General features: G+C 40.2%; 6 protein-coding genes and 1 long non-coding RNA gene across 7 annotated transcripts; all 7 read right to left on the bottom strand.

Annotated features, from left to right (window-relative positions):
• Window positions 1-628: 628 nt before the first annotated feature.
• LOC145735298 (uncharacterized) lies at window positions 629-6677 on the bottom strand. The gene is made up of 2 exons (XR_014179637.1): window positions 2110-6677; window positions 629-2050 (listed from the first exon to the last, which is right to left on the bottom strand). It is a non-coding gene; the product is annotated as an uncharacterized LOC145735298 (long non-coding RNA).
• An 83844-nt stretch (window positions 6678-90521) lies between these two features.
• LOC145735692 (uncharacterized) lies at window positions 90522-91190 on the bottom strand. Its single transcript, XM_081989671.1, has one exon. It carries the CDS (start codon window positions 91188-91190, stop codon window positions 90522-90524), a length of 669 nt encoding a protein of 222 aa, XP_081845797.1.
• Window positions 91191-91637: 447 nt separating this feature from the next.
• On the bottom strand, window positions 91638-92507 carry LOC145735691 (uncharacterized). Its single transcript, XM_081989669.1, has one exon. The coding sequence runs from the start codon at window positions 92505-92507 to the stop codon at window positions 91638-91640; it is 870 nt and encodes a 289-aa protein (XP_081845795.1).
• A 5698-nt stretch (window positions 92508-98205) lies between these two features.
• Window positions 98206-99261, bottom strand: LOC145735690 (uncharacterized). Its single transcript, XM_081989668.1, has one exon. It carries the CDS (start codon window positions 99259-99261, stop codon window positions 98206-98208), a length of 1056 nt encoding a protein of 351 aa, XP_081845794.1.
• Window positions 99262-100182: 921 nt separating this feature from the next.
• Window positions 100183-101133, bottom strand: LOC145735689 (uncharacterized). Its single transcript, XM_081989667.1, has one exon. It carries the CDS (start codon window positions 101131-101133, stop codon window positions 100183-100185), a length of 951 nt encoding a protein of 316 aa, XP_081845793.1.
• Window positions 101134-109384: 8251 nt separating this feature from the next.
• On the bottom strand, window positions 109385-109834 carry LOC145735687 (uncharacterized). Its single transcript, XM_081989666.1, has one exon. The coding sequence runs from the start codon at window positions 109832-109834 to the stop codon at window positions 109385-109387; it is 450 nt and encodes a 149-aa protein (XP_081845792.1).
• A 12102-nt stretch (window positions 109835-121936) lies between these two features.
• Window positions 121937-123474, bottom strand: LOC145735686 (uncharacterized). The gene is made up of 3 exons (XM_081989665.1): window positions 123267-123474; window positions 122983-123179; window positions 121937-122925 (listed from the first exon to the last, which is right to left on the bottom strand). The coding sequence occupies exons 1-3, from the start codon at window positions 123395-123397 to the stop codon at window positions 121937-121939; spliced, it is 1317 nt and encodes a 438-aa protein (XP_081845791.1). The 5' UTR covers window positions 123398-123474.
• Between the last annotated feature and the right edge of the window lie 20705 nt (window positions 123475-144179).

The following is a 144179-nucleotide window of genomic DNA, read 5'->3' as shown; positions in this document are numbered from 1 at the left end:
TGTAACGGGCGAGTCCGACGGTCACTCCGCCAAAAGTCACGAGTCACTGCTACAAACACCTCGGACCGTGCACGCTAACACGCGCCAATCGGAAAATTAATCCGTTCTACTCTTCTGGGTTGGTGATGGGTAACTCACCCAGTGAAAAGCGTTTAAATATTTTAAACTAAATTTATTGAAACGGGATGCCAGCTAGTCACTCCAGGACTAACAAAAGGACGCTCTTCCAAGGATAGAATGGAAAAATTTGGGAAAGGGATGCTTTCTTAAGCTGCTAGGAGTTTTCTAGGCTCCTGCTAAAGAATAAACAGTCTTTAAGCCTCCTTGGGCGACTGAATATTAAAGTAAATAATTTTATTAATTACTTAATTAATCACATTGACTAAGTATGAAAAATTAATCAAACTTAGATTGATTTGAAATTTATTTAAATTTACTCTTAATTAATTAACATCACTATGATATTAATTGTTGAGTTGAGAATAGGAATAATAAAAGGAATGCTTTGGTAATCTCGGATATTGTCACGTTTAATTTATGAGCCCTTCTGGGTTCACCAATTAAACTGACTCACGACGTTAAACGTCGTGCCGGGATCTCAGTTTTAAGGATGGAATCAAACACTGAGTTTTCTATTAAACACTTAAATCTATTAACCAAACAATACAGTCATGAACACACTAAAAGTTGACAATTTAACAATTCGTACTTACATATCATAAGCTAAGGACTTAGCATTTTCTGGCGGCTGGCTTGGTCATTTTCGCGTTGGAACTACTTTGGAGAACGGACTACTTAACTTGATCTTCTTGACCGAGGAGAGTCGACATCGCGACTTCCTGGGTCAGCTGGTCGCGCTGCCGTTGATTGGTTTTCACTCCTTTTATACTGCTGAAATCGGCGTGTTTTATACCCGATTGATCGGCTGACGCAGTTTGTTATTGTCGCTTGTTTTTCACATTTCTGCAAAGCAGGTGGTGGTGACTCATCACCGATACGGTGCACTCGGTGCATGACACATTCGGTGCATCGTGATGCGACCTTGCCTCGTGCGCTTAATATTTCGCAATCCCCGAATACTCTTATGTCTTTAAGTCAATCAGTCCATCTTTTGAATTAATGGATTTTCCATTCGTGACATATGCCTCCGCCCCAGAAAAACTGGTCCCCAGTTTTATATAAACAATAATTAAAAATTTTAACAATAGTAAAAACATATCATTAGCCCAACACAAATTTAAAAGATACATGTGTACATACGAAGGCATTATGATAAATGGTTAGTAGGTTTACATATGTGAGTATTCCATAGTACTCAGTTAAGTTTGTCCAAGGACACTGGTTACAATCATTTCTTAATAATACGTTAGTACTTATTCTAACAATATTATAGAATAAAGTTATGCTTCTGGAATAAACATACATAGTTCAAATTATGAACTTTACCGTAATCGCCTTGCTTCCGGCAGAAAAAATAACGCAACACTGGGAAAAGTTTGACAAGACTTACTCTTATGAGCAAAACTTCGCACCTCACATCACTTAACATCATCATCTTCTATGTCCTATTAATGTTTGTGATGTGGATTGTCCAATCGATAAACTCTTACGTGTAGTTTATCAGTATACGGTCCGATGTCCAAGCCCTTTGTGAGTTCCAAGAACAATACTAGCTCATCATAGTCTGCTTCCTTCTTATATAGTCCTCAGTGTTACATGAAATATAAGACAAAAGGTTAATATGTGCTACTTAAGGCTTAATATACTTATATTCAAAGTATACTCTGCATGCAGTGTTAGGTATTACTTTATGAAGTTAACTGACATGTTAAAATAAACAGGAATCCGGTCCTGAAACTAAAAAGTTTGAACTCCGTAAGTATGAGACGCTCTAGTTTTCATTTTATGGAAAGTAGAACGTACCTGCCGGTTTAAAAAAAAAACAGAAACATTAACCGTTCCTAATTAACTTCAAATCCTTTTGGAGAAGTTTGTTTTATCAAAAATTGGATATTATGTCCTCAATCAAATGCTTTTCCCTCATTGATTTCTGTAAAAATAAAAATATGCCATTAGTATGTAAATGCAAGTAGGTATTAAATGATCAACTTAAATCCTTTCTGGCGTATTAAAAAAACTCTAATTATTGCATTACCACAAATTTGCATTGTTTGTCTTGGTTTCACTTTGCCTTACAAAGCTGAATCAAGGCTAAAGTTTGTCTTACTAAAAATGTCACGTTTAAAAACTCAGATGTCAAGTAGACCTTATCAATCAAATCAAAATGTCAAGTAGACCTTATTGCTGCTCATAAGCAGAATATGGAATATTCTTCCCTATATTTCCAAAAGGCTCTAACTGAGCAACAAACGGCTGTGCTACCGCTTGCTCTAGATCATCTCTAGTTTGAGGATTAATGGGCCCCCCTGCTCGCACTTGCGCCTGGTTATCCGGATTCGGGCACAGTGCCGGATTGCGGACAACCTGACTTGCGTGGGATTCAGGTGGTCCCATAAGTTTGTGATCCAAACGCACCTCCAGAAGATGCGCCAGCAGAATTCACTTCTGATGTTTCAACCCTTTGTTGTGTCTGGGGTACTACTGGTACCCGAAACTGGTGAAACGTAGCATTCGGTATATAAATATGCGTGTATTGGGAATGATTCGGTTGATTCAAAAATCACGTAATGAAAATCAATATGCATATAATGTAAACCGTCTTCCTAACTCGGACTATTTAAATTAGTCATTTATTTATGCGCGCAGCGACACATTCATTTCTCATCGCTCGCGAATTACATTCTTTGCCAAATGCATAAACAACTTATATGCCTAAGGTAATACGTCTATTACCGCATTATTGTACTTTAATTGCATTTTGCATTTTATGCATTACTCGGTCTGTACTGAACAATGTCTGGTCTCATTGAGATATTATTCCGAACTGGCCAAATCAGCGAATCCCATGGGTTTAAGCATGGTGCACTTATTAACTGTTGGGAAAAATTTCTCTGATAACCTAATATGACAAGTGTTCAAGTTTCAAAATTTGCTACTAGTATCTTGACATCTTTACCGTGCAATACAGTCTTTACTTGTCATTGTTCAATAATTATTTAGCCCAGTTTTATTTAGTAAAGTCTTCAATTAATCCATTTACTCATACAATGAAAAATCACGATATAAAACTCAAGTGTACACTTTTTAACTTTTATAATAACAATGGCCATTTTTCATAATTATTCTCATATGCTAAAAATTTGCATGTCAAAATGAAATTACAATGATATTTATCCATACGCAGTTTTTGTGAACGTTCGTACCGCGATGACTTAAATAACAAAGTGATCACCATCTGCCTGCGGCATAAGAAAAGAATTATCTAATCAATTGGTTAGGTACTTACGTACCTATATATCGCATTTTTTCATGTGCACAAAAAACAAAATTTATCCTATTGTAGGATAATTCATTTAAGCAAGTAAAAGTAAATCATTTTCATAACTTAAGTATGAGCATTTTGACTTTATCGGGCTTGTAACTTGTAACTCTGAATTATTCAGCCGTTCAATATTTGTTTCAAAAAGTAGTCGTAGTCAGTCTGCTAGAAATTTGTACAACTTATTGTACATCGTAATGAGACGATCCTATAAACGGAATTAAGGTAAACGATTAAAGCAACTAATACGCAAATTTCCAGGATAACGTATAACCGATTGCTGTCAGGAATAGGAATCTCCGTTGCCTGAAAATGTTGACAAATTTAGCTACTTTATATGGACCTTTTTATATTCGAGTATAAAAAAGTCTAGTATCAATTTGCTTCAAAGACCCAATTTTCAAAACTTAATAAACGTATGTATAAGGTTTAGCATACACACAATCATTTCAGCCTGCTACTAATTTCGCATTCAACGAGTATTTTTAGTTTGTTCCTTAAGAAAAATGCATGCACCGCCCTAACATCGATAACAGCAAACAGTATTGCTGTGTGGCACTAAAACAAATATTTATCAACATGTACAGACCTTTCTGTATCAGAAACTTCTCAACTGAGAAGGGAAAAATCAGAAACAACTACTTTGAGAGCTAATACTCCTACCAACATTGAATTATACTGTTTTTCCTGTTGAATTCTTGAGTATTTAAATTACTCCTTTATAAAAGATACCAATATTTTTTCATTGGCAATTCAATATTTATTTCATGAATCTTGAGCTGGACATCTTCGTATAGATGCACCAAAAATAGTTCAACTGCATGTGAGTTGAAACTTTAGTACTCATAAAACTCATTACAATGGGTCGGTTAAAGAAACAAACTCTATGTGCCACTTACATAATAAGGTATTACGCTCAGCTAGCGTTTTTCACCTTAATTATTTAACATAATCAAATTCAGCTGAAATAAATTAAAAATAAAGTCACATTATCATGATGTGTGGGTCTTGTCGTCTCATTCGAGCAGTATGTGTGTTGAATGTGTTAAATATCACTTCAGAAATACTTTATTACAAATGTATGATTTTCCATTTGTATTAAAAAAACACTTTTTAAATCAGTTGTCATTTTTTTCATAGTAAAAACAAATTTAATTATTTTCAGCCAATACAATATTTCGACTTGTTATTCCATGTAGGTAAAATATCATGTGCATTTAGAAAAAAAAAAAACATTAAAATTCATCAATCAGCAGTTTTCTTATCGACACCTTCGCGGCGATGCGACGAGACGAGTGCAATAAAGCAAGTCGGTCACACCGGCACGCGGCGTCAAATAGAACTTATTAGTCTGCTTCACTTTATTTTCCACTAATGTCGCGATTTTTGCAAGCGACCAAATAATAACCTTCGATTTTTTATGTACTGTTCGTTTTCAAACGATGGAAACATATCGAAATCCTCTTTAACTCTGCACTATGCTTTTATTTAAAGCTGGTACCTACACATAATAAGTAAAAAATTATTTGTCGACAATTAGAAGTTTCATTCCGGCACATTTTTTGTCGTTATCGGGAATGCTTGACCTCGACATCGAAATAACACAATCCGCTGTTTTACAGTGTGGATTTTATTTTTTACTTCTGATTTAGAAGTCATGTAAAAATTAATTTAATAGCATGCTGCAGTAGGTATGTAAAATTCAAATTTTTTTCTCAAAATATTTGATTTTTCAGTTTAACTTTTATACAAACTTCTACTAAATAGAAATGCTAAAAGCATACATTTTGCTTTGAATATTGTAATCCATAAAATTGGGATACTGGGAATGTTACATTTTTTTTACAAAACATTTTTTGGATCATTTACCTATTTTTGATACCAAACTTGTGCTGGTCGGTCCAAATAATTATTAAAATAAAATCTTTAAAGAATAAGTCCAGTTGTTTAATCTTGCGGACTTTTCATATTTATTTAAAAATATAATGGGGCAATCACTTGATGGATTAAACGTAGGTGGACACGTAAATTTAGGGATGGCCGGGGCTTTTTGTTCGGCCAGTGCTGTACGTAAAGTTATATTAGCCATTAATTTCTTGACTTTTTTAACATAAGACACGATCGTTTCAGTAATACTTCCTTGCTTTTAACAATTTAGCAAACAAATATTCAAAATGACAATGTAGGACAAAATTAATTATGCAAAAAGAAAAATATATTTTTGTTTTAAAGAGGTAATTTTCATTCACGATAAGAAAAATCAAAAATATTTTTTCTGGTTTAAAAATTCACTTTTTTTTTTTTTTACAGTATTTTTGTTTTTATTTGATAATGCTCCATTGTTTCCTGCTTGAGAGATAATAATTTCTTCCTCTTTTGAAGATGTACCACCCATATTAAACCAAAATTTTATCAAATGAGCGCTTCAATAGCAAAGGTAATCCCCAAAAAATCACTAAATAAATCAACGTTACTATCCCTAGCCAAAAGATAATAATACTTAAAATTTCTTTTATAGCCCACACATTATTTTCCTGAATCTGTATCATACCCCAAAAGATAAATTCAAAATAAAAAACTCAACTATTGTTTTTCATCCATCTCAAAACAGCCCGGCACCTCCACCAAATGTCACGTTTAATTTATGAGCCCTTCTGGGTTCACCAATTAAACTGACTCACGACGTTAAACGTCGTGCCGGGATCTCAGTTTTAAGGATGGAATCAAACACTGAGTTTTCTATTAAACACTTAAATCTATTAACCAAACAATACAGTCATGAACACACTAAAAGTTGACAATTTAACAATTCGTACTTACATATCATAAGCTAAGGACTTAGCATTTTCTGGCGGCTGGCTTGGTCATTTTCGCGTTGGAACTACTTTGGAGAACGGACTACTTAACTTGATCTTCTTGACCGAGGAGAGTCGACATCGCGACTTCCTGGGTCAGCTGGTCGCGCTGCCGTTGATTGGTTTTCACTCCTTTTATACTGCTGAAATCGGCGTGTTTTATACCCGATTGATCGGCTGACGCAGTTTGTTATTGTCGCTTGTTTTTCACATTTCTGCAAAGCAGGTGGTGGTGACTCATCACCGATACGGTGCACTCGGTGCATGACACATTCGGTGCATCGTGATGCGACCTTGCCTCGTGCGCTTAATATTTCGCAATCCCCGAATACTCTTATGTCTTTAAGTCAATCAGTCCATCTTTTGAATTAATGGATTTTCCATTCGTGACAATATGACTGGATCAATCCAGACTTTGTATGACACCAATAAAACTCTCTTAAGGAGGTAAAAACTCGTGTGGACCGCAGTTTCACAGAGCTTTGCTACCGGCCTGAGTTGTTGGTTTGACTCTGACTACTCAGAGGTCTGTCGTTTTGACAGTGAACTATTTGAGAGGCAAAGCGACTCAGTTCAATTCATCATGGGTCTAAATCACACCCACAAGTTCAGGCTGGACGATAACTCTGTGAAAGCTACGTCCATATCAAACTTGCCTGAGGGGCTTATGAATTTAATTGCTGCTAATGAATGAATCGAACTTTAAGTTTAAGTTGCAGTGCTTTTTAACAAGAAATAGTTAAAAGAGACAAAAGATAAATTGATAAGGCAATATAAATGCAATCAAGATCAATAAATTAATTTTTAATCAAAATTAATGAAAATTATCTAGTCTGTGCTGATCTCTTAATTAATATGGATTAATTAGGAGAGTAATTAGCTGGTAATTGAAGCTAATTAAAATCAAGCAAGAACAAAAGTGAAATTACCACGGAGCGTGTAACAGTGACAAGTTAGATACTCGAATGGCCAAATGTGGCAAAATAATCAGGGTTAATTAAAACGCGCTAATTTCGGTACACTAATTACGTCACGGTTCACTCAGGGTTGAATTAAAGCTAAACACAAGCTGAAAAGGGCAAATCACTTATACGACATTGGTTTTCTCCAAATGTAGTGGCAATAGGCTGGTACAATCCAAAAAACACTATTTTTCACACACAACACTTTTTCGGAATGGCTTTATTCACTTCCCGGTACACTCGCTATTTTCGGAAAAAACGCTATGAACACTATCGCGGCTTCTACCACACTGCCTAATGACCGACCTTCCAGAAACATCAAAATGACACAAGTAGTTGAAAAAAGAAAATTTCGAAAAACTCGGCAAAATCGACTAAGTCGCTTAAGTTGTCACTGGTGAAAATAATTTAGGCTATGTGTTGAAACGTCACGAACAGTCGAGCTATGCTCCGACTGGCACTGAGAAATCACTCGAAGACACTTGAAAAATAACTTAATTTTAGGTAAAAATACCCCTATTTATATCCTAATTTGACCCTTTTTTGTGCCATTTGGTCATAATTGACCAATGCCACCGAAATTCCAGAATTAGCCCCGCCCACTTGTGGATATACTCCAAAATTTCTGGATCAAGGGTTTTCTTCATTGTAAAGTCCAGAAAAGAGTTACGAAGTTGGTTTTTGGTGCAATCGATGTACATCAGTAATCCGCATCTAATGCACCAAGTCCGGACTGCTAACTCGAAAATTTTTCCCGTCAAAATTCAGTTTGAAATTTTTGATCACTTGGATCCATTCGTCTCGCCGTAAAATCAAAATTATCGATGTTTTTGAAAAAGGGGCGGAACCCATTCCGAACCTATAAATACGGGCACGGAAATTTTGCGATTTCAGTACATCGTGAACTTTGCACGCGAAAACATCGCAAAATTTTCGGACATTTTTCTTTCGGAAAAACTCACGGAAATCAATCGTTTTATGATCGAACATCAATAAAACGGTTAATTAACGCAATTATGAGTGGTTTGAACTCAAAATTGGCGAAATTGGCGAACCAGTTTGGAATTTTTTAAACATCGCGAAACGGTGGTTTTTGCCAAATCCGTTTTCACGACACCCCCCTCTATAGGCGAGGCATCGGTTAAAAGAAGCTTGTCTTTTAGACGATGTCGAGTTCAAACTGGTTCCGCTATGTCAGTGCATTCTATCCGATCTGACGTGGCTGGAATGGTTGCTAATGGCAATGTATATGGATCAGTTCTGTCATGAAGACAAGTTATATAAAGGGCAATAACGTTGATTGCTCAACTCACTGAGACAAAGTAATTCGCGACAATTCGAGTGAATTAACATGACCTTACTAACTAACAATATGTACATTAGAGTACTAGATTTGGTACAGTTCCTAATACTAGCTTAATCCTATTGGTGCTGATATATAGTTCAGTCTTTTTTTGTAAGTTTTTTCTATTTTTGTCTATTTTTTTTTAAGTTTTTTCTATTTTTGTCTATTTTTTTGTATCTAGTTTTTTTTTTTTTTTTTTTTAATCTATTTTTTTTTTCCTTAATAACTAGCTCCCTAGCTAATTATTCTAACTCTATGTACATCTACTCAGTCATGTAAATTTTCGAACGTACTAATACTAATCTCAGGTCCTAACAACCAACGGTAGAATTATTTAATGGAGCCGCACTACACGCACGTCACTCTCATTAAATCCGATGAAGTTACTGCAGATTGTTCTGTCAGTTAACTACTTATCATCTAATTATTTAATTTTAATAAAGTTTATGGAGGTTTTCCTACTCATGAACTACTTAAAATTAACTACCTATTAATGAAGATTAATGGAGGTTTTTCTACTCATTATCTACTTAATACTACGAGTTTATTAATAAAGGTTAATGAAGAAGTTCTCTATTCATTACCTACTTAAAACTACAAGTTTCTTAATGAAGGTTAATGAGGAATTTCTCTACTCATTACCTACTTAAAAATTAATCATCAATGCTTTTGCTAACGGGATTTTCCCTACTAGATAACGTAACATTGGAAAATGTGAAAATTGCTCAACAGTGAGCGTACAAGTCAGGGAGAGCTTCAGCCAGTTGATTCGCGACTCTACTCAAATGTTCCTTTTCAGGACTGTCCAAGAGGACTTTTTAGAAGCTAAACTCCTTTTGAGGAGACGAACGCCTAACTACTTAAACTACTCCTCCCCAAGTTGCGTGTGCACGTATTTACGGCATTTATTAGGCTTTCAAGAAAGCTTCTAAAGCTAGGATAGCGGAGTCTTGCTCTGGCTCATCCCAGGAAATTAAATCAACGCTATATGCGTTTGACGGAACTGAAACTGAGTCTTCAGCAGCAGCAGCGGGTCGAAGTTCAGATTGGGGATGTGTCTCCGCCAATATCTCAACGCGCATTGGCGTCTCATCTTCTGAAGAAGTGGCTTCTTCGGGAAAACGATTTCCTAACCCCTCTGGTCCTGCCTCATCCGGGTCAGTTTCGCTAGATGACGAGGATCTATATCCTGGTTCATCAGGTGGCGGTTCGTGACCAACTGGACACGGTCTGATGTCGTCCAGATGGTAATTTGTCTCACGACCGTCAATTAAGATATCGTAAGTGGAGTCGCCGGTTCTACGGACGATCTCTCCAGGTCCAACCCAACGGTTCTGGAACTGGCTACTTGTGAAGTTTCGAATTAGTACGCGATCTCCACGTTTAAAAGTGACAGCAGGCTCTGCCAGGTCGTTATACGATGCCTGGTGCCTTTCCTGTTGTTGTCTCGCTCTTCTCCGCCTCCTCTCTCGTGTTTCCAGATCGCGCCTTCGTTCTGCATCCATCCATCTGGTTCTCCATTCTCCTGGTACTGGCATTTCATATCCCAGCATTAAGGAGCTAGGGGTCTCTCCGGTAGCTCTATTCCGTCTGCTACGGAGGACTTGGAGTGCCGGTAAAACCATCTCCCAATCTTTGGGTGGTCTGGTTACTCGACCTTGCAGGAGCACTCTAATAACCTTTTTCAGCTCCTGGATACGACGTTCCACAGGATTTGCACGCTGATGGTATACAGAAGAGAGAAGATGAGTAATGTGATTTTGTTCGCAGAAATTTCGGGAAATGTTGGACATGAAAGGGTTCCCTTGGTCGGAAACAATTGTTTTCGGCACGCCGAAACGGGTAACCACGTCATCTTTTAACACTTAAAACTGGCTTTGCCCTTTGTTCCTGGATTGGAAAAGCTTCAGTCCATTTGGTGAACACATCCTCGATAACCACGATGAACTTGTTACCGTTACGGGATTGGTCCAGAGGTCCTATGACGTCAATGGATAACATTTCCCAGGGCGTGGTTGGCGTTCTAGCATGTTGCGGAGCAGGTTTCTGCCTTTGCTGCGTTTTGGCGACAGCGCAGATAAGACAATCTTTGACGTATTTACCGATTTCTTGCTGCATACATTCCCAGAAATATCTTTGGGCAATCAGTCGTATATTCAACTACATGGTATACGAAATTGTGATTATCGAATGGAATTGGATCTGTCTGACACAGTCGAGACAACGGATCTGCAATATTACTTTTTCCAGGACGAAAGACTATCTTGAAATTAAAAGATTGAAGGCGCATAACCCACCGCTCAATGCGGGCAGAAGGTCTTGATTTTGGACCAAAAATTACTTCCAGTGGTTTGTGGTCAGTGATCAGCTCAAACTCTTCTTTGCCGTATAAATAAATTTTAAAATGTTCGACGGCCCACACTATTGCAAGAGCTTCTTTCTCGGTCTGACAATAACGTTTTTCCGGGTCAGTAAGACTTTTGTTACCGAAAATAGTGTAACGAAGTTACTAGGTTTTTACCGTTTTCTTAATTGAATCGACCAACCGGAATCATCGATTTAATTGTTAAATTTCCCACAGTCCGATTTTCTCCGTTCTTGTCAGTTTAGGATCGGGACGTCGGTTACTTTTGTTAGGGTCATAGCGATGCGTCGCGGAAAACCGCTAATTGATAAGTGCGTGGTTGATAAGTTTTACGCGGCCGAATGTTCAGCGGCTATAGTACCGCAGTTAACCTGCAAAGGCGTCCTGCCGGCACCCAGTGTGTGGCAGTGCGCGCGGTTCCGGTCCCCCATACATGGTACGTAGGTGAGTGGGAGATTGCAGGAAATAAAACTGGCCTGCACGTAGCAAACGGCCTCTTCCACCTGCGGTCAGCGTCCGAACCAGACCACCTGCTCCGACTCGAGATCCGACTAGCAGTAAGTACCATTCAACCACGTGTACCGGTACGGCATCTGTTCTAGGCCTATACCGCAATACCTGTCCGTTCCTTTTGATTTTCCCCAGTATTTAGTACACCGTAGCTAGCCGTCGTGGACTCGTAATGACCCGGCGGATTTTTCCCCAGTAATTAGTACACCGTAGCTAGCCGTCGTGGACTCGTAATGACCCGGCGGATTTTTCCCCAGTAATTAGTACACCGTAGCTAGCCGTCGTGGACTCGTAATGACCCGGCGGATTTTTCCCCAGTAATTAGTACGCCGTAGCTAGCCGTCGTGGACTCGTAATGACCCGGCGGATTTTTCCCCAGTAATTAGTACGCCGTAGCTAGCCGTCGTGGACTCGTAATGACCCGGCGGATTTTTCCCCAGTAATTAGTACGCCGTAGCTAGCCGTCGTGGACTCGTAATGACCCGGCGGATTTTTCCCCAGTAATTAGTTTACCGTAGCTAGCACCCGGATTTCTCCTATTCTTAACCGCCAGGACAGCTGCCGTAGACACCGTTAACGTGTACACCTTTTATTTGACCGCTTTTATTGGTACGTTTAACTGCTTTGTCACCCGCGTCCCGACTTACACGCTTTAGGTTGAAATTGACCATTTAAACAAAGTTACACGCTCTCTCTCATATTTATACTTGCTTTCGTTTCTGTTTAGGACTTAAGATACCGTTAGGGTTCCGACTTTTGTTTTTTTTCGATTGGTACTGTTCGTTAACCACCGTAGGTCCGTAGTCATAATTTTGGTTAAGTGTTTCAGAGTGTTAATTTCTGTTTATTTTATTTGGAAACACGACCCGGTGAGTTTGTAAATTTACTTTTGTGTTTCATTGGGCCTGTCAAACCTTGCAAACCCTTAGCGCCCGCTTACCTTCTTCGACTGTCTTAAAGGTTACCCCGGTAGACGGAGCGTTTTCCTGGTTTACGCTCCGCTGTTATTTGAAACCAGGTGGCGCCCGAGGCAATTAAAATCAGACTAGTGTCAAAGGGGGTATTTCATTCGCGCCCCAACAAAAGAGCGTCACAAATTTGGCGCCCGAGCAGGGACCTCGTTTTGAGTTTTGAACTGACAGTGTTTCAATTAACCGTTTTGTTTTTTTTTTCCCCCTTTTTAATATAAACGTGTAACTTTGTTGTGGTTAATAGCTTAGGATAACTGTACTAACCGAGCTTGATCCCCGCTTTGCAATCCACTAAAAAAATTTGTCTTTAACCAGTCCGGCTTTGATTTTTTTTTACCCGAGTTCAAATATACCGTGTAGCCTGGGTTGTCATGGATACCGATCAAAAAGATAGTTTACCGTTAACCGTCACCGCCGCCACCAGTGCAGCCGCCTTCTCAGGAGGCACCGAACCGATGGACTCCAAAATTGCGTACGTTTGCCAGCTCAGGAAAAACGCGTTGATAGTTGAACTATCCAAGATTGGATTAGACACCAGTGGCACCACAGAGGTATTAAGGAAGCGCTTAATTGCCTACTTAATGGGTGGGGAATCAACCCCGATAGTCAGAACTGCACCATTTACTTTTCCTGCAGTAAATACCGAACCGACCGCTACCACAGTAACGTTACCCCCGACTACCGTAGTAGTTAAAGTTACCGAGTCTCTTACGACGACCGCCCCCATTTTTACAACACCATCGACGTGGACTACACGCCCAATCCCCAGTTGCAATACCGCCGTAACGTTCACTTCCGCTCACCCCACACGACCGATTCACGGTTCCCGAGCCCCCCCTTTATCGCTGACTTTACCGGTAACTTATCCCTGGGTGCCGCCCATGACCACGGCCAATGAGGCGTCAACAAAGCCACTTCCTTGTCTGCTGGAACCCACGCCGACCCTGCACCGGCAAACACCCATGTATTTTCGCGCTCAGGACTGGAAAGTCTATTTTAATGAACAGGACGACCCTGTTGCTTTCCTGGAGCAATTAATGGAAATTTGCGCCGCCAACCAAATCCATCCAGACTTACTAGTGCCGCAATTACCTATGGTGTTGCGTGGTAATGCACTACTGTGGTTCCGAAACAACCGGCATCGTTGGGCGACGTGGCAGCAATTTGAGGCTGATTTCCGCACCTTTTATTACCCTCTGGATTACTATGATGATCTGGAGGCACAGATAAGCCGCCGATTGCAAAGACAAGGGGAATCCGTTAGTCGGTACTTTACTGACTTACAAACTATGATCCGCCGGCATGGGAGTATTACACCCGAACAGGAGTTACGTTGGTTGTACCGAAATATGACACCACAATTAAGACAGATGGTGCGGCCGACCGACTTTTACGATGTGTTAACTCTGTCACAGAAAGCCCGTGAGACCGAACGCCTCTTAGAGGAGGTAAAGCAGGCAGAGGCATGTAGTTACCGCCAACCTGAGTTTACTAGAGGGAGTAGTAATCAGGAACCGACCATAAAGTCACGACAAGTACCCGAGACACGGGTTACCGTACCAGGCCGCCCACGGCCAATTGAGGGGAGTCGACAGTCTCGCAACAACCAGTTCCTCAATACAACGCACAACAGGTCACCTCAACACCCACCCCGTACTGAAAACCGTCAGGGTGCTCCCGTGGGCAGTCCTGGAGGAGTGTGTTGGCGATGTGGAGAGACCGGGCATTTCCGTACAGAATGTACGCGTCCGTCCCGTCTGTTCTGCTCCAGATGTGGGAAACCAGGTGTACAGTCTCGGCATTGTGATTGTACACGGCCGGAAAACTAAAAGGGCGTTGTGATAATGCGAGGAAAGCACCCGACGTAACCGCCTCGACCCACCCTGTTTTGACCGTTACCGCCTGTCAGCCGTCCCTTGTAAATACCGTTCCGCCGTTAAACCCCGTACCGACCGTTACTCCAGTTAACTTTACCGTACCGCCTGTTCCTGTCACCTGTCAAACCGTACTGCCTGTTCCTGGCACCGGTCATACTGTACCACCTGTTCCGGTCACCTGTCATACCGTACCACCTGTTCCTGTCACCTGTCATACCGTACCACCTGTTCCTGTCACCTGTTATACCATACCACCTGTTCCTGTCACCTGTTATACAGTACCCAAGTATACCGCCGACAAAGTTAACATTACCGTACCGACCGTTTCTGTGCCTAGTTGTACCGTACCGACCGTCCCCGTGCCATCTGTTGCTGATATACCAGCAGTCACCGCACTGAATGCCTTCCTGACCACTGACAATCGACCCTACATTTCTGTCAAAATGTTTGACACTGAATTTATGGCATTAGTAGACACTGGTGCTGCCCGTTCATACGTAGGGGCCGTGGTACGACAGTTATGTCTTAGGCACGATTGCACACCTCTTCGTCCAACTGTTGAAAACGCTAAAGTTGCAAATGGCAGTAAGGTGGATATTACCGAGGCTTTCAGGGTCAAACTGACTTTTGAGGGTTACCCGACTGTAACGGAGGTGTTGCACTATTTACCAGGGTTAACCGTATTTATCGTACTTGGTATGGACTTACTGGGAAAACATCCTTTTCAAGTAAATTTGCAAACAAGGGCTGTACGAATAGTTAGCCCCAGACCAGTCCGTATACCGGAAAAGATTAGTCCAGTCAACACTATTGAACCGCCTGAGCCTTTAACGTTAACCGAACCCGAAAACGCCAGACTGCAACAGTTTTTAAACGCCGAACTTCCAAAGTTTGACCGAATTAGAGGCGTAACTCCACTAACCACACATACCATTCATTTGGAGCAAACCGAGCCAATTAAGCAACGCTATCACCCTCGCAATCCTCGTATGCAGGAGATTATTAATACCGAGGTAAAGCAGATGTTGCAAGACGGTATTATTGAGCCGTCAACCAGTCCGTGGAGTTCCCCTGTAGTAATTGTCCGTAAAAAGGATGGTAAACACCGTTTCTGTATTGACTTCCAAAAAGTCAATGACGTTACTCGAAAAGATGCATACCCGTTACCATTTATTAATGCAATCTTGGACAAACTCCGCCGTGCCCGTTATATATCCAGTATTGACTTGAAACAGGGTTACTGGCAAGTAGCTCTTGATGAAGCTAGCAAACCAATTACCGCATTCACGGTGCCGGGCATGGGCTTGTTTCAATTCAAAGTCATGCCATTTGGTTTACACTCAGCTCCCGCTACGTTTCAGCGATTAATGGATAGAGTCATCGGCCCCGATATGGATCCGTACTGTTTTGCGTATCTGGACGACATTATTGTTCTTGGGGAAACCTTTGAACAACATCTCGACAATCTGTCCGAGGTTTTCCGTCGTCTCCGAGCTGCGAACTTGCGCCTGAATCCGGATAAATGTCAATTTGGTCGGATATCCCTCCGTTACCTGGGCCACCTGGTTACGTCCAGTGGTATCCGTACCGATCCAGAAAAAGTGTCGGCTATTCAGGAACTGCCGGCTCCGACCAACGTGAGAGGCGTTCGCCGTTTTCTCGGTGTTGCATCCTGGTACCGCCGTTTTGTCAAGGACTTTTCCAAAATTGCTTCTCCTCTAAACCGACTCTTAAAGAAGGGAGTGAAGTGGTCTTGGTCAGCGGACGAGCAGCATGCATTTGAGCAGCTGAAAAAGTGCTTAACCGAAGCCCCCATTTTGGCTTGTCCAGATTTTTCCCGGCCGTTTGTACTACAAACAGACGCGTCGGATCATGGGCTAGGTGCTGCATTAATACAGCATGATTCCAATGGCGATCACATTATCGCTTATGCTAGCAGAACGTTGACAGCTACTGAACGAAAGTTTTCGGTGACCGAGAAAGAATGCTTGGCAATAGTGTGGGGAGTCGAAAAAATGAGACCGTACCTGGAAGGCTACCGTTTTACCGTGGTGACGGATCACCAGTCCTTACGGTGGTTGCACTCGCTTAAAAGCCCATCTGGCCGATTAGCCCGTTGGAGTATTTATCTCCAACAATTTGATTTCGAAATCAAGTACCGAAAGAGGATCCTGAATAAAGTAGCTGACGCTCTATCTCGGGACCCCGTGCCGTCCAACTCGGTTGGCGATCCGCCCGAATCCATAGCGCTGATTGGAAATTTTGAACCGTGCTCCTGGTATAGCGCTAAGATGGCGGCGGTCGAAGCGAATCCCAAAAATTTCCCTGACTACTGTGTCAAAGAAAATCGTCTCTACCGCCATTTTTGGGATTTAAACGAAGTCACGTCGGCAGAGTCTGCCAGTTCGTGGAAACTTTGCGTCCCTAAAACCGCTAGGGCGGCCATTCTTCGGCAAAACCATGATGAACCGGCCGCCGGGCATTTTGGGATTGCAAAAACCACCGTCCGCATAGCCCAGCGGTATTATTGGCCGGGAATGATGCGTGATATTGCAAGTTACGTCCGCAATTGTCCTTCTTGTCAGCGTTATAAAGTATCGCAACAAGCACCGCCTGGGTACATGCAACCGTCACGAAATAACCGCCCCTGGGAAACCGTCTGTACCGATTTAGTTGGCCCGTTACCCCGTTCTGCAAAAGGGAACAATTACTTGGTGGTATTTCAAGACCGATTTACTAAGTGGGTACAATGTCGAGCAATTAGAAAAGCAACGGCTCGAGCTGTAAGCCAGGCTTTGTACGACGAGATCATAACTAGATTTGGGTGCCCACGAACCGTTTTGTCCGATAATGGCACGCAGTTTACCGGCCAACCGTTTAAACAATTGCTTGCGGAGTTGGGCATTGCTCACCGGCTAACTCCACCGTATACGCCCCAAGCCAACCCCGTCGAACGAGCTAATAAGACCCTCAAAACCATGATCGCCCAGTTTTGCGAAGGGGATCACCGTAAGTGGGACGTACTGCTCCCCGATTTGCTGTTTGCCGTTAACACGTCACAACATGACTCCACCGGATACACGCCGGCTTACTTGAATTTTGGTAGGGAGTTAGAGCCACCAAAAGCTTTATACCGTTCTGTCAGACCGGAACCCGACGGCGCCGAGCCGTTAAGGAAACCCCAGCGCTCCGATATTGGGGAGCACAGCAATCGGCTCAAACAGCTCAATGATATTTATGAGCTGGTCCGTTTAAATCTGGGTCGGGCGTTCACCACTCAAAGCCGGCATTATAATTTGCGGAGAAGAGAGTGGCGGTGTCATGTGGGAGATCAGGTTTATCGGCGTGAAAACCCCTTGTCATCCGCGGCCCGAGGTTTTGCCTCAAAGCTAGCGCCTAAGTTTTCAGGGCCCTACACCGTGGTTAGGGTTCTTTCTCCGGTGGTGTATGACATTAAAAGCTGCACCGGTAAAATTCTGCGCCGTATTCATATTAAAGACTTAAAAGCGGCGCATGACGGGGCCGAATTTAGTGAAGCCCGCGTGTAAACCACGCTGTGAGTTGGGGCGGGTGACAACCGTTAGCAACCGTAACGTAAGCCGTATGTGTTACCGTACCGACCGTAGCCGTTACCGTTATTCTAGATGACCGAACGCAAGCGCATACCAAAGTCCCGTCGGCGCTTACCGGGGGAGCCTCCGTTTTCGGCCCCTGCTGATCCGTCGGCCATCTGCATCCGGGACCATTTTGCGGGGCAGAGAAACACTGCGCAGACCCGCATGAACCGAATACGGCGGGAGGCACGGGCGCTAATGGCCCCTTTGCAGAGAGTGGCAGTCAACAAGGAGCCGCCACATCGCCCAATCAGTCCGGCCCCGGAATCCCGACTACCGGGTCGGGTTAACATCATCCCTGACGTGCTTTTGAAACCGGCACGAACCGGATACCACAGCCGGACTCACTGGTCCAATAACCTGGCCAGGTTGGGGTGGGCGGCGGCTCATGCGGAAGAACTGTTTCCGGAGCCACCGCACCGGGTCTACCGGGAGTTGCCGGCGCTAATCCCGATTCCCGTGGGGCAACCCCTCCGTCATGCGTCCGTCCCGTGTACCGACGACGAGTTCCCTTTGGGGGTACTGGGACGTACGGAACCAGAGAGTGCGTCGGTCGTAGTAGGGGTTATTGACCTTACCCAGTCACCGCCGTCCGCCACTACCAACGCAGGGGATACTTCTCCTGCCAGCCTCCCGAGGTCTTCCAGTGTTGAGGCCGCACCCGCCGTGAACGAACCGTACGAGCCGGCAGGAGGGGTGCCCGTTCTGGATTTACAGGCCATTGCAGAGGAAGTAGCCGCAACCCCCAACCAACAGGACTGGTCGGAAGCATTGGTGGCAAAGCTCCGAAGTCTACGCCCTCCACGACATCCGGCTGGGCGCCGCTGCCGCCGTCATTTAATTACCCGGGATGGCCGTCGCGTTCACGTGGCTCTGCCGCTCTAACCGTCCCGTCTGCCTGTTACGTTCCGTCCCCGCACATAACTCCGCTCGCACCCTGATTTTGTTTGTTTTGCACACCTGCTCGCTACCTCGCTTATTAGTGGCTCATATTGTTTTTTTTTTTCCGTTTTGTAAGGCATGGCTCACTCCCCAGTACTGGAGCTAATGGCAACCGAGGGGTTCGATACCCTGCTTGATGCTGTGCTTGACGCCGACGATATGACCGTTCCTTCCGGTCCGGAGAACACCACCACGCCAGGTCAGCAGCCACCGAAGCTCGTTGACAGCCGTGCGACGTCGCTTGAGAATCTTTTGATGCCCTACTCGGACATTGTCGTGACTCGACCGACGATTCCGGTACCATTTATACCGCCCGAGGATCCAGCGGAACGTCCGGTATTCCTGCCCGTCCGAAGCCGGAAACTGTGTTGGAAATGTGGCCGAGAGGGCCACCACCGAAGTTTGTGTACGAGACCGCAAATTTTGTTTTGCTCCCGCTGTGGGTGTCTGGGCCGATTGTCGAAAACCTGTCCGTGTTGGTTTTCTGAGGAGGAGCGTCAGGTATTGCCGCCGCCACGGATTGCTCCTGAACATGCCCGGGTTATTTCTCGGGGTGTTCAATGCGATCTTGGTCGAGAAACGTTCCGTTCCCGCTTTCCACAGGAAAGTCTGGGTTGCAGAAACCGGGCACGGAGCTCCAGACGGGCTCGGTGGTTGTCTCCGGACCATGAGAGCTGTTCCAGAGAGTGGGCCAGTGAGGGTAGCCGAGACCGACAGTGAGAAGGGTGTGCGGTGTGCGGTTCCGCGATTTAGGTTAGGTTAGGTTAAGGGGAGTTGAAAATTTGTTTTTTTTGTACTTTTGTAGAGTCTGTGATTTTTTTTATCGAGTCTGTGATTTGTTTTTGTGATTTTATTGTCAACCGTAGCGTTAGAGTTAAGTTTAGTTACGTTAAGTTTTTTTTTTAATTTTCTCGAGTTGCCGGGTAGTTTAAAGATAAGGCCGTCTGTTTTGAAAAGTTTTGTTTAAAAAAAAGGAGTAAACGCCTTTTTTTTCCGTACGAAGAGGGGGTGTGTAACGAAGTTACTAGGTTTTTACCGTTTTCTTAATTGAATCGACCAACCGGAATCATCGATTTAATTGTTAAAGTTCCCACAGTCCGATTTTCTCCGTTCTTGTCAGTTTAGGATCGGGACGTCGGTTACTTTTGTTAGGGTCATAGCGATGCGTCGCGGAAAACCGCTAATTGATAAGTGCGTGGTTGATAAGTTTTACGCGGCCGAATGTTCAGCGGCTATAGTACCGCAGTTAACCTGCAAAGGCGTCCTGCCGGCACCCAGTGTGTGGCAGTGCGCGCGGTTCCGGTCCCCCATACATGGTACGTAGGTGAGTGGGAGATTGCAGGAAATAAAACTGGCCTGCACGTAGCAAACGGCCTCTTCCACCTGCGGTCAGCGTCCGAACCAGACCACCTGCTCCGACTCGAGATCCGACTAGCAGTAAGTACCATTCAACCACGTGTACCGGTACGGCATCTGTTCTAGGCCTATACCGCAATACCTGTCCGTTCCTTTTGATTTTCCCCAGTATTTAGTACACCGTAGTTAGCCGTCGTGGACTCGTAATGACCCGGCGGATTATTCCCCAGTAATTAGTACACCGTAGCTAGCCGTCGTGGACTCGTAATGACCCGGCGGATTTTCCCCCAGTAATTAGTACACCGTAGCTAGCCGTCGTGGACTCGTAATGACCCGGCGGATTTTTCCCCAGTAATTAGTACGCCGTAGCTAGCCGTCGTGGACTCGTAATGACCCGGCGGATTTTTCCCCAGTAATTAGTACACCGTAGTTAGCCGTCGTGGACTCGTAATGACCCGGCGGATTTTTCCCCAGTAATTAGTTTACCGTAGCTAGCACCCGGATTTCTCCTATTCTTAACCGCCAGGACAGCTGCCGTAGACACCGTTAACGTGTACACCTTTTATTTGACCGCTTTTATTGGTACGTTTAACTGCTTTGTCACCCGCGTCCCGACTTACACGCTTTAGGTTGAAATTGACCATTTAAACAAAGTTACACGCTCTCTCTCATATTTATACTTGCTTTCGTTTCTGTTTAGGACTTAAGATACCGTTAGGGTTCCGACTTTTGTTTTTTTTCGATTGGTACTGTTCGTTAACCACCGTAGGTCCGTAGTCATAATTTTGGTTAAGTGTTTCAGAGTGTTAATTTCTGTTTATTTTATTTGGAAACACGACCCGGTGAGTTTGTAAATTTACTTTTGTGTTTCATTGGGCCTGTCAGCCTTGCAAACCCTTAGCGCCCGCTTACCTTCTTCGACTGTCTTAAAGGTTACCCCGGTAGACGGAGCGTTTTCCTGGTTTACGCTCCGCGGTTATTTGAAACCAGGTGGCGCCCGAGGCAATTAAAATCAGACTAGTGTCAAAGGGGGTATTTCATTCGCGCCCCAACAAAAGAGCGTCACAATAGGTATTTTTGGACGCTGGAGAGATTATTTATCTCTTATTTACAAAAAAGGGCTTTTTAAAACACACTACACTCATATATAAATAAAAATTTGCTTACAAACCTTGATTAAAAGCTAAATTAAACGATTCACTTCGTACTACAGGGTCCAATATAGTCCCAGCGGACGTAATTGGACACAAAAATGTCATTTATGAACGCTAGATCAACACCAAAGTCGATCTTTGCCGGTTTTAAAACGTTAAAAGCAATTGGAGAAAGATTGTCCACAAACGCGAGTAATTTATTCAGTTAGTGCGCTACAAAGCGGGCTAGTAGATTTTTTCCTTTGTTAGCGTCGTCGTCAATACATATGTTGCAAAAAAAAATAAAAACAACACAATAAATTCAACAAACTTTCTTTTCTCAATTAATTTGTGGTTCTGAAAAGAACCGATTATTTTTTAGTTCTAAAAAGAACTGGTTTTTGAATATACTTAAAAGCAGTAAATAAATACTAGCTTTCAAGTATATTCACTGCCTCCTCCAGCTTTTTCTCGCAACTTAAAATTGCTTTTTGGATAAGAGCAGAGTTGTCACTCAGCTGTTGTCTAAACAACGTCCTCGTGTCAATCTCCTCCTGCCTAGATTGAACGGCTAACGTGATCGCCGACGATGCAGCCGATAACCGTTCAATATCGGTCAACATGGCCTTGCGAAAATTTGCTGGCACACTAGGCGCCCACGAATTTTCAGCACTTCCAATATTACGAGAACTCATGACTGCGGACTGAATAAAACACCCTTAAAGGACCCGTTTTATACTGTCGCGCCAACCAATCCCGTCGCTCCGTTCGACAAAACCGAGTAGGCGGGGCTTGTTAATGGACTCGCTCGTCTGTTAAAAGTCAAATTTCTTACTGTCAACAAATTGCAGTACAATAAACACATATAATGGTAATTAGTTAATGGTATAAAGTTAATTTGCATTTTTCAAAACGGAATTGCAAAAACAGCACGAAAAAACACTACATTATGTAGACAGTATTACGTTTTATCAATTAATTTGTGGTTTGATTTTTTGAATTCGATGCAAAGTCGCCGAGTGGAATTTTTACTTTGTTGGCGTCGTCGTCTTTGTTTACGTAGGTAAACAAAAAAAAAACAACACACAATAAATTGAACGAACTTTCTTTTTTCAACTAATTTGTGGTTCTGAAAAGAACCAATTTTTTTGCATAAGAAAATGCGTTTTTTAAAAAGACATTTTCTTACCCAGGCAAACAACTTCATCAGCCTGCTTTCGCACGGCTTTCAAAGTTGCTGCCATTTCGGTACGCAGTGAAAAGTCAAAGTCTATTTCCTCGCACTCTATTATAGTTTGTCTGATGGCGGCAAAGTCCTCACGAATTAAAGTTGCCATCTGTGTAGCCGGAATAACAGCCGCGTCAGTCGTTTCTTCGGCCCGGACATTCACCGATGAATCGACAATATCGCCTTCGTCGTCGGATGATATTTCATTAATACCGTGAAGCAAATCTTCATCGATCTCCAAAGGAAGTGCTTCACTATATGATTCGGAACCACGAGACGACGTAGGCGATGACACTGACTGTTTCGAGCCGCTATCCGAAGATGACGAATGAATAATCATTCGCCGTTTCTTCTTCGGCGGCACATACCCGCTAGTTGACGGTAACTCGTCATCGTTGGAAATTACTCGGCGCGACATAACGATACACAGTACTCGAAAACGGTTGGACACTGACTGAAGGCGAAATGGCGATGCGTGACGCGGCGTCGACGACTGTGGTGACGTAGCCAAAGGGCGTGGCACCTCCTCTTGATGAGAGGACATGTCGTCTTCCTCAGGGTATCTCAACTCCTGAATGCGGTTTTGGGTATAATAGCTAGGGGTGTCCTCTGTAAGGTTTTTCATGGGGTTTTGTCGCGTATTATACGGGTGCGTGTTACGCCGAGGGACGCTCATCGTGCTTCGTTAACTTGATGTAACGGGCGAGTCCGACGGTCACTCCGCCAAAAGTCACGAGTCACTGCTACAAACACCTCGGGCCGTGCACGCTAACACGCGCCAATCGGAAAATTAATCCGTTCTACTCTTCTGGGTTGGTGATGGGTAACTCACCCAGTGAAAAGCGTTTAAATATTTTAAACTAAATTTATTGAAACGGGATGCCAGCTAGTCACTCCAGGACTAACAAAAGGACGCTCTTCCAAGGATAGAATGGAAAAATTTGGGAAAGGGATGCTTTCTTAAGCTGCTAGGAGTTTTCTAGGCTCCTGCTAAAGAATAAACAGTCTTTAAGCCTCCTTGGACGACTGAATATTAAAGTAAATAATTTTATTAATTACTTAATTAATCACATTGACTAAGTATGAAAAATTAATCAAACTTAGATTGATTTGAAATTTATTTAAATTTACTCTTAATTAATTAATATCACTATGATATTAATTAGAGTTGAGAATAGGAATAATAAAAGGAATGCTTTGGTAATCTCGGATATGACTGGATCAATCCAGACTTTGTATGACACCAATAAAACTCTCTTAAGGAGGTAAAAACTCGTGTGGACCGCAGTTTCACAGAGCTTTGCTACCGGCCTGAGTTGTTGGTTTGACTCTGACTACTCAGAGGTCTGTCGTTTTGACAGTGAACTATTTGAGAGGCAAAGCGACTCAGTTCAATTCATCATGGGTCTAAATCACACCCACAAGTTCAGGCTGGACGATAACTCTGTGAAAGCTACGTCCATATCAAACTTGCCTGAGGGGCTTATGAATTTAATTGCTGCTAATGAATGAATCGAACTTTAAGTTTAAGTTGCAGTGCTTTTTAACAAGAAATAGTTAAAAGAGACAAAAGATAAATTGATAAGGCAATATAAATGCAATCAAGATCAATAAATTAATTTTTAATCAAAATTAATGAAAATTATCTAGTCTGTGCTGATCTCTTAATTAATATGGATTAATTAGGAGAGTAATTAGCTGGTAATTGAAGCTAATTAAAATCAAGCAAGAACAAAAGTGAAATTACCACGGAGCGTGTAACAGTGACAAGTCAGATACTCGAATGGCCAAATGTGGCAAAATAATCAGGGTTAATTAAAACGCGCTAATTTCGGTACACTAATTACGTCACGGTTCACTCAGGGTTGAATTAAAGCTAAACACAAGCTGAAAAGGGCAAATCACTTATACGACATTGGTTTTCTCCAAATGTAGTGGCAATAGGCTGGTACAATCCAAAAAACACTATTTTTCACACACAACACTTTTTCGGAATGGCTTTATTCACTTCCCGGTACACTCGCTATTTTCGGAAAAAACGCTATGAACACTATCGCGGCTTCTACCACACTGCCTAATGACCTTCCAGAAACATCAAAATGACACAAGTAGTTGAAAAAAGAAAATTTCGAAAAACTCGGCAAAATCGACTAAGTCGCTTAAGTTGTCACTGGTGAAAATAATTTAGGCTATGTGGTGAAACGTCACGAACAGTCGAGCTATGCTCCGACTGGCACTGAGAAATCACTCGAAGACACTTGAAAAATAACTTAATTTTAGGTAAAAATACCCCTATTTATATCCTAATTTGACCCTTTTTTGTGCCATTTGGTCATAATTGACCAATGCCACCGAAATTCCAGAATTAGCCCTGCCCACTTGTGGATATACTCCAAAATTTCTGGATCAAGGGTTTTCTTCATTGTAAAGTCCAGAAAAGAGTTACGAAGTTGGTTTTTGGTGCAATCGATGTACATCAGTAATCCGCATCTAATGCACCAAGTCCGGACTGCTAACTCGAAAATTTTTCCCGTCAAAATTCAGTTTGAAATTTTTGATCACTTGGATCCATTCGTCTCGCCGTAAAATCAAAATTATCGATGTTTTTGAAAAATTCCCATTCCGAACCTATAAATACGGGCACGGAAATTTTGCGATTTCAGTACATCGTGAACTTTGCACGCGAAAATATCGCAAAATTTTCGGACATTTTTCTTTCGGAAAAACTCACGGAAATCAATCGTTTTATGATCGAACATCAATAAAACGGTTAATTAACGCAATTATGAGTGGTTTGAACTCAAAATTGGCGAAATTGGCGAACCAGTTTGGAATTTTTTAAACATCGCGAAACGGGGGTTTTTGCCAAATCCGTTTTCACGACACCCCCCTCTATAGGCGAGGCATCGGTTAAAAGAAGCTTGTCTTTTAGACGATGTCGAGTTCAAACTGGTTCCGCTATGTCAGTGCATTCTATCCGATCTGACGTGGCTGGAATGGTTGCTAATGGCAATGTATATGGATCAGTTCTGTCATGAAGACAAGTGATATAAAGGGCAATAACGTTGATTGTTCAACTCACTGAGACAAAGTAATTCGCGACAATTCGAGTGAATTAACATGACCTTACTAACTAACAATATGTACATTAGAGTACTAGATTTGGTACAATTCCTAATACTAGCTTAATCCTATTGGGGCTGATATATAGTTCAGTCTTTTTTTGTAAGTTTTTTCTATTTTTGTCTATTTTTTTTAAGTTTTTTCTATTTTTGTCTATTTTTTTGTATCTAGTTTTTTTTTTTTTTTTTTTTAATCTATTTTTTTTTTCCTTAATAACTAGCTCCCTAGCTAATTATTCTAACTCTATGTACATCTACTCAGTCATGTAAATTTTCGAACGTACTAATACTAATCTCAGGTCCTAACAACCAACGGTAGAATTATTTAATGGAGCCGCACTACACGCACGTCACTCTCATTAAATCCGATAAAGTTACTGCAGATTGTTCTGTCAGTTAACTACTTATCATCTAATTATTTAATTTTAATAAAGTTTATGGAGGTTTCACTCACGAACTACTCAAACTCAGACACTACAGACTCATGAACTACTTAAAATTAACTACCTATTAATGAAGATTAATGGAGGTTTTCCTACTCATTATCTACTTAATACTACGAGAAGGCAGATGGAAAATAATACAAAAAATGAAAAAAGACTTTTGGAAAGTGTGGACAAATGAATATCTGCATGAACTTCAACAACAAAACAAATGGAAACTGGAACAAGAAAATCTAAAGGTGGGAGAATTAGTACTTATAAAGGATGATCGAATGTCACCAAGCAAATGGCCAATGGCAAAGGTGGAAGGAGTTCAAGTAGACGACAAAAATTTAGTGAGAGCCGTCACGTTGAAAAAAGCGGAAGGAGCAGAAATTAAAAGACCAATCCATAAACTAGTACCACTATCGATAATCCACAATGAAAACAACTCAAAACCACGTAGAAAAACAAGTAACATTTGGAAAATTTGGACTTTGGCAATTATTTTTGCACTCCAATTGTACAGCGGTAAAGCACATGCAGCCCACATAAAAACAAGTACAGCACAATATCACGTGGAATATCCAAAACCTGGATTCTACATAGAACATCTTGGAACAGCCAAAATTGATCGAGGATTTTTAAGAATCGAAGCTAAAATAGGAAAAGAAGATTTAGAGGCACACATAAAGTCTATACAGGATGTAATATCAAAGGTAGACAAGATGTGCAATGAGGTTAAAAAAAACCACTATTCACGTGGATTGCCAACCACTAATCGATCATCTTCACGAAGAAGAAAGGCGAATCAAATGGATTCATAAAGGTGTGTCAAAAATTGTTTTAAATAGGACAAGACGAGGTTTATGGGGAAACCTACTAACTTCAATTTTTGGTGTGAACGATGAAGTATACAGGGAAATCGATGATCTTGATAAAAATCAAAAAGAGTTGATTCAAGCGTCAAATCACCAAACCAAGTTTATGCTTAAAGCACTATTAAAGTTTAACGACACGGAGGAAAGAATATCTAAGAAGCTCAACCAATTTACGGTAAAAATTAAAAAAGGCATGGAGGTGATAGAACAAATGCAAAATTGGTACTCCGAAGTTGACAATAACAAATTGGAAATTGAATTACTAAATCTGTACGATGTAGCAAAAGGGTACATCGACGAATTGATAGATTACTATCAGAATATATTAAATATACAAACCAGTAAAGAAAACATTTATGAGATATTATCTCCAGTACATATAGAAGAAATTGTCAACGAAGCATCTATAAAATTACCTCATAACATAGAAATTCAGTCACAGCCTATAATTAAAACAGAATAAACACAGATTGGCAACGACACGTACATTTACGTTTACCTTGCAATGACGGAAGTTACACAGTTTGACCTAATTAAGGCAAATGTACTTCCACTAAAAATGAAAACGAACAACTACTGGATATATGATATAAGCACCGACATTATCGCAATAGACTATGATAATCAGCGATATTTTCAACTAAATGATGCGATGCTAAAAAACAGTGTAAAATTGAATAAGACAGTTTACATCTGTTCTCCATCTATCATAAGGAATATTGAGAACAACCCGAATTGTTTGATAGACGAATTATACCAGAGAACCGAAAATGTGACGTGTCCAGTGAAAGAAATGAGACTAACGAGTACTATCTGGAAAAAGGTATACACAAGCAATACGTGGATTTTTGTGGCACCTGCAAGGATTAAAGTGGCAATCACTTGCAGTGGGCATAGAGAGGAGGTAATGTTACATCAATGTGGCATTATTACAATATCACAGAATTGTGTGATAGTAACTAGAACAGCGACACTATCACCGGCGAGAATACAGAGCGTTCCAGTCATTGCCGGCTATATTAGGCCGGTGGAGGCAAATTTGACGTTGTCAAAGACACCCACACCTCACAGCACAACGTCTCACTCTACAACGGAGAATGAGGACATTATAGAACCCGACGAAGAAATTAATAATCTCGTTGAGGAACAAGAGAAGATCCAAGAAGAACTTCAACACACAGTTTGGAAAAACTTAAGACATCACGCATCAATATCAAGTGTGATTACTACACTAGTACTCACGGCAGTAGTAGCTATAGCAGTGTTTGGAGGTTGGCGATTTAGAAAGCATATCATCGCTAAAAAAGGATTAAAACCAAAAACTCCTAGGGCACCAACTGAGGATGAGGAAGAAGAAATCGAACTACGCCCGTTAAGAACCACAAGGCAACAACTGCCGTCCTAAGATCAAGGTCATAAAATAAATACGCCTAGTCATAGAATGTGGTCAACCATTTTATTAGCATATCATTGGTTCGACTATAAATCTTGACTTATAATGTTGGCTTAATATACGAAAGTTTAGAGTTGCAATATTTAGTTAGATTTGTGCGTAAGGAACAAAATTCCTTTAGTTAGAATTATACTACATTAACCAGGGTAAATTAGGGGATAAGATATCTTTATAATTCAGTTATTAGTATTCTAGTGCATTGAAACGATAAAAACAACCTTAAGCTGTATTTAGGATAAGATCCATGTGAGCATCAAACTGCTGCGGTTATATTGTTACAGAATCAATTTGCCGTCACTACAGTCATCAGGAAAACGACACCCATGATTAACACTGCAGAGCTGACCTAAGGAAAACACCTCGACCACTCACCTCTCAACTTGAGAGTTGCCAGCATGTTTAATCTTCATTTAAACAATAGGTTATTGACATGACATGATTTAAGTGTTTAATTACTTTCAATATGGCTCAATCGAACTCATTAAGAAATAGTAAACATCCGCGTAATGTGTTTGTACAAGCTATATTATGTAGGACGATCAGTAGGCAGCATTTGCAACATCAGGTTTACAGCGACCACTAAACTGTTTTGTTTGTGAAACCAGTAATTATATTGTAACTTCTGTTTGTACAACAGTTTGAACATCACTGGTAATACTGGTTAGTTTTAAGTGATTGTAGAAGTAGATAGAAAAATAAAGTTAGTATTTGGTTAAAGCACAGTCTTATCATTACTCAATTAAACAGCTAGATATCTTTGGAGATCATTAGGTTTGCCATCAAAAGTAGGAATGCAGTTCAAGTATTCAGCTTTGAATTCAGGCATTTTGACTTGATTAGTTTTTAATGTTTTATTACTAATAGTTTGAATTTCTTGTACTTCTTAAGAATGTAGACTAGAAGCAGAGCCAGTTGAAGGTGCAGATAAACGCAAATTATCAAAAAATACTCTTAGCTCGTCAACTTCAGACATGAAAAATTGTCAATTACACTTACATAAAAACGATTATGGACTTAATCATCATCTATAAGGGCTGGCACCTCGGTTGGCAATATGGTCCTTCCAAAAATGCTGGTCCTCGCGAGAATTGGGCAAAGTTGGTCCAATCTCCTTATTGAAGAGGTTTTGTAACACTCCACAACAGACACTTAAACGTAAGTTCTTTATTTCACGGTTAGTTCGATACCGTCGATTCGATAACGAGCCCGAAAATTATTCACTAAGACTGCGCCAGTTAACTACTCAAAAGCCGAGATTGCTTTTTTAAAAAATTATTTAATTACTAAAAATTACAAATAAGTGTATCTTACAACTAACTTCAACTGACTAACTCTAACCAAACTGGAAGCGCAACTATCTAGGAGAAAACAACAAGCTAAGCATTTATAAATGTATACTAAGCACTTAGAAATATATAGTCGGCACTTTAGGGTGACTTAACTCGTGTCTCGGTCGAACCAGTTCCCAGGGCCGCAGAACCTGCAGGGAGTGAAAGTGACCAAGTTAAGGGTCGATTTGACCGTGCCATGGTGTTCGCTGGCGTGCTGTCAGACAGGTTTTAAGGACTTGTTGGAATGTGTGGCTTGTTGTAAATATCTACATAGAAATTCAAGTTTTAACGATAGAGAGCTGTGAAATACCAAACCAGCAGGTTTATTGATGTTGTTGGCCTCTCCACACCCGGCGCATTAAAGATCCATGGATGGACGATGCCCATTTCAGCGCTGACTGAACGCAGCTAGCCTTCAAAGGCCGATCGATGGAGAGCAAAGCCTCCGTGACATCGTTGCACTGAGGCCAGACCCCTCGCGCCCCGATTGTTATGGGGGCGAAAAGATGGTCTTTTCCCGGATAAAGTTTTTCCAGGGCGGCTCGGAATTTCCTGTCCTCCTCATATTTCAGCCGTTTGTTGTTCTGGCTGTTAGCGAGTGAGGTACTGCCTTCCCACATAACTTGTATGTCACAAACTATGACCGCATTGTGCTTAATGGTGATTATGTCGGGCTTAAACAGGGTTCCATCATCATGTCGGACGTGCGGCTCTTCGGTCGTTGGTAATTTAAGCTTGTCACGACAGTGCCTACTTTTTTTTTTGGAATTTCGTTGTGCCGCTTAATACGCTCGAAATGCGTTGCGGGACAACCTTGCAGAACATGGGAAATTGTTTCCACACGTTGGCAACCGGCACGGCACTTTCTACGCTCAACTGGGTTGGACGGAATGCCGGCCGTCGGAAGGTTGTTCGTCCGTAGTTGAACCGCCCGAACGTAATCGCGCCCCGTCCAGCCGTGTGGACGATTATCTATCCACGAACGACTGGCTACGTCCGCAGATGACTCCTGTAGGCCCAATAACAGTGGGGAGGCCTTCAGCTGGTCAGCCCAATAAATTTGATAAGGCGTGTTTCCCGTCAAGCTGTGCATCCTATCCATAAGATGAAGGGTTCGCGGGCTCTGCATCACGAAATTCAGGGCAATGTCGTGGTTATCTGCATTTAAGAGGTTTTGCAGCCTGCCCATGTAAATTTTCGGAATTGCGTAACGCAGCGGAGTAATTCCGAGCCCGCCATCCCGTACCCGTGCGTATAAGGAAGCATCGGGGGTGTGCACATTGAAATGCAGTATGCGTTTAAGCCTATAACCGATCGGCTTCTCGCAAAATGCGCCCAGTTATTTTGGGATTTTGTGAGCCATACAGAACTTTCGGTATCACATACTGCTTTATCAAATTAAGTTTTTGGTCCGGTTTCAGCGGGGCGCGTTCGACGTTGGCCATCCATGTTGCCACTATGGATGGCTTTTGAATGCCAGACGCTCCTAGTTTGTGGCCGAGGTATTTCGCGGTATCGAAGTTAGTTATCGATTTAATCAAGGCGCCGTTATGGCGGATAAAAGGCCTTGACCGCGGTATAACTTTTCCACCTCGTGGCACCAGTGCCGCCGAGAGTAGTGAGCATTTATCTGCATTTAGCTCCATTCTTCGGCCTTTTGAAAAATGCATCAATATGGTGTAAATCTAACGGTATGTATTTGTCGTCGTTTTCCAAAATAACTATGTCGTCAGCAAAAGCCAACGACGAGCATCTAACGTCATCCACGATGTTGTCGTGGAGACTGCCACCCCGCCCAAACCGGTCCAAATCGCACAACAATTCATCAATAACGAAATTGAACAGGATCGGACTCAGCGGGTCGCCCTGTTTCACACCTCTGTTGATTTTAATTGGCCCAGAGAAGTTATTACCTATCTTGATAGTGGTTGTGGCGCTTTTAAATGTTTCACCGACATATGCACATACGTGTTCAGACAGACCTACTCGCCTCATGGCTCTTAAAACGGAAGACTGATTGACAGTGTCGAAAACCTTCCTAAGATCAATCGAGAGGACGTTATAAGACTTACGAGCCTCAATCCGGTTCCGTATGTAGTGATGGACAACCATTGTGTTAGCTAAGGTGCCATCCAAATTTATAAAACCACGTTGGTTAAGGTTGAGAACCGTAGCGTCCTTGAGCCGTTTGGCCAAAACTCGATGAAATAATCGAAGGAAGGCTGACTACACAGGTATTGGTCGCCAATTGCCGGGATCTTCCTTATCACCCTCTTTGGGAATTAAAGTAGTCCGGGACTGGCGCCAGGCTTTAGGAATTAGTTTACGATGGTAAATGATGTTAAAAAGAATGGCGAGTGTTTCACTCGGCACATTCTTCACCACCGGGACCGGTATTAAGTCCGGGCCGGCTGACGCCATTGCCAACCAGTTTTTGCCTGGTCTATTTCTGTCGCCGTAAAAGGACGCTCAGTGTTAACAACCGATGTTTTGGTTTCTTCTATCGGCTCGGGGTCTTCGACCATTGGAGCCTCTAGAATGCCACGATAGAAATCTTCCACTCTCGCCATCGAAGGATATTTATCGGCCATTTGCAAGCTTTTCCCCTCCATAATAGCGCTAGCTAACGTAGCTCGATTTTTATTATACAGATCTTGGGCTTTTTTATAGTTTGATGCCCGAAGACCACGCCCTGTATAATGTTGGGCATAGTTAGCGCTGTTGCGAATATTTGCTTGCGTAGGGGGGTTATTGATTGCAGCTTGTACCGATGTATTGGTAAATTGGGTGATACGGGTCTGCGTTAATCGGTCCCGCTGATTAGTGTTATTACGCCTGCCCATTTTTTGGTAAAATGTGGTATCGAGCCAAGTGTCAAGCACATTGCCCAACACCCGGTCCGAATCAATCAATGCTGACTGTATGATTGCAACGGTGTCAATGTTGCGTCTATCAGTGTCGGGTCTATCGGCCTCGGACTCCAATGCAGTCCTAAGCCAACCAACTATCTGGTCCGTGCCTCCGGAACCGGTTTCACGACCAGGCGCGTGCTGCAACCCCTCACCCTCAGTCTGCTGAGGGTGAGGGGTGAGCAGCGTCTCCAGTTCAGCAGCAGCCTGCGTGAACGTCATGAAATCCGGTTCCTCGCACCGCCCCTCGAACCCTAAACCATCACCTGAGTGAACGGGGACAGGGGCTTGTCGGTGGGTGGTGGGTGACCGGGCACAGGGGGGGGCAGGGACCAGAGTTATGTTCTGAATAACATTCACAGCCACCTCTGACGGTTAGGTTATGCCTCCCGTCTACCGACTTTGGCCCTACGCTCCCACCCACTATCTGTCAAAAACACCGCCAAACGAACACCACCATCCCAACGCTCACCTAAAATGAACGGGGAAAGAAGAAGACCTGTACTTTATTTATTTCTCTATCGCTATTTACAATACACTCTATTTACAATTCATGAGACAGTTCACAGCACAATAAACATGTAATTCTAAGCCTAGACTGAGGGCCAGGTTCGGACTCATTTCCGCTGTAATCGCGTTTCGCGCAGCTAATTTTGAACGGGCGTAGCGTTCATCCAGCTTCATCGCCCATGTTCTCTTTTGCCAAAAGTGTTTCAGCCAGCGAGTTCCACTCCAGGACGGACGTATTGTCCGCTCTGTTGCCAACCCTGAGCTGCCAAGCATCTCTGCCCCACTTTTCTCTACCACGCGCCCGCTCGTCGAGTGCGCAGCCGGACAGAATGTGTTCCAAAGACTACGTTCCCACAGCGACAGACGGCGTCTCAGTTTATAGTACAAGAAGCTGAGTACAACATCACTAAAGACGTCAAAGTGGTTCTGTATCTTATTTTCGCTATGTTGGCAATGCTCTTATTGTGGAGAATTATTCGGGCTGTCAAGAAAAATATGAAGAAGCAGATCCGCCGCGACATGGCAGCAGTCTCTTTAGCATCTATAAGAGAAACGTAATGTTGAGTAAGTAAACGTAAGAGCTGTTCCGGAAAGCGTGTGCGCGACGTGCGCGTATGTACAGTGATAGTGATGTGCTGTTTATTGTGCACAAACTCAACAAACTCAAGTGTCTTCAGTGTTAAGTTCTTATGCGTAACTGTGCAAAAGAAAAGTTTGAGACTAGGTTGAGGTCGTTTCGACCCCAATGCCTCTAATCATTCCCTTTACCGAATGAGACTCGTGCGCGACGAGCGCCAGCTATCCTGAGGGAAACTTCGGAGGGAACCAGCTACTAGATGGTTCGATTAGTCTTTCGCCCCTATAGCCAGTTCCGACGATCGATTTGTCAGAATCGACGTGTCAGAAGCGGTTGTCGAGCAACCGTACCAGCAACAATGACCTGTTTACCCGTTGCCCGACAACCGCCTATACAGTGCAGGCCAAAAGTTTAAATTTTCTCATTTTTGTTCGTGTTTTACGACAAAAGGGCTCAAGTTAGAGAACTGGAAAAAATAAAGAAAACTAGTCCGTGATTGGTACTACAACTTTCATTAATACGATTTTTCTATCAAATCAACCGTACAGGCGCAAAAAAATCAAAACCGTTTTCCCATGTTAATCTCCTATGATTAGGGTGCTCTTGGACACCTGGTATATATTGTAACGAAGTTACTAATTTTTCGCTGACTTTATTTGATTAAATGCGCGTGACCTTCACTGCTGGGAGCTAGACCGCGACCGTCGTGGCGTCGATTTTGTCGGGGCCGTCCGGAGCCGTTCGAAATGGTTCGGTGGGCGCTGGGAGTGGGTACCGCCACTAACAGCCCCCACCGTTGGTTTTGTGTATAAAAGAAGGTCCCGCACCGGAAAACGGGGATTCTTTGATCATCAAAAGATCGAAACCAGCCATCCTAGCCGTTCCGTACCGTTGATAACTCTTATCTCCGCGTATCTGTAAGTAGAAAATAGGCACATACCGACCGTCCGGTATTTGTTCTGTTTGCTGTTTTAAACCCGTACCGTTGACTGTAGTTATTTCAACAAGCTGTAAATTGGGGCACTTTCAGTATTTTTCCGGTGGTTTCCGTTTGAGGCATTTTCAATATCTTTCCGTGGTATTCCGTTTGAGGGTATTTCTGGTAAGACGGCGCCGGCAGTGGTTACTTTATCTTCAAACCAGTTAGGTAACCCTTCTGGTCCTGTTCCTGTTTGTTTGACACCGGGGAAACGATGCAGCAAGCGGGAACGGTGAATCCTGTAGCTCCTTTGCTTGGCTCCGGGAAAACGGAGTAGTAAACGGGTTTGGGATACTGGAGGGATTAGCGGCTGTGTGACTGGCAACGTCACGAGACTTGAAACCTCTGTTGCATGATTCTGGGGAAACAGTGTGCAACGGAGGCTCTATTTGTCAAACCCCGGGGAATCGGGGCGGCACCTAGAGGTTAGGTCGAGTGACGGGAACACCGCTGGTCACGTAATTGGGCCTCTTTGGGTTTTTGGTACAAATTCCGGCGCCGAGTAGTCAGTTTTACATAACCGTACCGTACCGCCGTACTTACACCGTGTCACAGACAGTCATAATCTACAGTAGTCAGGCTAAACAGTAGTGAAGGGTCCGTAGCTAGTTTTCTTTATTTTCAATAGAAAAAAGGCTATCGACCACTTGGTCTTTCTGCCTATGTTTACAGTGGGATTTTTTTTTATAGTTTTAGTATATATGTTAACTTATTTCTAATTATTTAAAATTTACCCACAAAAAAAAAAAAAAAGTAGTCTTAGTTAAAGTGCTCTAGTAGGGTGGCAGTGGGAAAGAGGTAACGGGATTGTCTGGTTTGTCTTGTTATGCACAGTGGGTTTATTATTGTCCAGGTGTATGGATTATTTTTCCATTTGTTTTGTAGTTGTATAAGTCTGTCTGTTATTTTGGTCATGTTTGTACGTTCGTAGAGAAGTTGGTTGGATGGGTTGTGTAGTGGGTTTTCTGGGTGTCTTATTTTGGTTATTAGACTTAGAGCAATCTGTTCCGTAGTCTGAGTATATCTTTTAGTTTTGTCAGTAGCGTTTGCTCTAAGTAAGTGTCCGTAGTCTAGAACTGGTCTACAGATGGAATTGTATATTTGTGTGGCGGTTTTCGTGCTAATACCTTTGTTTTTGTATGTCAGTGATCTAAAGTGCTTTGTCCGTTTAATAGTTTCAGTTCTTGCATTTTTTAAGTGTTTTGTAAATTTTAGTTTTTGGTCTAGTATTTTACGTCATGTTTGGGTTCAGTTATGTGGCCGTCCGCGGTTATGTTTGGGGAGTCGTCTTTGATCTTATGGTTTGGTAGTAAAAGTTGGTTTTTAGTTGCGTTGGGGGTCAGTCTCCATCTGTAGATAGTACTTTTAAATATGTAAGAAAAACACTTTGAGCTGTCCTTGGCTTCGATCAATGTTGTTTGCATGCAAAAAATATGCAAACAACACATTAATCTACTAAGCCCTTCCACCCACGTCAAGGTCAAACAGCTCCATGGAAGGATACCTTTTAGATTAGAAATAGGTAAATAAATATTTCATCTAAAACTTATCTTTTTGTTACGCCAGTGTAATTGTCATACTATTACAGTACTTGAATTAATATCTGTGAAGCTAGCACCTTTCTTGGCGCTAGCACTTTCATCCCTGCTGGCGATTTTTAGCCACAGTGGAGCAAAACATTTCATGAGATCGGACAAAAACCATATTAAAGTAGTTTAAGGTTGGGCTGAAAGCAAATTATAAAAGGTTCATAAAATTATCTAAAATGTATTTATTTATTACTTGTTGTCCGAAACTATCAGCAAAAAAATAACAATTTTCTATAAAACCGATTTTTACTTAAGAAAAATCCTCCAACTCCTTAATAACTTCTAAACTTGACATTGTATTTCAACAAGATTTTCATACAATCTACTTTACTTCTAGTAGATTAAAAATAAATTATCAAACTTCTGTGGCAAACGATTTTCGAGACATGAAAAATAATTTTCCAATTATGAAAACTCTTTAATAACTTCTAAACTTGACATTGTATTTCAACAAGATTTTCATACAATCTACTTTACATCTAGTAGATTAAGAATAAATTGTCAAACTTCTGTGGCAAACGATTTTCGAGACATGAAAAATAATTTTCCAATTATGAAAACTCTTTAATAACTTCTAAACTTGACATTGTATTTCAACAAGATTTTCATACAATCTACTTTACATCTAGTAGATTAAGAATAAATTGTCAAACTTCTGTGGCAAACGATTTTCCAGACATGAAAAATAATTTTCCAGTTATGAAAACTCTATAATAAGTTCTAAACTTGGCATTGTATTTCAACAAAATTTTCATACAATCTACTAACATCTAGTAGATTAAAAATAAATTATCAAACTTCTGTGGCAAACGATTTTCAAGACATGAAAAATAATTTTCCAATTATGAAAACTCTTTAATAACTTCTAAACTTGACATTGAATTTCAACAAGATTTTCATACAATCTACTTTACATCTGGTAGATCTTTTTGCGCCTGTACGGTTCATTTAATGGAAAAACGCTTTAGATAAAAGTTGTATAGCACATTTTCGGCTATCAACTTGTAATTTTTTCAATACAGTAGCTTTGACCATTAAGACGAAAAACGGATCTAAAATTCGGAAATTTTAAATCTCCCGCCAAGCGGTCGTTAAGGAAAGTTTATATCCGGCCGTGCTACCAACCTGTCAAAATCATAACAAATCGCTGTCAGTCATTCTGTAATCAAAACAAGTTTATTTAGTAATAATTTTGAGTTACTACCCACATACTGCAAAGAAAATAAAAATAAATCGTGATAAAAGTACTTTACCAGTACCCACAGCCCAAAAATCTGGTAAGTTGCGTTTATAACCTCATTCAATGTCTCTACTCAACTTATTTACTTTGTAGCAAAATTCTTTAAGAAATCACTGGTTTTGCTTGCAAATATTTAATGAGGATGACCGAATCACCTATCTCAAGCCTCTTCATAACACTACCAAACTATTTATAGTGATTATAGATTAAAAGATTATAGTAATATAGTATATAGATTATAGTGATAAAAACAATGGACTAGGAAGGCCTGCAGATGTTTGAAGATAAGTTGCTTTACTATACAGGAACCACAAAAGAGGGCAAATACTTCCATGCAATTTAGTGACCTATGTGACTGCTAGTTTTATTGTATCCTTCTGTTTTGTAGTGTTATCAACACACCATAATGTTTAAGTGACTTTATATTGTATGATGTTAATAAAAAGGCATGTTTTATAACTGATTATCAATGTGTTTTCCCTAGTTCTACAGGGTAAGGTAAGTCCTGATATTTAATTAGCTCTATTAGTTAACTTGAACATCATTCACCTACAAGGATGTAAGATGTCTACTAACCAACAATAGTTTATTTGCAAGTAATGTGTAACTCGAGTTCACATTTGATTAATAAAGGTATGTCCTGTGAAATGGTGTATTGAATTAGAAGCAAATTGTTTCTCTTTAGACACTTTCAATCACTACATTTCACCTACCTTTGCTAATTTGGAACTCCACTATTATCCAAACAAACATTAGGTTAGTAAGACAAAGTTGTTTTTAGAATAGCTTGTATGGTGAAAGGTTCACCCACTCACACTCAATCTGTGGAACAATCACTGTTTATGTGGTAAGACCAGTTTTCTTTGCCACCTATTGTACTTAAGCTTTTCACTTGAAGAAAATGTATACTACCAAGCCTACCATATCTTGAACTGTGAATAAATAATTAATACAAACGTTCAGTGTACAAAGTTTTATTTGGAACAATTGAGTGTGTGGAAAAAAGAACACAATTATAATGTTAATACCTAAACCTAGAATAGAACAGCTCATGTAGATAGCTTAATTGAAAAGTTGTTTTTTTGACAATACCTACCCATATACAAAAACTTTTGTCACCTGACTGATAATTTGACTGTGTAAGTCCATATTCTGTTCCTAGAAGGGGTTTCTCAGAGGTTTTATAGCCAGTTTAAGATTATTCACAGTCACATCAAGTTTCGAGATTTAAGTCAGATATCAACACTGAATAAAATGTTAAGTTTTAGTTGCAACACTGATGAAGACCTCGCTGATGATAGTACATGAAGTTAAGCACATTGAATCTAAATCACACCACTTTTGAAGGAAGTATTTGGCCCCTTTGTTGTTGTCCCTGTACAGTAGGAAACTTATCTTCAAAGATCTGGATTCATTGTTCACTGTTTTCATCACTTTAAATCGTTTGGTAGTATTATGAAGAGGCTTGAGATAGGTGATTCGGTCATCCTCATTAAATATTTACAAGCAAAACCAGTGTTTTCTTAATCAATTTTGCTACAAAGTAAATAAGTTGAGTAGAGACATTGAATGAGGTTATAAACGCAACTTACCAGATTTTTGGGCCGTGGCTACTGACAAAGTATTTTTATCACGATTTATTTTTATTTTCTTTGCAATATGTGGGTAGTAACTCAAAATGATTACTAAATAAACTTGTTTTGAATGTTTTGATTACAGAATGACTGACAGCGATTTGTTATGATTTTGAAAGGTTGATAGCACAGCCGGATATAAACTTTCCTTAACGACCGCTTGGCGGGAGATTTAAAATTTCCGAATTTTAGATCCGTTTTTTGTCTTAATGGTCAAATCTACGGTACTGAAAAAATTACAAGTTGATAGCCGAAAATGTGCTCTACAACTTTTATCTAAAGCGTTTTTCCATTAAATGAACCGTACAGGCGCAAAAAAATCAAAACCATTTTCCCATGTTAATCTCCTATGTCCAGGGTGCTCTTGGACACCTGGTATACTACTTTCCACATTTGTTAGATAAATAACTAGTATGTATATCGTAAAAAATGTTTATAGCGTGATGTAAAAACATAGTACAGTTCTATAAAAAAACTCTTAAGGCCGCATTTGACAGTCCATGGAGTGAGCAAGACGAATGTGACGCAATTTGAGAATTAAGGTACTAGATTCTAATCATGTGGCAATAATTGTTAAAGGATGTCACATTCAGTCTGCTTGTTCCATGGAGCCTCAAACGCGTGGTGGAAGATTTTATATTTATCGATACAGAAATGTTTTTGGATACAGATCGCTTAAATTGTTGATTTGTGTTTTTTTATGGCTAGAGGACTCTCAGTTATACTGGTGTCATTGAATTTCGATGATGTCTTCGGACTTTTGTAAGAGTGTTACAACGACATGGTATTTCATGCCAATATAAGCAGAATGACAGAGAAAGTACATCAATACTAGTGTCCGTATTCAGATTAGTATGAATTATAGTATGTGAGCTTCTCTACCATGCATTATCTAACTGAGGACAAAAAGCCACATCAGCAAACCTTCATTATAGGTAAAGAGGAAGGTACTAAAAATAATTCTGCGAGGAATTCAAAACTGAGCTTAGAAGCAGGGTGTTACATTTGAAAATCAAAAGTTGCTGTTCTATTCGACTGATCTGGCAACACCGCAAAATACAATATATTTTAGCAAGAGAGTTTAGACCCAACCTAGGCTACGCTACAAATTTTAACAAAAAATATTGAGCCATTCTCTAGATGAGATGATCAAACTGAGCTATGTAATGAATCATTACTATGCTAGGAGTAGATAATAGTTATTTACAGCTATGGATATACAGCAAGGGACTTAAACCATTTTTTAACCAAATAACTATTATGTATTAAGCGCGCAAACCATGATTTTTATACTCTGAGAATGGTTTGCTGCGAGACACAAAGTGGAGCGCAGCAATCATTCGAGAGCATAAAAGTCACATTGTGCGCGTAATACATACAATATTTTTTCTACAAACATCGCTAAATATCTAATACAACTAAACTTACTGCGTAGATACTCAAAAACAGGATCAAAACTATACACAATTGAATACTGACATCAAACTGGTGACACTGACATTTTCAACAATATCATGCATTGTAAAGTAAAGGGTAACTTTTCGTTGAGATTTGGAAGCAAAAAATGCATCATTATTGAATGTTTGTAGAAAAAATGTTTAAATCGTTGCTAAGCGTTGAATAATTGACTAGTTATAGGACGAAATTTAATAAAATAATATAATTTTGTTAGCAACCTATTTAACAGTTTGCCTGGATCGCCTTATTTGTGGTTAGAAATTTGTGGTTAATTGTAATTTCAAATACTAATACTGTTTGGTTCTTATTCCTGCTGAGAGATATACTTTGAACATATTGGGCAAGTGTAGGTAGCATCAGGATTAATACCTGAAGTATCAATATTTAGTTTTGCTAAGCACTGTTCCATATATCAACGGGTACATAAATTGCATTGAACCCATTGTGCTGTGACATTTAATGATGTTTGACCACATATCAGGCACCTATTAACACGTTAACCGCCGCATGACACATAAGTTGTGCCATGAAAATTTTAACGCTTAGGTTTCATGGCTCAAATATATGCCATGTTTGAGGCCGTTGCTTTAAGTTGTTTTAGGGCACACTCGTGGTGCCATAAACTTTTATTGCATGCAGCGCACTGATAATTTGTTCTTGTAGTTTTTGATTGTGCTTTTTTAGGACCAAATTCGGCTGCAGTTTTTTCATAGCAAATAACGCATCGTCGGCGGATATCTATTTTCGTCAATTCGTGATTTGTTTGTTGAGAAATATCGATTGGGAGGGCTCCATGGTCTAAAGAGACCATAGATGTTACCATAGCTTCTTTGAATTGTGTAATGGATATTTTTTTTCCGGTTACTTTTCTATAAAGATAGTGTGCATTTACTAATGTAGTTCCGAATAGGAACTCAAAAGCCAACTTTCGGTACCACTTAAGCCCTCTTCGAAGACAAGGATTGTAGGATTTTAGTTGGTCCGAGAGATCTATGAAAGCTTTATTTTTGTTTCTTGACCTCTTGAGTTAGTAACAATCATTGTCTCGTCAGTTTCTCTTGTAGAAAGAGTTAAAACGTCTCTCTTATCTTTCCATTTCATCATGACTACACCTGTATTGCTTTCTCTTGCTATAAATTCTCCCTTCGAAAGTCTTTTGTCCACCACTTCTCTGCAGTTTTGCTGTCTGTTCGAGCGGAGTGTTCCTGTCAAATACGTTTTACGGTCAAGCAATTTGTGAGCTAGTTCCATGCTAGTGTAGAAATTATCAGTATAAAGTATTCTGCCTCGATCTAAAAGATTGTCCATAAGTTGAAATACTACTTGAGTGGATGCTCGTTCATTTTGGTTAGTTTTATCTTTTCCACAATAGACAGAAGTTTTATATGTATAACCGTGCTCTAAACACAATTTATAGAGTTTGATTCCAAACTTATGGCGCTTGTTGCGTATGTATTGTCGAAAAACAAGCCTTCCCCTGAAAGGTACAAGTGATTCGTCTATGCAAACCGATTGACCAGGAAGTATCGCATACATATACCTTTCATTTATCTGTTCTAACAATGGCTTTATTTTTCGAAGCCTGTCAGTTGTTACCACGTTAGCATCATTATCGCTAAAATGCAAAGAGCGAAGTAATAGTTCAAATCTATTTCGGGACAACTTGCTTTTTATCTCATTTTTATAGAGCGCACTCTTCGACCAGTAGTCGGACATATCAGGAAAACGAGCTAAACCCATCCATAATATTATGCCCATAAACTTTTTTATTTCGTCTTTATTGGTGTTCACCCATTTATGTAATCGAGATTTTGGAAATTTTGTTTTATTCTTTTGTTGTTCCGCGTAAATATTAGTTTGGTTGACAATATTTGCCAGAACTTCAGGCGTCAGAAATATTGTAAAAAAATCGTATGGTTCCTTGTCGTGATAATTCACGTATATATCGGGGTTTATTCCAGTATTTTGAACATCAAAGTGAAAGTTTTTCATAGCAGTTCCGGACACATTACTCCATATAACATCAGATACAGCATTGTCCCGACTTACGTTATTCTCATCCTCACTTTCGCTGTCAAATTGTTCTGCATATTGACGTATTACAGCATCAATGGAATTTTTCACATTTTCGCTTTGTTCGGTAGAAGTGGGATATTCTACAACAAATAACGTAAACTCAATAAGTTTGTTTTCATTTTAGCAAAGTAATGTGATAAAACTAGAACAGTGCGTATTTTTACATGCGTAATTGTACTATTGATAAAACATTTACCTTTGGATGTAGAAGAAGCCGGAAAATCACAAGAATTATTAGCAATATTCGAAATTTGAGTATGTAATATTTTCCTTCGTTTTCTCGGTATGTCATTCACGGAATTGTCACTATCATAATCACTCGACGAGGAGGGTCATACGAATCCGACGAACTTGCTAAAAACGGTTCTGGCTCCTCATCCGACATCAGTTCGTCCCACAAATGTTGCAGTGCTTCTTGATCTTTTTCGTATTCTCCCATTTTGGCGCCAAATCGACCAACCGCATCGACCCTCATCCAGATAAATACTAAATACACGCACGCGCAAAACTAATCTGCCTATTTTATAAGCAACGGCTCTTTGACGAAGTTCTCGAACACAAGCAGTGTTGCCGTTTTACTACATAATAACAGTTTTATCCAAATGGCACAACATATGTGCCATGATATCCTAAAGAATAATTCTACGTCTCACGCCTCATGGCACAAATGCGGTGCCATATTTAAAAAATTGACCCGGAGGACCCATTTTTTTGCTTATATTGTGGCGGTTAACGTGTATTGGCAGATTTTTTCAAAATTAACTGTTTGAAAAGAACTCGCTGATCTTTGCGGTTCATTGCAACAATAAAAATTAAACTGTTTTTTTATTATATTTTCAGCAAATGTGAGAACATAAACGCCACAGTTAAAACCGTCGCGTTGTACGGGATGGTCATAATAGCGTACATTCCAGTTATTAGAAGAAATATGTAAAGTTTTCAAAACTGTTTTCATTATTCCAACAACTTTAGTGACATGTTCCGTAGCCTTAATTAGAGGGTCAAAGTAAGTAAACTCTTTTGTTGCCATGTTGATGGCTACTAAACACCAATGATTACCAGCAACATGGCGAATTAAGAGATATGTTTTCTCCAATTGAAAGTAATGTCTTAGTTATTTGTATGTGTCAATGTAAGCAATATCAACAACGTTTGAATGTTTCATTATTAGATGCATTATCAATTAGAAAATTACTTAACATTTTTCCTTCACCTAGAATTTGAAAATCATTAAGCTCTAAATATTCAAAAGGTTGTGCTTCTGAATACCAACCGATGACAAAATTAAACGGACAATTTTCGTAATATTTTAAATCTTTAACATTTTTATTTTTATAAAGTTTAATAGTATTTTTTAATCGAAAGTTTGTTGAGTAAGTTTGTTGAGTAGCTTGAAATTCCCTTTTGAAGGTCTTTTAGCGGTTTTAGATAAACCGGTTTTCTATTGGTAGGCCTTTTCTTCTGCCAACTTTCTTCTATTTCCATTTCCAAAAATTATATCTGTTTCTCATTGACGCACAACGTTTATTGGGGACTTGCATGTCAATTTCTTTTAACGCTCATAGTGTCTCTCAATAAACGAACAAAGCGACTGCACCTTAAATTTTTTGATGGTATAACATTATATTGAATTTTCCTGAAATGGTTTTCAATAGGAGCGTTACTATATCTTTTAGACGAATTGTTTGTATAAATGTTACACCATAAAGGGAGAAAAGCTATGTATTTTTTCAAAACAAGTTATATATTTGCCTAAAATGTTGATAAAATAGATACTTTTCATAAAGCGTAGTAAAATTATTGGTACCGTCATTACAAAAATTCGAATCGAAAAGTGTTTTGAGAGTCTAAAGGTAAATCATTTGAATTTAAATTTATTAAAATTTTATCTATATCTATTTCATCTGGAGATGTGCAAATATAAGTGAATTTTCCAAACCAATCCTCTACTGATTCGATATCAGTCATCATAAAAACCGATCCAATTAAAATCTTAAATATTTTTTTTTTGTTTGTCGCTTTTTTGGCAAAGCCTATTTATATCAGTAGTAATAATTTTCATAAAATGGCAAACGCAAATCTTTAAAATAATGTTTGGTTCAATTAAAGTTTTATTAACCATGTAATCATAGCAAACTTTCAGATAAGAAGCCAAATCTTTTAATCTGTTCCATTGATAATTTATTGCATTTAAAATAGCAAAACTGAAATCTGTTACCACTATGTTAAAAGGAGGCCATTTAATTTTTGACTTTATGCAAAACGTCTTGAAAGCAAATAACCACTCCCCTATTGCAAATGAATCATGAGCTGAAGCGACTTGTTCTGGAACAACGGGAAAAATAATTTCCCGTTCGCTCAAATGCATTACCGCAGCGTAATAAAAAATTCTTTTACCTTGTTTTGCATTGGGGGGGTTGGTGTACAACCTGTCCAGTGGCATCTACATATAAACAAACCGATTGTTTATTTTTACTCAGTTCACATTGCAAAACTTCTAACTGTTCTTTACTGAAAAGGTATACAGTTAGCGGCTCGTAAACTCGATAAATATACGAGTGTTCTCTAGCCATAAGAATTAAATCAAAAATTTCGTCTTTATGTCTGTCTAATTCTGATAGTTTTTCTGATTTAATTTTTCTGTATACTTCTGGTGACTTAATGTCTCTTAAATTTCCAGAACTTACATAATGATTGGGTGTATTTTTATATTATTTAAGCGCTGCATGTAAGGTGACGTTATCTTCAATTTTTGGCCTAAAATGTTCCGCTCAGTTTTTCTCACATAAGTTGTCAATTTAGTATTAGTCTTATGAGAAAAATTTAAACCAGTACTATAAACAGTTCCTACGACATTATTTTTGTTCACTTTTAATATAATTTTAAATCGTTTGCAGCTTTTGTGCGCACAAGAACCATACAATGTAAAAGTATGAAAATCGCGGCTAACATTTTGTTTTTTAAAATGAAGAACACAAGTATTATTGACAGCTTCAAATTTTCTACGAATAGTTAAGTAATAATCTTCAAGTTTGTTATTCACTTAAATATCATTAAATTCTGATAAATTCAGCATAAACTCACCCTCTTTAAAATTACATCGTCAATACCTTACAGGCTTAACTACACTAGTTACATTTACCGACCTGCTAGGAACTGATTTGCTGGCTGTGGGGGTTTGTTGATATAATTTAAATTTTGTTTCTGAAGGAACAAGATTTTTCTGTTTTTGTAGCGTAAGATTTTGACCGTCACGGGATTCTGGTGATGCACTATCATCATTAGGGTGGTATTCTGTTTTACTTAGAGTTTTGCTGCATTGATCTTCTAGTTTTTGATCCACATGATGGAACTCCGTATTTGATACCGAAAAGGAATCTTCGAACCAATCTATAGACTGCATCTGCTGTTTTTCAGCTGCGTGTAGAATATCCATGCTTTCCGGAGCAGAGTGATCATTTACATTATTATGCTTTACATTTTCAGTAGTTATATTTTCGGGTGGGATTAAATCAAATTCGGGTGTGTCAATACCATTATCTTCTTGCTCTTTTGCATAAATGGTTGCAGTTGTAATGGGAACAACAGGAAAGTATTCCTGCATTTTTTTGTTTCGTTTAAGATACTTTTGTGTACGTTTAAGATATATCTATTGCACTTTGAATCATTTTTAAATAAATGTCACGACACAGTTTGTATTACATGGTGATTTATGTCCAAGTGGCCAAAATAAAGAAAATCTCCATCCGGCTTCAAATCCTTTAGTTTTTTTACCAGTTTGGCAACATTGATTTTAGTCGGCTTAGGCATACTGAAAATATAAGTTAAGAATGTATCAAGGTTGTTCCTGTTCACTCACGGAGTGAATAATGCAATGAGAAGCAAGGCCATGGTTACATTTTAGATGTCAAAATATTAGGATACCACTAAACTTTTGGAGAGCCAGATTTTCAGTTGCTGAAGATATTTGCCAATGGGTCCACTACCATTTCGGCAAAGTCACTGTCACTACCTTATACAGGGTGTATACGAATGTGGTGCCAAAATGAAATGGGGAACTTTCCTATTTTGTTTTTATTCAATAAAAAATATTTTCTAAAAATCTCACAAGTGATTTTCAAGATTTCTTTTTATTTTAATTTTTTTAGGAACCCTGTAGATTAAACTGTATAAATATAAGAGTTTGCAAAATATACAAAAATATACACCGTCGTTATAACAATAGTTTGTTAATATAAGCAAAGGATGTCAGTATTACTGAATTGACTATATTGATTTGCGGACGTGTGCGACAGCACCACATTTTGTAAACACCCGGTGAAAGGTTTTATTTCAATAGTAAGTAAGTATAGTATTCAGCTATGTTCATTAACTTGAAAGAAAAAAAACTGTAACGGCTTTTATCAAAAAGACGGGACATTGGATATTTTAAGGCTACTAGAATCCAAATATTCTAAATAAACTAAAATCTAACTTGGCGTAGTACTAACACTCGGATTATGGATTGGGGTATGCTCATATTTATTGAAGTTTAGTATGACACACAGTTGCAAAAACATAGCAACTGGCCGCATTCGATTTGAGGTCATGATGCAGTAATTTAATAAATGTCAAATTCGGTGTGTACGCTTGTACGCTTCACAGAGCGTCAAAACGAACGGGACCACTGACTCCTTTGACACAATAAAGTTCAGTTGTACAATAGTGGTTCAACCTTTAAACCTGGTGCAAGTCAGAAACGTCACTTTGATAGCATTACATTTCATATGGCACGTAGTGACGGGGGATAACACACACAACGTTCCCCAATCTCCACAATAAATTTATTAAGCCCTCAATTGGCAGAGGTGCCGCTCAACATGTTTCGGGCACATAAGTGCCCATCTTCAGGAGGTAGAATAAAGTTGTACAATGTGTAATTTGAACTTATAATTAAAAGAATATACCTTAAGATAGAAACGGGGTTCCCGTCTGTCTTTATATGTATAAAATAAAGACAGCAAGACCCAAGTTAAAGTTTGTTTATGTTATTTAAAATAAAAATTAAAAAATTAAATTATGTCAAGACAATGAAAAGCTGAATAAATCTGTAACTGTTGCCCTAAACATGTTGAGCGGCACCTCTGCCAATTGAGAGCTTAATAAATTTATTGTGGAGAAGGTTGTGTGTTTCATCCCCCGTCACTCTTATACCTCCACTGTGAGAATGTAGACTATACCACCTACTTCACTTCCATATGGCAAAGTTCAACTACCAGTCGCAGTTCAACTGAAGCAGTATTTGAACTGTGATTGTACAACCGGGCTTAAAGGTTATGTCAATATTAAACTTGCTTTGCTAAAATGCTTTGCAATGCAATGCAACCCCTTTATTTGCTATTGCAAAAATGAACTCATCTTTGACTACAGTAATCTGTTTTACCAAAATCCCAGGTTATATTATACTTTTTTACTTACTTTTAACAGCCTTAAGTAAAAAATAGTCCTACCTGTTTAATGGAGTTTTGGATTCAACACGAATTTTAAATACCAACTTAATTAAAAAACATATAGGTAACCTACAACACAAAACTAGTGAAATCTAAAAACCACATGCGCGAAATGTTCGTTAGGCATGTTAACAGGACAAATTCAGTTCAGATAAATCCCCACTCCCTGGCAATGACGTAGTGCCAGTTAGCGGGAATTAACGTGCGTCGAAGAGCGATCTGTCCACAAGAAATTATTAAACGGTTTTAATAATTGGAAAATTATTTTTCATGTCTGGAAAATCGTTTGCCACAGAAGTTTGATAATTTATTTTTAATCTACTAGATGTAAAGTAGATTGTATGAAAATCTTGTTGAAATACAATGTCAAGTTTAGAAGTTATTAAAGAGTTTTCATAATTGGAAATTTATTTTTCATGTCTGGAAAATCGTTTGCCACAGAAGTTTGACAATTTATTTTTAATCTACTAAATGTAAAGTAGATTGTATGAAAATCTTGTTGAAATACAATGTCAAGTTTAGAAGTTATTAAGGAGTTGGAGGATTTTTCTTAAGTAAAAATCGGTTTTATAGAGAATTGTTATTTTTTTGCTGATAGTTTCGGACAACAAGTATTAAATAAATACATTTTAGATAATTTTATGCACCTTTTATAGTTTGCTTCCAGCCCAACCTTAAACTACTTTAATATGGTTTTTGTCCGATCTCATGAAATGTTTTGCTCCACTGTGGCTAAAAATCGCCAGCAGACATGAAAATGCTAGCGCCAAGAAAGGTGCTAGCTTCACACATATCTTGAATACACTAAAGTATTTGTCACCACATAAAACATTTAAAGTTGCAAAAATTGAATGAATGAAACACTAAAAAAAAGTTGGGTACGTTAAACTTTAAACAGTTAATGTCGATTTTGTGTTTTTTGTTTTGTGTGTTAGTATTTAAAGTGATTACACTTAAATGTCCAGATTTAAGTGTTTTAGTACCACTTTAAACACTTGTGTATTTTGTCTGTTTTTAGGTTTTTTGTTTTTGATATTTTTTTGGGTTTTATTTTTATACATTTTTTTGGGCAAATATACAATATGTAAAGTTATATCGAAATGTCATATTATCGAACAAATTTCTAAGTAAACTTTACATTCTGTATATTAATTTTGTTTGTTGGTTTTTTAGTCCTATTCTATTATCCTATATCTACAACAGAGACCAGAGGGGAACTTAAACACTATGCGCATCTAAAACTAACTTTAATTACTAAAAATTTGTTTGGGTCAATTTTAAACACCTACACACTGTATGTGCGAGACCATCTGAAAAACGTACCCAATTTCAGATTGACCACACCAATCTGTAAACACTTTAAATTGATTTTGTTTTTTTTTACATTTTTTTGGTAATTATAAAAAATTTAAAATTGCCAAGTTAGACCAAATTCATCTACACTTGCTATTAATTTAAAATACTTTATATTAATTTTTTATTTTTTTCCGTTCTTGGAAGGGGGCTGTCCAAATAGGGTAATAGCTTCCATCGCTTTGCGCTGATGAATTCTCGTCTCGATTTCCGCTATTTGTCTGGCTTCATCCGTCTGATCCTCTGTCAGTTGGTCGCTAATCGTGTTCGAGGTGCCAGCCATATCAGCGACGGATTTGCGCATTTCCAACTCCACATCGGTGAGATCTGGACAAATGGGGTTGAAAAATTGCTCTTTTGAAATTTTCCCCAGGTGCGCCTCACTCACTTCTTCGTCACTTTTCTCGATTTGTTCTGGCGTCATAGTCGGTTTCGGCTCTTTTTCTGACCATTGCTCTTCTGGTGATGATGATGATGGTGGATGTCGTGGTGTAGCAGAGGGCAATGGTCGTAGTAAGAGCCCAGGTTGTGGCGATCCTCTTGGCGGTGGTGGTCCACAATCATTACCACCATCAACCACATTGCCACCATCGGGACCAATGACGATAGCATTGACCTTTTGATGGGCGCGTTTGCGTATATTATATACGACTACAGGCGGTTCCGGTCTTACCGTAAACACTTCGCGGTGTACCACATTCCGCGTTGTGAGCACGGTGGTTGGGAATGTGAAACGACCTTGCATCGGACCTGTGCAGGATTGCCGGCTCGCGACATACAACTGGCCGTGTGCAAAGCAGGAACTGGTGAGCGCAATCCCTACCCGCTATAAAATTTGTCCTTGCGACCTGTTAACAGTCATAGCAAATGCAAGGCGTACCGGGAATTGAGTTTGCTGTATGGGCGAAATCAATTCTGGAACGGTACTGCGCAATACCATACGTGGTAGCCAAACTATTTTCCCCTTTGACGGTTCAGTCAACGTTTCCAATTCGAGCAATTGATACTGCATTCCTCGTACCAACAACCTGCATCCATTACACTGTCCGTTACCCAAATCGATGTTGCGCAACAACATCACTACGGCTCCAATTTTTAACCGAAAATCGTGCGGCCGCAAATTGGACGTATTGATGCCATTGAAAACATCAACGGGCACGTACAGGTCATTCGGTTCTTCTTCGTCATTGTTGGTGGTGGGTTGAGCTGCTGTTGCTGCTGCTGCGGTACAATATTGGCAACGACATCTTCTGTGGCTGGTGGAATGGCTTGTACCACAGGTGGTGGTGGTATCACTATCCCGTCGTCGTCCATACAGACGTTTAGCACCAGATCTTCGATGGCATCGTCGCCAATATTCTTATTGTCACGATCGGGGGGTGGTGGCATTCCGTTATTGGCTTGTGGAGCTGCTGCTGGTTGTTGTTGCTGCTGCACCTACTGGTGCCTTCCTCGTTGACGGGGCGACCGCCGATTATCGCCCAGCTGTTCGTCAACGGAGAAGAAGGATCAGACCTCACCGGGAAGCAATTCCAACACTTTATCGTTAATTTCGCTCACTTCGGCGTTGGTTGGACATAAAATGACGCGTTTGTGTATAGTATCCCGTATTCGACTGGCCGATGTACCCGCACCGCCGTATACGAAATCGATGGGGTGTTGCCGCGTTGGCACCCGAAACTCGGGTGGGATGTCGATCAAATCCCGCTGAGCATAAGCTACATGTGTCAACTTGAGCGGAAAATGTCCCTCACCAATTTCCAACAGCTATTGGGCACACCGTGCTGCAACTACGGGATCTGGACACGATCTGGCTCTCAAATTTTGCTCTGCTTGCCTGGCATCACGTAATGCCAGAGAAAACTACTTAAAACCGATCGATTCAGTATCGACATTGCATTCCCATGTTCACGCATCACAATGGGCAAGGTTTGACGAAAGTCGCCGTTAAACACAATCACTTTGCCGCCGAACGGTATCTGAGAGCGCAAAATGTCTCGAAAATATCAATCGACGGCCTCCAAAGCAAATCGATTGGACATTGACACTTCATCTCAAAAGATGACGTCAACTTCAGCCAACCGCTTGATGCGATTGTGCTCAACGAGCCAGCCCACCGTGGACGTTTCGTTGAGGTCCAAGCAGATCCGGAAGGCCTTGTGGTACGTAATGCCGTCCATAATTAGGGATGCTGCAATTCCCGTCCACGCCACCGCCAACACTGTCAATCCATGTATATACCGGCTCGACTTTAATCGAGCATTTAATACGTTATACAAAAAGGTTTTGCCCGTGCCAGCCGGGCCGTCAATATAAAACAAACTCTGGCAAACGCGAACATTAAGCATCGGTGGCAATACATGATTGGATGTGTTGGTTGGTGTGACGCAAACGTCATTGACTCCTTGTTTGTCTTTATTCTGGTCCTCGTCGTCGTAGTCGTCATCGGACTGACCAAATCGATGGAGACGTTGCGACACTAACCACTCACTAACACCAAAATGAAAACACGCATCACCATTGTTTAGTAAATTTTTTCGCCGTTAAATGGCAAACAGTATACGACGGTAGATAGCAAGCTGTTCTACCGTCAAACTACCAACACGGTATTTAGCGCAATACTCCTCCCTAGCAATGGTGGTGACAGCAGTTGTAACTACAACTACTGCAACTCCCTCCGCCGCCGTCGCCGCCGCCGCCGCCACTTCCGTCTCCTTCATCACAACCTGTTCCACCACTTGCGGTTCCGTCACTTCCGTTACTTCTACTTGCGGTACCACTGCTACTACAGACGAGTCCATCACTGTTGATGTTGTCCCTGTTGCAGCGGCAGCAGCAATTGTTGTTATTGTTGCTGCTGGTGTTGTTGTCATCACTGATGTTGACAATTGGGAAACTGCACCGCCACCCCTTCCGCACGACGCCCGACGCATCAATGACGCAATTACCTCGGTATCTGCGTCATTATGTCCGTCATCGTAGGAGATTGCTTCGGGATCGTGCAAACCCAACCTGGCCAAGGTCAAGTTATCGTCATTAATATTTCTCGCCAAGATCGAATCGATCTGTGCAATGGCAAGATGATAGGCATGACCGTATAAAGTGGTGGTGGGACGTGGACCCAATACCAAGTCGGCAATCATGTGCGGAAACTTGAATTTGGACCAAAGCGCTAAAACATTGACCACATAGGATTGGCCCGCGTCTAAACTGATCAACACTAATAGAGAATAAAATTTACGTAAACGATATGGTGCCGCACGCGTCGAAGCTTGTTGCATTGCACGTTCAAAAATATCAGTGTTTGCGAAAATACCGCGACGCACACACGCTTCACGATCGTTTCAAACTGACCACTGTCCAAATCAAATGCACGGACAGTGCGCAGTTCGACACATGATCGGCAGCCACGCACGTGTTGCAACAGTGTACGCAAACAGTACAATTCATGGTTGTGCGTTGATTTGACGTCCACGACAACGCCAACCACCTTACGATTATAAACACGTGATTGCCATTGACCGCGCTTTACGTTCCACGTGTAATTTTCCGGGATTTCCCTATAAAATAAATCACGTGGCGCTCCCTCCATCTGGTTTAGCTTAAAGTAAGCCGTGAGTTTGGTGTCGATGGTGGCGCGTAGCAAAATCTGCTCCGCGTCCTCGTCCTCCTCGTACTCGATGGTCGGTTGGTTCTCAAGGTGAACAGGCAGACATACAACCGAATGACTTCGATCGCTCATCTTAAACTGGAACAGGCGCCAACACGCCTTCATTGAACTGACATACCTACAGTCTAGGTAATTACTAATCTCGTCCCAATTTATAGTGCGATCTAGTTCATTTTTCGCTTCCATGCGACACATGTCCTCACCCTTCGTCACGTATTTGTACAGATACTTGACGGATGCCAAGGATCCGACGCACTCAAAATTGATGCGACTGATATTTGAGTGCCGCGTATCGATTGTAAGGCACGATATCGGCATTGATGTACGTAATGTTGTTCGAAATGATCATGTGATTGTTGCGACGTCGACGATATTAAGGGCGTCCATCTTTGACCGTTGATGCGTTATAATTTAAATTGGTTACCTCCCGTAGGGCCTTTGGAAAATACTTTTTGCAAGTACCGTCCGCTCTCAAACAGGTACGTTTGGGTCGCGGGTCGGTCCTCTACACTTGGTATGCAAATAAAAGTCGGCTACCGTTCTATACAAAATCGGTTCGACTTGATAGTCCGGTATCTCGGCTGAAATCGTCGACGCGCTCACGGCTGTTTAGTTTGTCGCGCAGTAAAAACGTCACCAAAATGTGAGCATGAGGCAAGCCTCGTTTCTGAAATTCTATCGTGTAGAAATAGTTATTGACGGTACCGTACAATTATTTCTTGACGATATCGTCCATAAACTCGGTCAATCTAATGTGGAATGCGCGACAAACCAATTCAGGACGGCTTGGCCATTTCTGTTTGTAAGCGAGGTTGTTTTGGATCTCTGGCCAATTCGGGTTCGTCGTAAACATGATAAATAGATCCGGCTTGCCATGTCTTGCTATCACATTAATCGCATCGAGGTACTGGCGATTCGTGAAACGCATTCCACGTCTCGACGACGCAGGCAAAATGAAAATTGACCCAACTCGATAGTCTGTACCACCCGCGTTTGCCCTTGTCGCCAACTACCGTAACTGGCTCGCCGTCTAAATACCTGGTGGGTTTTATGCCACCACAGCTCGTTCGCCTCCACTTTGACATAAGCGTCCACTACGTACTGTTGAAACAATTTGCCGCCATTGTGCAAAATTGAAAATTCATTTAATTCACGGGTAGGCGAGATCGAGCGGTGACGGTTCGAAGACTCACTTTGTTGAGTTGGGTTTTGGATGGAAGGCGGTCTTTGTAAACGATTCGTATCGCGTATCTGTAGACGATAGCGATAGAATTCGCGAAAAGTGATCGTCTTCGTCACGTTCCGAACGTGATGGATCTCTTTATCAAAGTCAAATTCCCCCTTCGGAAACAGGATCGGGTACACCATGGGGTCGGCCCATTTATTGAGGTTTTTAAGTTCGTGTCTACCCCGGCCGTCGCGTGGGTAGATGCACAAATCAACCTCGAAGGGTGGTTCGTTGACAAAAACGGCCGCAATTTCAGAGTCGCACGCGGGCAAACTGTAGTTTCTTACTTCGCGATTAATATTGTCCCTAAATCCGATCACTAAACTGTCGAGAATGGCGTTTCTTTCCTCGGGAGAGGTCGCGGCTGCCTGTTTACTTTGAATTACCTCACTGATGGTTTGGTAACGTTGAATTATCGGATTGACCCGACGCAACTTCGTTTCAATGTTACGTATAGTTAGGGGTGCGATGCGGTCACCCAAAAATTCCACCCTTCGATTGACAGCATTATTCGAGTCAACGAAATAATACTGGTTAAGTTTGAGAGTAATGGTGTCGTTCCTAACCTGCTGGCTATTATTTATCGTTACTTGACCATTACTATTGTCTGCAAAAAGACGAACCGGAATGGCGTGAGTATAGTGGTAAATCTGTCCGCAAATCGTAAAACACCAATGACCACTCACTCCTTCCGGATGAACATCCGTAGGAACAGTCGATTTGAACGATGCCATTGCAAATAAACTGTTTATTGTACGGACGTTGTTCCGAAATTGAACGGCCATCGGTGAATCGTCCGTGAAATATTCAAACATCTCGCGGGGATATGAACCCAACGGCGGTAACACAACATCGCCACTCTTATAGCAAAACTCTTTGCTGACAGATTTTTCTTTTTCAAAGCAGACGGCTGAACACAACAAACACCGTTAAGTTAAATCGCCCACATTATAAACTGCAACACGGGACTCGGCATCGAGACGCGTGCCCACAGTTATGGCTTGTCTATAAGTTCGTGTGATTGGATCGGGAGCGGGAACACGTTACCGTCGTTGTTCCGCCGGTGTTGGTATGTGCAAAGCCGGTAAAAAAGGTGGTGACAGAGGGAAAGGGGGGGAAAGCAGATCAAAATCCGCTGCAAAAACAGGAGACGCAGAAGAACCTTGTGACGACGACGTTGCTGACGAAACTGGGGACAAAACTGATAAATCAGGTGTAACAACAATATACTCGACAGGTAAAACAGGAGATGGTGGGAGTGGCGATGATGATGATGGTACGGACGCGTCAACCAAAATCGGTTCCGTTGCTGTCACGACGTCGTCATCGTCAATTAGCAAAACTACATTATTGTCATCATTATTTTTAAAAGAAAGCGGTCGAACCGATGAATTTGACAACACATCCGCACGATTTAGAATTACGGGTAGTTCTGAAGATGTTTAAATTAATTTGAAAATAATTTTAAAATTTTCCAAAATTAAAAAAAAAGAATTAATTTGAAATTTTTGAAAATGTTAAAAACAGTTAAAATGACAGTTTCAATGGTGCCAAATGATTGCAGAACACAATAAAGCAGATTGATTATATAAAAATTGTATAAAATCGATATATATACAGTGTGACCCATTTAGAATGGAAACACCCCTATAAAATTTTAGGTTATTATCCGATTTCAATGATTTTTTTTTGAAATAATTAGGAATGAAATGTCTATTACGGGAGAAAATTTTAAATATTTATTTCAGTTTTCAGGTCATATTACTGTTACGATTTTCCCGTGGGTTCACACAAAGTCAGTTTAACTCAACAATTAATAACTTTATTAATACTTCAAAACACTCCGTACAATAATTAACACAGCTACTAAAAACACTACTACAATTCCACAATTACTCCGCTATTTAAACTTTACCGCGTTCCCAAATTCACTACTACTCTACACTCTCTGTCGTCGACGACGCCGCTTCTTTTATATTCGCAAACCACGTTCTAGAATGACCGGGAAACGCTTCGCGGGTTGCCTTGACCATTCAAGAATCTTCCAGGCGGCGCTTCCTAACTGTGGCCTACTTTAATACGCGCCCGGCCAGATATTGCGGCGCATCGGTTTCATCCCGAAGCGAGCGCTCGTTAAGAAGTATCGAGCATAGTAGGCCCAGACCGTAACACTGCCCCCCTCTTAAAGCTGATCGTCCCGATCCGCTTCAACTAATCCCTGGTATTTCTTGAGTCTGTCCAGATGGACAATTTTCATCTTGTCTTTGGGGCTGCGTTGGACTCTGTAGGCGACGTCGTTTAACCTTTTTACCACATTGTAAGGTCCCTCCCAGTGTCGTTGCCATCTTTGACTTAATCCTTTGCTCCTCCTGGGTTGAAACATCCACACAGCATCACCTTCCTTATAATTGCCACCAGTTGGTCTGTGGTCCAGTGTCATCTTCATACGGTTGTTGTTTGGTTTCATCTTCTCTCTCTCAAGTTCCCGAATTGTGCTGGATCCCTTCTGTAATGAACACTGGTCACACCGTTTACACCATTCCTCAACGTCCTTTCTGAAGTTAATCCAGTAAAATCGATCTCTTATTCTAGCCAAAGTCTGGTTTACTCCAAAGTGTCCTCCTCTGCGACTGTCATGTAGTTCTCTCAGCACATTCTCTTTGCAGGAATTGGGCACTATTGTTTGGTAAACAAAGCGTTTTCCGTCTGGACTTTCCCATTTGCGAGTAATTAAGTCATCTCGCAGTCGAAGCGAATTCCACTGCAACCAGAAACCCCTTACTGTTGGTCCATATCTGGTAATCTGTTGCCAATCCGGTTTCAAATCCTTCTCCAACCATCTTCTGATTACTTTCAAATCAGAGTCTGAGCGCTGTCCTTTTATTATGTCTTCCTTAGAAACGCTGCTCTCCATTCTTCTTGTAGCCTCTTTATCTGTCACCTTCGTTATTTGACCAATCCTCCAACCATTATGAATTTGTCCTTTCCGGTACCTTAAATCACTATCAAAAGCTTGACGATCCTCTACATATCGCGGTAAATGTCTTTCCGGGTTCTTCATTTCCTGCTCCTGGTTACGCCAATTCTGCGGGGTCGGTAAACGAGACTGCTGTCTGCAATTCCATTGGTAATGTCCTTTACGTCCACAAATATAACATGTAATGTTTCTTTTAGCAGAGGAGTTCCGGTGATTTGTTCTGATGTCCTGGTTTCGTCGACACTGTGGGTTTGGAGAACAAGACCGCTGTCTGCAATTCCTTCTAATGTGTCCCGTACGTCCGCATCGATAACACTCCACTCTCGTGATCGGACGTGACCGTTCTAACTGCCTGGACTGACCATTTCCTAATGCTGCCACTTGTTGCACTAATTGGCCGAACATTGATTCAATTTTATTTATTGATGTAGCAACATGATCGGCTGGCGGTACTCCTTCCTCTTGAATAGGCTCTGGCTTTAAATCATTGCACGCAGCTTCAATTTCCAGCGCTCGAATCAGTAATTCGCTGTTGTTGCTCCCTTTGAACATCTTCAGCCATTTCTTTACCTCCAGATCTCGAATCCCATCTACAAAATACTGTGCCACAAGTTCTTCTTGGATTTCATCCGGGACGGCTGGGTAAGCCAGATGCACAAGGCGACGAATTTCGGTTTCAAACTCTTCTAGATTTTCACCAATTTTCTGCTGTCTTGCCATTAATTGCGTTCGATACAGGCCTTTCTTATGTTGATCCCCATAACGACGTTCTAATGCAGCTACTAATGCTTCATAGTTGCTTCGTTGGGCGATAGGCAGAGTCTGTAACAGCTCCAATGCAGGTGCTCGTAATGCCACCACCAGTGCTACAGCCATTTCCTCGTTACTCCATCGATTTGCATTTGCAGCGGCCTCAAATTGGAGTTGGTACATTGCCCATGAAGTTTGACCGTCGTATGTGGGAGGCTTGATCTTGTTGAGCCCGTTTCCGGTGAACACTGTAGAGCTGACTCCTCTGCTGTCAATTTTCCGCTCCAAGTCGCATAGCTTTATCTCAACATCATTCTGAATTTTATTAATGTCCTCCCGGACATCAATCTGAATTTTACTAATGTCGTCCCGAACATCATTAATGTCTTCCCGAACATCCTTTAATTTTAACTGAACATCACACTCCATCTTTTTGAGACTTTGGGATACATACTCTTGGATTTCTGTCTTGGTCCCCGCTAGAACGTTCAATATTTCTACGTTACGGTTTTCATGCCGCTCTCTGTCTTCTTCTTTGTCTTGTTGTCGAATTCTTTCTTCTTGTTGTCGAATCCTTTCTTGTTCTTCCTTGTTTCGTTTTCGAATCTTTTCTTGTTCTTCTTTGCCTTGTTGTCGAATTCTTTCTTTTTGTTGTCGAATCCTTTCTTCTTGTTGTCGAATTCTTTCTTCTTGTTGTCGAATTCTTTCTTCTTGTTGTCGAATCCTTTCTTGTTCTTCCTTGTTTCGTTTTCGCATCTTTTCTTGTTCTTCTTTGGCTTGTTTAAGCATAGCTTCAAATTGGGCCTCCATGTTTGCACTTTGACGTCTTGTTATTGGCATAAATTAAATTTAACACACCACTGTTCCGAAAATCTCTAGTCCGGTTCTGAACACAAGTCTTTAACCCGAAGTTTAGTTCCAATTCACGTCGCACTAACGTCTGATCGCACTTCTGACACCAATTGTTACGATTTTCCCGTGGGTTCACACAAAGTCAGTTTAACTCAACAATTAATAACTTTATTAATACTTCAAAACACTCCGTACAATAATTAACACAGCTACTAAAAACACTACTACAATTCCACAATTACTCCGCTATTTAAACTTTACCGCGTTCCCAAATTCACTACTACTCTACACTCTCTGTCGTCGACGACGCCGCTTCTTTTATATTCGCAAACCACGTTCTAGAATGACCGCGAAACGCTTCGCGGGTTGCCTTGACCATTCAAGAATCTTCCAGGCGGCGCTTCCTAACTGTGGCCTACTTTAATACGCGCCCGGCCAGATATTGCGGCGCATCGGTTTCATCCCGAAGCGAGCGCTCGTTAAGAAGTATCGAGCATAGTAGGCCCAGACCGTAACATTACTATACTTTTTCTTGATAGAAAATGGAGAATTTTTATTAGCGATTTTTTTATTGAAAAAATTACTTCGCCACTGGATCTATAGTGCTTTCAAATAGCTGTTTGAAAGCACTCTACTCTTTCACACATTTCTTGTGTGTCTTTCTGTTCTTGCACAGCTCTTTCTGAGTTGAAACTTGAAAATGGCAGTTTTAATGGTGCAAAATGATTGCAGAACACTTTAGAAATTGAATCGAATTAATTTTTTTTGAAAATTTAAAAAAAAGTTAATAACAACAATTTTAATGACGTAAAGCAATTATAAGTGACTTTCCAAATTGCAAAATTCCGCAAAAGCGTCTAGACACGCGTCAAAACTGCGACCCCATTTACCGTATGACAGATACGGGACCCCCTGAACGGGTTCTCCAAGATGGCGGCCATTTTAATTTTTTTGAATTTTACATTTTATAACAATATGACCCGTAGATTCCAAATCTGCTATCAGAAAAATTCTATCATTTACCGTTTTCGAAACATCATACCTGACTACCGTTGTTTAATATTGAAGAGGTTGCAGGTTTAGAGTGGGTAGGTAGAGTTATTGAAAGTCTTGAGTGCCATTTTAATACTGATTTAATCCTACGCATGTAACTAACAATCTTACTAAACTATTAAACATAACAGTGGCTCAGAAACAATTGGTTAAACTATGGTTTTGACATGGTTGTTACAGTCATCATTTGTAAACAATATATAAACAGTTTGATGACTGCTGAACTATAATTATTGCAACCACTGTTAATTATTATAGAACGCTACGTTAGGCTGTTTTGAATATAGTTAAACAATTATTGTGTTGCTTACTAATTGTAATTATGGAATGTTAAAAGATCTATGAACTATGACTGTCCTTAATTACCCTGATTATTTATATAACATTAAGATATATGTTGAGCTGAAGACGAAACAACCGTAACTAAGGAAGCTAAAATTTTGTTGGCCTTGATGACTCCTCCTCTTTATTTTTTCTCTATACGTCCCTGCAAAGTTGCCAATACAAATTGTTTACCGTTTGGCATACAAACACCTTAGTTACCGTTGCCAACTCCAGCCGCCATCTTGATCTTATTTTTTTTATTGACTATAACAAAAAAGTTTTTCTTTGATTAACAGTTTTTTAGATAAATAAAATATTATTAAAACTTAAAATTATATAACAAAAACTTATTTATAAAATATTTTTAAATCTTAAAGCTGGATTTATATACCATAAAGCCGCAACACCAAATTCGTTCTCCTAATCAATCAAAATGAATAACAAGTACTGTCATTCCAGAAAAGTAAATAATTTTTATTGGTTAGTTAAAACATTAATAACTAAAATGTTAAGTCGTCAAGTTCATCATCTTTCTCGTCAGTGCATAAATTTAAACTTAGAAGATGTTCAGAGGGTTCAAAATTATAGCAAGCACTACTACCCACTAAGGGCTTTGTGTGAAGCAAAGCATCCCATGTGGAGATGTCCAGTTTATTTCGGTTTTTTGTTTTAATCAAGTTGGATGGAGAATTGTCTCTCTGCGGCGGCAGACGAATACGGTAATGCTAAACAGCCTTGAATAAATGTTGATAAATTTGGAAACAAATAATTTCCCAAACTATCTTTTAATTGGAACACGATACTCCAAAATTCTTCTACCGTTTTCTCTTTTTGCTTTAGTAGATAATCGTGAGTTGAAATACTTCTCCATTCCGAACTTATATTTTCAATATCAATATTTGGATATAATGATTGAAACCTGGAATATATTGGAACAATTGATTCTGGTGGAAACACATGCGTTATACCCCCTGCTAATACTTTTGAACAAACAACACAAAAAGGTTCAGCTGCATTTTTTGGATTTCTAGTCAACCATGTTTGGAATGTTTCTTCCTTTCAGCCAAGATTCTGCGAACTTTTGTTTGTAACATTTCTTTCGTTTCTTAACAACTGTTGAAATACTATCAGTATTATTGGCATTCTCATCAGTATCACTTGAACTCTTTTCTACACTTTCCCCAAGCTCGAGCTCAGGCTGTGGTAAAACAGATGTTGGTTTAATTGGACCTGAAGCTGAAGGCACTCCCTGCTTTCTCCCCCGACTTGAAGACCCAGTTGAATCGGATCCAGTTTTTATTAAATATCTGGAATTTACATATGTATGCGATTATTAACTTACCTTAATTTAAAAGTGGACAATTTTGAATATACTGTGTGTGCTCAACCAGAGCATTTTGCACATACTTAAAGTAAAATAACTTTTTTCGGTCAGTCTATAAATTTAACTTCAAATTCTTATCTTATTCTTATTCTCCAATGAATTTTACTTAAAAAGGATAGGTAATCCTGGAAAGAGTTGATCCGATCTATAAGATATTTGGATTTAAAGTATTTCAAAAACTATTCACTTTGTGTATGAACTAGTCTAAAATAACTGCCACTGATCAACTTATAAAACTGGTTTGTTGTGAAATATAAAAAATCAGTAATCAGTGTAATCACTTTGGTGCTTAAATCAAATTTTATTTTACTTAATATTTAAGCAACAAACGTTTAAGTGTTTAAACTTGGGGGTAGGGCGACGGCTCCCTGTCGTTCACTTCCTCGGCACTAGATGTCGCCACGTAAAAGTAATAATTACCAAACATTACAGAAAACATAACTGCGAACAGACACTAAAACTAAAATAGCCAAGAAATTTTTTATGATAATTGAAAATAAGTTTTGAGTGACAGTTATTTTAGTTCAACGCCTTTGCTTCATGTTTGTTGCACGTTGGATTATTTTTTGCCAATATCTAGACCTGATCGTATATAAAGTAAATCTTAAAAATCCTTTAAATTTTAAATTCAAATACATATCTCAAAAACTCTCACTACACAGTTTGACAGATTTATTGAAGTAAACCACCTACAAGCAGTTAAGCATAATATATGTATAAGTAAACTCCATTTTTCCTGTTAAGTACCTTCCCCGGCAGTAAACAAGTGCAATCTAAATAAATGATTAAAATCCTACTGATTTACCGATCCATCTTTTTATTGAAAATCCACTATTCACCTATATTTCAAGGGAAAACCAAAACGGTTACAAAGTTAAACAAACATCGAATGCGGCACATGAACATGAAACGCAAAACACAAAGAATGATTCAGCAGGAAACAAAGATAAGAAATCAATTAAACAAGAAGAGAAACAATAAATAGTTAAAAATACAGTTTACTTGTATTTGCAGTTAAAGCAGACACTGCAGATAGAGAAATATTGAATGTACAATTGATTCATAATGTATAAAATTATTTGATAAAAATGGATAAAAATGATAGTACAGATTAAAGAATTTGTGAAATAAATAAAACAGATACAACTCATATTTGTTGTAAATGTCAAAAATGAAAAATGTAATTCGGCAGAATTACAAGTAACAAAAGTTTGAAGTTTGGTTTAAATTTTAAATAATAGTAGAGTAATGACTAATGAGCATACTTAAAACTAATTATTATATTATAGAAAAATGAAAACAGCAGCATTGTCGCTATTTTGTATTAATACTTAAAATTCATTAAAGGCAAATTGTGGTGAATGAATAGCAATTTCTCAGCATTTTGTGGCAGTAATCTGCTTCTATCTTCATCATAAATATTTGATGCTTCTGAAAAATGATCTTTCACTATACAGACACTAGAAGCAGGAACTGGAAAAAATTTTAAACACATCTTTCTTAATTTAGGAAAGACTTGTTGTTTTTCTTTCCACCAAAGAGTTGGATTTTCCGTTCTGTTTATTAAAGGCAAATTTAAGTACATCTCAAATTCTTCATGGATACTACTTTCTGGTCTTTTTGTTATTTGGGCTACTTTCTGAGACTCACGGGATGTAATTTGATCGAAACATTGCCATAATGATAATGTACCTTCAGATTTTTCTTCTGCAAAACTTTTACTTATTGATTTACTTAATTTTGATAAAGGTACATCATCATCGTCAAGGTCAACGTCAACACTATCAATGATGTTGTAATCATTATTTTCTGGAAACAAAAGCTCGTATTCATCTGTTAAACACTTTTTAAAATTTTTTGAATTATCTTTGCTGAAAAATGCTAATTTAAATCTAGGATCTAGAATGGTTGGAATAATATAATATTTATTTTGAAATAAAACATTAAATCTCCTAGAAATGTGATCGTAAAGAATGGATTTCATTGTCCCTACACCATGAAACACACTGTTGGATTCTTGCTTTAAATATTCCTTTAAGGTCACAATGGTCGGTAAAAGTTCGACTATAAATGTTTCATTTGAGCTCATTTTACGGGTAATTTCTTCAAATGGTTGTAGTAATTGTAATAATGGTTCTATTAAAGCCCACTGATTTGCAGTCAGACTATCCAGATCATTATCAGCTGCATAAACGGTTAAGGCTCTTTTCTGCTCATGTATTCTCATTAGCATTAAATAAGTGGAATTCCATCTAGTTGGGATATCCTGTATTAACTTGTGGGGAGCTAAATGCAACTCTTTCTGTATTTCCTTTAATTTGGAATATGCGGCAGATGAATGACTAAAATGTCCCACAATTCTTTTGCAGATAGCTATTAAATCATTAACAGATCTTTGACTGTCAATTCCTTGGATAATTACAAGTTGCAAACTGTGAATGAAACATGATACACTTGGAATGTCTGCATCATTACACCCCTTAACAATATTTGTTCCATTGTCTCGTACCATTAAATGAACTTTAGAAATATGTATATCCCACATATCTAACATATCAAGTAAGATGTTTTTTATTCTTTCACCTGTGTGCCTGCCTGGAAAATGTTTGCAGTTCAACACCACATGATTATAAGTAAAATCAGAGGGATGAAACCAATGTCCTGTAGAGCTAATGAAGCTCTCATTAGTATGGCTACATGTCCACAAATCAGATGTTAATGATACATATTGTGCACTTAAGAGCTGATTTTTTATTGCTGTCACTAAACCATCACGTACCAACAAGTACTTTCTTCCCGGTATCACATATTGTGGTGAAACTTTAGACATCAATCTTTGAAATCCCACATTGGTGACAGTGGAGTACGGCAAATTATCTAAAGCTATCATTTCACCAATCAGGGAATGAATAGGTTTTGAACGACGGTCGTCAATACCCCATTTTGAAGAAGAATGAAATGCATCAGAAATTGTGGCTTGTTTTACTTTTTTACTTTTTTTATTTTCGGTTTCATCTTCCAAAAAGATTTTATACTCCTCTTGATGTTTTCGCTTTAAATGATTTATTAGTGATGTTGTAGAAGCACTTTTACCAACACCACCCCTGGATATTTTACAGTTACATTTGTTGCACTTCGCGTATTTACTGTCCTCACAATTTAAATAATGTTTCCAAATTGCACTCCGTTTAGCCATTTTCAATACTGTATCTTATGTTTAACTGATAAAACTTTCCACTGTAAACTTTGTCGCTGTGGTTATTTCATAAGCGCGGCAAATCTGGCATAAATAACCTAACATCACAGCTAACATCTAACATATAGGGAATCCCCGGGATCTTATTGTCATTGTTTCAAACTTGTCGTTTATTGAACTCCCGCTAGATGGAACACAGGCGACGGCAAAAATTTCGATTTTGAATTGTGAGATTCGGTATTCGGCCGGATCATAGGATCTGCTTTGGTGAAAACCGAATATTGAAATATTAGGCCGAAGCGGCGGAATACCGAAGCCGAATCAGTGATTCGGCGCATCCCTAAAAGAAACGATGAAAGTAGTGGTATTTCACCGGCGATGTTGCCATCTCCCACTTATGCTACACCTCTCATGTCTCCTTACAGTGCCAGACTAGAGTCAAGCTCAACAGGGTCTTCTTTCCCCGCTAATTTTTCCAAGCCCGTTCCCTTGGCAGTGGTTTCGCTAGATAGTGGGTAGGGACAGTGGGAATCTCGTTAATCCATTCTTGCGCGTCACTAATTAGATGACGAGGCATTTGGCTATTTGAAATCTTTATTATCAAAAATATATAAAAGACATGTACACAGATGTTGAACAGTAGGTTATCATAGCTGCCGTGTTATCCGGGCAGCGTTAAAAAACAATCAGCTAGTTTACAATCTAGAGCCCTTAGCCTAATACAGTTCATCCCGGCGAGTCCGGGGATTTTACTTGTATTACATGGTGTTACTAAGGCTAATTCCACCTCCGAGTGATCCAGAAGGGGGGCATCTAGCGGATATCTGTGGTATGCAGTCAGTCGGTTTTGACCAAGTCAGTGTAAGGGGGACTTCACAGCACGGAAAGTCACATACACATGGTGGTACAGGAACTGGCACCTCGACGCTCCTTGCTTCCCCGATGGCCCATCCTCATACCGGTTGGTATGCACGCGGTGGAAGTCCAGCGGCATCCATAGTCCAGGTCTTGTCGTCCGGGCCTCGGTTGGTGGTCATCGGGTCGAGTGGCCGTCCCTCAGGCAGTGGCTCCTGTCCTGTAAACTAGCTAAGCACGCCCAGTAAGGGAGATCTTATCTTGGTTTGCCACGTCTTTTTAGAGAAGGCCGCGTGGATGGAACTTCCCCCACTTTAAAGTGGAGGCCACGCAGCTATCTTTGAATCTCCTTGTGAGCTGGAGGAGATCCTCAGTCTCCGAGTTACATCTCGGCCAAATTCCCCTTGCACCTAACGTGACCGGCGCGTGAATGATGGTCTTGTGGGGGAATTTTAGGCTGATGGCTTCGGTGAACTTGGCATCGTGCTCATATTTATACTTCTTGTTGGCATGCATAACACCTAAGCCGATGTCTCCCTCGCAGACGACTTGCACATCTGAAACGACTAAAGTATTGCTGTTTATACTTACTACCAAGTCGGGCTTGAAAAGGGTTCCGTCCGCGTGCCTGATATGCGGCTCATCCACAACCTGCCATTTCTTGATTTTACAGTGTTTGGAGAGCTTCTTAGCAATCTCGTTGTGCCTGCGAATACGCTCCCAGTGGGTTGATGGGCAACCCTGGAGAACGTGGCAGATTGTCTCGACTTTGGCGCACCATGCTCGGCACTGCCTTTGGTCTGGTGGATTGGATGGCAGCCCAGCTGTTGGTAAGTTTGCAGATCATAGCTGGACTGCCCTGACGTAGTCTCTGCCCGTCCATCCATTTGGTTTATGGTCGATCCACGATCGGCTAGAAGCGTCTTCGCTGGCACACTCTATTCCTTTTAGCATGGGCGACTGTTTAATTTTCCCCGCATAGTATAGATCTCCAGGTTCAGCCCCGCATAGTGCTGTTAAGCGGTTCATTAGCTGCCTTGAGGAGTCGTGCATCATGACCTATCTCAGGCAGGTGTCTTGTTCGACGGCTATTAAGTTTTTCAGCCTCCCCATGAAGATGGATGGAGATGAGGTATGGTGTTTCTCAGTGAGCTCACCCCCAAGCCCCCATCCTTGATTTGGGCATGAATTGCCGCATCAGGAGTGAGGATGTTAAGATGCATATTTTTCTTAACGAAATGTCGGACAAGTCGATCTGCCTCCCGCAGAATTCTGCCTGTTATTTTTTGCTGTTGCAAACCGTAGAGCACTTTCGGTATTGCGTATGTTTTTAGTAGTTGTAGTTTTTGCTCTGGCTTCAGTTGCGCCCTGCCTATGTTCTGCAACCAAGTGCTCAGGTCCTTAATGGACGGTTTTAGAAGTCCCGATGCACTCAGCTGATGGCCCAGGTATTTTGTTGGCTAAAAGTCCGTCGCCTGCCTAATGAGATTACCTCCACAATCTAAGAAGGTTTTGGTCCTGGGTACGACCTTTCCGCGTTCGGGCGTTTATAGTCATCCCCTTTTGGGCACAGAAATTCTGCTACCAAGTTAATGTCGAGGGGAAGGTCCACCTCTCTATCTTCCAGGATCACCAGGTCGTCGGCGAAGGCTAGGGCCGAACATTTGACTCCGTCCCCCAACGTGCCACCTCTGTCTGTTTTCTTCAATTTGCAAATCAACTCGTCCACCACCAAGTTGAAGAGTATGAGACTTAGGGGGTCTCCCTGTTTTACGCCCCTGCTCACTTTCAGTTCCCTTGTGATGTTATTCCCGACTTTAATGGTTGTTGTCGCCTCGTTCAGTGCATTACTGACGTATTGAACATTTGCGTTGAGACACCTATGCATTTTAGTGCTCTTATAACAGCACCCTGGTTGACCGAGTCAAAGGCCTTACATAGATCTAGACTTAGCACATTATAGGACTTCCGGTCTTCAATCCTATTTCGAATGTAGTGCTGAGCGATGATGGTGTTCGCCAGCGTACCATCAATGTTCGTGAATCCCCTTTGGTTCATTGATGGGGAAATCACGTGTTTGATTCTGCGAGCAATGAGCCTGTGCAACAGCCGCATTAGTGCCGAAGACAGAGTGATGAGACAGGAAAGAATGTCTCCGTCTTTGTGTATCAGAGTTGTTCTAGAAGTTTTCCAACTCTGAGGCATATACCGGTAAAAAAGTAGTTTAAAAAACTCACGTCCCTTGTCGGTTTTTGGTCTCTAAGCCCTTTTTCCGAAAAAACAAATCCCTTTTCCCGGTCTTCCACAAGGAAACGGACACAGGGATCGTATCCGTCGTGGTTGAAATCGTCTACAACACCCCCCTTTTAGGAGTCTCCGACGCCGCCTTTCCCTCGAAAAACCGAAAAAAACCGGTTTTTGGCAGAATCCCGGTAAAATCGACACTTATACCGTCGATAACGTGGCCCCGCTCTATGAGTTCATATACCAGAACCACGTGCGTTACCGACTTTGACGTAAGCAACCGGAAACACGCGTTTGCACTACAACGTTTTCCACAAATCCACTAATATCTCGATAATCCTTTGTGGTTTTTGCGTCAAATTTTCAGGGTAGGTTTACCCCCCTGACACACCCTCACACAAAATATCTTTGGCCTTCCTTAACGGGAACACCCTTAATTCCTGCGGGTAAAAACACTCACCCTTTTCAAATCAAAATCCACTTAAATCTCGGGCATCCCTTAACGGAATTGCACCAAACTTTCACACCACCTCGACAACCACTATGTGCGTCCGCCCACCAGAAATCTTTACTATCGCGCCACAATGACCGCTGTAAATTCGAATTATATCGGAGCTTACATAAAAGACGACGTTAATCCATTCATCTGTGGGTAGGGACAGTGAGAAGGGAATCTCGTTAATCCATTCATGCGCGTCACTAATTAGATGACGAGGCATTTGGCTATTGAAAATCTATATTGACTTAATAAATATCTCACAATTCAATAAAGACATGTACACCGATTTTAGAGGTGTTGATAAATTGCTACCGGTTACGCCGGATTTACTTAATAAGCCTATCAGCTGTTACAATAAGCGTTAAGTTGTACAGTACATGAAAATTTAGCAGTACAATACATTTAACATATATATATGTAAATAGACAAACATGGCGCTTGGTGATTGGACGAAAACGTCTCTCGAAGTGGGCGGGGCTGGCGGTTGGCTCCTCCCTCCAGATCGTCAGGGCCTAGCGAGTTTCCAGCAAAAACTCAGCTTGGCGATTGTCACTAGCGACCGTCGGGAGCGGTCGAAGATGGTGGCCCAGTGAGAGGCGTCCAGTAGTTTGTCTACCAGTCATTTGCTGTGTGCGGATCCGTCTTGACTGCCGCGCCCGTTAGTGTTTAGGCGCGGCGTGTGCTTCTTGGAGCAGGAACTGTTTTACCCCACGCTGGATCCGGATATCCGGGCTGAGACTGTTCCCCAATTTAATCGAAGTTATTGAGCCCTGGAGCGAACCCCGTATATACTCCACCAGATGCTCAGAGAGTCCCATCCGTTTCATCGCTCGATAAATTGCTCCCTGGTTAACGGAGTCAAACGCCTTCTGTATATCCAAACTGAGAACGTTGAAAGGTTTCCGTGTCTCAGTTCGGGTTCGGATATAGTATTGAGTGATCATGGCGTTTGCCATTGTGCCAATGTGTAATTCAATGAAACCTCTTTGATGGATAGAGGGTTTGATGACCCTTTTTATCCGTTTGGCAAGTAGGCGGTGAAACAACCGTAGTAAGGATGATGATATAGTTATCGGTCGATAGTTTGTAGGATTTGTTCTATCGCCGTCCTTATGAATGAGAATGGTTCGGGAGCGTTTCCAAGTCTCAGGGAGGCAGTTCCGATAGTAGATGACATTCAGAACCACCGCCAGCTTATTTGAATCGAACATTTTAACCGATAACCGATTGAACGGTAATTCCGTCTGGACCCGGTGCAGAATTGGTCCAGCCGTTTTTGCTGTCATCGATATCGGATACTCTGTATCACCATCAGAAACCTTGCGGTCCTTGATTGCCTCTGTGTCCTCAAAGGAGGGGCTTTCCAAAATGCTGCCATAAAATTCCTCGACGCGCTGCATTTCGGGTAGCTCCTCTGGAGTGTCCAGACTTTTACCAGCCAGAATTGTTGTTGCCAGAGAGGTACGATTGGTGTTAAACAGGTCCTGCGCCTTTTTAAAGTTCTGTGCGCGTCGCCCACGGCCCGTGAAGGTCTGGGCGTAGTTTCTGTTCCCCCTCTGCGTCTGACTTGGTTGCACCTTGTTGTTTGTGCCACTAGATTGTACACCATTTGGGCTCTTTTTGACGGTTTTAAAGTTTTTAGCAATCCAGTCCTCTAAAATCGGTTTCAGGACATGGATTGGTTCCGTCAATGCCGCTTTCGCTAACAGAGTCAGATCCTTGTGCGGATTCTCGGGGCCGAGAGCTGCTTGCTCCAGGAGAAAATCCTGAAGCCAGGTTTTAATTTCTTTCGGACGGCAGCAGTGGCCCAAAGGCTTGGATCAGAAGCACTTTGTATCGTTATGTTAGAGATGACCTTGACTCTGTTTGCAGTGCCATGATGTTTTGGCTTAGGTGTATTTGTATCTAGTCGAGGTCTTGTAGCTGGAGATTCCATGACTTCCGGAGAAGAATCAGGTGTACGTCGCCTTTTATTTGATGTACAAATGAGCGATGTCCTGGGAGGACTCGTCCGATGATATTGAAATGGACGCAGTAGTTGTTGGAAGCGCAATAGCTGGAAGAGAGTCGGGAGTATTAGTCTGTTTGTTTGGGGCAAGAAGGCCTGTAACGGTTTTAGCCTTTTGCCTCTCCCTGGCTAAATACAGGCCTTCTTGCCCCAAACAAACAGACTAATACTCCCGACTCTCGTCCAGCTATTGCGCTTCCAACAACTACTGCGTCCATTTCAATATCATCGGACGAGTCCTCCCAGGACATCGCTCATTTGTACATCAAATAAAAGGCGACGTACACCTGATTCTTCTCCGGAAGTCATGGAATCTCCAGCTACAAGACCTCGACTAGATACAAATACACCTAAGCCAAAACATCATGGCACTGCAAACAGAGTCAAGGTCATCTCTAACATAACGATACAAAGTGCTTCTGATCCAAGCCTTTGGGCCACTGCTGCCGTCCGAAAGAAATTAAAACCTGGCTTCAGGATTTTCTCCTGGAGCAAGCAGCTCTCGGCCCCGAGAATCCGCACAAGGATCTGACTCTGTTAGCGAAAGCGGCATTGACGGAACCAATCCATGTCCTGAAACCGATTTTAGAGGACTGGATTGCTAAAAACTTTAAAACCGTCAAAAAGAGCCCAAATGGTGTACAATCTAGTGGCACAAACAACAAGGTGCAACCAAGTCAGACGCAGAGGGGGAACAGAAACTACGCCCAGACCTTCACGGGCCGTGGGCGACGCGCACAGAACTTTAAAAAGGCGCAGGACCTGTTTAACACCAATCGTACCTCTCTGGCAACAACAATTCTGGCTGGTAAAAGTCTGGACACTCCAGAGGAGCTACCCGAAATGCAGCGCGTCGAGGAATTTTATGGCAGCATTTTGGAAAGCCCCTCCTTTGAGGACACAGAGGCAATCAAGGACCGCAAGGTTTCTGATGGTGATACAGAGTATCCGATATCGATGACAGCAAAAACGGCTGGACCAATTCTGCACCGGGTCCAGACGGAATTACCGTTCAATCGGTTATCGGTTAAAATGTTCGATTCAAATAAGCTGGCGGTGGTTCTGAATGTCATCTACTATCGGAACTGCCTCCCTGAGACTTGGAAACGCTCCCGAACCATTCTCATTCATAAGGACGGCGATAGAACAAATCCTACAAACTATCGACCGATAACTATATCATCATCCTTACTACGGTTGTTTCACCGCCTACTTGCCAAACGGATAAAAAGTGTCATCAAACCCTCTATCCATCAAAGAGGTTTCATTGAATTACACATTGGCACAATGGCAAACGCCATGATCACTCAATACTATATCCGAACCCGAACTGAGACACGGAAACCTTTCAACGTTCTCAGTTTGGATATACAGAAGGCGTTTGACTCCGTTAACCAGGGAGCAATTTATCGAGCGATGAAACGGATGCGACTCTCTGAGCATCTGGTGGAGTATATACGGGGTTCGCTCCAGGGCTCAATAACTTCGATTAAACTGGGGAACAGTCTCAGCCCGGATATCCGGATCCAGCGTGGGGTAAAACAGTTCCTGCTCCAAGAAGCACACGCCGCGCCTAAACACTAACGGGCGCGGCAGTCAAGACGGATCCGCACACAGCAAATGACTGGTAGACAAACTACTGGACGCCTCTCACTGGGCCACCATCTTCGACCGCTCCCGACGGTCGCTAGTGACAATCGCCAAGCTGAGTTTTTGCTGGAAACTCGCTAGGCCCTGACGATCTGGAGGGAGGAGCCAACCGCCAGCCCCGCCCACTTCGAGAGACGTTTTCGTCCAATCACCAAGCGCCATGTTTGTCTATTTACATATATATATGTTAAATGTATTGTACTGCTAAATTTTCATGTACTGTACAACTTAACGCTTATTGTAACAGCTGATAGGCTTATTAAGTAAATCCGGCGTAACCGGTAGCAATTTATCAACACCTCTAAAATCGGTGTACATGTCTTTATTGAATTGTGAGATATTTATTAAGTCAATATAGATTTTCAATAGCCAAATGCCTCGTCATCTAATTAGTGACGCGCATGAATGGATTAACGAGATTCCCTTCTCACTGTCCCTACCCACAGATGAATGGATTAACGTCGTCTTTTATGTAAGCTCCGATATAATTCGAATTTACAGCGGTCATTGTGGCGCGATAGTAAAGATTTCTGGTGGGCGGACGCACATAGTGGTTGTCGAGGTGGTGTGAAAGTTTGGTGCAATTCCGTTAAGGGATGCCCGAGATTTAAGTGGATTTTGATTTGAAAAGGGTGAGTGTTTTTACCCGCAGGAATTAAGGGTGTTCCCGTTAAGGAAGGCCAAAGATATTTTGTGTGAGGGTGTGTCAGGGGGGTAAACCTACCCTGAAAATTTGACGCAAAAACCACAAAGGATTATCGAGATATTAGTGGATTTGTGGAAAGCTAAGAAGAAGTTTTTAGCCTTTTGCCTCTCCCTGGCTAAAGCCAGGTACTCCTTATATTCAGGCCGCTCTCTTCTTCTCCTAACCTGTTCTTTGGTTAGGCCAGTTTTTGTCATAATGGTAGCTATAGACAACTTTTTGGTTGGAAAACTGGCTTCCACTTCAGCTATGGCCATAAATCTTGTAGCCTCGCTCTGCTGGAGCTTGGCTTCTTCTCCCAGCATATATTCTTTTGCATGCGCACTGCGCTGGTGGAGTCTCATCGACTGAAATGATTTGAATTCGCGGTTGCAAAACCTACAGATCTTTTCGGAATTTGCAACGCAGTTCTTAATGTGTTTGGCCAAATCCGACTTGGTCTGGCAAGTATGCCCACACCGTTCACAGCACGGTGGATCTGAAGTTGTGGGAGCGGAAAGAGTCCCAGTATTTGCTCTTGGGCTCAAAGAATTTTTGGTTTTACCGCTCCCTGATAAATCCACAGTCTTAGACTGGGTCGTTTTAGCGGTTTTACTCGCCATAGTGTTTTTCACCGCAGAGTCGCAGGACATAGACTACCCTGGACTGGCTTGATGTTATGCCAAAGCGTTCCCACTCTCGCTTCAGTGGGTGGCCGAAATTCACGTGGCCAATAGGTCCTTAGCCGCCCACGGACTTATAGCGTGGTAAACAAGCCCACGACTAATTGCCGTAGGTCGTTGCCCGCCCTTTACCACGTGGAGGTGGACCGCCCAAAGTTTCCGTGGAGGTATAGGGGACTTTGTTGGTTCGTATGTTAATTGTGCTTGTAGCACTTGCCCCTTTAGCCACTAATTGCGTCGCACAAATCGTTTTAATCTTCTTAGCTATCTCAGCCCTAAAGGAAACTTTAGAAGGGCGTCATAGTTACTCCCGCCGTTTACGCGCTTGATTGAATTTCTTCACTTTGACATTCAGAGAACTGGACAGAAATCACATTGCGTCTACATTACGTTAAGACCATCGCAATGCTTTGTTTTAATTAGACAGTCGGATTCCCCCGGTCCGTGCCAGTTCTGAGCTGATCGTTACATAGCGGATTCCGACTTCCATGGCCACCGTCCTGCTGTCTTAAGTTACCAACGCCTTTCATGGTATCCCATAAGCGTCGATTTAGGCGCTTTAACTCGACGTTTGGTTCATCCCACAGCGCCAGTTCTGCTTACCAAAAATGGCCCACTTGGCACAGTGTGAGTGAGATGCCAACCACCCACCACTGGGAAATAACATACTATATCTGAAACGAAATGTGATGGATTGACTACAAACGAATTTCGGTAATTAATCATGTGATGAACTTAATTCATAATCATAAGCGCATTTTCTTGTAACCTTAAAGTTTAAAGTACGTAATGCATTATATTGGTTTATACAAAATTCCATAAACATATTCATAACTAATGACCTTGAAAGATGGTTAATTTCAACTTTTAAAATCAATAAAAACTAAATCTGAATCTGTCAAATACTAAAAGAAATTTATTGGTTAGATCGCAAACATTTAATATTTTGAATTGTTGAAACAAAACAACATAGGAATCCCCCACCGGACCGGTTTCATAACCAAAAAATGAATATTGTGTTATTATTAATTGATGAATAACATTTGACAGAGAAAAAAAATAAATTTATGAATTAAGAATAAGAAATTGCATTGCAACACCTTTCTCGTAAATGTAGTAAATTAAGGAATACTTTATATTTATTAATTTTGTTTATGGAATTGCATTGAAAGCAATTTGTGCATATAAACGTCGCCAAAAAATATATACGAATACGAATTTCTGTAATTAATCATGTGATGGTTCTGAAAAGAACCTTTGTTCAACGTCGTCGTCGTCGTCATCAGCAGTATAAAGTTGAGCTGAAACTAACAAAAAATTTCACTTTGACCTGTCCTTGCCTAAAAGAAAGGGTTACAGGTTACAGTTTTTTTTATTTTCAAAAGTTTTTTGGGGAGAAAAACTAAATTTTAGTGTTACTGAGAGTCAATTAAATTAAAATTTGAGGAATATTTTATATATACTTTTTATACCTGAAACGTGATGAGAAAATTAAGGACAAACGAATTTCTGTAATTAATCATGTGATGGTTCTGAAAAGAACCTTTGTTCATCGTCGTCGTCGTCGTCGTCGTAGTCGTCATCATAAAGTTGACCTGAAACTAACAAAAAATTTCAATAGTACTTTTAAAAATGTAAGAAAAACACTTTGAGCTGTCCTTGGCTTCGATCAATGTTGTTGCATGCGAAAAATATGCAAACAACACATTAATCTACTAAGCCCTTCCACCCACGTCAAGGTCACACAGCTCCATGGAAGGGTACCTTTTAGATTAGAAACAGGTAAATAAATATTTCACCTAAAACTTATCTTTTTGTTACCCCAGTGTAATTGTCATACTCGTACAGTACTTGAATTACACTAAAGTATTTGTCACAACATAAAGCATTTAAAGTTGTAAAAATTTAATGAATGAAATACTAAAAAAAAGTTGGGTACGTTAGTTAAACTTTAAACACTTTATGTCGATTGTGTGTTTTATGTGTGTGTGTTAGTATTTAAAGTGATTACACTTAAATGTCCACATTCAAGTGTTTTAGTACCACTTTAAACACTTGTGTATTTTTAGTTTTTCTGTTTTTTTAAATTTTTTTGGTTTTTATTTATATAAATTTTTTTGGGCAAATATACAATATGTAAAGTTGTATCGAAATGTCATATTATCGAACAAATTTCTAAGTAAACTTTACATTCTGTATATTAATTTTTTTTTGGGGTTTTTTTATTCCTGTTCTATTATCTCCTATATCTACAACAGAGACCAGAGGGGAACTTAAAAACTATGCGCACCTAAAACTAACAATATTTTTTTTGGGTCAATTTTAAACACCTACAGACTGTACGTGCGAGATCATCTAAAAAACGTACCCAATTTCAGATTGACCACACCAATCTGTAAACATTTTAAATTGATTTTACATTTTTTTTAATTTTTTTGGTAAATATAAAACATTTAAAATTGCCTAGCAAGACAAAATTCGTCTACACTTTTGTATCAATTTAAAATACTTTATATTAATTTTTTTTTTTTTCCCCTTTGAAGGGGGCTGTCCAAATCGGGTAATAGCTTCCATCGCTTTGCGCTGACGAATTCTCTCCTCGATTTTCGCTAGTTGTCTCGTTTCATCCCTCTCAGTTGGTCGCTAATCGTATCCGAGGTGCCAGGCATATCAGCGACGGATTTGCGCATTTTCAACTCCACATCCGTGAGATCTGGACAAATGGGGTTGAAAAATTGCTCTTTTGCAATTTGCACCAGGTGCGCCTCGCTCACTTCTCCGTCACTGTCCTCGATTTGTTCTGGCGTCACAGTCGGTTTCGGCTCTTTTTCGACCCATTGCTTATCTGCTGATGATGATGATGATGGTGGATGTCGTGGTATAGCAGAGGGCAATGATCGTAGCAGTAGCCCAGGTTGTGGCGAACCTCTTGGCGGCCGAATCTGCACGTCTGACAAAATTCGAATCTTCGACGATGATTTATGCGTGCCGGCCTGTGATGATTGTGATGGTGGTGCCAAGTAGGTTTTTGGTTCGTTGTGTCGTTTTTTTCGTGGGCGCGCTCTAGGTGGTAAGGCGATTGGTGGTGGCATCAGCAGAGCGTCTCGGTCGTATGTGGTCGATTGCTGATCTCCAATCCGCCTGGTCCCATCAACACGTAATACCGCCGTGTCCAATGAGGGCAACAATAATTGTGGCAGCGACAATAATCGTGGTGGTCCACCATCATTACCGCCATCACCATCAATCACATTGCCACCATCAACGACTACAGCATTGACGTTTTGATGGGCCCGTTTCCGTATATTATATACGACTACAGGCGGATCCGGTCTTACCGTAAACACTTCGCGGTGTACCACATTCCGCGTTGTGAGCACAGTGGTAGGAAATGTAAAACGACCTTGCATCGGGTGTGGACCCACGAAAATTCGAACCTGTGCAGGATCGCCGACTCGCGACATACAACTGGCCGTGAGCAAAGCAGGGACTGGTGAGCGCAATCCCTATACCCTTCTACAACTAAACGAGCTCGATATTTAGATTTCATTGCAGCCAAGGCAGAAAATCCCGTTTCGCGTAAATATGATGTTGCGAACGGCAGCAGTACTTTCAAAGCTTTTGTTGACAAAGTGTTATATTCTGTATGAAGATTCAACCAGAATTGTACCAGAGATACAGTCTGAAATTTATGTTTTAATGTAGAATCACAAGATAATTCAATCAATTTTTCTTTTTCAATACTTGTCAATCCAAATTCATCATCTTATTCGTCGATAAATGGATTCTGTACCCACGCAAACTTTGTAAAATCAAGATCACCAAAATAATTCGAAAATTGAAGCAACAAACTATTCAAGTGTTCCACAAAGAGATTTTTGTTTGCTTCTATGTTATCTCGGGCGCATAAATTTAAACGTGGAAACATGTCAACCTTATTTTTTTGAAAATTTGATTTCCATAGCTCCACTTTTTTAATAAATGCTGTCACTTTGTCTTTTTGTATAAGCAAATGCATTTGCGGTCCTTGCATTGATTTATTAAGAACACTCAATTTTTCAAAAATGTCAACCAAATATGTAAGTTTAACAATAAAATTATCATCCCTAAATATATTGCCGTCATCATTATGATTTTCCTCGAGAAACATAGCAATTTCTTCTTTGAGTTCAAGTACCCTTTGAATCACTTTTGCACGGGATAGCCAACGCACTTCACAATAGTACAGAAGTGACGTGTAATTAGCTCGCATATCTTTACACAGTTTTGCGAACAACCTTGCTTTTAATGGACTGTTTTTTATGTAATTTATAACTTTCGTCACTTTTGCAAAAACATTGTTTAGTTCCTCGCTTATGGTTTTTGATACGAGAGCTGCTCTGTGGAGCATGCAGTGCGTCCAGAGAACCTCAGGTGTTTTCATTTTAACTTGTGTTTGAAGACCAGTTTTGTGTCCCGCCATTGATTGTGCACCGTCGGTACAGAGCCCAATGCAATTATTCCACATTATGTCGTTCTCATTAAAAAATCTGTCTATTATTTTGAAAATTTCGTTGGATGTGGCTCTGTCAGGAATTGGTTTGCAAAATAAGATATCTTCAATTATATTAGTATCGTCAACATATCGAACATATGCAATTAAATGTGCGTCTTTAGCTACATCAGTAGCTTCATCTACTTGTATGGCGAATTTTGAAGTACGCATTCGAGAAACTAATTGGTCACAAAGATCTTCACATACATCATCAATTCTTCTGCCAATTGTATTATCAGCAAGCGGTATTTGTCGCAGCTGATTCGCATAAGATTGGCCGAACATTGTTTTGACCATATCAATAGCCGCTGGCAAAACTAAGGTTTCTGCTATTGTGTGGGGTTTTTTACATTGAGCGATTCTGTACGACACTAGGTATGATGCTAGTAAGGCATTTGATGGAACATGAACATTTTTTTTGAAATTTTTTTTGTTTTTAGATAACTCATCTAATTTTCTTTGAAAAAATTCTTGGGGCTTACCAACATATTCAGAATGAATAGTTTCAAGGTGCCGTTTTAATTTGCCGGGTCTCATACTTTCAGCAGCCAAAACTTTTGAACACAACAAACACATTGGTTTTTCCACATTATTGTTAATAATATTAGTAAATCCGAACGATAAATAGGATAAGTCGTATTTCCTTGTCTTGGGAGTTCTGCGTTCGTGTTCCTTGTGGCTTGTATTCCCACTACTTGTTTCAACGTTAGAATCTTCATTATTAGTGGATTTTCGCTTATATCCTATCAAAAACTTATCCATTTGTCTGGAAATATTAGGAATAATATTATATTATTCTGAAAAAAATTAAACTATTAAATTACTTACTATTATGATTAGTGGGCAATCACGTCAATAACAATAGACACTACCTAACACTGCTGAACCAATTAAATATTAGCTGTGACAAAGTGCATCGAGCTTTTCTTGTACGCATCTGTGGCGTTAGTGCGGGCCCCTGTTTGAAGCGACGCGACGTTAGCGCTAGTGTCTCCAAATTTACGACAGCCTTGGTTCAAAAGATTTGCCGGGGTCTAGGACGTCTAGGTTATATAGATGCTAAGAATATTACGAAATGTTTAGTTGAACTATGCGCTATAAAGCACGATTGTATTTTCCATTTATTCTCTCCTCTTTACATAAAAAACTTTAGCAGTAATTTGGAAAATTGTTCGCTGTGACTAATTTTCGCGGCTCCCTTTTTAATAGTCCGCGCCTCCCCAGGGAGGCGCGCCTCCCAGTTTGGAAAACGCTGATCTAGGTCATTACTAATCTCGTCCCAATTTATAGTGCGATGGACTTCATTTTTCGCTTCCATGCGACACATGTCCTCACCCTTCGTTACGTATTTGTACAGATATTTGACGGATGCCAAGGATCCGACGCACTCAAAATTGATGTGACTCTGATATTTGAGTGCCGCGTAACGATTGTAAGGCACGATATCGGCATTGGTGTACGTAATGTTGTTCGAAATGATCATGTGATTGTTGCGACGTCGACGATATTCATGGTGTCCATTTTTGACCGTTGAAGCGTTATAGTTTAAATTAGTGACCTCCCGTAGGGCCTTTGGAAAATACTTTTTGCAGATACCGTCCGCTCTCAAACAGGTAACGTTTGGGTCGCGGGTCGGTCCTCTGCACTTTGTATGCAGATAAAACTCGGCTACCGTTCTAAACAAAATCGGTTAGTCCGGAATCGGATAGTCCGGTATCTCGGCTGAAACGACATCGTCGACGCGCTCACGGCTGTTTAGTTTGTCGCGCTGTAAAAACGTCACCAAAGTGAGCATGAGGCAAGCCTCGTTTTTGAAATTCTATCGTGTAGAAATAGTTATGAACGCTACCGTACAATTGTTTCTTGACGATATCGTCTATAAACTCGGTTAATCTAATGTGGAATGCGCGACAAACCAAATCAGGACGGTTTGGCCATTTCTGTTTGTAAGCGAGGTTGTTTTGGATCTCTGGCCAATTCGGGTTCGTCGTAAACGTGATAAAGAGATCCGGCTTGCCATGTCTTGCTATTACATTAATCGCATCGAGGTACTGGCGATTCGTGAAACGCATTCCACGTCTCGACGACGCAGGCAAAATGAAAATTGACCCAACTCGATAATCCGTACCAGCTGCGTTTGCCCTTGTCTCCAAGTACCTTAACAAACTACCATAACTGGCTCGCCATCTAAATAGCTGGTGGGTTTTATGTTACCAAAACTCGTTCGCCTCCACTTTGACATAAGCGTCCACTACGTACTATTGAAGCAATTTGCAGCCATTATGCAAAATTGTAAATTCATTTAATTCACGGATAGGCGAGATCGAGCGGTGACGGTTCGAAGACTCACTTTGTTGTTGAGTTGGGTTTTGGATGGTGATAGGCGGTCTTTGTAACCGATTCGTATCGCGTATCTGTAGACGATAGCGATAGAATTCGCGAAAAGTGATTGTCTTCGTCACGTTCCGAACGTGATGGATCTCTTTATCAAAGCCAAATTCCCCATTCGGAAACAGGATCGGGTACACCATGGGGTTGGCCCATTTATTGAAGTTTTTAAGTTCGTGTCTACCCCGGCCGTCGCGTGGGTAGATGCACAAATCAACCTCGAAGGGTGGTTCGTTGACAAAAACGGCCGCAATTTCAGAGTCGCACGCGGGCAAACTGTAGTTTTTTACCTCGCGATTAATATTGTCCCTAAATCCGATCACTAAACTGTCGAGAATGGCGTTTCTTTCCTCGGGAGAGGTCGCGGCCGCCTGTTTACGTTGAATTACCTCAATGATGGTTTGGTAACTTTGAATTATCGGATTGACCCGACGCAACATCGTTTCAATGTTACGTATAGTTAGGGGTGCGATGCGGTCACCCAAAAATTCCACACTTCGATTGACAGCATTATTCGAGTCAACGAAATAATACTGATTAAGTTTGAGAGTAATGGTGTCGTCCCTAACCTGCTGGCTATTATTTACCGTTACTTGACCATTACTATTGTCTGCTGCAAAAAGACGAACCGGAATGGCGTGAGTATAGTGGTAAATCTGTCCGCAAATCGTAAAACACCAATGACCACTCACTCCTTCCGGATGAACATCGGTAGGAACAGTCGATTTGAACGATGCCATAGCAAATAAACTGTTTATTGTACGGACGTTCAAACATCTCGCGGGGACATGAACCCAACGGCGGTAACACAACATCGCCACTCTTACAGCAAAACTCTTTGCCGACAGATTTTTCTTGTTCAAAGCCCACGGCTAAACACAACAAACACCGTTTTGTTAAATCGCCCACATTGTAAACTGCAACACGGGACTTGGCATCGAAACGCGTGCCCACAGTTATGGCTTGTCTGTAAGTTCGTGTGATTGGATCGTGAGCGTGAACACGTTCCCGTCGTTGTTCCGCCGGTGTTGGTATGTGCAAAGCCGGTAAAAAAGGTGGCGACAAAGGTAAAGGGGGGAGAGCAGATCAAAATCCGCTGCAAAAACAGGAGACGCAGAAGAACCTTGTGACGACGACGTTGCTGACGAAACTGGGGACAAAACTGGTAAATCAGGTGTAACAACAATATACTCGACAGGAGATGGTGGTGGTGGTGGCGATGATGGTACAGACGCGTCAACCAAAATCGGTTCCGTTGCTGTCACGACGTCGTCATCGTCAATTAGTAAAATTACATTGTTGTCATCATTATTTTGAAAAGAAAGCGGTCGAACCGATGAATTGGACAACACATCCGCACGATTTAGAATTACGCGTAGTTGACGCGGTCTTTCGACGCACCGTTCCAGTACCACGCGCAATTCCCTCATCAATCCCACATAATCGAGAGGCGTAAGCAAAACATGCAACTCACGCGGCAACTCTTCCATCCGATGTAATACTACCTGGAGTTCTCGACGACGATCCCAATCAAATCGCTCCAAGGCCACTCGCAGGATGCGGCGCTCCCAATCGAACCGCTCGAGCATCACCCTAAGTTGCCGAAGGAACTGTGGTTCTGTCGTTGTTACCGTTGTTCATGATGCTAGTCGTCTATTTCTACAAAAACAAATCAAACATTTATTAATTTCAAATTTTAAAATTTCCCAAAAATTCCCTCTTTTCTAAAAAAACCACTGCTTCAATTGAAAAATTACGTTTTCTCGTTCCACTCAAAACAATGCCTAAACACGTTTCGTTTCCGTAAAAAATAACCGTTCTGAAGATGTTTAAATTAGTTTTAAAATGATTTTAAAATTTTTCAAAATTTAAAAAAAAAACAGTCAAAATGACAGTTTTAATTGTGCAAATCAATTGTAGATGACTTTAAAAATAGAATTAATTTTTATCAAAAAAACACACTTTTTGAATTTTTCAAAATGTTAAAAACAGTTAAAATGGCTGTTTTAATGGCGCTGAATGATTGCAGAACACTTTAAAAATTAATTGCAATTAATTTTAAAATAGAAAAAGTAATTTAAATTTTTCAAAAATTTTGAAATTTGAAAAAATTAGTCAAAATGACAATTTTAATAAAGTAGATCTATTGTAGAACACTATAAAAATTGAATTAAATCGATTTTCATAAAAAAAACACATTTTTGAAAATGTTAAAAACAGTTAAAATTACAGTTTAATGGTGCAAAACAATTGCAGAACACTTTAAAAATTAAATAGAATTCATTTTAATCGAAAAAAACATATAATTTGAATTTTTGAAAATTGAACAAATTAGTCAATATGACAGTTTTAATAAAGCAAATCGATTGTAGAACAGTATAAAAATTGAATAAAATCGATTTTGATCAAAAAAACACACTTTTTAAAAATAAAAAAAAATAAAAAAACCAAGCAGGCGCAACCATCGACTACCACTCTACGTGCTTGGTTCGAGAATACCGTGACAGCCGCCGCTTCGAGAGCGAACGGCGCACGCGTTCTGCCTAACCGAGTAAGTAAAGAAACGATGAAAGTAGTGGTATTTCACCGGCGATGTTGCCATCTCCCACTTATGCTACACCTCTCATGTCTCCTTACAGTGCCAGACTAGAGTCAAGCTCAACAGGGTCTTCTTTCCCCGCTAATTTTTCCAAGCCCGTTCCCTTGGCAGTGGTTTCGCTAGATAGTAGGTAGGGACAGTGGGAATCTCGTTAATCTATTCATGCGCGTCACTAATTAGATGACGAGGCATTTGGCTATTTAAAATCTTTATTGTATAAAAAATATAAAGACATGTACACAGATGTAAAAATAGTGTTATCTTGCTGCCGTGTTATCCGGGCAGCGTAAAACAATCAAGCTAGTTTACAACTAGAGCCCTTAGCCTAATACAGTTCTTCCCGGCTAGTCCGAGGATTTTACTTGTATTACAAAGATGTTCTTAGGCTAATTCCACCTCCGAGTGTTGTCCAGAAGGGGGGGGGCGTCTAGCGGACGTCTGTGGTTGCAGTCATTTAGGTTTGACCAAGTCGGGGGACATCACAGAAAGGAAAGCACATGCACATGGTGGTTCTGGAACTGGCACCTCGACGCTCCTAGCTTCCCCGAAGGCCCATCCTCATACCGGTTGGTATGCGCGCCGCGGAAGTCCAGCGGCATCCATCGTGTCCAGGTCTTGTTGTCCGGGTCTCGGCTGGTGGTCGTCGGGTCGAGTTGCCGTCCCTCAGGCAGTGGCTCCTGTCCTGTAAACTAGCTAAGCACACCCAGTAAGGAAGATCTTACCTTGTTTGTCTGGCTCGCCACGTCTTTTTGGAGAAAGCCGCGTGGATGGAACTTCCCCACTTTAGAGTGGAGGCCACGCAGCTATCTTTGAATCCCCTCGTGAGCTGGAGGAGTTCCTCAGTCTCGGAGTTGCATCTTGGCCATATTCCCCGTGCACCTAAGGTGACCGGCGCATGTATGATGTTCTTGTCGGGGAACTTTAGGCTGATGGCTTCGGTGAACTTGGCGTCTTGCTCATATTTATGCTTCTTGTTGGCATGCATAACACCTAAGCCGATGTCTCCCTCCCAGACTACTTGCACATCTGAAACGACTAAAGTATTGCTGTTTATACTTACTACCAAGTCGGGCTTGAAAGGGGTTCCGTCCGCGTGTCTGATCTGCGGCTCATCCAAAACCTGCCATTTCTTGGTTTTACAGTGTTTGGAGAGCTTCTTCGCAATCTCATTGTGTCTGCGAATACGCTCCCAGTGGGTTGATGGGCAACCCTGGAGAACGTAGCAGATCGTCTCGACTTTGGCGCACCCTGCTCGGTACTGCCTTTGGTCTGCTGGATTGGATGGCAGCCAGCTGTTGGTAGGTTTGCAGATCGTAGCTGGACTGCCCTGACGTAGTCTCTGCCCGTCCATCCATTTGGTTTGTGGTCGATCCACGATCGGTTAGAAGCGTCTTCGCTGGCACATTCTATTCTCTTTAGCAGGGGCGACTGTTCAGGAGTGTGGATGTTAAGATGCATTTTTTTCTTAACGAAATGTCGGACAAGTCGATCTGCCTCCCGCAGAATTCTGCCTGTTATTTTTGGCTGTTGCAAACCGTAGAGCACTTTCGGCATTGCGTATGTTTTTAATAGTTGTAGTTTTTGCTCTGGCTTACACTCACCATACGACGAGGTACGGATGTTTTCCTATGGTGTGAGGTGGTCCTTATTAGAGAAGACGTCTTTATTATGGAGCTGGCTACGGCTCCCCAGCCACGAAACGACCATGGGATCCGATTTTCGCCAAGCTCCGATGTCACCTGGAGCATATCGCACCATCTAACCACTCCTGGCCAGGACTCAACCCGCCCGAGAGCGGCCTTGAGAAACACCACCACGGGAACCGTGGTTTGGGCTGGAAAAATGTAGCGTAACGGGGACTCGGGAAGCCCTTTACTCCTTAACGCCGGCCCCAAAACTTGGTGCGGGACCGTGTCGAACGCTTTGCTTACGTCCAACTGCGTCAGGGCCAGGCCCTGGTGCGCCTTAGCATGCCTCAGCAGCTCATCCAGGATGTGGACATTGCGGAAGCACACAGGTTCCAAAACAAAACCTTTTTGTCTGGGCGAAAACGTCACCACGCTCCTTATTCTAGCGTCCAAGATCCCATAGTATACCCTAGAGATCAGGGACGAGATGGTTATAGGCCGGTAGTTCTCAGCCATCCTACCGTCCTTACCCTTTTTAAGGAGTAGCGTGGTTCTGTTCATCCTCCAGTCCTTTGGCTGTTTTCCCGCGACCAGCAGGAAATTGAAGACCAGACGGAGGACTTCCTTAGCAACTGTTGACGGATACCGTCAACGCCTGCAGCTGCATTTTTCAAGCGGCGCACGCGCTGCAGATCTTCGAGAGGTGTTATTGCCGAAAGGACATGGCCGATAGCCACCTCATCTTGATCTGCAGGCAGTTCTTCAAACTGCACGGCTCCGGGCTTTGATTCCCAGAGTTCCCGATACAGCGCGTCCACGGCAGCGTCTGGGCACTGGATACCCGGCTCGGACATCCAGTCTATTCCCTTTCGCACCATCTTGGCGAGGAGACCTGGATTTTGGGCATAAATCCCCTGGGTCCGCGAGTAGATATAACGCTTTACACGCTTCCTACCTCGGGACCTTTTAGGATGCCCCCCACGCGCTGGTGACTTCGCGTTATCAGGGTCCTCGGTGCGGACGAGGATGTCGAGAGCAAGCTGCTACATGTGGTCGACCATATACTGGGGGATTTCTCCCCCAGTATCTGCTGCCCAAGACAGACATCCCCTGAGTGCCCGAATGACATTCGCGGCCTCAGGGCTTGGCTCCAAGCGACCGATTTGACCGTTAGCGTTTAACGCCAAGGCGCCGACAAGGAGCTCAAGCTTCCAGCGGATAAACTCCTCTGTTTGGCTGCAGTCCGCTACCTCTTCAACCACAATTTCAGGCTGCACGATTGGAACAGGTTCCGCCACCTGCTCCAGAGGAGGTGGCGGAACCTGTTCCGGTCCCTCCTACTAGTATAACGCATTTTCTTGTTGTAACCTTAAAGTTTAAAGTCCGTAATGCATTATATTGGTTTATACAAAATTCCATAAACATATTCACAACTAATGACCTTGAAAGATGGTTAATTTCAACTTTTAAAATACAATTATCAATAAAAACTAAATCTGAATCTGTCAAATACTAAAAGAAATGTGTTGGTTAGATTGCAAACTTTTAATATTTTGAATACTTGAAATAAAAACAACCGATTTCATAACCAAAAAATGAATATTGTGTTATTATTAATTGATGAATAACATTTGACAGAGAAAAATAATAAATTTATGAATTAAGAATAAGAAATTGCATTGTAACACCTTTCTCGTAAATGTAGTAAATTAAGAAATAATTTTATGATAAACTATTTATAATTATTAATTTTGTTTATGGAATTGCATTGAAAGCAATTTGTGCATATAAACGTCGTCAAAAAATATATACGAATACGAATTTCTGTAATTAATCATGTGATGGTTCTGAAAAGAACCTTTGTTCAACGTCGTCGTCGTCGTCGTCATCAGCAGTATAAAGTTGAGCTGAAACTAACAAAAAAAATTCACTTTGACCTGTCCTTGCCTAAAGGAAGGGTTACAGGTTACAGTTTTTTTTATTTTCAAAAGTTTTTTGGGGAGAAAAACTAAATTTTAGTGTTACTGAGAGTCAATTAAATTAAAAGTTGGGGAATATTTTATACATACTGTTTATACCTGAAACGTGAGGAGAAAATTAAGATCTCGCACCTACAGACTGTACGTGCGAGATCATCTAAAAAACGTACCAAATTTCAGATTGACCACACCAATCTGTAAACATTTTAAATTGATTTTACATTTTTTTGGTAAATATAAAACATTTAAAATTGCCTAGCAAGACCAAATTCGTCTACACTTTTGTATCAATTTAAAATATTTATATTAATTTTTTTTATTTTTTTCCCTTCTTTGAAGGGGGCTGTCCAAATCGGGTAATAGCTTCCATCGCTTTGCGCTGACGAATTCTCGCCTTGATTTCCGCTATTTGTCTCGTTTCATCCCTCTGATCCTCTGTCAGTTGGTCGCTAATCGTATCCGAGGTGCCAGGCATATCAGCGACGGATTTGCGCATTTTCAACTCCACATCGGTGAGATCTGGACAAATGGGGTTGAAAAATTGCTCTTTTGCAATTTGCACCAGGTGCGCCTCACTCACTTCTCCGTCACTGTCCTCGATTTGTTCTGGCGTCACAGTCGGTTTCGGCTCTTTTTCGACCCATTGCTCCTCTGCTGATGATGGTGGATGTCGTGGTATAGCAGAGGGCAATGATCGTAGCAGTAGCCCAGGTTGTGGCGAACCTCTTGGCGGCCGAACCTGCACGTCTGACAAAATTCGAATCTTCGACGATGATTTATGCGTGCCGGCCTGTGATGATTGTGATGGTGGTGCCAAGTAGGTTTTTGGTTCGTTGTGTCGTTTTTTTCGTGGGCGCACTCTAGTTGGGAAGGCGATTGGTGGTGGCATCAACAGAGCGTCTCGGTCGTAAATGGTCGATGGTCGATCTCCAATCCGCCTGGTTCCATCAACACGTAATACCGCCGTGTCCAATGGGGGCAACAATAATTGTGGCAGCGACAATAATCGTGGTGGTCCACCATCATTACCGCCATCACCATCAACCACATTGCCACCATCGGGACCACCGACTACAGTAATGACGTTTTGATGGGTCCGTTTGCGTATATTATATACGACTACAGGCGGATCCGGTCTTACCGTAAACACTTCGCGGTGTACCACATTCCGCGTTGTTAGCACGGTGGTAGGAAATGTGAAACGACCTTGCATCGGATGTGGCCCCACGAAAATTCGAACCTGTGCAGGATCGCCGACTCGCGACATGGCGACATACAACTGGCCGTGAGCAAAGCAGGGACTGGTGAGCGCAATCCCTACCCGCTTAAAAGTTTGTCCTTGCGACTTGTTGACAGTCATAGCGAATGCAAGGCGTACCGGGATTTGAGTTCGCTGTTGTTGTTGCTGTTGTTGCAGCTGCTCCTTCGGGTACAATGCGACGACAATTTTTTACTGTTACAAAATTTATTCATACAAACTAATGGAAAACGAGATTTTATTATTGTTTTTAATGAGATGGATGTGCTTGTCTATTAGCACAAAGTTTATCAAATCTTGGTGTTTGTGAAGATATAGCTACTCGTAGCTCCTTTTCTACAACTAAACGAGCTCGATATTTAGATTTCATTGCAGCCAAGGCAGAAAATCCCGTTTCGCGTAAATATGATGTTGCGAACGGCAGCAGTACTTTCAAAGCTTTTGTTGACAAAGTGTTATATTCTGTATGAAGATTCAACCAGAATTGAACCAGAGATACAGTCTGAAATTTATGTTTTAATGTAGAATCACAAGATAATTCAATCAATTTTTCTTTTTCAATACTTGTCAATCCAAATTCATCATCTTCTTCGTCGATAAATGGATTATGTACCCACGCAAACTTTGTAAAATCAAGATCACCAAAATAATTCGAAAATTGAAGCAACAAACCATTCAAGTGTTCCACAAAGAGATTTTTGTTTGCTTCTATGTTATCTCGGGCGCATAAATTTAAACGTGGAAACATGTCAACCTTATTTTTTTGAAAATTTGATTTCCATAGCTCCACTTTTTTAATAAATGCTGTCACTTTGTCTTTTTGTATAAGCAAATGCATTTGCGGTCCTTGCATTGATTTATTAAGAACACTCAATTTTTCAAAAATGTCAACCAAATATGTAAGTTTAACAATAAAATTATCATCCCTAAATATATTGCGTCATCATTATAATTTTCCTCGAGAAACATAGCAATTTCTTCTTTGAGTTCAAGTACCCTTTGAATCACTTTTGCACGGGATAGCCAACGCACTTCACAATAGTACAGAAGTGACGTGTAATTAGCTCGCATATCTTTACACAGTTTTGCGAACAACCTTGCTTTTAATGGACTGTTTTTTATGTAATTTATAACTTTCGTCACTTTTGCAAAAACATTGTTTAGTTCCTCGCTTATGGTTTTTGATACGAGAGCTGCTCTGTGTAGCATGCAGTGCGTCCAGACAACCTCAGGTGTTTTCATTTTAACTAGTGTTTGAAGACCAGTTTTGTGTCCCGCCATTGATTGTGCACCGTCGGTACAGAGCCCATGCAATTATTTCACATTATGTCGTTCTCATTAAAAAATCTGTCTATTATTTTGAAAATTTCGTTGGATGTGGCTCTGTCAGGAATTGGTTTGCAAAATAAGATATCTTCAATTATATTAGTATCGTCAACATATCGAACATATGCAATTAAATGTGCGTCTTTAGCTACATCAGTAGCTTCATCTACTTGTATGGCGAATTTTGAAGTACGCATTCGAGAAACTAATTGGTCACAAAGATCTTCACATATATCATCAATTCTTCTGCCAATTGTATTATCAGCAAGCGGTATTTGTCGCAGCTGATTCGCATAACATTGGCCGAACATTGTTTTGACCATATCAATAGCCGCTGGCAAAACTAAGGTTTCTGCTATTGTGTGGGGTTTTTTACATTGAGCGATTCTGTACGACAGTAGGTATGATGCTAGTCAGGCATTTGATGGAACATGAACAATTTTTTTGAAATTTTTTTTGTTTTTAGATAACTCATCTAATTTTCTTTGAAAAAATTCTTGGGGCTTACCAACGTATTCAGAATGAATAGTTTCAAGGTGCCGTTTTAATTTGCCGGGTCTCATACTTTCAGCAGCCAAAACTTTTGAACACAACAAACACATTGGTTTTTCCACATTATCGTTAATAATATTAGTAAATCCGAACGATAAATAGGATAAGTCGTATTTCCTTGTCTTGGGAGTTCTGCGTTCGTGTTCCTTGTGGCTTGTATTCCCACTACTTGTTCCAACGTTAGAATCTTCATTATTAGTGGATTTTCGCTTATATCCTATCAAAAACTTATCCATTTGTCTGGAAATATTAGGAATAATATTATATTATTCTGAACAAAATTAAACTATTAAATTACTTACTATTATGATTAGTGGACAATCACGTCAATAACAATAGACACTACCTAACACTGCTAAACCAATTAAATATTAGCTGTGACAAAGTGCATCGAGCTTTTCTTGTACGCATCTGTGGCGTTAGTGCGGGCCCGCGCTAGTTAGCGTTAGTGTCGCCAAATTTACGACAGCCTTGGTTCAAAAGATTTGCCGGGGTCTAGGACGTCTAGGTTATATAGATGCTAAGAATATTACGAAATGTTTAGTTGAACTATGCGCTATAAAGCACGATTGTATTTTCCATTTATTCTCTCCTCTTTACATAAAAAAACTTTAGCAGTAATTTGGAAAATTGTTCGCTGTGACTAATTTTCGCGGCTCCCCTTTTAATAGTCCGCGCCTCCCCAGGGAGGCGCGCCTCCCAGTTTGGAAAACGCTGATCTAGGTCATTACTAATCTCGTCCCAATTTATAGTGCGATGGACTTCATTTTTTGCTTCCATGCGACACATGTCCTCACCCTTCGTTACGTATTTGTACAGATATTTGACGGATGCCAAGGATCCGACGCACTCAAAATTGATGTGACTCTGATATTTGAGTGCCGCGTAACGATTGTAAGGCACGATATCGGCATTGGTGTACGTAATGTTGTTCGAAATGATCATGTGATTGTTGCGACGTCGACGATATTCATGGTGTCCATTTTTGACCGTTGAAGCGTTATAGTTTAAATTAGTGACCTCCCGTAGGGCCTTTGGAAAATACTTTTTGCAGATACCGTCCGCTCTCAAACAGGTAACGTTTGGGTCGCGGGTCGGTCCTCTGCACTTTGTATGCAGATAAAAGTCGGCTACCGTTCTATACAAAATCGGTTCGACTTGATAGTCCGGTATCTCGGCTGAAACGACATCGTCGACGCGCTCACGGCTGTTTAGTTTGTCGCGCTGTAAAAACGTCACCAAAGTGAGCATGAGGCAAGCCTCGTTTTTGAAATTCTATCGTGTAGAAATAGTTATGAACGCTACCGTACAATTGTTTCTTGACGATATCGTCTATAAACTCGGTTAATCTAATGTGGAATGCGCGACAAACCAAATCAGGACGGTTTGGCCATTTCTGTTTGTAAGCGAGGTTGTTTTGGATCTCTGGCCAATTCGGGTTCGTCGTAAACGTGATAAAGAGATCCGGCTTGCCATGTCTTGCTATTACATTAATCGCATCGAGGTACTGGCGATTCGTGAAACGCATTCCACGTCTCGACGACGCAGGCAAAATGAAAATTGACCCAACTCGATAATCCGTACCAGCTGCGTTTGCCCTTGTCTCCAAGTACCTTAACAAACTACCATAACTGGCTCGCCATCGTTATGTTACCAAAACTCGTTCGCCTCCACTTTGACATAAGCGTCCACTACGTACTATTGAAGCAATTTGCAGCCATTATGCAAAATTGTAAATTCATTTAATTCACGGATAGGCGAGATCGAGCGGTGACGGTTCGAAGACTCACTTTGTTGTTGAGTTGGGTTTTGGATGGTGATAGGCGGTCTTTGTAAGCGATTCGTATCGCGTATCTGTAGACGATAGCGATAGAATTCGCGAAAAGTGATTGTCTTCGTCACGTTCCGAACGTGATGGATCTCTTTATCAAAGCCAAATTCCCCATTCGGAAACAGGATCGGGTACACCATGGGGTTGGCCCATTTATTGAAGTTTTTAAGTTCGTGTCTACCCCGGCCGTCGCGTGGGTAGATGCACAAATCAACCTCGAAGGGTGGTTCGTTGACAAAAACGGCCGCAATTTCAGAGTCGCACGCGGGCAAACTGTAGTTTCTTACCTCGCGATTAATATTGTCCCTAAATCCGATCACTAAACTGTCGAGAATGGCGTTTCTTTCCTCGGGAGAGGTCGCGGCCGCCTGTTTACGTTGAATTACCTCAATGATGGTTTGGTAACTTTGAATTATCGGATTGACCCGACGCAACATCGTTTCAATGTTACGTATAGTTAGGGGTGCGATGCGGTCACCCAAAAATGCCACCCTTCGATTGACAGCATTATTCGAGTCAACGAAATAATACTGATTAAGTTGGAGAGTAATGGTGTCGTCCCTAACCTGCTGGCTATTATTTACCGTTACTTGACCATTACTATTGTCTGCTGCAAAAAGACGAACCGGAATGGCGTGAGTATTGTGGTAAATCCGTCCGCAAATCGTAAAACACCAATGACCACTCACTCCTTCCGGATGAACATCGGTAGGAACAGTCGATTTGAACGATGCCATAGCAAATAAACTGTTTATTGTACGGACGTTCAAACATCTCGCGGGGACATGAACCCAACGGCGGTAACACAACATCGCCACTCTTACAGCAAAACTCTTTGCCGACAGATTTTTCTTGTTCAAAGCCCACGGCTAAACACAACAAACACCGTTTTGTTAAATCGCCCACATTGTAAACTGCAACACGGGACTTGGCATCGAAACGCGTGCCCACAGTTATGGCTTGTCTGTAAGTTCGTGTGATTGGATCGTGAGCGTGAACACGTTCCCGTCGTTGTTCCGCCGGTGTTGGTATGTGCAAAGCCGGTAAAAAAGGTGGCGACAAAGGTAAAGGGGGGAGAGCAGATCAAAATCCGCTGCAAAAACAGGAGACGCAGAAGAACCTTGTGACGACGACGTTGCTGACGAAACTGGGGACAAAACTGGTAAATCAGGTGTAACAACAATATACTCGACAGGAGATGGTGGTGGTGGTGGCGATGATGGTACAGACGCGTCAACCAAAATCGGTTCCGTTGCTGTCACGACGTCGTCATCGTCAATTAGTAAAATTACATTGTTGTCATCATTATTTTGAAAAGAAAGCGGTCGAACCGATGAATTGGACAACACATCCGCACGATTTAGAATTACGCGTAGTTGACGCGGTCTTTCGACGCACCGTTCCAGTACCACGCGCAATTCCCTCATCAATCCCACATAATCGAGAGGCGTAAGCAAAACATGCAACTCACGCGGCAACTCTTCCATCCGATGTAATACTACCTGGAGTTCTCGACGACGATCCGAATCAAATCGCTCCAAGGCCACTCGCAGGATGCGGCGCTCCCAATCGAACCGCTCGAGCATCACCCTAAGTTGCCGAAGGAACTGTGGTTCTGTCGTTGTTGCCGTTGTTCATGATGCTAGTCGTCTATTTCTACAAAAACAAATCAAACATTTATTAATTTCAAATTTTAAAATTTCCCAAAAATTCCCTCTTTTCTAAAAAAACCACTGCCTCAATTGAAAAATTACGTTTTCTCGTTCCACTCAAAACAATGCCTAAACACGTTTCGTTTCCGTAAAAAATAACCGTTCTGAAGATGTTTAAATTAGTTTTAAAATGATTTTAAAATTTTTCAAAATTTAAAAAAAAAAACAGTCAAAATGACAGTTTTAATTGTGCAAATCAATTGTAGATGACTTTAAAAATAGAATTAATTTTTATCAAAAAAACACACTTTTTGAATTTTTCAAAATGTTAAAAACAGTTAAAATGGCTGTTTTAATGGCGCTGAATGATTGCAGAACACTTTAAAAATTAATTACAATTAATTTTAAAATAGAAAAAGTAATTTAAATTTTTCAAAAATTTTGAAATTTGAAAAAATTAGTCAAAATGACAATTTTAATAAAGTAGATCTATTGTAGAACACTATAAAAATTGAATTAAATCGATTTTCATAAAAAAAACACATATTTGAAAATTTTTGAAAATGTTAAAAACAGTTAAAATTACAGTTTTAATGGTGCAAAACAATTGCAGAACACTTTAAAAATTAAATAGAATTCATTTTAATCGAAAAAAACATATATTTTGAATTTTTGAAAATTGAACAAATTAGTCAATATGACAGTTTTAATAAAGCAAATCGATTGTAGAACAGTATAAAAATTGAATAAAATCGATTTTTATAAAAAAAACACACTTTTTAAAAATAAAAAAACCAAGCAGGCGCAACCATCGACTACCACTCTACGTGCTTGGTTCGAGAATACCGTGACAGCCGCCGCTTCGAGAGCGAACGGCGCACGCGTTCTGCCTAACCGAGTAAGTAAAGAAACGATGAAAGTAGTGGTATTTCACCGGCGATGTTGCCATCTCCCACTTATGCTACACCTCTCATGTCTCCTTGCAGTGCCAGACTAGAGTCAAGCTCAACAGGGTCTTCTTTCCCCGCTAATTTTTCCAAGCCCGTTCCCTTGGCAGTGGTTTCGCTAGATAGTAGGTAGGGACAGTGGGAATCTCGTTAATCTATTCATGCGCGTCACTAATTAGATGACGAGGCATTTGGCTATTTAAAATCTTTATTGTATAAAAAATATAAAGACATGTACACAGATGTAAAAATAGTGTTATCTTGCTGCCGTGTTATCCGGGCAGCGTAAAACAATCAAGCTAGTTTACAACTAGAGCCCTTAGCCTAATACAGTTCTTCCCGGCTAGTCCGAGGATTTTACTTGTATTACAAAGATGTTCTTAGGCTAATTCCACCTCCGAGTGTTGTCCAGAAGGGGGGGGCGTCTAGCGGACGTCTGTGGTTGCAGTCATTTAGGTTTGACCAAGTCGGGGGACATCACAGAAAGGAAAGCACATGCACATGGTGGTACTGGAACTGGCACCTCGACGCTCCTTGCTTCCCCGATGGCCCATCCTCATACCGGTTGGTATGCGCGCGGTGGAAGTCCAGCGGCATCCATAGTCCAAGTCTTGTTGTCCGGGCCTCGGTTGGTGGTCGTCAGGTCGAGTGGCCGTCCTTCAGGCAGTGGCTCCTGTCCTGTAAACTAGCTAATCACACCCAGTAAGGAAGATCTTACCTTATTTGTCTGGCACGCCACGTCTTTTTAGAGAAGGCCGCGTGGTTGGAACTTCCCCACTTTAGAGTGGAGGCCACGCAGCTATCTTTGAATCCCCTCGTGAGCTGGAGGAGATCCTCAGTCTCGGATGATGGTCTTGTCGGGGAATTTTAGGCTGATGGCTTCGGTGAACTTGGCGTCTTGCTCATATATATGCTTCTTGTTGGCATGCATAACACCTAAGCCGATGTCTCCCTCCCAGACTACTTACACATCTGAAACGACTAAAGTATGGCTGTTTATACTTACTACCAAGTCGGGCTTGAAAGGGGTTCCGTCCGCGTGTCTGATATGCGGCTCATCCAAATTTCTTGGTTTTACAGTGTTTGGAGAGCTTCTTCGCAATCTCATTGTGTCTGCGAATACGCTCCCAGTGGGTTGATGGGCAACCCTGGAGAACGTGGCAGATCGTCTCGACTTTGGCGCACCCTGCTCGGCACTGCCTTTGGTCTGCTGGATTGGATGGCAGCCCAGCTGTTGGTAGGTTTGCAGATCGTAGCTGGACTGCCCTGACGTAGTCTCTGCCCGTCGATCTATTTGGTTTGTGGTCGATCCACGATCGGCTAGAAGCGTCTTCGCTGGCACATTCTATTCCCTTTAGCAGGGGCGATTGTTTAATTTTCCCCGCATAGTATAAATCGCCAGGTTCGGCCCCGCATATGGCTGTTAAGCGGTTCATTAGCTGCCTTGAGGAGTCGTGCATCATGACGTACCTCAGGCTTCATGTTCGACGGCTATTAAGTTTTTCAGCCTCCCCATGAAGATTTGGGGTATAGTGTTTCTCAGTGAGCTTACCCCCAAGCCCCCATCCTTGATTTTGGCATGAATTGCCGCATCAGGAGTGTGGATGTTAAGATGCATATTTTTCTTAACGAAATTAACCGTAGAGCACTTTCGGTATTGCGTATGTTTTTAATAGTTGTAGTTTTTGCTCTGGCTTACACTCACCATACGACGAGGTACGGATGTTTTCCTATGGTGTGAGGTGGTCCTTATTAGAGATGAAGTCTTTATTATGGAGCTGGCTACGGCTCCCCAGCCACGAAACGACCATGGGATCCGATTTTCGCCAAGCTCCGATGTCACCTGGAGCATATCGCACCATCTAACGACTCCTGGCCAGGACTCAACCCACCACGGGAACCGTGGTTTGGGCTCTAAAAATGTAGCGTAACGGGGACTCGGGCGAGGATTTTCTTTATCTCACCCAAGAATCACGGCTTTTAGCCAACCCGGTGGGAATCGCTATTTGCATAGCATACAAGTAGTGCGGGATTAGGTGGGAGGTAGGTGGTGATGAGGTCTAGCTTTTGGAATGGCTTGAGCGTAAGCTTTAGTACACGCTTAACTGCTCCGAGCAGAGTGGGGCTCACTTTTTGCATGTCAATCCCTGACCAAGGGCTGACAACCATCCCGAGATAGTCTAGACCCTCGCCGGCCGCTAATGCGCGGACTGGCGCACCACATTCAAAGTGCAGAGAGGGGTCAGTCAGGAACCAGGAGTCTTTGGTGGTCCTTATGCTGAACGTGCCGCATTTTGGTGCTGACAGGCTCATACCTAGACCACCTAAAAAGGTTTCCACATCTTCCAACTGACGTTGCGCGATTTCCTCGTTGCTGGCCACAAGCAACAAGTCGTCGGCAAAAGCGAGACAGCTGATTGAGTTGTCCTCATTCAGCTTGTATCCCTCTCTGCTTTCCAGGAGGCGAAGAAGCTTATCACACACTATGTTAAATAGGGTGGGGAGAGAGGGTCTCCCTGCTTCACGCCTCGCTGGCGACGCACATTGACCCTACTACGATTCAGGTCAATGGTGGTGTCTACATCCCGGTAGGCCTCCCTCGGGACCTTTTAGGATGCCCTCCACGCGCTGGTGACTTCGCGTTTACCGCCAAGGCGCCGATATGCCACCGGGTGACGTGATCGCTCGTGAGAGCAGAAGCAAATTGACACCGTCCCTGAGACAGACGGCGCAACTTTCCAAAACCTCCTCTGCAAACCTGTTGACCATTAATATGTCTGCTTCATTTATTTTACCCCCCACTCTCAGACGCAGATCCTCCCACTCTCTACCATTCATCTTGTCTCTCGCTCCCACTCTATCCGACCTGACACAATCCTTCCGTACATGCTCTCCTGTTTCCTCGCCCCTACCACAATCACACCTACCATCGCCAACGCCCAAGCCAAACCTTTTGAGGTAGCCTTTCAGGTTGCCATGTCCAGTCAATAGCTGACTGTCCTTGAAGGACAATGGCAACCTGTCAACTCCTACCTCATTACAAAATGATATAATTCCCTCCCCTTTTCCGAACTATCCCACTCAATTTGCCATTTTTCCATAACCCACTCCTTTTCCCGTCGTCTAATACTCTTCCTATCCCATAATTTGATAATCCCCAAATTCCCCCTATCAACCGCCACTCTGGCACCCCTCGCAACCCTATCTGCTCTTATAATCCCCTCATCTTCCCGCTGCGTCCACTTCAATGCCACTATCCTCCCACTTAACCTATACCTCCCCACCATATTTCTAATACGCTCCACCATTCTATGGATGCTCTCCCTCCCAAGAAATCACCCACCGACGCATCTACCCACACTCTGCTCCACCCTTCATAATCCCCTTCACCACTATGCCATAATTTTTATCCCGGAAAAGGCCTATCGCACTCACTCGCCGCATTTGCACTCTTTTCACCCTTCCTTTCCACCTGAAAATTCCAAGCACAACTTCTTCCTCTTGAATTCCACGAACATGGCCCTCGTCTTTCCCTGGTTATATCCCATCCTGGTTTTGCTCTCCCACACGCAGCACCTCCTCCAAGCCTCCTCCCATTTCCTTTCAATCTCCTTTACTGACACCCCAGCCACCAGAAGTACCTGGTCGTCAGCAAAGGCTTGCCCATACACTTCTCCTCTTTCATCAACCGCACTAATATTCTGCAACCACTCATTCATGCACACTATAACGTGTTCGGTGTGGACTGTATTAAATTTAAACACTTGGAAACAGTTTAAATTAACAAAATATATTGCCAAAAACAGAGCTTTAAAAATCAACGTGTTTTCTTGAAACTAAAACCTAGTCTGTCGTTTTTTCGTTGCCGGGTCCAGTTCCGCGGTTGCCACGTTTTCTGTTTCCGCCTCAACATGCCCCCGGCCTTGAAAGTCTCGACTCTCAACTGCTACTGGTAATGGACATCGTCGTACTACTGCCCGCTTAAGGACTCCGTCTATTGTCTTTACTAGCGCCACTCTGCATACACCATCTGCTCCAGAAATCATCTCCAGCACCCGTCCTAGCTTCCACCTGAGGGGTAGTAGGTTCGAGTCACGAATTAGAACCAACTGTCCAGGATGCAAACAACCGGAGGTTGATTTCCATTTTGTTTTCCGTTGCAACTCCAGGATGTATTCACGGCTCCATCTTTCCCAGAAGATTTGGTACAACTTACTTAATTGCTTGAAGTTGTCAAGACGATTGTCTGGTGTCCCAATAAACGATTGTTCCGGGATATCGTGCATTGCTCGTCCAATCAGGAAGTGAGCCGGTGTGAGGGGTGTTAAATCATCAGGATCGTGGGATAGTGGGGATATTGGACGTGAATTGGCGATTGCTTCAATTCGAATAATTAAAGTTTGAAAATCTACGATGAATAAAGCGCGATCGCCTAAAGTGCGTTTTAAGTGATGTTTTATTGTCTTTACTCCTGCCTCCCATATTCCACCAAAGTGTGGACAGTTTGGAGGTATAAAATGCCATTTTATACCATTATTTGCAGCTGATTCCTTAATCTCAGCGCCATTTGCGTTAAGAAAATCAAACATGGCACGCAAATCCTTGTTCGCTTTAACAAAGTTACAGGCGTTATCAGAATATATCTCACTAGGTCTACCACGACGATGAATAAATCTAGTGAGCGCTTGTAAAAAATCTTCTGTTGTTAAAGAAGTTACAATTTCTAAATGTATTGCGCGAGTAACTAAACATATGAACAGACATATACAGGATTTCAAGAATTTTGGACCTCTTCCACGACGGTCTTTAGTATCAAACGGACCGGCATAATCAATTCCAACAGCTGTAAAAGGTAAGGCCGGTTTTGTACGGACCGCTGGTAGAAGACCCATAATCGGCTGTATCTGTTGATTTCGAAATCTAGCACAGATTACACAATCATGACAAATTTTACGGGCAAAACTACGACCGGACGTAGGCCAATAGGTTTCACGTATGTGGGCTAAAAGAAGCTGCGGTGCTGCGTGTAACAAATTCTTATGCTCAAATTCAAATGACAATTTACATAAATAGTGACTATGTGAAATTAAAATAGGATGTTTTGTAGCATAAGATAACTGAGAGTGCCTTAACCGACCACCAACTCACATTAACCCAAAATACGACTCTTCCTGAGTAACGGGTTTCCTTGTTTAAGTAATTGGTACTCTTCGAAAAATGACATATGAGAAATTATAATAACCTTTTCAAATGTCGAATTAATCTCCGATACGATTAAATGTCTTGATTTTTGGTTATCATATTCCTTTCGAGTGATATTAAAAAATCGAAACATGAAAGCAACTGTACGTTTAAGTGTAATCAAATTTGAAAATCGTTCAAACGGAAAATCGATATTTTGCCTTGGTGTTATTAACATACAATTTTTTACTTCAGGTAAGTCAACTGGAGGTGTGATCAAATCTGGCCATTGACTTTGATCTTCAGTTAGCCAGGTAGGACCATTCCACCACAGCTTATTCAAAATTAAATTCCTCGGACGCGATCCACGCGAAACTACATCAGCGGGGTTACTGTCAGTAGGAACGTGTCTCCATTGACAACCCTTTGTCGAATTCTGAATTTCTGCCACACGGTGACTAACAAAAGGTTTTAATGTATTTGAAGTCGTACGAAGCCATCCTAAGACAATTGTTGAGTCTGTCCAGCAGTAAATGATTTCTAGTGATAAATCACATGTATTCTTGAATTTAGTTATTAACGCCGCTAAAACTACTGCAGCACTCAGCTCCAATCTGGGCATGGTCAACGACTTAGGGAGGAGCTACTTTCGATTTTGCACAAACTAGATGACATTCTCTATGACCCTCAGCGCTTTCCGATACCAAATAAAGACATGCTCCATAACTCTTTTCGCAAGCATCAGAAAATCCATGCAAACTTAACGATATTGGATTTTTACACTTAATTTGCCTCGATATTGTTAACGTATGTAATTCGCTCAATTCGTTGTATAAAGAAAGCCATTCCTGTGCCAAACTATTAGGAACGGGTTGATCCCAAGTTAACTTTTCCAACCATAATTTTTGAAGAAGAATCTTAGCCATTATTATGCAAGGGCTAATCAAACCCAATGGATCAAATATGGTGGCTATGTCTGACAATAATATACGCTTTGTAATATCTTTCCGTAATTTAGGTGTTGCAATTTTGTATACTAAAGAATCAGATTGACACAACCACAAAAGACCTAAGGTTTTTGTTGCAGTATTGTCGCTCATTGAGAAGTCTATAAAATTGTCATCATCAACTGTGTTTAATTCCTTTAAAATGCTAGCATTGTTAGATTTCCACTTTCTTAATTCAAAACCTCGTTTTAGGAAATAGTCAGTGATGTTCTTGCAGATTTTAGCTGCACTTTCTACTGAATCTGTCACTGTCAAAAGATCATCCATGTACATATCATTCTCGATTATTTTTGCTACGGTTGGATCCTTTTGCCTGATCTCGTTTGCAACCTCCCTTAAGCACCGAACAGCTAAAAAAGGGGCAGCAGTTGTCCCGTACGTTACGGTGTTCAACTGATATGTCTTTAATGGCTCATCTGGACTACTACGCCACAAGATTTTTTGAAACTTACGATCCGATTGATTGACTAAAATCTGTCGATACATCATTTTTATATCACTTGATATTACTATGGACTTTGTCCTGAATCGTAAAATGATATCAAAAAGATCTGGTTGAATCTTAGCTCCAGTCATTTGTAACTCATTTAGTGAAATACCTGTAGAAGTAAGTGATGAGGCATTATAAACTACTCTAAGTTTTGTTGTAGAACTACCTCCCGTAACACCCCGTGGTGTGGCATGTAATACTCTACCGCGTCTCTTTCGGGTTCAATTTCCGTCATATGACCTAACTTCTCATAGTTTTCCATGAATTGACAGTACAATTTTCGTAATTCAATGTTTTGAGTCAATTTTCGTTCCAAATTTACAAAACGCTTTACCGCTATATTGCGTGATTTCCCTAACTTTTCTGGCGAGGACTTGAACGGTATCGAAACAATAAATCGACCGTCTTGTTCGGATATTTTTAGATTTGCCCTAAAATGATTTTCACATAGTAACTCTTCACCTGACAGAGTACTACCAATGTTATCGATTTCTTCGACTTCCCAAAATTTTCTGAATTGATCTCCAATTTCCAAAGTTTGCCCAAAATTACAGGTAGATGTATCACTTGACTTTTGATACGAAAAGTCCATGGGAATTACCACAATCCAACCTAAACGTGTTTCTCGTAGAATTGGTTTATCGGGACCGAAACTTTGTTGGCGATTGCCTAAAAGCAACCAAAAATGATTTCCCCCTGTTAAAATATCAATGGAACTTGGTACATTGTAAGTAGGGTTTGCTAACCGAACATCTGATGGAATGCTCAAATTTCTAGTGTCTATTGCTCTCTGAGGCAATGAACCTGTGATCTGATCAATGACAAAACAAGATAATTGAAATGAGTAAGATCTATCCAATGAAAGCAAACGAATATTACATTTGTTATTTGCGTACGACCACTTGTTATTGATTCCTGTAACAAGTAATTTTGTAGACTCCATTTGCAAATTGTGACTCTCGCAAAATGAATTTGTGATGAAGTTCGACTCGGATCCGCAATCCAAAAACACTCGAGCCTTCACATGAACACCATCATCTTTAACAACATAAACTTGTGCTGTTGGAAGAATTGAACTAATTGAAGAACAAAAGTTACAATTAGAGACTTCAATTTCAGATTCGTTTCTTGTATCAGTCTCCTGACGATTACTAGTTCTATGAAACTCAATCGTGAAGTAACGTATTATGTTTTCTTTGGCAGAATTTACAACCCGACCATTTACAATCTTTCGCATTATGACCGCGGCGTGAACAGTTACAACATAATTCTAACCTTTGCGCATTTGACCTTCTATCTTTGATACTCATTGCAAGAAACTGAGCACACGAGTATAAACGGTGATTAGCTTTACACAAAAAACATCCAAACTCTTTTTTGCCCTCTGTCGGTTCCTCGTTTGTGACACCTATTAGCCCACGAGTCTCCCGCCGTGAATTAACATTAACAATCTTTTTCTCGCGTTTGTCGAAATTATGTTCCAGTGTCTCTAAAACATTTGCTCGTTCATTTAAAAACGTCTTAAAGTCATCTAGGAAACCGTTTCAAACTTTGCCCAATGACGTTCCCATTCACGTGCGGTATAAATGCTTACTTTGTTCATCATAATGTAAATAATCAATGTATCCCACTTTTCTGTAGGCTCACCAAGTTTTTCCAAACTACTCAAATGCTTTGAAACACTGTCACAAAGATTTCTTAATTTCCGCGCTGTATCTGTCATTATACTTTCAGCATTGAAAATTGCTTTGAGATGATTCTGCACAAGCAATCGTTTATTATTAAAACGTTGACATAAAACTTTCCACGCCGTATGATAAATATCATCAGAAAATTCTAATGATTGAATGACCTGTGCTGCTGTACCAATTAAACTTGCTCTCAAATAATGATATTTCTGAATGTCACTAATATTATCATTATTATGAATTAGAGATTCAAATATGTCACGAAACTCTAACCAATTATAATATTCCCCTTCAAACTTAGGAATCTTTATTTCCGGTAACTTAACACTTTCCAGCTTGGTTGACCGCGAAGAACTTTTTGACATTTGTGACTGGGCATCATCGTCATTTGACTCACTTTTACTTTTCTTTGACAATTCCTCTATAATTAATTTAGCATTAGTTAATAGTGAATAGTATCTCGATTCAAATTCTTCGCGTTAAATACTGGTCTCAGTTTCACTAAGAAACTCTATTTTGTTTTGAATTTCATCAAACTGATCCAAAATTCCTGTAAACCTTTCAATGCGTTGTTCTAAATGAACAGCCATTGCTCTTTCATTTTGAGGATCCTGTCTCATTTCCACCACTATCGATTGCCTGACTGAAATCAAATGTTTTTCGAAAAGTGTAACCTTCGATTTTAAAACGCCTCGTCTCTTTGTTAACTCGCCCAACCTCTCTGTTTCCATGATTGAGTAGGTATTTGCGTAAAAATAAAACTTTATTTTCTAGTGTGGTATGTAACGTTTGAAAAGTATCTGTTATTATATTATTTTTGTATTTCTTATAATACAATAACCAACTACGCATGCAAATCACAAAATACGCACAAGTAGGCTTTCGCTGCTACTTGAAAATATTACCGTAAACGACAATAAACGAATTATTGGAATCGTTACAGCCGCACAATTCAACAAAATGAGTACAAACGGATAAAAATTAATAGGAAAACTCACCCGGCTGACTATGTTTCGAACCGGCTTGTCTGGCTACAATCTACCAGCTGAACTCCGCCTGAACCGTCGCTGCTCCGTGCTTACCACTTCGCTGGTCCACTGCTTCGGTGGCCTCGAATTTTCGTTTGTTTCTTGATTTTAATCGTGTTTTTCTCGATTTTCACCTTAATTTCACTGCTTCAACTATTGAATCCGGTGACGAAGGACCATGTAACGTGTTCGGTGTGGACTGTATTAAATTTAAACACTTGGAAACAGTTTAAATTAACAAAATATATTGCCAAAAACAGAGCTTTAAAAATCAACGTGTTTTCTTGAAACTAAAACCTAGTCTGTCGTTTTTTCGTCGCCGGGTCCAGTTCCGCGGTTGCCACGTTTTCTGTTTCCGCCCCAAGACACACTAACCACAATGTCGGGCCCAAGCTCGACCCTTGTGGGCAGCCCCTTCCAATATCCATTGTTACCCTTCCACTCTTCACCCTTCTCCCATTTAAAAAATCCCAGGCACACTCTCTCATGGTAGTCGGGACTCCATCCACTTCCATTCTCTCATCCACATATGGAGGCCACGCCATGTTGAAAGCATTTTTCAGATCAAGCGTGACCACCAACACATGCCACCCTCTTTCTTTATACTCCCCCATTTTTTCCATAATGCACTCCAAAGCCCCGACTGTGTCTCTCCTTGACCTAAACCCAAACTGCCTTTCAATAAATAACCCCATTCTCTCATACCAAATCACAATCCGCCTATTTATCAACTTGTCCAGAATCTTCCCGAATACTGGAAGCAGGCTGATCGGCCTTACCCCACCTCCGCTCTTGGGCAGCCAGCTGACCCTTGCCTCCTTCCATACACCCGGAAAGACACCAAACCTCAATCACGCCCCATACAAAAAAACCATACCTCCCATACATGCCTAATACACTCATTGGGTATCCGGTCATCCCCACATGCCTTCTTCGTCTTCAAACTGGAAATGACCCCCTCAATTTCCCTCTCCAAGAAAGGCGTATCAAAGGGCCCACAACCATCGACCCCCTCTATAACTACATTTCTATTTGCATTATATTCCAACATCAAGATCTCCTCCTTTCCTTCGAGCTTTGGATGATATTCACTAATCAGCGCAAGGTCCCAGTCATCCCCCTCGTCCAATTCACGTCCGTCTTTTGTCCTTAGTCTATTTTCCCCCCCTCCTAACTCCCCATTTATTAATAGTCTCCCAAACCCTATCCCACCTTTCCTCGGTTGTAATTTCCTCTAAGTCCTTCAATCTGGCCTCAGCTTTTTTTCGTATCTGCTGCCCAAGACAGACATCCCCTGACTGCCCGAATGACATTCGCGGCCTCAGGGCTTGGCTCCAAGCGACCGATTCGACCGCCAGCGTTTACCGCCAAGGCGCCGATAAGGAGCCTAAGCTTCCAGCGGATAAACTCCTCTGTTTGGCTGAAGTCCGCTACCTCTTCAACCACAATTTCAGGCTGCACGATTGGAAAAGGTTCCGCCACCTGCTCCAGAGGAGGTGGTTGTGACTCATCAACCGGTTCATGGCGAGCGGGCTCGACAAGTTGGGGTGGCCCTACTTCAGCACGCCGGAGCTCTTCGTCTCTCTGGGCGTACAGTAGTTCCCGCCTGCGAACATATGTTGCCTCCCTACGCTTATCACGAAACTGTTTAAGCGTTTTATTCGGGAGGTGCTCGCGCATGCGTGTCGCCATATTCACGTCACCTCGGAAACGCAACTCGCTTTGGAGCATGGTCGCTGTCCTGCTCGGAGAACTAGTATAGGTTTGGAGAATGCCTGTAAGACAGTGACACTGTCTGACCTCTTAGGCGTTAGGATGTACTTCTTCGTTTGAATGAGGCAAGTTGGAGTTGTTTCTACAATAGCAGTCTGATTTAGAGACACATCGTTTCGGATTCCATCGCAAATAATGGCAATTTTAGTTTTTTCAGGCGTAATTGCTAACCAGAGTTTGGAGTGTGTAACTGTTTCCATATTATTGATGATATGGAATGCTGTGTGATTTTGCATGAGGTATTTTCTTCTCGCTGGTATACTTGGTCTATTACGCAATTTGGACTAGTCTCTATGCCTCTTGTTGTAGTGGGTGAACATACGAAGACATTTTCCGCAATGTTCAGACTGTTGTTCAACTCATATTCAGAAATTTGGAAGTACAACTGTGAATCATAGTCGATTGCTTGTAATTCGTTTGGAATATCCAGGATCCAATAGGACTTATTTTCTGTCTTCAGTGGAATTGGAGTCGATCTGATTAGCATAAATTCGTTGTGGTTTATCATCACAAAATATCCATAAACGTGGATAAATTCTTCACTGTGTTCCCCTCTGGTCTGGAGCACAGGATAGGATATTATTTTGATGTTGGAAGGAATCTTTCTGGACGCAGCTGCTATAATCTCTTCAATGTGGGTCGGAGATATTAAGTCATATATGTGATCTTTGTGGTAGTGAACATCTAACAATCGTTTATAATAGTAAGTAGTAGTAGAAGTTCATCTATGTAATTGGAGACCACTTGATATGAACTAAGAATGTGAATTGTCAGTTTATTTGTATCCACTATTCGATACCATTCTTCCATTTCATTTATTGAAGCAATGCCTTCATTGATTTTCTCCCGGAATCTTTCGAGTTGATTGTTGATTCTGGATTCGGTGTCATTAAAAGTAGATAGAGCATTTAGCATGAATTTGGTTTGGTGGTTGGATGCCTTGATTAGCTCCTTTTGGTTTTTATCTAATTCGTCAATATTTGTGTAGATCTCATCATTTACTCCGAATACAGCGGTAAGTAGTTTTCCCAACGCTCCTCTTTTTTCACGCTTGGATACCACAGTTTGTAATCCGTTTTGTGTCCATTGAAATTGTTTTTCCTTCTCTTTTAAATGATGTATCAGTGATATGCATTGTGTGTCCCCTGCTATTGATTTTGCTCGTTGACAGAGGTTGTCTATCTGAATAATTGCATCTTGAACGTTTATTGAGTCGTTCACCATTCTATTTTTCTCGTACTTAAGGTCAATTCTGAAGGTGTCCCTGTCTATTCGTGCATGTCCCATGTGCTCAATGAATAGTCCTGGTGGAGGATAATGGATCGAATATTGAGTTGCCTTGGACGCTTGGATCATCACAACAAAAAGAACAGCGATCAATACCTTTTTCCAGTGTTGTCTTGGGCTTTGTTTGTTTTTGTTGTGGAATAGTGGTTTTTCATTCTCGGTGTTTGATATTATTGGAATTAAGTGGTGTGTAGATCTCTTGATGGGAACTCCTTCTGCTCTCTTTATAGTGACCACTCTAACATTTGTGTCTTTTACCTGGGTGCACTTCAGTTACTCGGGCTAATGGCCGTTTTTTTTGGTTGATATTCTGATCTTTTACAAGTACTAGATCTCCAATGTTCAGTGAATCTTGATGCTTCTTCCACTTGTAACGCTGCTGAAGTTGATGGAGATAGTCATTAGTCCAGCTCTTCCAGAAGTCTTTCTTAATTTTCTGAACAAGTTTCCATCTCCCAACAACGTTCGAGTTTATGTTTGTAGATATTGGATCGGGAAACGATATAATTTCTCTTCCAATTAGAAAATGTCCTGGAGTTAAGGTTGCTAAATCATCTGGATCATTTGATAATGGGCACAGAGGTCGAGAGTTAAGGCAAGCTTCTATTTGGTGAGTTAATGTCGTCATTTCTTCATAAGTTAGTGGTGTGTCGCCAATTATTCGCTTTAAATGGAATTTCATAGACTTAACGCCAGCTTCCCACAGTCCTCCAAAATGAGGAGAAGCTGGGGGAATGAAGTGCCATTGGGTTCCACCTGCAACTAAGGTATCTTGGATCTCTGACTTCTGTATTGTATTGTAAATTTCGTCATGGAGTATCTTACTGGCTCCTATGAAGTTGGTGCCGTTGTCACTATAGAGATGCGCACATCGTCCTCGTCTGGAGATAAATCGCCGGAATGCTGTCAGAAACATGTCTGATGACATATCACTGACAACTTCTATGTGAATTGCCTTTGTAGCAAGACAGACAAAGATCAAGATATATCCTTTATAAGATCTGTATCCTCTGCCTTTTGTAGTTTTGATCTGAATAGGTCCTGCGTAATCGACGCCGGAATGCAGAAATGGGTGCGACGGTGTAATTCTGGGAACTGGAAGATTTCCTATCTGTTGCTCGATTGTTTGACCTTTGAATTGCAAGCATCTTACACAGTGGCCAATAATCGTCTTTACTCGGCGTTTTCCATTTATTATCCAAAAACGGCTTCTTGTATAAGATAATGTCAGCTTATTTCCTCCATGTAGTGTATTGGCGTGAGCGTTCAGTATTACTAACTTTGTCAGGTGACTCGCATATGGTAAGATCATTGGATGTTTGCTATCGTAGCTTAACATTGAGTTTTGTAATCTTCCTCCAACTCGTAAGACTCCATTGTCGTCCAGCCATGGAGTAAGATTGAGTATTTTGCTACTAGTGTCTAGTTGAGAGTTCTTTTTTAGTTTTTGTATTTCTGGTTTGAAATGTTGGATTTGATCAATCTTGACTAGATGTGTTAGGGTATCTCCCAATTCATCAACTGTGAGTAGTGTATGCGAATTCGTTTGTTTCCTACATTTTTGAATAAATCGTCTGCAGTACGCTATAACTCGAGTCATGTCGTTTAATGAAGAAAATCGCTCTATAAGTTCATTTTTTGTTTCACTGTTTTGAGTTGCGATTGTAACATGGTGACACATTCTGGCCTCCTCTGTGGTGACTTCTATTTGGTTCGTCGACGTTACGATGGTTGATTTTAACCACGATGGACCAGACCACCACATTGCCTGGTTTTTTAATAGAGTTGGGCTTATTCCTCTTGATATAATATCAGCTGGATTGTCGTCGGTTCGTACATGGTGCCAATGTTGGTTTGGAACTAGTTTGGTGATTTCTGCTACTCGGTTGGCTACAAAATTCTTCCACCTGGACGGGTCCCCTTTTATCCATGATAGTGCTATTGTTGAGTCTGTCCAAGCGTGTACGGGGGTATCTTCTAGTGATAAGGTTGTAGCAGTCTTTTTTATTAGATGTGAAAGAAGCACGGCAGCACATAATTCTAGGTAGTCTTGGTAACGTAACTTTCATTCTTGCCGGTGCAACTTTGGATTTGGCAATTAGCAGAACTATTTCCGCTTTATCCTGAGAATTCTTTACTTTCATGTAGACTACGGCTCCATATGCCTTTTCGGAAGCATCACAGAACCCATGTAGTTCCACCTGACTGCTTTTGACTTGGTGGGTCCACCTGGATATAGTAATTTTTTCGAAATTTTTTAATTCTGTTCGAAACATTTCCCATTTGCTTTTAATGACGAGTGGCACAGGATCATCCCAATTCAGTTCCTGCAGCCATAATTCTTGGATAAGGAGCTTCGCTCGGATGATTATTGGAGCTAACCATCCTAGGGGGTCGAATAACTTGGCAAATTCTGAGAGGATGCTTCTCTTAGTGATGGATTATCACTGGTCGATATTTCGGTTTTGAATCTAAATTTGTCATCATACGAAGCCCAGTGTATACTTAGCGATTTCCTTATGTCATCTTCAGTTATTTCCAACGCTGAATGATCCTTAAGTTCATCCGGAAGATTTTGTAGTCTCTCTCGTTTGTTGCTGGACCATTTCCGCAACGTAAATCCTCCTCGTTGAAACAAGTTCGTCCTGTAGTGATAGAGCTTCCTTAATGGTATCAGCACCTGATAACAAGTCGTCGACATAAAAATCTCTCATTGCTGCTTTGCATGCATTTGGAAAATTGTGTCTCTCATCGTGGGCAAGCTTTTGTAACGTTTTAATAGCTAAGTACGGTGCTGCTGTTGTCCCATAAGTTACAGTCGTTAAGCAATATTCATTTATTGGCGTGTCACTATCAAATCTCCATAGGATTTTCTGATATTTCAGGTCGTCGGCGTAAATCTTTATCTGCCTGTACATTTTTTCAATGTCAGCTGTGATCACTACTTTCTGTGATCTCCAGCGTAGTACTATGTCTGATAGTTCTGGTTGTAATCTGGGACCTGCATACATGGTATTGTTGAGGCTCAATCCTGATGAAGTTTTACTGGAAGCATCAAAAACCACCCTTAATTTTGTTGTAGTGCTGGATTCCTTGAATACCGGGTGATGTGGGATAATATATCAATGCTGCAGCTCTGTATGTGGAAGCATTTTCATGTGACCAAGATTTAGATATTCCTGCATGAATTGCTTATAGGCGATTACCAGTTCTTTGTTACTGCTCATTCTTTTTTCCAACTGGAACAGTCGTGCAGTAGCTCGTGATTTTGACATTCCTAATACACTCTCTTTTCCGTGTATGTTCCATCGCTATTTCTTGTAGTGTTGGCTTCGTAATGTTGTTCGCAATATTCATCATCTTCTGATAACGGACGTGTTTGTGAGACCTCTGCGACTTCCCAAAATTAGTTTAATTGTCTATCTTCTTCAATGCATGTTATCATGGTGAGAACTTGTAATTTGTTGCCTGAATTTGTTGGTAAGTTTCCGGTAAGAATCCATCCTAATTCTGTTTGTTGGCCAAGGAGACCATCTTCAGTTTTTCGTATGCCTTCCAAGATTAACTGGGCATATTCTCGGGCTCCAAGAAGTATATCTACTGGGCCAGGTTTGTAGAATGTTGGATCAGCAAGGATGTCGTTCTTCCATTGTAATATGTCTACGTCAAGGTCTACTCCAGGAAGAGTTCGTGTTAGTTTAGGCAGAACAATTCCAACAACATCAAGTTGGCAACTGCTGGAAAATTTCGGCTTAATTAGTAGCTGTAACTGGGATTTTGACACTTGTGGTTCTCCTGCGCCAAGTCCTGTAACTTGCGCTTGAATTTTCTGTCTGGGCAGGCCGAGTAGACTTGCAGCCTCTTCGGTTATGAATGCTGATTGGGAGCCAGGGTCGATGAGAACTCTCAGATTTTCATAACTTCCATAAACATTTCTAACTCTAATGAGTGCTGTTGTCAAAAATACCATCTCATCTTGTCGGCTAACATGGCTTCTTGTTTCGTTTTTGAACGCTAGTCTTCTGTTCTGTGGTGCTTTCCATGAATCGATGTGTAAGTTTGTATGATGGTGATTGTTGCAAATGCGGCATTTCATTGATGAATTGCATTTGGATTTGTAGTCATGGTTTAAGCAGTTCAAACATAGCTTTTTGTCCTTGGCAGCTTTTAGTCGAAGTTTCTGATGATAATGCTTTGAATTTTGTGCAGTGGTAAATCAAGTGGGCTTCATTGCAGTACTTGCAGGCATCAGTACTTCTGCGTTTGTTATTGTCATTGTTGTTGTTTGAGTTGTATGGATTTTTCTTTTGTGCATCTGACATTGCTTCTAATGATTGGAATCTTGCTTGAAGAAATCTTCTAATTTCAACAAAGTCCTGTATTTCATGGGGCTTGCTTAGCGATTGTTCATAAAGCTTGTTGGTTTCATGATCCCATTTTCGGCAGATGATGCGACTGATAATAGGTCCCCAATTAGAAGTATCAATTTTTAGATTATTGATGGCTTCAAGACATTCCACAACTGTATCGTGAAGCTGCTTTATCTTGGATGGTGACTCATGTTGAATTACTAGAAGATCTAAGATCCTATCTATTAGTTTGGAGACTATGAGTCTATCATTGCTGTATCTGTCATTGAGAATATTCCAAGCAGGATTATAGTTGGTTTCTGCTATGGACAAGTGCTGGATCAGTCTTCCAGCTTCCCCTCTGACATGCGTTTTAAGATACTGCATTTTCTCTATTGTTGTAATTGTTGGATTTTCATGAACCACTTTGATGAAAATATCTCAAAATGTGACCCATTCTTCGTATAGGCCATCAAAATTTGTCAATTTGATTTGAGGTAAGACTATATTGCATTGTCTCACAGTTTGTTGTACTCCTTGAATCTTGTCTTGGTTGGTTTTGTACTGTTTCTTCGTACTGCTTTTCAAGGTCTTGTATGGGATTCTTGATGGTATGGTCAATTTCTTGAACTTGAAGCTCGATGTATATTTCAGAGATAACGTCCCATTGCTTGGATAACTTCTCTAGTAGGAACTGATATCGACTTCGAGACTGCTCATTGATTAGTTCCGTTGAGATGTCTCTTAAAGTTTGACTCATCTGGTTTACTCGGACCTCTTCTTCTTTTAAACGATTTTTCGGTGCTTGACACTGGTTCGGATTATAATATAAGGCTTCTTGTTGTGCGAGTGGCTTGGCTGCCTGAAGAAACTTTTGTTTGGAATCGGAAATATGTTTGGTAATTTCTTGGAGTAGCTCTTGTAGTTGACAAAAATAACTGATTGTGAAATACGGATGCGTCGGAACGTCAAGCTTTATAAGCTGCTTATGGTTTTCTTCAATGCTTTCCCAAATGGCCTCGAACTCTGCAGTTTTCTTGAGAAAATATTGTTCATTTTTCCTCTCGTGGGCGTCTTTTTTGTAATTGGTAAATAGGGTTTTTAATTTTTTACCCAAGGGATCTTGTGCCTTGGCGAGTTCGTTGGCTTCTTCCATTCTTCTAGGTTTGTATGTCCTGGCTTCTTCTTATGATTTTAGTAGGTGTTTTTTTTTTGTTTGTTGTTTGTTGTTTGCTGGTATCTCAACCAATTTCTTTGTTTGGTTGGGGATGGTATGATTTGGTCAAGAATTGTATAACCAGACAGTGCACCTGCTATACAAAGAAATAACTGAAAAGAACCACTACCACCCAAGGTATTCTTGGGCACCGCACAGGCTTGATAGAATTCTAATCAGTTTGGAATGCTGCAACCAGACAAGGCCCTTGTTACAGCAGGAAGGAAGGTATGTGTGTTTATTTGTAAAGGGAATTAACTGAGAAGAACCACTCCCACCCAAGGTATACTTGGGCACCGCACAGGCTTGAGAGAATTCTAATCAGTTGGTTTTTTGAAGGTTTTTTGCTCGAAGGACCAATGTAAATTCCTGTAATGGAATTCAGGAAGAATGCTCAGGATACTTGGTAGTTTATTGTTGTATAAGGTTTAGGTTGGAAGGTTGAGTAAGAACCGCTGTTGGATTAATACTTATTTTTATTTAACAGTTAACAATTATTTATACAAATTAACAAACGTTATAAACAAATTGAATTAAAATAATACGTGCTGACCAATATTGTTCTGTGCTCCACATTGGAAGGTTTGGTGATTTTCCTGCTGACGCTGCGTCTGGTACCTGGTTGCCCGGTGACCTGCTGGCGGTGTATTAGCGGCAATAACCTAGTTAGTTACTTTTGTGTTGTTTATAAACTGATATTATTTTTTATGACTAAATGTGAATTTAGACACATTGTACCAGTAGCCAATCAAATTCAGAGAACTTTTCTAGTTCCACAATGAGAGCCGTTTTGCAAAAAACCACCTATTCACAATTTACCCGAGAAAACTTAAACGTCTCGGGATATAACCTATGAATAAATTACATATTACTAGATAATAAATAATTTAACTTAAGAATACCGAGCCAGATGGTACTGACTTACTATTTACATATTAAAAATTGAAGGTACTGAACCGGACGGGATACAAAGAACTGAAAGAAAACTTTCATACCTAGGCAGGAAACTTGCTACTTTGATTCCTCTTCTAGGACGACAATTCAACTAAAAATAAATATACAATGTTTTCTATGTAAAGAATTGAACTATAGGTAATAATAAACAACTTCGGAATTAAGAAACCATATCGTACAACTTTTCCTTCAGTAATATAGGTAAACAATTTTCCATATAAAACTGACGTAATTTTGGAAACATTTCTGACCATAAACTTGTGTCGGGTTTGATACGTTCGTACACAAAACCTTTTGGAGTCCATACACCAAAATAACAAAATTTTCTGCCTGTTACAAATAGCTGTCCTTGATTTTGGTAGTAGTATGGGCGATTACGATTTAAAGAACAAATCATGTTTTCCATTTTGCCGAATTTAATTACTTTTTTTTCTATAGCTTCTTGTGGGGTCATTTCTCTCGCCGAGTACGAACAATTCACTTCACAATAATGTTATTACCAATAAGACCATCTGGAGATGCAGCCAAAAAAGGATTCTCTTTATGAATAATTAAGCCAATCTTTAATATCTACTTCAAGAACCTGTGCTAAATCCTTAATTGCCAATGTCTCATGTTCAACCCCATACCTAGTACTCACGTTGCCCATAAACGTTGACGATATCAAACTCTGCGCCACTTTGTTTTTATCTGTCGATGCTCTTAGTTTAACTATTTTTCCAAAATTTGACGCAGTTAATCGTTTGCGTCTTTCAGAAAACCAATTGTCGCAAAGTCGTTGGCTCTTAGTTTTTTCAAAAATCCTATTAATTTCATCGTCACTTTTTGCCAATTCATTAAGAAATGGTTCTCTTAGTCTTTCCAGTTCTTGATTGTCTATTTCAGGATCTTTGTCGGCCTCCGGTCCGTAGTTTCTATCGTGGCCATCATCATTGGTCTTATGAAATAATCTTTTTCGAGGTTTTGTTAATCTTATTTGACGGCTTCTCTGGCCTAATACTTTTTTGATCAATCTTTTAGTATAAAGACCGGGACTTCTGGTAGTAACAGATTTGTGGAAATTGTCATGGAAGCGTCCTTTAGAATTAAAAAATATTGTGGCAGCATTACACCGCATTTCGTAACTACCGCGGCATGAAAAGTTAATGCGTTTACCACCAATGAATTTAGCGACTAAACTATTATAGCCCTCACAAACATTATTATTTAAGTTTTTAAGTAAACTTTTGGCATTATAAATAAGTCTGTAATTGCAGGCTTCTACAGTGTGACCCATTTAGAATGGAAACACCCCTATAAAATTTTAGGTTATTAACCGATTTCAATGGTTATTTTTTTGAAATAATTAGGAATGAAATGTCTATTACGGGAGAAAATTTTAAATATTTCAGTTTTCAGGTCATATTACGATACTTTTTCTTGATAGAAAATGCAGAATTTTTATTAGCGATTTTTTTATTGAAAAAATTACTGCGCCACTGGATCTATAGTGCTTTCAAATAGCTGCGACCAAAATTTCATGAAAATCCATTCATTAATAACAAAGTTATGACAAATTAAAATTCAAAAATCCTCTAAGCTGAAACACCCCTATAAAATTTTAGGTTATTAACCGATTTCAATGATTTTTTTTTTTTGAAATAATTAGGAATGAAATGTCTATTACGGGAGAAAATTTTAAATATTTATTTCAGTTTTCAGATCATATTGCGATACTTTTTCTTGATAGAAAATGCAGAATTTTTATTAGCGATTTTTTTATTGAAAAAATTACTACGCCACTGGATCTATAGTGCTTTCAAATAGCTGTGACCAAATTTTTTTTTTTTTTTTTATTTTTTTTGATTATTTTTTTTGATTTTTTTTTTTTTTTTTTTTTAGAAATTAATCAATTAATAATTAATAATAAACAAGTAAATAATAACACCATTTCTATGGCAACAGTTGATGCAGGGTGTTCTTTTGTGACCGTTAGCTTAGAGGATTTTTGAATTTTAATTTGTCATAACTTTGTTATTAATGAATGGATTTTCATGAAATTTTGGTCACAGCTATTTGAAAGCACTATAGATCCAGTGGCGTAGTAATTTTTTCAATAAAAAATCGCTAATAAAAATTCTCTATTTTCTATCAAGAAAAAGTATCGTAATATGACCTGAAAACTGAAATAAATATTTAAAATTTTCTCCCGTAATAGACATTTCATTCCTAATTATTTAAAAAAAAATCATTGAAATCGGTTAATAACCTAAAATTTTATAGGGGTGTTTCCATTCTAAATGGGTCACACTGTATATGTTTAAGCAAACCACATTCTTCCATTTGCGGAATCAAATTATTTTCTTTTGTTTCCTTTTGCAGTAATATGCAAGACATAGTTGGTGATTGCCAAATACATGATGTATGCTGTTTTTTATGTCACTCTGTAGGTTTTTAACTTTAGTGTCATAATCGTCATTTGTGACTCTGTAATGTTTTGCGGCGCAATCAACGGCTATTCGTAACCTTAAAATATTATTTTTAAGATAACTACAAAGAAAAGATGGAATAACTTTTCCACCACAACTGATCCTTCGCTTTATTAGAAGCCTTAAATTGTTAGAGTAGCGTCTTAGAAGATGGTTTCGACATTCTATCTTTTATACCAATGTACCTTCATATGGGCCGTTTTCCAAAATTTTTTTGTATACGCTGCTGTCACCATTTGCAACTAGGTTTTTATAACTTAGTCCATGCATAGCAATACTGCAATTAAAACCCTCTACAATAATTTTGCTTTCCATAGCAGTGGATAACCGGGAAAAAATTTTGTAACAGGAGTGACTTATATCTTCGCCAAAGGGTTTACACCAAGTACAATATTTATTTTTCACACCCAAATACAATATTTTTTTAGTACGGTACCCAATTATAGCTGCAACGCCGGAGCATGCAGAGTAGTTCCTTTTATACGATCTTTTTGACCAAGCTCCGTCTGCCACTACTGTAATTAGTGGTCGTCCAAGCTGATCTACTTCATTATTTTGTATTCCAAGGTTCTTTTCTTCCTGTCCTGCCTCAATCATTGACGACCAAGCTGTTTCATTGTACGCCTCTACCAACTCGTTCTGTAACGAATAATACTTCGTCTTCGACAATGGTGGAATCTCTAGGAGAGACAAGAATTCATACGTTTGGTCATATCCAATTCCAACAGAAACGCTTGCATTTAAAGCTGCTCCATTCACGTTAAATATTTTCTTCGCAGGGTCATCACTGTGAACCTGGTGATCGGTTTTACAAACTCGACAACTTAGGAGAAACTTTGAGATTAAGCCTTGTCTCATTTCTCTTTTTATGTAAATATGTTGCGCTTTACACGAAAATAATCCATGATGAAGAAAATTTAAAATGGACTGTAGAAAATAGGAAATGTCAACAATTCGTCGTCCCGATAGTGACGAAAACTTGTTTTCTTCTGCATTTTGCTCCCTATTAGAACTAGAATAAATTTTATGTTTTACTTCTTTTTTAAAATGGTTTTAAAATTACCTATGTTCCTCGATCAACTCGCAGTATTTTTGGTATTCCCTTGGTTTTAAATATGACCTATAGATATTGATTTTGTACAATAGTATATTCTATATTAAGAGCGGAAAGGACATATTTGCCGCTTGCACATGAAAATTGCAGCTTGAGGCGAAGCCGAACGCTGCAATCATGTAAAAGCGGCAAAAGTACTTTCGGCTCGAAATATAGACGATATTTTTTCGACGACTGCTGTGGAGTGGAGTAGAAAGACAACTCACATCATTTTCGTCGCTTGAACTCATTGTCACCGATAAATCACTTTGACGGAATGGCTTTTGTAATGTTCTCTTTCTTCACTTCTATTAATTAGGAAAATAAAACACTTTGTTATAATATAACACCACTTCACTCTGCTTGGTCTGCTTTACTTTCCGAAACCACATTCAATAATCCTCTGTTTATTTTGTGATTCATCATCATAATACATTCCTTGGGTACCAGTCAGTACGATCAATACATTACATCTCTTCCTTTTTCCAGTATCCAGAGGTTATAACTATTATGAAAAATTTAATATATATAACCAATCCAAACCGCAACTTATACTTGATAGATATATGACAACTTAAAATACTATGTTACATATATCACAACAATTACTTACCTACAATATGAAACTAATACCAAATATAACCGTTAACAATAATTTAACAATATAAAAACACAAACATAAGTATACCTAATCATATTCAATTTAGTTTTTATTTTTCAATTATTCTTCTCTGATCTATCGTCAGAAATTTTTCATTCTCCTTCGATTTTCTTTAAATGAATTACATTTCGGCGAAACTCTTGTCCTGAGTTTTCGTCTCTTATCATTACATCACCTTTCATTTTGTTTGTAACTAAGTATGGAGTAGAGTCAAAGTCTGGAGTTGTTTTATTTGATTTAACCATAATTTTCTGATATACCTTATCTCCAATTTGTAAATCACTTTCTGTGGCTTTCCTTTTCCTATCTCCCAGTTCTCTCCCTTTTTCTTTTTGAACCCGGTCTCTGTCAATCACTTCCTCATCTAGTTCAGTTAAAGTTGCATTTCCAGTGTCAATAGAACTAGGTATTTTGTCACGAAATTGACGTTTAAAAAACAATTCATGCGGGGTTTTTCCTGTAGTGGTATGCGGTGTACTATTGTACATCAAGTATTTAAAAATTTCCTCTTGCCAATCAGTTTTTACAGCATTACTAATTTTAAGTCTTTTTAGTATGTCCCTATTTTGACGTTCTACCTCACCGTTCATTTGGGGCCAATAGGGTATAGTATAAAATATTTTTATTGCATTTTCTTCACAAAATGACTTAATTTCTTGGCTACAGAATAGGGTTCTTGAACATTTTTTTTTTTTGCTTTAATCGGCACTATAGGGGTCAAATACAAAGCTTTAACATTCCCTTTTTTTTTTAATTTCCGTTTAATGCCAATAATCGACATAAAACAATTATGCGTTTGAAACGCCCGCCGAATCGTGTGACGTAGATAACCCGTATGAGACAACGTTGCCAAAATTCAGTGCAGTACAATTTTGAGAATTCTGGACTTCGACTTTGACTTTGTACTAGTGATAGTATTATTCTCTATGCTCGGTGCTGAAGTGAAGTGGAGCTAGAGCAGATTGGCGTAATGGCGTATTCGTAATAATCGTATTGTCAATTTGTCCTTTATTGTCGTGTCTCTTAGTTGTTTGTTGTGTGTTTCCTCTGTGTTCCTTTTGAAATTGAGTTATTATACGGTTACTGTTAATTTTCCTGTTATTATCAAGTGACAATTATCGTATTATACCTTGTATCTAAACATGAGTGGAGAATATAAGTGGTGTTTGATGTCGTCCTGCAGCAACACTTCCATCAAAACACCAACCAAAGAATTTTTTCAAATCCCTTCAAATAGAAGCACAAGATTGTTGTGGATACCGGCAACTGGACGTGATTCGCAACAAATTGCCAGAAAGTCTTTATACATCTGTGAAGATCACTTTGACGTAAGTACATTTTAGGTAATATACTTAGTTTAATCCTTGGTTGAATCTAATTTAAACTGATACTATTAAAGGCCCCTACTCCTACCAGAAATTTTGTAGAAATATTTTTACTCTATGTTGTACTTTATTGTAGCTGCCAAACGATATGGAGAACTACATGGAGTGGAAAATGATGAAATGCAGAAAAAAAATGAAAAAAACTGCCATCCCGCGATGCAACCTTCCACAGAGTTTATCCATCTCCTCATGTGATGTTTTGGCTTCTAATTCAACGAGTAGTGCACTCACAAACACACAACAAGAGGAAGAAGTTCCAAGAAAAGTGGCAAAATTTCAAGAAGCAAGTAAAGTAGTTCCAGTAAGTTGTACCACTTTTCAAAGTACATCAGCTTGTTTAACTGTTTGTGATCAAAACACACCGCCACTTGCATCCCAGTTACAGACGGTTCATAAAAGTGAGCAAGTTTTATATAAACCTCACTATAAGAGCAAAGCTGTTCAAGTTGCACCACATTGTGTGAATAAGTTGAATTCACCTATAAAAATTTTGACAAGAGAACAAGCTACTTCTCCAATCAAACATTTAGAAGAGAAGCCAAATAAACGGAAAGTTAGTGGTAAACCTAGAAAATTGCACTTTTCCCCCAGTTTGTCACAGCCTTCATCAAGTACATCTTCACCTCCAAACATTTCCACATCGGAAGAAATTCCAACAAGTGAGAGTGACGCTTATTTGATAAGGGAAGAAAATATTTCCGAGTTGGCATTGCAATCAACTATGGTTAAAATAAATAGGCATCCCAAGATGTACTTAGGTATTTCAAAGGAGTTGATGTGGTTCATTGAGGAGGTCAAAAAACAAACTGCCTTAAAAGAAATAAATATACATATCACTTTGATGAAAATCAAAACCGGACGTACATTTATTCAACTTGCAGATGCCTTTGGACTAAGTGAAAGTTCAGTAATAAATAAATAAATAAATAAAATGCCTTTATTTCAACAACAATAAGTTAACAGAAATGTGTTGAAATACGTCAAATGGTTGCGTCAAAACGTCAAAACTGACACAAAGAACATTTACAGTACAATTATTACTTAAAATAAACTTAGATAGATGCAGAATAATGAAAACAAATACATATAAAATTAACACAAGACAGACAGCATAAGCGTGCACTGCTAGACCGAAAGTACCTCTTTCATTTTTATTATTATTTTTTATTTTTTATTTCACCATGTTCATGTGTGATGGCTGATAAAGAAAAACATCTAGGATGCTTCTTGAGGAACATTAGGCACTCGAGCACATATATGGCTGGAACAGTCAAAAACCCGTTCTGTCGAAAAACCCCCCTACATGATTGTTTAAATGCCAGATTTAAAATTATTCTCAACGCTTTCTTTTGGATAACAAAAGGTTGCTCCAAGTTGCTGGCATTACCCCAAAACACAATTCCATATCGAAGCATCGAAATGAAATTGCCATAGTACACCACCACCGATGCTTCATAGTCAAGAAATCTTACCACAGTTCTCAGAGCATAACATGCAGTATTCAATTTTTTACAGAGATTGCGCACGTGAAATTTCCATTTAAGCGAATAATCTATCTGGACACCAAGAAGTCTGGCCTCCTCAACCACAGCCAGCACATCGTCACCGAACCTCACCTCAGATGGAACGTGCATTTTATTTTGTTGGGTTCTATACACAATACAAAGTGATTTTTCAGCGTTTAGAATTAGCTTGTTTTTGGAAAACCATGACTTTAAAGAATAGTAATATTCTTCAGCCCGCGCTACAAGTTCTGCCAAGCCTCCACCACTTATTACAAGATTAGTGTCATCTGCGTAATTTGCCAGACAAGCGGAAGGGCAAGCCTGCCAGAGGTCATTTAAGTAGATAATAAATAAAAGGGGGCCCAATACGCTACCTTGAGGAACGCCCAAATTAGTAACGCCCAAGTAAGCAAGATATTCAAAGAAGGAGTAGTTTTGATGGGTCCCTTATTAAAAAAACTAATTGTATGGCCTTCTAGTGAGTCAATAAAAGCTCAACTTCCTCTACCATTTAGAGCGCGGTTTGGAAGTGTAGAGAGCATTATTGACTGCTTTGAAATAGAAATTCATAAACCTGTAGATCCTGTTAAACAAGCACTGACATGGTCAGAATATAAAAAGGCAAATACTTTAAAGTATTTGATTTCTTGTGCGCCAGATGTAATAATAAACTTTATTTCAAAAGGATTTGGTGGCCGTACCACAGATCAATGTGTTTTAGAAAACAGTGGCTATTTAGAAGTTTTAAAACCTGGAGTAGTTGTGATGGCGGACCGGGGGTTTAAAAACATTGAGAAACTACTCCTTGAAAAAAATTGTACCTTAGTGCGTCCGCCCAGTGTTTCCAGCGATGCTAAGCTGTCAAAGGAGGAAGTGATGGCCACAAAAAGAATTGCTAGCTTAAGAATACATATTGAACGTGTCATTCGCCGAGTGAGGGAGTTTAACTTTTTAAGGCCACATTCTTGTTTACATTCTAAGTTAATTCCCTTAACTGACCATGTTGTAAACATAGCTTGTGGATTAGTAAATTTACAAGATCCTTTAATAAAAGGATAATCATTAGTTTTGTTACACATTACTGTGATATTACCTAAATTTATATAAACATGTGTCTTGTTGTAGTGGATAGCACTGTGTCTTTTGTACACGTAATGTTATATTTGATAGATTATGTAGTTTTTATGCTAAATAAATATTATTAATTTTTTTCTTTTTCTAGTTATTCAAATAGAATAATTTAATTTTCAAAAATGATTTTTTTATTTGCAGCAAGGAAGTGGTTCTAATGTTTCCAGGTTAGCCAATTTACTACTACAATATAATTTTATTTTGTATTATTAAACTAACAACCCCAAACCCTTTAATAGCTTTAATAAAAAAGAAAACAAAATTAAGATCTCTACAAATGTATTTACAAAAATATCAGAAAGAGAAAAATCAGAAATACATACATACTCTAAAGTCAACAAAACTAACCAGCTAATGTTTTTTAAAACTACTAAGTAAAAAGGGAAATACATTCTCTTTCCAAAATGCTTCTGCTGCTTCTATTAAATTTTCAGTGAATTCTTGATCGTAGTCCACATACAAGAAACTCACTTTTCCATTAGTTTCAAAAAATGGGTCTGCAACACAAAAGATACCCTTTTGTTTTCCAAAAAGGTGCATTTGCAACTGTATTTGTGCTTTACATTTATTCACAATTTCTCCATTCTTAATGTACAAACACACTGTTTTTTCTTTTGAAGGACACTTTATTTCCAACACATATTGTTCAGAGATTCCATCTGGTGATGCCCCTAGAAGTGGATGTCCTGGTGATATTAGCAAGCCTGTTGCTTTAAAGTTGATGTTTGTCAGTTTCTCAACTGTCTGCAAAACTTTCTTTTCCAATAGTTTTCCTCTTTTCATAGCATTGGTCTCTTTAATTTTAATTCCACCAGTTACAGATTCTATAAGTGAACCAGGGGCTGTTTTGCATTTCGCAAATTCATAGATTTTTGATGCAGTAACTCGAGCATATCTTAAGTCATGCCACAACTTTGAATCTGACTGCTCAGTTGTCATTATGCAGGCTTTTTGACATACATCAATTGACATTTGTGTACTTGCAAAGTTGCAAAATGCATCTGCATCATTATTACCACTTTTCTGTAAAAAAAGTACCACCAATTTATGGATACTAAGTTGCTTTTCAGTTGGTTCTTCTGAGTAGTGTTTGAGCAGCTGCATTTGAGATCCTGTTTCCTTAGCCTTCTGAATAACTGAAGACAAGAACTCATCAGGATTTGATTTTGGATTTACTTTTCCAGCTGAGGCACCAAAATCATCAAGTGTGATGAATTTAATGCTTGATCCAACAGAGGCCAATGTTGATTTTTTCCAGTAACATTTTACTTCTGTTGGTGATGGTTCTTCACTTCGTCTGTGCAGCCACATTAGGAAAGCAATCATATGTTTACAGCCTCCTAATAAACAAAATTAAATTATAAATAAATACTTGATAAAACATTAAGTAAAAATACCGGAAGATGCAGCACAGTCATGACAATCACAGCTAATAACTTTTTCTGCTTGCTCATCCAGAGTGATGGTTTGACTGTAAGATTTCCCTCTTACTTTGTGCTCTGGACATATTTTTCCTTTGACTGTACATATGTTAGCTTCCCGCTTTATTTGCACATACCCTATCGCAGAATCACCATAATTTTGCCTCCCAGCACTAAAACCAATATTGTTATTATTATGTTATTTTACAAAGTGCACCTTTCTACACATAACTGAATTATTTATTTTATTGTATTATTACCTTTCAGCTTTAACCCCACGAATTTCAGCACAGTGAAAAACATCACTTTCTGCAAAAAAATTAGCCACCATAACAGCATCCACTGTAGGTAGATTCCGTGAATCGGCTTTCACAAACCCTAACTCGGTCATGTTTAAAAAAAAATTAAAACAGTTGAACTCAACAGCACTAAACTCTTTCAAATTCAAAACAAAACCAAATTACCAAACACGAGACAAACCGCAAAACGGCAAGGGCATGTCAAATGTCAGTACTCATTACTGTCAAAAAAATAGTATAATTTTATGTTGCAACGTTGTCGGATTGTCTTCTAATTCTTAATAATTTGTGTTTTTCATAGAATTGTAATATTTACGAGTTTTTCAATTTATGGTAAATAGTTTTATTTCTCTTTTGTACTAAAGGAAAAGACGTAGTTTTATAACTGACATCTCAGATATAAAAACCTCATAATATACCCACCCACACATACTTGTTTGAGTTTCTGTTAACTGCATTTTCTAATAAATATGGCAACATAGCTCAAACCTGAAATTATTTTGAAATTGTACTAACTGTATGCGGTGTGAATAGGCAACGTTTTACGGGTCTGTTACGTCAGGCCCATCATAATTGATTTTGCGCGGGAATAAAGTATGAAAATTTGTAGGATTTTCATTTCAAGATATCTTCACTATAACATAAAAAAGAAAATTAATATTTTGGGGTGGGGTTATTTTAATGACGTACTACTCCCTAAAATACAAAATGTCTATAAATATTTTCTGTGCAAGAACCCTATTGTTTACCATTGTCACATGTGATGGACATGGGCAAACCAAGCCTTGAAAAAATTTCTTTTAGCACATTTACCGTGTTTATTTCAGTTATGGATCGCATAATTTTAATTTCTTTGTAACGGCTAAAATAATCGACTATAACAAAAAGGTAAACACCATTAGGTAACGGCCCCATGAAGTCAACTGCGACATCTATCCATGGACCGTTAGGCATTGACCTTCTTTTCATTGGGTTTGGAGGTCCTGGAGTAGATACTAATGTACAACCTTTACAAGATTTGACAATCTTTTCTGCATGTTCATCTATTTTGGGCCACCATACTTTTGTACGCAGCCTACCTTTCATAGCGACAATTCCCGGATGACCTTCGTGAGCAGCCTCCAGAATTCGTTGTCTCAGTTTATGTGGAATCACAATTCTGGTACCGCGCAGTAAAATATCATCACACACGCAAAACTCTTCTTGAAAAGTTCGACAATGTTTGACGGGTTCAACCCATATTTTTTGTTTGATTCCAGTTATTATTTTTCCTACCTCGTCATCATTCTCAGAGTTTTCTCGGATTTCATTTAAAGTCACGGCGATCGGCTTTGAATATTCAACTACATGGTATACGAAATTGTGATTATCGAATGGAATTGGATCTGTCTGACACAGTCGAGACAACGGATCTGCAACATTACTTTTTCCAGGACGAAAGACTATCTTGAAATTAAAAGATTGAAGGCGCATAACCCACCGCTCAATGCGGGCAGAAGGTCTTGATTTTGGACCAAAAATTACTTCCAGTGGTTTGTGGTCAGTGATCAGCTCAAACTCTTCTTTGCCGTATAAATAAATTTTAAAATGTTCGACGGCCCACACTATTGCAAGAGCTTCTTTCTCGGTCTGACAATAACGTTTTTCCGGGTCAGTAAGACTTTTGTTACCGAAAATAGGTATTTTTGGACGCTGGAGAGATTATTTATCTCTTATTTACAAAAAAGGGCTTTTTAAAACACACTACACTCATATATAAATAAAAATTTGCTTACAAACCTTGATTAAAAGCTAAATTAAACGATTCACTTCGTACTACAGGGTCCAATATAGTCCCAGCGGACGTAATTGGACACAAAAATGTCATTTATGAACGCTAGATCAACACCAAAGTCGATCTTTGCCGGTTTTAAAACGTTAAAAGCAATTGGAGAAAGATTGTCCACAAACGCGAGTAATTTATTCAGTTAGTGCGCTACAAAGCGGGCTAGTAGATTTTTTCCTTTGTTAGCGTCGTCGTCAATACATATGTTGCAAAAAAAAAACAAAAACAACACAATAAATTCAACAAACTTTCTTTTCTCAATTAATTTGTGGTTCTGAAAAGAACCGATTATTTTTTAGTTCTAAAAAGAACTGGTTTTTGAATATACTTAAAAGCAGTAAATAAATACTAGCTTTCAAGTATATTCACTGCCTCCTCCAGCTTTTTCTCGCAACTTAAAATTGCTTTTTGGATAAGAGCAGAGTTGTCACTCAGCTGTTGTCTAAACAACGTCCTCGTGTCAATCTCCTCCTGCCTAGATTGAACGGCTAACGTGATCGCCGACGATGCAGCCGATAACCGTTCAATATCGGTCAACATGGCCTTGCGAAAATTTGCTGGCACACTAGGCGCCCACGAATTTTCAGCACTTCCAATATTACGAGAACTCATGACTGCGGACTGAATAAAACACCCTTAAAGGACCCGTTTTATACTGTCGCGCCAACCAATCCCGTCGCTCCGTTCGACAAAACCGAGTAGGCGGGGCTTGTTAATGGACTCGCTCGTCTGTTAAAAGTCAAATTTCTTACTGTCAACAAATTGCAGTACAATAAACACATATAATGGTAATTAGTTAATGGTATAAAGTTAATTTGCATTTTTCAAAACGGAATTGCAAAAACAGCACGAAAAAACACTACATTATGTAGACAGTATTACGTTTTATCAATTAATTTGTGGTTTGATTTTTTGAATTCGATGCAAAGTCGCCGAGTGGAATTTTTACTTTGTTGGCGTCGTCGTCTTTGTTTACGTAGGTAAACAAAAAAAAAAACAACACACAATAAATTGAACGAACTTTCTTTTTTCAACTAATTTGTGGTTCTGAAAAGAACCAATTTTTTTGCATAAGAAAATGCGTTTTTTAAAAAGACATTTTCTTACCCAGGCAAACAACTTCATCAGCCTGCTTTCGCACGGCTTTCAAAGTTGCTGCCATTTCGGTACGCAGTGAAAAGTCAAAGTCTATTTCCTCGCACTCTATTATAGTTTGTCTGATGGCGGCAAAGTCCTCACGAATTAAAGTTGCCATCTGTGTAGCCGGAATAACAGCCGCGTCAGTCGTTTCTTCGGCCCGGACATTCACCGATGAATCGACAATATCGCCTTCGTCGTCGGATGATATTTCATTAATATCGTGAAGCAAATCTTCATCGATGTCCGAAGGAAGTGCTTCACTATATGATTCGGAACCACGAGACGACGTAGGCGATGACACTGACTGTTTCGAGCCGCTATCCGAAGATGACGAATGAATAATCATTCGCCGTTTCTTCTTCGGCGGCACATACCCGCTAGTTGACGGTAACTCGTCATCGTTAGAAATTACTCAGCGCGACATAACGATACACAGTACTCGAAAACGGTTGGGCACTGACTGAAGGCGAAATGGCGATGCGTGTCGTGAAAACGGATTTGGCAAAAACCACCGTTTCCCGATGTTTGAAAAATTCCAAACTGGTTCGCCAATTTTGAGTTTAAACCACTCATAATTGCATTAATTAACCGTTTTATTGATGTTCGATCATAAAACGATTGATTTCCGTGAGTTTTTCCGAAAGAAAAATGTCCGAAAAATTTTGCGATGTTTTCGCGTGCAAAGTTCACGATGTACTGAAATCGCAAAATTTCCGTGCCCGTATTTATAGGTTCGGAATGGGTTCCGCCCCTTTTTCAAAAACATCGATAATTTTGATTTTACGGCGAGACGAATGGATCCAAGTGATCAAAACCACTTCTACCCCATGAGTTAACTAGTCAAAAGCCGAGATTGCTTTTTTAAAAAATTATTTAATTACTAAAAATTACAAATAAGTGTATCTTGCAACTAACTTCAACTGACTAACCCTAACCAAACTGGAAGCACAACTATCTAGGCGAAAACAACAAGCTAAGCATTTATAAATGTATATTAAGCACTTAGAAATATATAGTCGGCACTTTAGGGTGACTTAACTCCTCCCCCGTTGAGAATGAACTTCTAGACTAGACGAGGAAGTTCAACATCTATGGATTCCCTGGACCTTACGTTAGTGTTCTGGGTCTTTTTGTAAAGTAAGATGGGTAGAACTTTCTTCAGGATCAGGAACACACAGAGTATGGCAACAACGAAGTAGATGAGAATCGTCCAAAGGCTAGGAACTGTCGACACTTCGGAGAACATCATCGAAGGTTGGTTATTGACAATTTCGTTTTCCCATTGATGGAGTTCATCCAGCTTCACTTGTCTAAGATGTACACTAAGGTTGAGAACAGGCAGAGATGCAGCAGTGTCAGCAAAATCAGGAAATAAGATTGGTTGTTCACTAGTTTTTCCATCTACATCATTACTTATATTCACAGTTCAAAGGAATTTGGCACAAATATGTCCCTTTTATTCGCACAACTTCATTTTGATTGTTACATTTAAGTTGTACAGATTCTTTTTGTGGGAGTACAAGAATCCATTTATTTGTAGATTCCAATCGATTGGCTAAAATTGTTCTTGTTTTGACTTCAACTTGTTTACATTTGGAAATGTCCTTCTCGGAGTTCAAAAGCTTGATATCGCAGGTGCTAGTGTCCTGGATGTCTTCAAGGTCCTTTTTTGTACAAGTGAAAGATTGTGGGTTGGTTTCGATGCATTCTTCAGCATAGTATGCATAGTGTAATTGATTTTTTAGGAGGAATTTATTTCGCGGTAGTACAACCTTAAACAGGCTCTGATGGTATACTGGTACTGAATATAAATGGAAATAATCAAAATATTCAGGTGCCATTATTGGTATACGAATTATGTATGTCATTTTATTATTAAATACATATGCATCTAGCGTGATTACTTTTTCAAAGAGCAAAGTGTTCTGTAAAGTAACAGGCATCACCATTTTTTCAATCCCTATTTTGTCTTGAAGGGCTTTGAGTTCAGCATAAAGATCCTTAGTTTGAATGATCGATGGATGCATAATGCGTAATTTAGAAAATGCTAATGAATTTTCCAAATCTTGCAAAATGGAATCAATAATTTCGTATACATTCACTACCTGATTGATTAAATCTTTAAGATTGTATACGTTATTTTGTTTATAAGCTGAATTTTCTAGCAAAGCTGCTACTTTATTAATTCTAGACTCCAGTAGTTTCTCATTGTGATTGATTTGTTGTAACGTAGAGTTAAATCTCCTAATCACTACCAATGACAATGAATTTTGTTTCAAAATACTTGCTTCTAAATTTTTCTGGTTACCTTGCAGTTCCTTGATGAGATGCTCGTAATGTATACCATCTGACGCATCAAGATTACCCGTAATTGTTTTAAATATTGAGCCTAAACCGTTTATTAATCCTCTTTTTACTCTGCCGGTGTGTGGTATTATTTCTGTTAGTTTGTTCTCAACTCGATTTTGTGTCAAATTTAAAAGTTTCAAGTAATTATTGATTTCGTTATAATATTCTTGATGTTTATCTAATAGCATCGTAATGTCATTTGATTTTAGATGTAAAATATTTATCTCGTCAATAATTGGATTTAAGTCGTAGTAGTGTAACAATGTATGAGAGTAGTCAGTGATTTTTGCAGTCCCTAATTTAACGGGTATAAGTCCAATGTTGTCGTCTAATTGTCTTAACACAATTTGTTCTTGCGTTCCGAACACGTAACCTAAAGCGCTGAAATATAATAGCTTAGTATTACAAAGCATGTAGTGCGAGAGTTTAAACTAATTTCTTATATTAAATACTTATACCATAGTTAAATTTTAATTATTAAAACTATATTTATGTCTAAAAGGACGTTTAAGGTTGTCCATATGGGTCTTTCCTTGAGCAACTGTAGTCACAGTTTTTCTAATAGGGTCGATTAATTCGATATTAGTAGGCGGGTGAAATGTATTGCCTAATTTTTGTCGTTGATGTTTTTTTATATAAGTTTGAGTTTCTGGTGTAAACAAGGTCGGTGGGTCTCTATCTTCATTGAGTTTACCAATAACTTTCTCCTTTTTATTAATTAAATTTTCATTAATATTTGAATATAATATTTTGACTCTGTCTTTATGTTCTGAAACATAATTACTCATTAACGTTTGATCTAATTGGATATTAAAAGGGTCGTCGTTGTTAATATGACCACTTATAATGTCAATAGGTTTGAAGTTGGTACATGAATGGATCGAGTGATTATATGCCAGTATAGCATATTTAATTTTTTGTATGATAGGTGTTTTGTCAAATCCTTGATTATTTAAGAGTCGAATATGTTCAGTCAATGTCGAATGAAAACGTTCGATGACTCCGTTTGATTGGGGGTGGTTAGGTGAGCAAAAATGTATCTGAATTTTGTGTAGTTGTAAAAGTTCGGTAACAGTTATGTTTTTAAATTCAGTACCATTGTCTACAATTACTTTAGATGGAATTCCATGATGGGAGAAAAATGTGATTAAGTTTTCAGCTATTTCTGTGGCTGCTAGTGAATGCAACGGATACGCTTGAGCGTATTTAGAAAAGATGTCAATGATAGTTAGAAATTTAGTTTTGTCTAGTGTGTATGTATCTAGATGAATGATTTCAAATGATTTGGATGCTGTGGGAGTGATATTCATTTCCATTTTAATTGGGTGACGTTCGTACTTACTTTTTTGACATACTTCACATTCATTGATGTAAGACTGAATAGAATTTTTTAGGTTGGGCCAGTAGTATCTCATTTTTATTCGTTGTTCTGTTTCGTCGATACCTCTGTGGTTGGTTTTGCCTTCATGATAATTTTTGATCACTGCTTTTATGTCATCATTATTAATTACGTCTATGAGTTTCATAGTACATCGCTTAAACTTTAAGGAGGGCCATCTGAAGTTTCTACTAATTACGTCCACTAAAGGGGACCACTGAAGGGGTTTATGATCCGTAATTATATTGAATTTTCTGCCAAACAAGTATGGTCTGAAATATTTGGTAGCCCATACGAGACAAAGACATTCTTTTTCAATCGTTGAGTAATTTTGTTCTGACTCATTCAGTGTTCTTGAAGCATACGCTACAGGTCTATCTTGTCCTATAGTGCCTTGGGAAAGTACTGCTCCTAAAGCAACATTGCTTGCGTCACATGTCAAATTAAAAGATTTTGTAAAGTCTGGGTACTGGAGAATTGGTTCGTTCATAAGCAAAGTTTCGCATGTTTCAAAACAGTCAACAAATTCTTGATTGTGTTCTATTTTTGCACCCTTTTTTAGGCATTTAGTAAGTGGTTTTGTTAGTTTGGCGAAATTATTGATAAATTTCCTATAATATCCAAACAAGCCTAAAAATCCTTTGATTTGTTTTGTTGTCGTAGGTAGGGGGTAGTTTCTAATCGCTTGTATCTTATCGGGATTAGGTTTAACGCCATCGGGTGTTACTACATGTCCTAGATATGCCACTTCGCGACGTAAGAACTCGCTCTTATCTAACTGGATTTTAAAATCAGATTCACGAAGTCTCTGAAATACTGATCTAAGTCGCTCTAGGTGTTCTTGTAGAGAAGTGGAAAATATAATGATATCGTCTAAGTAAACTAAACATTTTTCATTTTGGATTCCCCGGAGGATGTTATCCATGACTCTTTGAAATGTCGCCGGAGCGTTTTTTAGTCCAAACGGCATTCGCGTGTACTCGAAATGTCCTTGTTCAATACTAAATGCTGTTTTTGGAATATCCCTTTCCTCCATCTCAATTTGGTGGAAACCACTTGCAAGGTCTAGAGTAGTGAAATATTGACACTTGCCAAGTTTATCGAGTAAATCAGTAATATTCGGAAGGGGGTATTTATCGTCCACTGTTTTTTCATTTAGCTTCCGAAAGTCAACACAAACACGCCATTTTTGTTTTCCCGATGCATCAGCCTTTTTGGGTACAACCCAGATAGGTGCTGACCAAGGTGAGTTACTTGGGCGAATTATATTTTGTTTTAACATCTTATTTATTTGACTTTCTACTTCTGCTTTATGTATAAATGGATACCTATATGACTTTGCATACACAGGTAGTTCATCACTCGTATTAATTGCATGCTTAATTTTGCTTGTAAAAGTTAGTGGCATTCCCTCATAGTAGAAAATATCGTAAAATTCTTTGCACAAGTTTAAAATTTTTTGTTTTTCTTCCGAATTAAGATGATCGGTTCTTATCTGTGAGGGGTCGAATTGGTTCTGTATGTCGCTGCCATTCTCAAAATTATGCAAATTACTATCAATTAGTTGGTCATATGTGGTGTCATATTTTTCAACATCAAAAGGCTCTGAAAGATCTAGAGTTACAGGGTTACAAGTGTTATTTGTTATCGTGGTTATCGCATAACCGTTGTTAGCTACTGTAATACAGTTTGGAATTTCACAATTATGCAGTTTTTGGTATGGTATTATTATTTCACCATCTTGAACACTTGTTTTAATTCGAACAACTTTTGGAAGCGGGTATGACTGCACTATGCTGATGAGATGATTGTTGGAATACAGTTGAAACTACAAAAGGGTCAAATGATATGCAACTTGAAAAATACTTTTTGGCTACATAGGGATCAATGAATGATTTTGTGGAACCCGAATCTATTAAGAATTTTAAGTTATGCTCTGGGAAGATAATATATGAGAGTTCACTTGTGTTAACGTTATTAAAGGGTATTATTTCAGGTTCAGGTATTATGTTTCTTGGTTGCTGGGGCCTGGTACCTGAAAATTTGCGTCAGCATTGTAAAATGAACTTGGGTCATTGTCTGATTGGTAAGGTTCAGTGTATTGCGAGGTGTAATAATCATTTTCCTGTGGTATTAATGTTTCTTCATTTTCTAGGAAAAATTGTTTTCCAGAATAGGCATTATTACATTATTCTTGACTACTTTGACTGTCAGCATGTTCTTTAACGTCATCAAATGTCTGTGTATTATAAAGTTCCTCTACTGTATAATTTGGTTGATTATAGTGTCGTTGAAAATTTTGGGGTTGCCTAAACATATTTGTCGAATTGCGAGTCGTCGTACTCATCGGAGTTGGATTTGGAAGGGACTTATTTTGATTAGGGCGGAAAACGTTGTTACCCTGTCTAGGTTTAAAAACTTGCGAATTAGTCGGAAAATGTTGTCTAAGTTTAGAGTAGTCAGGTCTAATTGGAATCGGTTGTGAAGGAAACTGAGGTCCTTGCCTAAAGAAATTATTAGGTGTTTGAGGATTATATGAATTACTAAAGTTTGGTCTGTATTGGGGCATTTGAGGCATAAATTGATTTTGAAATGGTTTAAAATTTTTTGTCTTACTGCCGATTGTGTAGGTAGTTTATTAGTGTTTTGGAAATAGTTCGTGTTATATTCTTCAGTTACGATTTGAAGAGCTTGTGGTAGATCTCTTGGACGCATACAACGTATTGTGGTTCCTAAGGGTTCGTTAAGGCCCGAGAGAAATGTTTTTAAAGCTAGTTCGTTATGTTGTTGTTGTTTTGCAGCATCACTATCCTCATGTACATTAATAAAATTCTGTCATAAAACAGACTTGGTTTTTCATTATTTTGTTGACGAAGCATGACTAAATCTCGATTTAAACAGGCTTCATCCCTTTGGTCCGCAAAATTCCTATTCAAAATATGTTTAAGTTCGTCCCATGTTGTCACATTTTGGGTTCCTAATACTAATTTTGCATTTCCTGTTAATTTACCAATAATACAATTTAGTAGGTAAATATTTTGAAAATCATTGGGTTGATTAGGTTTATAGAATGAATCAATCACACTTTGACAAACTGCTAGTGTTTAATCTTCATTTAAACAATAGGTTATTGACATGACATGTTTTAAGTGTTTAATTACTTTCAATATGGCTCAATCAAACTCATTAAGAAATAGTAAACATCCGCATAATGTGTTTGTACAAGCTATATTATGTAGGACGATCAGTAGGCAGCATTTGCAACATCAGGTTTACAGCGACCACTAAACTGTTTTGTTTGTGAAACCAGTAATTATATTGTAACTTATGTTTGTACAACAGTTTGAACATCACTGGTAATACTGGTTAGTTTTAAGTGATTGTAGAAGTAGATAGAAAAATAAAGTTAGTATTTGGTTAAAGCACAGTCTTATCATTACTCAATTAAACATGGTCCTTCGAGCAAAAAAGGAATAAGTCATGGATAACTGAAGAAAATAGCGTTCGGGATTTTCTTCATACGGTAATCGCGTTAAACCGGATTACGAACAGTAAAAGTGCGCGTTTTGTTAACAGGAAAAGGAAAAACGCGTAGTGACTAACTTAACCTAACCGCTGTGAAGTAAAGCAGTGAACCAAGTGACATTAATACAAACAATTATACTACACTAAACAAAACCAAACAACACTGTCAACACAAACTACAAAGAAACTACTACAGACATGGAACAATTGAACAAAATTGTAGAAAAACAGGAGCAGCTAGCAGAAGAACTTAACAAAAAGTTCATAAACATTAAAAAGGATCCAAGGTCCAGAAAAACGGAAGCTTACCTGCTGGAAAAATTGAAGGAGGTTGACGACATATGGCAAGAGTTTAGTTCTCAACATCAGGAGATCGCAAAAATTACTGGTAAGAGCACCGAGAACCCGTACATAAAAACAAACTACTTTAATCAAGTTGAGGTAATATACTTGAAAGCAAAGGCATACTTGAAAGAACAGCAAGAAATTCTAAGAGACAGAAGTAACGATGCACAAGTGCAGAAAATTTGTGACCAGGAAAGAAGAATTGATCTCCTAAGAGCTGACATAGAAAGCTCAAAAACGGCCACTGAAGGATATGAGCAATATCTGGAAGACATAAAAAAGCAATTTATGATAGTTGTAGACAAGGATATAGAGCTAAGCCGCATAAGGCACGAATATTCTGACCGTCAATACTATACGGAAGATACATTTCATAACATTAAAAGGGAGTATCAAACTGCAACAATAGCACTAGACAGACAAATTAAACAGCAACGGTGTTTACCTACACACACCACCAACACTATGGCATTACCTAGGCTAACAATACCATTTTTTAATGGAAAATATGACGAATGGCCTACCTTCCAGGACATATTTGCAACGATGATCGACACGAACGTCAACATTAGCATGGTTGAAAAAATGCAATACCTTAAAACGTACGTGAAAGGAGAAGCAGAGAAAGCAATTCAACATTACGAGATAACAGAAACAAACTATACTAGTGCCTGGAATGAACTTAAAGAGAGATATGACAATAAAAGACGAATTGTCAATAAGCTCATTAACAAAATACTACATATTCCACAGACGCAAAGAGAATCAGCCGAACATTTGAAAACCCTGTACAATACAGTAAAAGAGTGCTTGGAAGCGTTAAAAATGCAAAAAATTGACATAGCATCATGGGATCCTATTATAGTATGCATCGTCAGCAATAAATGGGATGCCAGAACCAACGACTTGTATGAGTCGACGGTTGACAACATCTTCGAAGTGCAATCATTGGAGAGTGTACTGAAATTTATACTGAAGCGATTTCAAACCATGGAGGCGTCAGAGGCGAAATCAAGTGAGAAAAGAGGCGCACCCTCAGGCTACAGGGGCTTTGAGGAAAGAGGCGCACACTCAGGCTACAGAGGCTTTGAGGAGAGAGGAGGCTACAAGGGCTACATTGCAATATTTGTATGTATGTGTACAAAGGCCATTCACTTAGAAGTAGTGAGCGACATGACGTCAGAAACCTTTATTGCCGCACTAAAACGATTTATGGCAAGAAGAGGGACGTGCGCAAATATATTCTCCGATAATGGTACGACATTTGTGGGGACAGCTAATGCATTAAATGTTGAGGTAGCAAACACGATTAAACCTTCCAACATTGTGGACAAATTAGCAAACATTGAAACTCAATGGCATTTTATACCGCCATCAGCACCACATTTTGGAGGGCTCTGGGAGGCAGGTGTGAAATCAACCAAACATCACCTAAAAAGGGTGATTGGAGAGTCAACCCTAACTTATGAAGAATTAACTACATTAACACACCAAATTGAAGCATGTTTGAATTCGAGGCCTTTGTGTAAACTAACAGAAGAAATAAATGACATTTCAGTACTAACGCCAGGGCATTTCTTGATAGGGAGAGAACTATTATCACCAAGTAGTCCAATTATTACCCATAATGATACAGGTTTAGAAGGCAGATGGAAAATAATACAAAAAATGAAAAAAGACTTTTGGAAAGTGTGGACAAATGAATATCTGCATGAACTTCAACAACAAAACAAATGGAAACTGGAACAAGAAAATCTAAAGGTGGGAGAATTAGTACTTATAAAGGATGATCGAATGTCACCAAGCAAATGGCCAATGGCAAAGGTGGAAGGAGTTCAAGTAGACGACAAAAATTTAGTGAGAGCCGTCACGTTGAAAAAAGCGGAAGGAGCAGAAATTAAAAGACCAATCCATAAACTAGTACCACTATCGATAATCCACAATGAAAACAACTCAAAACCACGTAGAAAAACAAGTAACATTTGGAAAATTTGGACTTTGGCAATTATTTTTGCACTCCAATTGTACAGCGGTAAAGCACATGCAGCCCACATAAAAACAAGTACAGCACAATATCACGTGGAATATCCAAAACCTGGATTCTACATAGAACATCTTGGAACAGCCAAAATTGATCGAGGATTTTTAAGAATCGAAGCTAAAATAGGAAAAGAAGATTTAGAGGCACACATAAAGTCTATACAGGATGTAATATCAAAGGTAGACAAGATGTGCAATGAGGTTAAAAAAACCACTATTCACGTGGATTGCCAACCACTAATCGATCATCTTCACGAAGAAGAAAGGCGAATCAAATGGATTCATAAAGGTGTGTCAAAAATTGTTTTAAATAGGACAAGACGAGGTTTATGGGGAAACCTACTAACTTCAATTTTTGGTGTGAACGATGAAGTATACAGGGAAATCGATGATCTTGATAAAAATCAAAAAGAGTTGATTCAAGCGTCAAATCACCAAACCAAATTTATGCTTAAAGCACTATTAAAGTTTAACGACACGGAGGAAAGAATATCTAAGAAGCTCAACCAATTTACGGTAAAAATTAAAAAAGGCATGGAGGTGATAGAACAAATGCAAAATTGGTACTCCGAAGTTGACAATAACAAATTGGAAATTGAATTACTAAATCTGTACGATGTAGCAAAAGGGTACATCGACGAATTGATAGATTACTATCAGAATATATTAAATATACAAACCAGTAAAGAAAACATTTATGAGATATTATCTCCAGTACATATAGAAGAAATTGTCAACGAAGCATCTATAAAATTACCTCATAACATAGAAATTCAGTCACAGCCTATAATTAAAACAGAATAAACACAGATTGGCAACGACACGTACATTTACGTTTACCTTGCAATGACGGAAGTTACACAGTTTGACCTAATTAAGGCAAATGTACTTCCACTAAAAATGAAAACGAACAACTACTGGATATATGATATAAGCACCGACATTATCGCAATAGACTATGATAATCAGCGATATTTTCAACTAAATGATGCGATGCTAAAAAACAGTGTAAAATTGAATAAGACAGTTTACATCTGTTCTCCATCTATCATAAGGAATATTGAGAACAACCCGAATTGTTTGATAGACGAATTATACCAGAGAACCGAAAATGTGACGTGTCCAGTGAAAGAAATGAGACTAACGAGTACTATCTGGAAAAAGGTATACACAAGCAATACGTGGATTTTTGTGGCACCTGCAAGGATTAAAGTGGCAATCACTTGCAGTGGGCATAGAGAGGAGGTAATGTTACATCAATGTGGCATTATTACAATATCACAGAATTGTGTGATAGTAACTAGAACAGCGACACTATCACCGGCGAGAATACAGAGCGTTCCAGTCATTGCCGGCTATATTAGGCCGGTGGAGGCAAATTTGACGTTGTCAAAGACACCCACACCTCACAGCACAACGTCTCACTCTACAACGGAGAATGAGGACATTATAGAACCCGACGAAGAAATTAATAATCTCGTTGAGGAACAAGAGAAGATCCAAGAAGAACTTCAACACACAGTTTGGAAAAACTTAAGACATCACGCATCAATATCAAGTGTGATTACTACACTAGTACTCACGGCAGTAGTAGCTATAGCAGTGTTTGGAGGTTGGCGATTTAGAAAGCATATCATCGCTAAAAAAGGATTAAAACCAAAAACTCCTAGGGCACCAACTGAGGATGAGGAAGAAGAAATCGAACTACGCCCGTTAAGAACCACAAGGCAACAACTGCCGTCCTAAGATCAAGGTCATAAAATAAATACGCCTAGTCATAGAATGTGGTCAACCATTTTATTAGCATATCATTGGTTCGACTATAAATCTTGACTTATAATGTTGGCTTAATATACGAAAGTTTAGAGTTGCAATATTTAGTTAGATTTGTGCGTAAGGAACAAAATTCCTTTAGTTAGAATTATACTACATTAACCAGGGTAAATTAGGGGATAAGATATCTTTATAATTCAGTTATTAGTATTCTAGTGCATTGAAACGATAAAAACAACCTTAAGCTGTATTTAGGATAAGATCCATGTGAGCATCAAACTGCTGCGGTTATATTGTTACAGAATCAATTTGCCGTCACTACAGTCATCAGGAAAACGACACCCATGATTAACACTGCAGAGCTGACCTAAGGAAAACACCTCGACCACTCACCTCTCAACTTGAGAGTTGCCAGCATGTTTAATCTTCATTTAAACAATAGGTTATTGACATGACATGATTTAAGTGTTTAATTACTTTCAATATGGCTCAATCGAACTCATTAAGAAATAGTAAACATCCGCGTAATGTGTTTGTACAAGCTATATTATGTAGGACGATCAGTAGGCAGCATTTGCAACATCAGGTTTACAGCGACCACTAAACTGTTTTGTTTGTGAAACCAGTAATTATATTGTAACTTCTGTTTGTACAACAGTTTGAACATCACTGGTAATACTGGTTAGTTTTAAGTGATTGTAGAAGTAGATAGAAAAATAAAGTTAGTATTTGGTTAAAGCACAGTCTTATCATTACTCAATTAAACAGCTAGATATCTTTGGAGATCATTAGGTTTGCCATCAAAAGTAGGAATGCAGTTCAAGTATTCAGCTTTGAATTCAGGCATTTTGACTTGATTAGTTTTTAATGTTTTATTACTAATAGTTTGAATTTCTTGTACTTCTTAAGAATGTAGACTAGAAGCAGAGCCAGTTGAAGGTGCAGATAAACGCAAATTATCAAAAAATACTCTTAGCTCGTCAACTTCAGACATGAAAAATTGTCAATTAGGGTAAAAACACACGGAGCGGTTTGTGCCGAGTCGGCCACCGCTCGGCGGAAAAGCGGCTTAAAACACACGGGGCGTCACTACAAGTGCTGACGGGCGATTTTCTTAATTTAAAATATCAATGTTGTCTAGTTGTAAATTGAACACGACGTTGAAAGCATTACATATGGCTTCTTCTGATGAAAGTGATGATGATTTGTTTTTTTTAACAACTTCATGCTTGTTATACAAGAGAATAAAAAAAAAGAAACGCAAATATTGGATTCATCCTATAATCAATGAGAGAAAAAATAAAGGATTTTTTTCACTTCACCCATGAAAGCGTCGGTTACCTCTTCCCAAGAACTCGTTTTTTTAATCTTATTGGAATAATCTTCTGAACGCATATCCCAAATTGCTTGTCTAAGGTGAATTTCATTAATTAATTTTTCAATGTCCAAGTTTTCCATTATTAAATATTTCACTGGCAACACTGAAGTACGAGAAAATAAAAAAAACGCGACAAAACCGCCCTACGTCTGTTTCAATCTATTAGCAAACATGTAATGACATGCCGACCAGAATCGTAAAACCGTTCGCGGCGCATGGTGTTCGGCAGGGTACGCGCGGCCACCGCGACTGCGTGCCGCTTCAAAAAGCACCGTCTGTTTCATTCAACAGAAACGACATAAAGCAAGCGCAACTTCGGCGGCCGACTCGGTGGCCGAATCGACACAAACCGCTCCGTGTGTTTTTACCCTTACACTTACATAAAAACGATTATGGACTTAATCATCATCTATAAGGGCTGGCACCTCGGTTGGCAATATGGTCCTTCCAAAAATGCTGGTCCTCGCGAGAATTGGGCAAAGTTGGTCCAATCTCCTTATTGAAGAGGTTTTGTAACACTCCACAACAGACACTTAAACGTAAGTTCTTTATTTCACGGTTAGTTCGATACCGTCGATTCGATAACGAGCCCGAAAATTTTCCACTAAGACTGCGCCAGTTAACTACTCAAAAGCCGAGATTGCTTTTTTAAAAAATTATTTAATTACTAAAAATTACAAATAAGTGTATCTTACAACTAACTTCAACTGACTAACTCTAACCAAACTGGAAGCGCAACTATCTAGGAGAAAACAACAAGCTAAGCATTTATAACTGTATACTAAGCACTTAGAAATATATAGTCGGCACTTTAGGGTGACTTAACTCGTGTCTCGGTCGAACCAGTTCCCAGGGCCGCAGAACCTGCAGGGAGTGAAAGTGACCAAGTTAAGGGTCGATTTGACCGTGCCATGGTGTTCGCTGGCGTGCTGTCAGACAGGTTTTAAGGACTTGTTGGAATGTGTGGCTTGTTGTAAATATCTACATAGAAATTCAAGTTTTAACGATAGAGAGCTGTGAAATACCAAACCAGCAGGTTTATTGATGTTGTTGGCCTCTCCACACCCGGCGCATAAAAGATCCATGGATGGACGATGCCCATTTCAGCGCTGACTGAACGCAGCTAGCCTTCAAAGGCCGATCGATGGAGAGCAAAGCCTCCGTGACATCGTTGCACTGAGGCCAGACCCCTCGCGCCCCGATTGTTATGGGGGCGAAAAGATGGTCTTTTCCCGGATAAAGTTTTTCCAGGGCGGCTCGGAATTTCCTGTCCTCCTCATATTTCAGCCGTTTGTTGTTCTGGCTGTTAGCGAGTGAGGTACTGCCTTCCCACATAACTTGTATGTCACAAACTATGACCGCATTGTGCTTAATGGTGATTATGTCGGGCTTAAACAGGGTTCCATCATCATGTCGGACGTGCGGCTCTTCGGTCGTTGGTAATTTAAGCTTGTCACGACAGTGCCTACTTTTTTTTTTGGAATTTCGTTGTGCCGCTTAATACGCTCGAAATGCGTTGCGGGACAACCTTGCAGAACATGGGAAATTGTTTCCACACGTTGGCAACCGGCACGGCACACGCTCAACTGGGTTGGACGGAATGCCGGCCGTCGGAAGGTTGTTCGTCCGTAGTTGAACCGCCCGAACGTAATCGCGCCCCGTCCAGCCGTGTGGACGATTATCTATCCACGAACGACTGGCTACGTCCGCAGATGACTCCTGTAGGCCCAATAACAGTGGGGAGGCCTTCAGCTGGTCAGCCCAATAAATTTGATAAGGCGTGTTTCCCGTCAAGCTGTGCATCCTATCCATAAGATGAAGGGTTCGCGGGCTCTGCATCACGAAATTCAGGGCAATGTCGTGGTTATCTGCATTTAAGAGGTTTTGCAGCCTGCCCATGTAAATTTTCGGAATTGCGTAACGCAGCGGAGTAATTCCGAGCCCGCCATCCCGTACCCGTGCGTATAAGGAAGCATCGGGGGTGTGCACATTGAAATGCAGTATGCGTTTAAGCCTATACTTAATTAACCGATCGGCTTCTCGCAAAATGCGCCCAGTTATTTTGGGATTTTGTGAGCCATACAGAACTTTCGGTATCACATACTGCTTTATCAAATTAAGTTTTTGGTCCGGTTTCAGCGGGGCGCGTTCGACGTTGGCCATCCATGTTGCCACTATGGATGGCTTTTGAATGCCAGACGCTCCTAGTTTGTGGCCGAGGTATTTCGCGGTATCGAAGTTAGTTATCGATTTAATCAAGGCGCCGTTATGGCGGATAAAAGGCCTTGACCGCGGTATAACTTTTCCACCTCGTGGCACCAGTGCCGCCGAGAGTAGTGAGCATTTATCTGCATTTAGCTCCATTCTTCGGCCTTTTGAAAAATGCATCAATATGGTGTAAATCTAACGGTATGTATTTGTCGTCGTTTTCCAAAATAACTATGTCGTCAGCAAAAGCCAACGACGAGCATCTAACGTCATCCACGATGTTGTCGTGGAGACTGCCACCCCGCCCAAACCGGTCCAAATCGCACAACAATTCATCAATAACGAAATTGAACAGGATCGGACTCAGCGGGTCGCCCTGTTTCACACCTCTGTTGATTTTAATTGGCCCAGAGAAGTTATTACCTATCTTGATAGTGGTTGTGGCGCTTTTAAATGTTTCACCGACATATGCACATACGTGTTCAGACAGACCTACTCGCCTCATGGCTCTTAAAACGGAAGACTGATTGACAGTGTCGAAAACCTTCCTAAGATCAATCGAGAGGACGTTATAAGACTTACGAGCCTCAATCCGGTTCCGTATGTAGTGATGGACAACCATTGTGTTAGCTAAGGTGCCATCCAAATTTATAAAACCACGTTGGTTAAGGTTGAGAACCGTAGCGTCCTTGAGCCGTTTGGCCAAAACTCGATGAAATAATCGAAGGAAGGCTGACTACACAGGTATTGGTCGCCAATTGCCGGGATCTTCCTTATCACCCTCTTTGGGAATTAAAGTAGTCCGGGACTGGCGCCAGGCTTTAGGAATTAGTTTACGATGGTAAATGATGTTAAAAAGAATGGCGAGTGTTTCACTCGGCACATTCTTCACCACCGGGACCGGTATTAAGTCCGGGCCGGCTGACGCCATTGCCAACCAGTTTTTGCCTGGTCTATTTCTGTCGCCGTAAAAGGACGCTCAGTGTTAACAACCGATGTTTTGGTTTCTTCTATCGGCTCGGGGTCTTCGACCATTGGAGCCTCTAGAATGCCACGATAGAAATCTTCCACTCTCGCCATCGAAGGATATTTATCGGCCATTTGCAAGCTTTTCCCCTCCATAATAGCGCTAGCTAACGTAGCTCGATTTTTATTATACAGATCTTGGGCTTTTTTATAGTTTGATGCCCGAAGACCACGCCCTGTATAATGTTGGGCATAGTTAGCGCTGTTGCGAATATTTGCTTGCGTAGGGGGGTTATTGATTGCAGCTTGTACCGATGTATTGGTAAATTGGGTGATACGGGTCTGCGTTAATCGGTCCCGCTGATTAGTGTTATTACGCCTGCCCATTTTTTGGTAAAATGTGGTATCGAGCCAAGTGTCAAGCACATTGCCCAACACCCGGTCCGAATCAATCAATGCTGACTGTATGATTGCAACGGTGTCAATGTTGCGTCTATCAGTGTCGGGTCTATCGGCCTCGGACTCCAATGCAGTCCTAAGCCAACCAACTATCTGGTCCGTGCCTCCGGAACCGGTTTCACGACCAGGCGCGTGCTGCAACCCCTCACCCTCAGTCTGCTGAGGGTGAGGGGTGAGCAGCGTCTCCAGTTCAGCAGCAGCCTGCGTGAACGTCATGAAATCCGGTTCCTCGCACCGCCCCTCGAACCCTAAACCATCACCTGAGTGAAGGGGGACAGGGGCTTGTCGGTGGGTGGTGGGTGACCGGGCACAGGGGGGGGCAGGGACCAGAGTTATGTTCTGAATAACATTCACAGCCACCTCTGACGGTTAGGTTATGCCTCCCGTCTACCGACTTTGGCCCTACGCTCCCACCCACTATCTGTCAAAAACACCGCCAAACGAACACCACCATCCCAACGCTCACCTAAAATGAACGGGGAAAGAAGAAGACCTGTACTTTATTTATTTCTCTATCGCTATTTACAATACACTCTATTTACAATTCATGAGACAGTTCACAGCACAATAAACATGTAATTCTAAGCCTAGACTGAGGGCCAGGTTCGGACTCATTTCCGCTGTAATCGCGTTTCGCGCAGCTAATTTTGAACGGGCGTAGCGTTCATCCAGCTTCATCGCCCATGTTCTCTTTTGCCAAAAGTGTTTCAGCCAGCGAGTTCCACTCCAGGACGGACGTATTGTCCGCTCTGTTGCCAACCCTGAGCTGCCAAGCATCTCTGCCCCACTTTTCTCTACCACGCGCCCGCTCGTCGAGTGCGCAGCCGGACAGAATGTGTTCCAAAGACTACGTTCCCACAGCGACAGACGGCGTCTCAGTTTATAGTACAAGAAGCTGAGTACAACATCACTAAAGACGTCAAAGTGGTTCTGTATCTTATTTTCGCTATGTTGGCAATGCTCTTATTGTGGAGAATTATTCGGGCTGTCAAGAAAAATATGAAGAAGCAGATCCGCCGCGACATGGCAGCAGTCTCTTTAGCATCTATAAGAGAAACGTAATGTTGAGTAAGTAAACGTAAGAGCTGTTCCGGAAAGCGTGTGCGCGACGTGCGCGTATGTACAGTGATAGTGATGTGCTGTTTATTGTGCACAAACTCAACAAACTCAAGTGTCTTCAGTGTTAAGTTCTTATGCGTAACTGTGCAAAAGAAAAGTTTGAGACTAGGTTGAGGTCGTTTCGACCCCAATGCCTCTAATCATTCCCTTTACCGAATGAGACTCGTGCGCGACGAGCGCCAGCTATCCTGAGGGAAACTTCGGAGGGAACCAGCTACTAGATGGTTCGATTAGTCTTTCGCCCCTATAGCCAGTTCCGACGATCGATTTGTCAGAATCGACGTGTCAGAAGCGGTTGTCGAGCAACCGTACCAGCAACAATGACCTGTTTACCCGTTGCCCGACAACCGCCTATACAGTGCAGGCCAA

The sequence above is a fragment of the Ips typographus genome, linkage group LG11 (genome assembly GCF_016097725.1).
Source record: "Ips typographus isolate SLU linkage group LG11, UJ_Ityp_2.0, whole genome shotgun sequence".
Lineage (NCBI taxonomy): Eukaryota > Metazoa > Arthropoda > Insecta > Coleoptera > Curculionidae > Ips > Ips typographus.
This window is presented reverse-complemented; position numbering and strand designations above follow the sequence as displayed.

Excerpts from the sequence above, each read along its gene's own strand:
- LOC145735686 (XM_081989665.1), bottom strand. The coding sequence starts at position 123,397 with ATGACCGAGTTAGGGTTTGTGAAAGCCGATTCACGGAATCTACCTACA. Across the intron at positions 123,180-123,266 it reads CGTGGGGTTAAAGCTGAAAG|TGCTGGGAGGCAAAATTATG; the intron begins GTAATAATACAA and ends TATTGGTTTTAG. Across the intron at positions 122,926-122,982 it reads TGACTGTGCTGCATCTTCCG|GAGGCTGTAAACATATGATT; the intron begins GTATTTTTACTT and ends TTTGTTTATTAG.
- LOC145735692 (XM_081989671.1), bottom strand. The coding sequence starts at position 91,190 with ATGCTCACTTTGGTGACGTTTTTACAGCGCGACAAACTAAACAGCCGT.
- LOC145735689 (XM_081989667.1), bottom strand. The coding sequence starts at position 101,133 with ATGACTGGAGCTAAGATTCAACCAGATCTTTTTGATATCATTTTACGA.
- LOC145735690 (XM_081989668.1), bottom strand. The coding sequence starts at position 99,261 with ATGGGTCTTCTACCAGCGGTCCGTACAAAACCGGCCTTACCTTTTACA.
- LOC145735691 (XM_081989669.1), bottom strand. The coding sequence starts at position 92,507 with ATGGCATCGTTCAAATCGACTGTTCCTACCGATGTTCATCCGGAAGGA.
- LOC145735687 (XM_081989666.1), bottom strand. The coding sequence starts at position 109,834 with ATGTATGCAGGTCCCAGATTACAACCAGAACTATCAGACATAGTACTA.